At 36.1% G+C, this 143,180-nt stretch overlaps 6 protein-coding genes and 1 long non-coding RNA gene across 14 annotated transcripts; 2 read left to right on the forward strand and 5 right to left on the reverse strand.

The window, feature by feature from the left end:
• Nucleotides 1-6,729: 6,729 nt before the first annotated feature.
• LOC126832586 (inositol-trisphosphate 3-kinase homolog) lies at nucleotides 6,730-28,423 on the forward strand. Of its 2 annotated transcripts, none has more exons than XM_050563434.2 (11): nucleotides 6,730-6,866; nucleotides 12,427-12,605; nucleotides 15,256-15,346; nucleotides 16,429-16,581; nucleotides 17,455-17,527; nucleotides 19,159-19,294; nucleotides 20,262-20,318; nucleotides 20,499-20,552; nucleotides 21,525-21,644; nucleotides 22,674-22,850; nucleotides 23,752-28,423. In XM_050563434.2, the coding sequence occupies exons 2-11, from the start codon at nucleotides 12,540-12,542 to the stop codon at nucleotides 23,791-23,793; spliced, it is 969 nt and encodes a 322-aa protein (XP_050419391.1). In that variant the 5' UTR covers nucleotides 6,730-6,866; nucleotides 12,427-12,539; the 3' UTR covers nucleotides 23,794-28,423. The 2 variants fall into 2 exon arrangements, with proteins under 2 accessions (XP_050419391.1, XP_050419390.1); XM_050563433.2 differs by having other exon boundaries at nucleotides 6,750-6,866; nucleotides 12,496-12,605.
• LOC126832692 (folate receptor gamma-like) lies at nucleotides 27,808-39,788 on the reverse strand. The gene is given in 4 exon segments (XM_050563558.1): nucleotides 27,808-27,818; nucleotides 32,257-32,398; nucleotides 32,724-32,909; nucleotides 39,780-39,788. Coding segments are annotated over 4 exon segments (348 nt in total).
• An 8,459-nt stretch (nucleotides 39,789-48,247) lies between these two features.
• LOC126832588 (ras-related protein Rab-5C) lies at nucleotides 48,248-64,073 on the reverse strand. Of its 2 annotated transcripts, none has more exons than XM_050563436.2 (6): nucleotides 63,657-64,073; nucleotides 52,187-52,341; nucleotides 51,401-51,552; nucleotides 50,982-51,107; nucleotides 49,523-49,616; nucleotides 48,248-49,223 (listed from the first exon to the last, which is right to left on the reverse strand). In XM_050563436.2, exons 2-6 carry the CDS (start codon nucleotides 52,335-52,337, stop codon nucleotides 49,114-49,116), a joined length of 633 nt encoding a protein of 210 aa, XP_050419393.1. In that variant the 5' UTR covers nucleotides 52,338-52,341; nucleotides 63,657-64,073; the 3' UTR covers nucleotides 48,248-49,113. The 2 variants fall into 2 exon arrangements, with proteins under 2 accessions (XP_050419393.1, XP_050419394.1); XM_050563437.2 differs by lacking the exon at nucleotides 63,657-64,073 and adding an exon at nucleotides 52,943-53,091.
• A 1,252-nt stretch (nucleotides 64,074-65,325) lies between these two features.
• LOC126832587 (ras-related protein Rab-5B) lies at nucleotides 65,326-80,351 on the reverse strand. Its single transcript, XM_050563435.2, has 6 exons — nucleotides 80,196-80,351; nucleotides 75,273-75,491; nucleotides 74,411-74,562; nucleotides 72,888-73,010; nucleotides 71,755-71,848; nucleotides 65,326-69,554 (listed from the first exon to the last, which is right to left on the reverse strand). Exons 2-6 carry the CDS (start codon nucleotides 75,436-75,438, stop codon nucleotides 69,439-69,441), a joined length of 651 nt encoding a protein of 216 aa, XP_050419392.1. The 5' UTR covers nucleotides 75,439-75,491; nucleotides 80,196-80,351; the 3' UTR covers nucleotides 65,326-69,438.
• A 2,665-nt stretch (nucleotides 80,352-83,016) lies between these two features.
• On the forward strand, nucleotides 83,017-95,756 carry LOC126832582 (EF-hand domain-containing family member B). The gene is made up of 10 exons (XM_050563419.2): nucleotides 83,017-83,130; nucleotides 85,535-85,700; nucleotides 86,557-86,619; nucleotides 86,958-87,294; nucleotides 88,404-88,722; nucleotides 89,649-89,871; nucleotides 90,914-91,109; nucleotides 91,728-91,883; nucleotides 92,536-92,717; nucleotides 93,422-95,756. The coding sequence occupies exons 2-10, from the start codon at nucleotides 85,614-85,616 to the stop codon at nucleotides 93,599-93,601; spliced, it is 1,743 nt and encodes a 580-aa protein (XP_050419376.1). The 5' UTR covers nucleotides 83,017-83,130; nucleotides 85,535-85,613; the 3' UTR covers nucleotides 93,602-95,756.
• A 3,778-nt stretch (nucleotides 95,757-99,534) lies between these two features.
• On the reverse strand, nucleotides 99,535-116,454 carry LOC126832581 (protein phosphatase 2C-like domain-containing protein 1). 6 transcript variants are annotated; one of them, XM_050563411.2, is made up of 7 exons: nucleotides 115,900-116,454; nucleotides 108,450-108,666; nucleotides 104,159-105,184; nucleotides 103,444-103,545; nucleotides 102,212-102,435; nucleotides 101,426-101,452; nucleotides 99,535-100,089 (listed from the first exon to the last, which is right to left on the reverse strand). In XM_050563411.2, exons 2-7 carry the CDS (start codon nucleotides 108,646-108,648, stop codon nucleotides 99,673-99,675), a joined length of 1,995 nt encoding a protein of 664 aa, XP_050419368.1. In that variant the 5' UTR covers nucleotides 108,649-108,666; nucleotides 115,900-116,454; the 3' UTR covers nucleotides 99,535-99,672. The 6 variants fall into 6 exon arrangements, with proteins under 6 accessions (XP_050419368.1, XP_050419371.1, XP_050419369.1 ...); XM_050563414.1 differs by lacking the exon at nucleotides 115,900-116,454 and adding an exon at nucleotides 109,568-109,626; XM_050563412.2 differs by lacking the exon at nucleotides 115,900-116,454 and adding an exon at nucleotides 109,486-109,613.
• Nucleotides 116,455-130,223: 13,769 nt separating this feature from the next.
• Nucleotides 130,224-134,331, reverse strand: LOC126832590 (uncharacterized). Its single transcript, XR_007684783.2, has 4 exons — nucleotides 134,214-134,331; nucleotides 133,234-133,275; nucleotides 132,335-132,610; nucleotides 130,224-130,426 (listed from the first exon to the last, which is right to left on the reverse strand). It is a non-coding gene; the product is annotated as an uncharacterized LOC126832590 (long non-coding RNA).
• Between the last annotated feature and the right edge of the window lie 8,849 nt (nucleotides 134,332-143,180).

Here is a 143,180-nt window from a genome sequence, read left to right on the forward strand (position 1 = left end):
CAGTAGGACGTTAAACCCCATTTCATTTCATTTCATTTCATTTCTCAAATAGACCTGTCTCTGTGTGCAGAATGTAGTATTCTGTCCATTTAAGATTAAGATCTCTTCTGGTTGACCGTGTGTCAAGGGAACGCGTGTGTACAGAACGTGAAATCTTCTGAAAAACATTACCCCGAAACACTTGTTCGAACGGAAATGGTGTGTTCAGTTAGGGGAATGTATTCCCCGGCGACAGTATATCATTCAGCGACTGTTGTATGGAGATGCAGTTTTCATCCTGTCATTAAAATGCTCTTCTGGTTAAACAACTCTTAAGGGAACAACATTGTGAGCCACGGTGTAGACTTCCCGTACAAGAAATTAACAAGAAAATCGCCGTCTGCTTTCAACAGTCATTCTGTCACATCCATCAACTCCATCCGAGACATGTGTACACATAATTCAACATGGCGTAATTATAGCTTCATATCTCGCGGGAATCGGGTGTATATTTCATGTCGACGGATAACATCGCCATTGCGCGATAAAACCTCTACCCCCTCTTGCATGTGGTTGCTGTTTACAATAGACTTTAAAAGTGAATAAAGCAATCCAAAGGGACTCGTTAATTATCTAAGTGACAGGACTTGAGCTTAATGACGACACTTTCATGTTCCTATGTTCCTGCAATGAATAATTATCACCATTCAATATTCAGTTTTAATTTATCTTCGTTATGTACGAGTCGATTGTTAGATAGTGTCTATGTTGTAATACGTACGTAATAATATATCACTTTATTGTGTGCGCCTTGTGGGCCGCGGTGGCTTAGTGAGTAAGACTTTGGCTAGCTAATCTGGAGGTCAGGTTAGTTCCGTATTCGATCCCTGTGTTGGCCAAGAAAGTTCTTCTTGATTGTCCCGGCGTAGCCCCCCCCCCCCCTTGGCAACGGACAACGTATAGTCGATCGGGTCGGATGGGACGAAAAAGCGCGGTTCCGTGTAGACATTGACGTGTACATAAAAGATCCCTTGGCAGTTGGAATTCGATATAAGAGTAGGTCGTAGCGCCGCTGTCCTGGAAAAATACCCTCAGAGGAAGTTACACCCCAATTAATTTCAATTGCATTTGTGTGCTACGTGGTGGGAAATAAAGTCGTGGTCACACCCTGTGTCACTGTAGTCGTGCGGTTAGACTCGCCAATAGAATGACAATGATGAAGGATTAATGAAGACGGGCATACGCCATGCAGTGTCATAGGAGGACAATTTTGCAACTAAATTCCAGCTGCCAACGTGTACATGGTATCTCGGTTTTTCGTCTCATCCGTCCTGCATCACTGAAAAGGACACCGGAAAATCGCAAATAACTTGATCGAACGCGAACCAAGCTCCACAGTTTCTTCACCGTGATTCAAAGTCTGGTGTTTGACGAGGGAAGTCCAGTTCCCAATAGAAATGGACAATGTGAAGATAAAGTTTGAAAATGAAATGGAATGGTGTTTAACGACTTACATTTCTGCACCGACTTGGGTAATGAAGTCGTTCATGTATGAGGGAAATTTTACCCGGACAAAATTTCGAATTCCAACTATCGATGGTTTTTGGCTTATCGTATCATCCGAATGACTTGTCAGGAAATAGAAATTCAACTTTCAGAATACTGTACTTGGCAATGGACTAAAAATAACTACCAATAAAATGACATCATACATTTTATACGAACGTTGTGGTATTTGATGACAGATTTCGGGCTCTACAGTACAATGAAAATAATAGTAATATCCTCTTTTCTTGTAAGTTACGAACAAATAATTAATTTGTTAAAGAATATTGTCCGAGACTGTACTTATTTACGCATGTTACCGAGTAAATAAATTTACTTGGGGCATTGGGCCTGACGCGCAAGGGCTCAGTCGCGAGAATGAGCTTCGATCAGAATTAGGATGACATACCTTCATTTTCCACGTGTTTGTGTGCAGCTCACAACGTCAGCAGAAATATCCCCCCAGTTAGTATTAGAAATGGTGGAGCCGCAGTGGCTCATCAAGTAACTTTTTTTTTCGGTGCGCTATTCTCGCTCGATGAAACGCTCTTATGGAAACGCGTACATGGAAAGTGGGTCAAAGGCTTTGGCTTGTTAATAAGGAGGTCTAGTGTCAATTCAAATCAACATTGATGTTGTGATCTTACAGGGAAAAGGTGGGCTTCTGATATCCAATATTTAAGACAAAATAAACATTTTACCAATGGTACACGAATCTTGTACCTCGTGTACCATAGTGCGTTTCAGCGTCATTTGTAACAAGTGACCAGGAAGAACGAGGCTAGACATATTCCACAACTCATGTCAAACGGTGACGCCATATCTTATCTGGAGAGCATGCACAATAGACTGGAATACCAGACGCTAAAAATTGCCAGTCGGTTGAGACTCATGCCATATTTCGCTGGACATAACTGATTTGAAATTAAAGTCAAAATGGAAACAATAGAATGTAAATCAGTTTATATTCAATCAGATTACATTGTTACATGCGTTGCGACCCATTTGGGTCAATTTCTAGGTCAGAAATATTAGCGATTTAGCCCCTTTAACTCCCGGCGTGGCTTTTCCTTGTCACTGGTGCAGGACAAGGAACACTGCTAGTCGTTTGAATGGGACGGAAACCCCAGGTCCCGCTGACGTGCACATAAAACAACTACTGACAGTCGGAATTAAGATAAGAGTTTAGGTAACGAAAAGTAAGGCATTAAACCCCATTTCATTTCATTATACGACTAATTTACAGGTGTGCGTGCCTTTAAGTTTACCTGTACACATTCAAAGTTAAATAAGTAGGATGGTATTATATCTTTCACAAAAAATAATAAATCTTTTATTGGCCATTTATAGACGACATTGAATTGTTTTTGAGCACGATATAAGTTAATATCCCCCATTATATCAGATATTACACATAATACAGAAATCCATAAACTCGTGTATAATTGTATATTAGATGCGTGCTATGGAAGATGAGAAAAGTAACGGAAGCCCGACAGGGGTATAATCTGCATCATGTATTAAGTGTCTTTAATAGACGTAATGGGCATTTTACAGAAACTTTTACCATTTACGGCGTCTTATGTTATTAATATGTCACTTTAATAGTTGTTGCTTTTTACATTTAAACAAGGCCTGCCATTTCCTGAAAGTGATTAAATTGCATGGGAGCTCGCCATTTCTCTTGCCACAATCATCGTCATAAAAGAAATCTCGCGTGCTCGCAGTAATAATTACAGTATGAGCATCAAATATTTATCTGAAAAACAGACGGTTCTTAATTTAGGTGTCACGTGATTCTCTCCAACCCCGCATTTCCATTATACCCAGTAATATATTGTTAAAATGCAATATTATATAGTCATAAAATACGACTTTTGCCAAGTGACGTGCAGAGGTTAAGCGATTAGAAAGGAAGACATTGGATGCCCGGGATACTAAATCAGTCGTTTAATCCACGGAGCGCCGGTCGTCGCGGGGTATGGGGAAATCCCCCCCCACTCCCAGGAGAAAATTTTGAAAATTTAACCGCAACAGATAGATGCGCGTTTCTGCTGTTCTAGCCCATGAGTCAAGCAACTTCAAAGTTGTCCAATGGTTTTGCAATCGAAATCCCACTCTATGCCGATCTGAATTCCAATCAGACTGTTGGGACTGCATTCACAAACAATAATCAATGCCTGAAAAATGTTGCACAGTACTAAACTTAGGCTGCCCATCTACATTTAGCTCCGCTTGAGAACAGACACTAAGCTAGTTGTCGGAAATTTTAAGTCCTAATTCGAAGATTTTAGTTGAAAACAATAATATACTTAGAGTATTGGGACCGGGAGACGTGTTCGTCGATGTCAACGTCAACCGACAACACCGCAAGAATTGGCCCTGACACTGCAAGAGGAGTGGGTCAGATTGTCTCAAATCGTAATTGGACGGTTGATTAGGAGCATTCCACGACGAATTGCTGAATGTCTGAGGATAGGCCTACTCAATATTAAGACAAAAATCAAAAACGTCCATTTTCACTTTTGCCAGTGTATCTCTTTGCGAGTGAAATGGGGCCGTCAGATAAGCCGCCCATATGAACTGTTTATGTTCATGTGTAGGCAATTGGTCTGTTATTTACATCCACTGGTTACCTCTAATAAAAACAGCAGTGCATTTCCGCAGTTTGACTCCAGTTTGGATTGTTTCTGAATATCCCCTACTTTTTTTTGAAGAGTATAATATGATGGAAGGGAGATAACTACAATATCTGTTGACGTTTGCTGTTGAAAAGAGCTGCTGTTCGTTCATATACCGTGTATTGGTTTTGTTGCTAACCGTACTTCTGGTGACATTTAAGGATTTTGAGTATATTTATTAAGCGTGTCGGTGGATCGAGATCTATTTGCGATTTATTCGTTTGGACGTTGGTGCTGAAATTTTACGGGAGTGCCTAAACAATTGTCAAGTTTTAATTCGAGTCATAGTTTGAAATTAACTTCACCCAAAACACATGTTAGATACTTCAACTATCTTCTAATAAAGTAAATTTTTCTTTTTCTAGAACATGTTTGTATAAAATACAAAAAACGAAAACAAAAACTGGATCTGTTGACTCAGAATTGGTGAGAATATATAAAGCCACCCTCTTTTGACTCAGTACTCCTTCAAATTTGACTCAGAAGCGACTTATTCTACAGGGCAATGGGCAATATCGGTGAGTCCAAAGACTCATCATTTGGACTCATTAAAAAATTATTAAAACGGACATTACGGCAATGGAGTGACTCGTTTAAGATTTGCATCCACATCTGATACATATTCACTGTCTTTTCCACTGGGTGTATTCAGGAGTTTGAGCAGATCGAGTGCAGTGGCGGCGCCAGGCGCTGGTGGATGGGGGGGGGGGCAAAGCTGAGGCAAAGCCGGAGGGTAGCTGGAAATAAATTGAGTTGACCAGATACCGCCTGAAGCCAAATCACTAGCTTCTCCGACCAGAGGGGAAAGTGTCAAACGAATGGCGTGAGGAATCAAAGTCAATGAGTATTCTCGCTGCGTTGAACCTACACACCAGAACTTTGAGTATGGTATAAAGCACTTCTCAACTCGTTGACGTGTTATTGTTTACAGTAGGGTTACAGCAGGTTGGGTTTGGTAAGAAATCAATCAGACTCTACAACATCCAAGTTTTTGACTAAGTGGTAATGCGGGATTTAACCACCGTAGAAGGTACTGATTGCCGAAACATATCACAAATATTTTATTTTATTTTTTAAAATTATTGGGGGGGGGGGGGGGGCAAACAGATCCCCCCCTTCCCTGCCCCCTCCCCCCATTATTTCTGCTGTTATGCGTTTTTTTCCCTTGTCAGTTGTGCAGGGCGCAGGCCCTAACAAGGACAGTCGTCTAGTCGTTCGGATCACGTAAAAGATCCCTTGGCAGTTGGAATATGATATAAAAGTAGGCCGTAGTGCCACTATGCGGTAAAATTACCTTCATATAGCACACTGTATGGCGTATGTCCGTCTTCATTAGCTCAGTCGGAGCAGAACAGTAGGATTAAACTCCATAGGATAGTATAGGATTAAAGTGGAGTGATGCCAAAACAATGACAATGCTTCGGATGTTTGTTCGATGTTGTTTCTTTGAATGTGGGAGAAAAAATATATATGCTCTGCGCGAACCCCCTTTATAGGCACCCGCGCTAGATACCATTACGACGCTATTAGTTCGTGATGACAAATTGAATTGTTTCCTTGCTAACCTGTCTTCTAGAAAAACTGGCTTTATTATTATTTTAGGCTACACGATTTTGTGTTTGATTATTGACACAAACAACGGCTTGTCGTTTATATATAGATTAACTTTTGTGGTGAATAATAAATAATTGTTATTTTCAGCCTTACCTGACTAACTAATAGATGTGAGTGAAATAATGTATAAGCTTGGTTACACGGAGATTGGCATGAAACATACATGGCGATTAATAAGGGAGACTAAAACAGATTAATCATTAAACACATAAAGACCAGAGAGGAAGAGAGAAATGGTGTTTAATGTCCACTCGACACAAACTAGGCCATTTCGGACTAACACATTGTTCAATTTTATTTCATTCGCTTGCACGTAGGGTCTTTAGAAGTGGGAGGAAACCGGAGAAAACCCACGAGGTTGGACAGGCGACCCTACTCCTTGTCGCGTACAACCGGGGAATCAAAACCACGCCAGTTGACTCAATGACAGATCTCATGATACAGCGCGCACTTGCTAACCATACGGCCATCCAGCCCTAGGCCACCCCATTAAGGACCAGAGACACATTTTGAAAGGCTTTACCCTTTCTTGCTTCGACCTATCGGGGGCCCTGGGTACCACACATGCACCCACGCTTAATTTTAATACAATATTTTTCAAAATTAATTACATTTTTTAATTCTCTTTTCTTTACGGGCTGAACTAGATCTGATTACAGCCCAAAACTCTTGAAATATGGGTTATTATAAGGGTAGATTTGGGTAAACCGTGCTACCGTTATGGAGTTCACAAATCTTTACTGCTGCTGAATCCAGCTTTGATTTATCCCAAAAAATTTTATTCATTGATTTTCTTTTCTTAAAAATCTGTATCACGGCGAATCATCAAAGTAACAAAAAAAAAAAAAAAAAAAAAAAAAATTTGGTCAGGTTAATCGAGTCTCAAATTTACCTGCCTACCACGTTGGACTGGAAACTGGAGGCTAGTTTGTTATCTTTAGAGCACTTCCGGGCTGAAATTCGATGGTTTGCAGACGAAAACATTGAAGTCTTCAATCTTCCATTCGTTGCTGATAAATTGAAAGACACAGAACAGATCGTCAGTGGGTGTGTAAACCAATTTCATAATGATTAATTGAGACCCAACTAACCTATTTATTTTAATTCACCGCTGATACATGAGTCACAGCAGTGAATGGTAGTCTACAGTAACTAAACATGTTGTTGAAATTGAAAAGTTACATTCTATCCTGAGTTTTGTTTTCTTTGGCTTCGCGATCGCCGATTGTGTGAACATTTTGTTTTTCACTAACAAAACTTGCACTTGCAGTATTGTTGATCTCGTCAAAAAAAGAATAAAAGGGGTTATTTTATCTAGACTAACCTCCGTGTTGTTAACACACAATAAATTGTAATTTATGGATATGATCACAGACACCTTTGGCTTTTCCTGAATAGGCTTAAACTTAAAGGAGTGTTCATTTACTTCTTATCATCAATAATTCATTGTAAATTATTGAATAAATCTCCACCTATCTCTCAGGTAAGTATTGAAAAACATACATTCTTGATTTATCAGATATAGTTATAATATCTACACGATTTATGATTTCAAATCTTTTTTATATAATAAAATAGGTTTAAAATATGTTGATAAAGTAGGTGTAGGGCACCTAATATAACTGTCAGCATATATCTTTGTACTGAGTTAAAGATGCATTATGGAAGAGCTAAATAATCGGCCAGTTGCAGGTCTTTATATTGGCTTCAAATGAAATGTTATCAACTATTATTTAGACATTTAGCCTATTCACATGACAAGTCTGTATAAAGTCTGTTATCAACTCTCTAGACTATCGGATGGCAAAGATTGAAACGGATTAAAATATGGTCACCATTTAATGATTCAATTTTAGAATGGCAAATTGAGGCTAAGTCTCGAATAACAAGTACCGTTGTTACCATGATAAACAATCTATGCCACAAATGTCTCAAAACTTCAAACAGTGATAACTTCGCTCAGAATAAAGTAATTTGAATGAAATTTTTAATATATTCATTTTACATTAACTATTTTTGAGCTATTATAGCAAGAACAACCAGCTCTTTATCTAAATCTTACATAAAGCATACTTAAGCTTATAAAATTAAAAGTACCATTTGTCAACGTAAATTACTGTTTTTTGAAGAGGCATATAATTCATAATTCAATTGGATTTACGAAATGGCTATTTCATATTCATGTATCGTTAAAAAATACGGGTAACTTTAGATTTACTGTTGCTATTCATCGCATTGGATACTATTCAAGACTTACATCAACACATGGCTAGTTCAGTATTGATTGGCTACAAGGTACAGATTTTATTCAGTTCGATCCTTGCTTTTGAAATTTAAGCAATTTACTATAGCTAAATAACTTTGATTTAGGTGAAGAATAAAAAAACAGTTTCTTCGAATTTTATGTAAGCTTGTTGATTTGTTTTATGGAGATGACAATCTTCAAATATGTCAAGTTTCAAGAAAAAAATCATCAACATGGATGATTGTGTTTCAATGAAAAAAATATGATATTGATACTGGAAGCTTATGTGTAGGCTCTGTAACTTTTTGTGGGGGGCAGGCAAATAGTCTAACACTTGCACTTTATATCAAAAGGTCTCACTGCATGCAAATTATTGGAATAATATTGTACCACACATATTAGTCCCCAAATCACCCAGTCTGTGTCAAATGGACGTTGACCCCATTTTTATCTCTCTCATCTTTATGTTTGACTTTCGAAACATTGGGCCAAAATTTAAATTAAAATTCGTAAACAAACTAAGCTGACATACATGCTTAATCTGTACATAAACTAATATGTAATCGTACCAAGCTTGCTTCATCACTAATAGAAATAACACATTAGATCAGATCAAACCATTTCATTCAATACCTGTAATTTATATTCACATAAATCAAAGTTATGTGGTTCCTTTGAATTACTTCGGTGTGAAAAGCTTTTAGGGAAATAAGGTAAACATCACTTTGATTGTAATTCTTCTACTAGAAGCAGTCATGAATTATCAAAGAAATAGATATAAAGTGCAGTATAACACCTGGTGTGTCTTCTATCTCATGCAAAGTAATCCCATATTATTAGTTTCTTAATGTAAACAAATGGAAGATTACAAATTTATGTCTTAGCTTCACTCACAGGCTTCTGAATTCTAAATTATCTAGGCTACATGTAAAACAACAAGGAATTAATAATTAAACACCACAGTGCTTTTGTTTTTCTGTTCTATGCCCTCACATTTTATCTGGACATTTCTGTTGTCATTGCTATCAGTTTATACACAAGTTCTTGTGAATATTTAACAAATCTGATTTTTGTCAGATATTTTTGAAATTGGTCATAAGTTACATGTATAAACCTGTCCCAATATTATATGTATGCCAACATGTAGGTACAATGTACATTTATCAGTATCAGTGGTGGGGATTTAGATTATTGTACATGACAAGGAGTAGGGTCGCCAGTCCAACCTCATGGGTTTTGTCTGGGGCCTCCGGTTTCCTTCCACTGCTATAACTGTTGCAAATTATTGAAATTAAATTGAACCGTGTGTTAATCCCGAATTGGCCAGGTTTGTGTTGAGTGGACATTAAATTCTCTCCCTCTCTGTCTCAAAAAATTGAACACTTGTACCATGGTTAGGTTTTTTCAGTCTGTCATTTCCAACATCGATAAACAAGTTATTAAAAGTAAAGTAGTGGAATTGCTTGTCCTGATCTGTAAGGTTCTTCAAACTTTATGTCATCAGATGTTGAAATGAAATGAAATGAAATGGGGTTTAACGTCCTACTGTTCTGCTCCGACCAGGCTAATGAAGACGGGCATACGCCATACAGTGTGCTATGAGGGAAATTTTTCCCGGGCAGCGGGGCTGCAGTGTACTCTTATATCGAATTCCAACTGCCAAGGGATCTTTTATGTGCACGCCAATTTGTACACGGGACCTTGGTTCTTCGTCCCATCCAAACGACTAGACAGCTGCCCTAGTCAGGCCCTCCGTCCTGCATCACTGACAAGGGGAAACCACGCCGGAAAATCAGGATGAACTTTCTCGGCCAATGCAGGGATCGAACACCCGACCTCCAGGCTAGTAAGCCAGCGTCTTACCCACTTAGCCACGTGATCCCCCGTTTGAGTAATGATTCACAGCCTTTAATTTCAAAATGTCCTGACAAAAGAACAAGATTAAAGAACTTAAGAATGATTTATTATATTGTTAACTATCAAGTCTGTCTGAACATAGTCATTATATTTTCCTTAAAACACTCAGTGCTGATGACTTGCTTCCTTTGATGATGGAAGGTCAATAGATATGTAATATACATTGTACTATGACAGGTTTAACTGTGTATACATGTACATGTAGGATCAAATTACACTGCGTTGTTGTTAATTTAAGTGACCTATAGTACCCTGTGTTGACATTATGTATGTAACATATGTAACGTTTACGATAGTTCTTAGCCATACCTACATGTATATGTAGCTTTTGTGATAGATCATATCCAATTTTTAGCTGGGAGAAATATTGTTTATTTTTAATTATTGGTTGGTAGAAATATTGTTTTCTTATTCATTTACATGTAAGTTAATTGTAAATCATCAAAATTAGAATATATCATGATATAAAAACATTAAAAATGTAAATTTTGTGGATCATATAAGGGTATAGGGTCGGTCGCACCCCCACCCACCCCCAGCTGGTATGCCTAGGGTCGGTCCATCGGTCAGAAATATTGTTTTGTGGGTTAAGATTGAATAGAAATAGGTGAAGTAATGAATCAGTTTGTTTATAACCTACATCAGTTTGTTTATAACCTACATCTATGCTTGTTTTCGTCATTATGTAAACTGTTTAATATTTATTCCCTAGTATTTGTAGCTTAACGTGTAAGGACTCTTTCATATGCAGGTCCTTTTTACTTGTTTTGTGTTCAAGATATTTTGTAAGATAAGCTTCATTGAACTGATGGTCTCAATGGATTGCTAGTTCAGTAAGTCATTGCTTATCGTTAGTAATGATTCCTTTCATTCTTGTCATATTACCCTTTTATCTTTATAGAAAGTCAACCAGCCGTATGATTTTATGCTTTTTAAATTCTCGTCAACAACTCAATAATATAATCTTATTGCCTAGATGATGGGAAAATATGGTTTTTCATGGTATTAAGTTTTATGACTAGTCGCGCCCATTTTGATTTTGAAATGTTCAAAATTTCTGCTTTCTAGAAATCTGGAAATACATCAAAAATAATCCCAAAATTGATTTATTGAAATTGATTCATTGAATTGAATGTTAGAGTTATAATTGAAAAATAACTTAAATACATGTAGTAAAAAATATAACAATTGATAAATAACACCAAGCATTTCAGTACCTGTACTTTTGATACTGGATTATACAGGTGTTTTTCTCCACCTTTACTTGAGGGTTGGGTGATAGAATGGTCTGATGTATACGATTTAGATCATAAAGTCTGTCATTGAGTCAAGTATCGTGGTTTTGATACCAACTTGGTATGTAAGGTAGTAATGTTGCCTGCCCAACCTTGTGGGTTTTCTCCGGGTCCTGTGGTTTCCTCCATGTCTCACTGCTAAAGACCCCTACACGCAAGTGAATTATTGAAATAAAATTGTACCATATGTTAGTCATGAAATGACCTATATGTAGTTTATGGCGAGTGGATGTTAAACCCCATTCCTCTCTCTATCCACCTCTACTCTTTGATCTAATTGAAAAAGTAGACACCAAACTTTCAGGTAATTTACGATTATATAAAATCTAACAAATAGTTTCCTTCCAACCCCCATTTGATAAATTGTATTTCACCTAAACCAGTTTATAAAATTTTGAGACAAGTGATCTTTCAAAGCAATTCAATTAGTAGGTTCTTATTGCTGAAATAGTGAGAATAGAAATTAAAATACCGTACCTATTTATGGCAAATATAAACAAGACTTGAGTAAATATTTTTGGAGATGTTTTCAAGCTATAAAGTATACTAATAATCATTTCATTGTATATCAGTTTAGATTAATCATACGTCAAACTATTTGTAGAACATTCTAAATTATAAATAGAAGTACTTGCCTTAAAGCTACACTGAATTACCTGGATAACTCAGTCATCTGTAACTTATAGAAAATTCAATTAAGGTGGTGTTGTACATGTGCCACCTGTAATGGCATTCATGCTGTAGATTGATTGATTTGATTTCCATGTCTGTTTCAAATATTTTCTTGGTGTCATATGATGATTGATGTTTTCAATAAATGTTAACAGTTAGTACAAATGATTATATCTTTTTTGAAATATGTCCCAAAATACACACTGTTTAAACGTCATGCTTTAAAATAGTTTTATAACCGAAATCGAGGACAAACTAATTTATAAATTCAAGTGTGTTGTATTTTTTTTTTTTTTTATATAAGAGATGGTACTGATATAGCTGCTATAGAAATCTCTATGGTTGAGGACCTTTAAAAAAAAGATCAAGTACTTTGGTGTTTTTATTTCAGAGTTTAAAACTTGTAAGAGATGATACTGATACAGCTGCTTTAGTAAGCTAAATAGGTTGAGGACAAAAATTGGTGTTTTTATTTCAGAGTTTAATACTTGTTGTAAGAGAGGATACTGATACAACAACTGTAGTAAGCTTGGTGTTGTTATTTCAGAGTTTAATACTTGTTGTAAGAGATGATATAGAAAGATTATAAAGATGTTGAGAAAAGATGATATACAGATGTCACATCTGTTGTTTCCACCTCAGTATGGGTATTCACAGGTAAGATAAAATGTCTACTTTATTAATAAAAGGAAACAAAATCTCTCATTTTAAATTTAATTTTGGCTGAGAAAGTTCCTCACGATTTTCCTGCATGGTTCTCCCTTGTCAGTGGTGTAGGACGGAAGACTTGGCAAGGACAATGTCTAGTCATTTGGATGGTACGAAAATAAAAGGTCCCATGTATACACATGTTGACAGTTGTAATTCGAAAGAAGAATAGGCCATAGCGCCGCTGTCCATAAAAAATGTTCCTCATAGCACACTGTATGATGTAAGAATGTTTTTATTAGCCCAGTCATTACAGACATGTAGGATGTTAACCCCCATTTCATTTCATTTGCCAGTAGTTAATTTATCGTTGTCTATATAAGACTACTTTCGAAATAGTTTCGATCTAAAAGACAATATAACAACATTTATAATATATCAGTGACAATATATTTTAGTTCCTTACCAATATATATACATGTATCAGTGATCATACATGTCAGTGTATTACAGGGTGGTCAAACTTTTACATTCCATGTGCCAAATAATTTTTTGTACACACTTCTGTTGCGTCATATAACTTGTCGACAGGATAGAAACATTTATATACCTAATTAATTAATGAGACTTTTGATTCTGTTTTGATTTCACCAAGCTGCCAATATTTTAAGTCAAATTAGTTATTTTTTATATTAGATCATTATTATCATGAGGTGCAGTGTTCCACTTGGAATGGTTGAATGTTACATTTAAGAGGGCGGACACAATAGCCGAATCAGTTGCCGCCGAAATTTGCCTAGTGTGTTGGGTATCATTCAGCCAAATTTCTATTTGCTCGAATATAGAATTCATCAGCCAATCACCACTGATTTCGAGAAGTCACATGATTGTTTGAAGACATGGTTGCTGCCATGTTTAATCATGTGACTTGCTTGGAAGGGGATGCAATCGACTGGTGAATCGGGTGGAGAATTTGCTTAGTGTGTCCACTCATTTGTCTGCAATTCGGCGCCAATTGATTCACATAGAGTGTCCACCGCTTTAATCCACTACTCTTAGTTTTTTTTCTGAATATTTCAACAGAATAACAAGATAATTACATTCTTTCAATTACTGGTAACTATATTCTGTGGGAGACATCATCTATCTACCACTACCAGTAATTGTGAATTTAATAAAGGAATTATTTGTCATTCAAAACACTCGACAAACACCAATTGTTTATTTGTCAATGTTTATTTTATACATGCATAAATACTGTAGAGTGATTTATACAAAACAAACATGACAGTCGAAAACAAACAAATATTGAATAGGGGATGTGTGTTTGAATGAACATGTAGATTTGTTAATTGATGCTGGATATTATCAAATATTTAGCACACAGAATAGCCAACAAAAGATATCAGGGACAAAAATCTGCAAGGTTGTATAATTTGCTGTAGACCAATGATTATTCGTTGAGGGGGGGGGGGAACGTCAGTTGCAAACCAACCAATGATTATTCATTGGGAACAATCAGTCAGGTTGTATAATCTGCTATAGACCAATGATTATTCATTTGAGGGTGGGGGGGGGGGAAGTTCCCGACAAAGGGGAAGCAATGACTTCTGTTTAAGATTAGATTGATGAATTGTCCAACAAAGGATTAAGTCAGTCAATCATGGCAGATTAAGTAGTTAATCAAGGTAGGTGTATAGACGGTATAACACGATAAATACGTTGATCTTTTAATTACCTAATCAATTCGGCCTATTATCAACGATAATCGGGTTGAGTGGTAGTTATACACTCAGTACACTATATTAATTTTGGAATTTGGATATTATTCACCATGTCTTGAGATCCGATTGGCAATAGAAAATAGCGTTGGACAAGTCTGGAATATACGGGGGAAATCCCATCCCTGGGTGAACATCTGTCAGTTTGTTACAAACCAATGATTATTCATTGTGAACAATCTGTCAGGCTGTATAATTTTCTGCATACCAACGATTATTCGTGGGGATTGTAAAATTGACAATAAATTATCCTAAGTGTGTTCAGGCCAAAATTGTAGGCCATTGTAGTCTAGTTCCTCAGATAAAAATTATATGTGACCCACTTAATTTGACAGGACTTTTTAAGACTTGCTTTATGATATACTTATTTCTATTTTATGAACTATAGATAATCGTAATAATCTACCCACTTTTTATTGAACAAACTAGCTCGTTATAGCCATGAAATGTTACGTAAACATAAGTTACCTAGAGCCAATAAGTTGAATATCTGATTGAACTGGACCCAGATGAGTTTAAGATGTAATTATATTGGAAAGGTGCCTAATATGTTTTTGGATTAGTTTATATTTGGAAATATAAACTGTGTACAAAAGATGTTTTATCTTGGCAATGTCTAAATCTTAAACAGATATTTAAACTGAACAAGTCTGTGGGCATTTTTTTATGATGGCTGGTGAAGAAAGGTTTTGCTTGTTACAAGTATTTATGTTAAAAGTTTTCCCATTTTGTAAAATTAAAGATCTTAAATGTAATTATTGGAATAAGTTATGATAGTTGTGTTGTATATATGATTATAAAAAATAAAATATAGAATGTTACATGAGGGGACAATGATGTAGAAATGATATCCCATTAATTCCTTTCTCTCATTTCAGACACCATTAGACAAAGGTGTCCCTTCATGTACATCAGAGGCTGTTCTTCAAAACAGGAAAAATGCATGGATACAGCTTGCTGGTCATATGGGTATAAACTATTATTTATTTAAGAACTATCTGCTCTGTGTAAATCCGCTATTTGTACATTAGAGTTTATCTCCATTTTTATAGCATCCATAATACCACCATAATCGTTAATTGTTGATTTCATCAATAAAGACCCCTACACGCAAGCAAATTATTGAAATAAAATGAACCATATGTTAGTCCCAAAATGGCCTGGTTTGTGTCAAGTGGATGTGAAACTCTCTCTCTCTCTCTCTCTCTCTCACTCTCTCTCTCTCACTCTCTGAGTCTCGCTCTTAATATTACACTTCATGTGTCTACACCCTGCAGTGTGCTATATGAAGGAATAGCTGAATGAATTTGTTTGAAGTTAGGTTAGGAATCATTCTTAGATAAAAGTTCTTAAAATGGAAATTGTCAGGGGCTGGCAAATTTAAATATCTTGACATTTGTGGTTATTTAGATACTTACATTTCAGCTTGTAAAATTCACACTTGTGAAAGGTAACATTCAATGCTGGAAATGATGAGCATCTTGTGTTTTTTTTTATATTTTTAAAATAATAGCTTTGTATGGAATTTTTGACAAGTGCTGTACACAAGGCAGGGTATGCTTACTTTACAGGTATCTGGATTGTGAGATATACTTGGATAAAATTTGACATCTATTTAGTATTCTGTGTGTCTTGAGTTTATTTCTGCAGTTTTTTTCTGACTGGGGGGTTGGATGGCCGAATGGTTAGCACGTGCGCCTGTATCATAAAGCCTGTCATTGAGTCAGCTGGTGTGGTTTCGAATCCCCGGTTGTACGTGACAAGAAGTAGGGTCGCCTGTCCAATCTTGTGGGTTTTCTCCGGGTCCTCCAGTTTCCTCCCATTGCTAAAGACCCCTACGCGCAAGTGAATTATTGAAATAAATTAAACCATATATTAGTCCCGAAATGACCTAGTTTGTGTCGAGTGGACGTTAAACCCCATTTCTTTCTCTCTCTCTTTTTCTGAGTACATATTAACGTGGATTAGGGCATGAGAAATTTGATATTTTCCAAAATATGCAAATCATGCATGGTTGCTTTAAATAATAAATAATGTTGTTTTAATTTTAGGATCATTTTCACCAGCTGGTCCACATACCATCTGGAAGAAAAGGATATCGAAAGAGAATTATGAAATGAAAGCCTACCAAGCTTTAATGGAATCTCCTGCTACTAGAGATATTATACCAGAGTTCTTTTGTGAAGTAGAACATAATGGAGAATGTATCCTTACTTTTAACTTAATTATATACTTACTTAAAAGGTTTGATGAGTTCCTAACCAAATTTTTTTTTTTGGGGGGGGGGGGGGTTGAGTGGCCAAATGGTCTGTCATTGAGGTAAGTGGCATGGTTTTGATCCCACCACACTTGAATGTGAAAAGGAGAAGGGTTGCCTCTCCTATGTGCAAGTGAATTATTGAAATAAAATTGAATCGTGTCTTGTTGATGTTAAATGTCATTTTTTCAACTAAATTTTAATTGTTATTATTTATAATACAGGCCCATAGTGTAGTCCCAAAGCATTGTGTGCCCTAAAAATACCAACAAACCCAAGGGAAATAATCAAGAGATGACGAGTGCACAGCTATGTTCTTTAATAATAAATAGATGATAAAATCCTCCTCCACAAAACTAGACAGTCAAATGGTATTGAGGTCAATGTTGTTGTTCATAGGGTTTAACATCCACTTCCATCGTGGGTGATATTGCAGACAAGTTGTCTTTTTTTAGTATGTTCAGTGCATGGCAGGAAACTGGTGTACGCAGAGTTTTAGAATACACCCCCATCACCAAACCACATTTGCTCACATCAGAGATTGAAACACAACCTCAAGCCAGAAATGACCAGCTAGCTAGAGGTCGGAGTGCAATACTCATACCAGTAGGCCATCCCAACCCCCTGTATATTGATTTATATTCCCAGCTTAGAATTCAGGTGTATAGGGCCAACCACCTGTCTTATGCGTTACAGCTGCTACTTCCTTGAAAATTTTAAAGAGATACAGATACCAAAATATTTTGTTTATTTTTTTCAATTTATTTCACATTTTTACAAACTTCTAAAGACCTGTATACTATCTTTAACTGAGGTCCAGATTTTATTGAGATTGAAGATTTACTATATCATTTTAAAGATCCTAATATAATGGATATTAAAATGGGTAAAAGGTAAATAAAATATTTCAATTATCATTGCTACAATTCTTCACAATGTCAAGAATAATGTATATATTATGAAAACTTAAAGGATTGTGCTATAGGAATCCCTTGCAAGTTCAAAATGGTTCAATTCAGTTCAGTATTTACAAAGTCATGATAAATTGAAAGTTCATCGATCTATGCTACTTGGTATGTAACCGAACACAGTCATCTTTTATTGGTAGGGGAGAAACCTGATGGGCCTAGGTTAATTTTGATTGAATCCAAGCCGGGATATTATCTAGTGTTTGTTATTTTGTTTTCTTAATTAAATGTTAAATAATCTGAGTACATGTTTAGTGTGGAATAAGTTGTTATGGTTTGAGCGAAATTACAAATGAGGCATCTAGCCTTTAAGATATATTATCATAATTTAGAGCACAGCAGAAAAAGGCTGGGTCAGTTGGTTTGATGCATTTATAAATTCAATTGCTGAGAATGAGATCCGTGTGATTCAATAACGAGTACTCCTAAATGCTGCTGTTCGGTCAAAACTTCCCTCATGGCATACTGCATGGCTTATGCTTGTCTTCATTGTCCCATTAGCCGGGGTAGAATAGTGGACTGGTCGTTAACACTATTTCATTTTATTAGCCCAGTTGGTGCAGAAAAGTAGGATGTTAAACCACATTTCATTCCTGTTTTTTCAGTAGAGTATTATAATCTGAAATTAAATATTCTTTATGATACTACAATTAAGTTATAACAAAATAAATTTAGTACACACACAGAATGGAATATTTATGTTGTTATGACATCCAGTATTTATAGGTTGGTAACACCTATAAATATGATGGTAGGGCAAAATAAGGAAATAAATAGGGACATGAAAATGATGACGGATTTCACAGAATGCTGTAGTATTCAGAAGGCGGATGTGACCGAGTCCACTGTATGTGAAAGTAAGCCCAACTCTACAAAGATGACATAATGTCAAAGATGCAATAAACAAACTCAACTACGTACATAATAACATAATGTATGCGTTAATCTGTCAGTTACAGTCATTAACTCATGGTTGGATTGTTGTGACTAATTTCTCACTTCCTCAAAAACCAAATTGTTTATAAAAAAAACTTCTAATCTATGTCTTTCTCTTTGTAATTTATTATAAATCAAAATGGACACAAATGAGTCACAATGCATATAACAATGTATTATGAATGTATATAAACTGATTTACATTCAATTGTTTCTGTTTTCACTGTAAATTTTAATCAGTTATGTTCGGCGAAATACGCAAAGAGTTCAAATCAAATGGCAGTCACTGTCGTCTGATTATTCCAGTCTACACCGGTAGTATTCTTATGTGGGGTATGTTTAACCTTGTTTATCGAGTCGCTTCATTACAAAGCATTCTGGCATGCAATTCATATGACAATTTCAAAAATTTATTTTGTCTTAAATATTGGACACAGAAGCCCATCTTTTCATGGTAAGATAACAACATCAATGTTGATATAGATTGACAAATAAGTGGTGTTTGCAATGTTGAAGAATGTGGATGATATTGAGTTAACGACTTGCCTCCTTTAAGTTGTCAGAGGAGATAGGTGTTTCTCTGTAGAATTCTCCTTGTAATGTAATCTTTATTTTAACAGAACATTCCTTGAATCTGAAGTTAGAAATCCAGCTTTACGTAAAGATCTGTATGAGAAAATGGTGAGTGTAGATTGTATGGCACCAACAGATGAAGAAAGAAAACAGAAAGCCATCACTAAATTAAGATACATGCAGGTTTGTTTTTCTACACTTTTATATGTGATGTTCAGGGTCTGTTTCACAAAATATAGAGAATGTTATGTTCATGAAAGTTCTCCTTTGATTGGCATTTAGTAATTGAACATATTAACACAAGGTACAATTTTTATGGATACACAATTACTGAGTTACTTTGGTAAAATGTTTGATAATATTTGATGTTCAGGGGGTGTGTGACACCAAATATAATGTACATGGATGTTGTTTAGTAAAATGTGAATGGTAGGTTTTGTCTGTCCCATTTACTTACTGCCCTGGAAGTTACTGTTAAGTCCTATAGCCTGTCAGTCGATGCACAATTGTCCAAGGAACAAGCATGCCAAGTTTCATGTTGATTCTATGTGAGCCTTAAGCTTTTTTGAACAGCAACAATATGAGTAGTGGTTGGAGACTAGTTACTGGCCAGAAAATCAGAGAACTTGTGACACAGAACTATAAAGATGTCACATTAGAAAGGTTTTAATTAAGTGACATAATATATATCTCTGTTATTTAGAGGTTGAGATATAAAAGATGTGTAAATGGGAAAGCCTACTCTTTCAAATCTTTGCTATTTGATGTTATTTTCAAAAAGGACATTGTAAATGGTACATTATCATTTTAATGTGCATAAAATGTCCTAAACTGTATCATAAAGCCTGTCATTGAGTCAACTGGCGTGGTTTCGAATCCCCGGTTGTACGTGACAAGGAGTACGGTCGCCTGTCCAACCTCGTAGGTTTTCTCCGGGTCCTCCGGTTTCCTCCCACTGCTAAAGACCCCTACGCGCAAGCAAATTATGGAAATAAAATTAAACCATATGTTAGTCCCGAAATGACCTAGTTTGTGTCAAGTGGACGTTAAACCCCATCTCTCTCTCTCTCGCTCTATCAGGCTCCTTAAAACTGATGCCCTGTTATTCCGATTTAACATTTTATTGTATGTAATTTTGTTTATTTTTCAGTTTCGAGAGGAAGAAAGTTCAACATCATCATTAGGGTTTAGAATTGAAGCCATCAGAGTAAGTATATTTATTTTAACAAGATTCAATTCCACCAGAATAAATGAGTAATACAATTGTGCATCTCTGCTCTGCATCTGTCTGAAAATAGCTGAAGTAATATGTTGATGAGATGCAACATCTGATTTCTTTTCCTTTTGCTGTTACGAATAAAAAATGCTAATTTGTAAAATATTTCAGAATTCAGGTGAATCTCCAACAACTAGTCTTAAAAAGGTGAAAACTAGAAATCAGGTAAGCACATGATTACCACTACTTTTTAGCGCCAACAGATAAAGTGAGAAACGGTAAAAACATTGATAGAACTTCTTTGATTGGCATTTAGTAATTGAACATATTAACACAAGGTACAATTTTATGGATACACAATTACTGAGTTTAATACTAAGCGACGTTTCGACGAGGATACTCTCGTCTTTATCAAGCAAATGATATTGCGGAGGACCTTGTTTTTTTCGTACCATTCGAATGAGTAGATGCCCTACTTGCCAAGTCCTCTGTTCTGCACTACTGACAAGGGGAAACCATGGTGGAATATCCCCGGGGACTTTCTCGACCAACACTGGGATTGAACACCAGATCTCCTGATAAATGAGATAGCATTTTACTCACTTAGCCACCGCAGCTACCCAGAATTATGTGGATTTTGTCTATTATTTTGATATGAAAATTGGTTTGTGGCTTTCACGGTTAAATGCTAACACCATATAAACTTGTCCTTGTTTGTCTGTTGTCTCTGGAAATAATCCTTTGTGGATGGCCTGACAAGGGCAGCTGTATAGTCGTTTGGATGGCATGCATGTAAAAGATCCCTTGGCAGTTGGAATTGATATAAGAGTAGGCCATAGCACACTGTATGGCATATGCCTGTTTTCATTAGCCCAGTTGGAACAGAACAATAGGATGTTAAACACCATTTCATTTCATTTATCCTAAGGATGTGAATAGTTACTCACTTTTAGAAATGAAGTAAGGTATCTTCAATCAGGACAGGAATTGTTACATCGGACCTGAAACTGTGAACTACAATACAGCATTGTTCACACTGAACATTTCAACACAAATAAGACTGAACCAATCATACCTTAATCTACATTTCTAAGAATCTACATGTAGATTGTATAATCCCATTGAATATGCTCCTTTATTAATTTGATTAGATTATGTTTGCTGTAAATATTATCATGTAAAGAATTGTATTTTCAGGTTATGAATGTGATATCTAAATTCCTAGAACGACATCCTCAATCTATTCGTCATATTTTACAAAGATTAAAAACAATCCGAGTCAAGTTTGCTGAATCAAACTTCTTTAAAAATCACGAGGTAATAATAATATCCCAGTCATTGTTTTATGTATTAGGCCTGTGAGCTGAAAAGAGCTCTCCTCAACTTGTAGTTAAGTCAATAATCACTCTGCTAAAATAGTTCTCACAGTTTGGACAAGCTGAGGAACTTGATAAACAAGGCTAGTGGTTCCTTTCAGTCCTAAGATTTAGACTTTATTCTAAGTAGCAGAGTTAGTTTAGTTTAAACAATATTTTATTCAATAAACTGAATTGGATTGAACAACAGGCAAAGGCCTATACAGCAGAGTTGAACTGTTACCCACTGACTTTTTTTACCATTTGTTAATGATATAAAATAAAATATGTAAATTATGTACAGGATACAATTCAATTCTATTGAATAGAATTACTATATGCCATTGAAACAATTTATATGAATTATAGGGAGTGTTTTTCGGCTGAAAAAGTGTTTTTCAGTTAAGCTTGAGTGCCTTTAAAAACAATGACTGTGATCTAATTCTTTCATGTGTAGTCATAGACAGAGATTAAATAACATGCAACAAGAGGGAAGTTACCTACTTTTGCATACTATATTGGTATTTTTCAAAATGGCTCTGTTCAAGAAATTCCAGTAAATGGGTAAAAATCTCAAAATAGACCCAAATTATTTTCCAGAATCCATGCACAGACCAACTTAGACTTTGGTCTTTTTTCAAGAATTTATTAAATTCCTTGAAGAAACCATGATGAGCACTTTGCAATAAAGCTAAACAGAGAAAAAAAAAAGATTAGTTCAGACTTTGAAACACGATAACTTGAATTTTAATTTGGTGAGAGTAATGAAAGATGGTGTATAATTTCATTACAACAATACCAAGACTGAAGTACGATAAAGAGTATTTTCTGCTAAGGTTAAGCCGAGAGATGTGCAGTTTGATACAGGGCTGGGGTAATGGTAATGGGTAATGGTAATGGTAATGGAATGTAATCATTACATTTTTTAAGTAATGGCCATGATTGTTCGATACTTTATAAAAAAATAAATTGACTGTATAATTATTTTCAGATTATTGGTAGTTCTCTTCTTATTATGTATGATGAAGTGGGTCATTCCGGTGTATGGATGATAGATTTTGCTAAAACAATACCCGTAGAAAATGGCATGATATTACATCATAATTTACCATGGCAACTCGGTAATAGGGAAGATGGCTTTTTATGTGGTTTAGATAACTTAATAAAAGTAAGTTGAAATGTTATTTCGGAAAATAACACTGACATTTTGATGTAAAAAATCTAAAATCAATCCATGTTTTGTTATTGATCAAAGTCTTATAAAGTGACACAAAGGGGCTGACTCCCATGACATACTTGTCAAGTGGGCCGAGCAGTATATTTTCAGACGTAGGAATTTAATGGGTCCGCACTCGATGATATGTTGTTATGGTACTTGCTGCATGGTGATTACCCTAGCAAAAGCCCTTGTAGTAACAAAAAAACAGCCCTACTGCTGACTTTTGGGGACAGCTCACTTTCCCCACATCTATTGTTTAGAGTCTGGGTCCACCAGGCCATGACTAATTAATCAACAAAGGGGGTTTAAAGTATAGTCTGTAACAAGTTTGTGACACTTCAACATTGTAAATAAATAAATAAATGCATTTTTATAGTATGAATATTTATAAAGAGTTTGATATATAATAAGTACAAATATATAATAAATAATTATATATGCATATATTAACTAAATAATTTGTCCAATCTACTGATAGTGGGAAGTGTTCAGCAGTAACAATAATTAGAGTGAGAAGTTTACACCAGTGATACTAATTAATTAGAACAGACTATAGTTCTACACCCACAGTCTACTAACCTCCTAATCCTTTATCAAAACAATCAAATGTGGGGAAAGTGAGGTTAAACCTGACTTTTATTGCAAGTACACAAGTTAGGGTTTAGAGTTAGAAGTACAGTGGAATTATGAGGTTGAACTTGGCAGAATAATAGTTTGTAATGTTCCAACCCATTTGTATTCTCTAGTGATAAGCAATTAATGATACAAAAGACTTTTGACGATATTCAATGTAGTGATCTTAATTTATTTTCGTTTATTTTAATTTTGGAATCTTTTATCTTTATTTCAGATTTTTTCTGAATTAATCGAAGGACAGAAGACGATATCTTGAAGAAAAAAAGCAAATTGTTCGAAGTTTCTGTTGTATAAGCCAAATATTTTTATAAAACTGTGTTCAATATGTGAATACGATTTATTTTGCCAATTTATATACACCTCAAAAGAGATCAGTGACTTTAATGAAATCAACAAAGTGTGGTATAAGTAGTTGTATACATCAAAAATATTATATGGAGACACAATAAGAACAAAAATATTATATGGAGATACAGAAAGAACAAAAATCATTCTTGATTTTAAACCAAACCAAATTATAAAACCATGGAGGAGAATTTCAGGTGCAATAATAACTTTTGAGAGACAACAATATTGAGTGGACAAAAATATAACTTTCTTATTCTCAAATTTATTTTCAGGAAAGACCCCTCAACAAACAAAACACCTTTATGCTCTGAACAGGATTAGATTATAAGAGCTTTAAATACAGATGTAACGTCATCCTTTGATGTTGGCGTAACATTATTTCAAATAATGTATGGGTAACTTGCCAGTCGTACATTATTTATACTAGGTGATATATTGGACTCGCGTGACATATTTCATTGCACAGCACGTGCGAGTGTCCGTATTTTAAATTGTTTTATGGTCTTGAGTTTAAGACATTGCGTAATATATTGAAACAAGACTTGGGTTAACGCCCTCATGCAGTATCAATATATTACTTATCGTCTTGCTCTTGGCCATTACACCTCATTTAATCTCAGTTATATCTCTGAAGGAGAGGGGAAAATTACAAAAAATGATAGGCCATTAGTTTGAAATATGGCCCTTCTCTGCTAAAAAAAACCCTTCAAATAAAACCCATTAAAATGATACCATATTGATCGGGCATATATTGAATTTATATTGTATTTTATGATTTTCTCTGTTATTTTATTTCATAGCAATATTATTATAATTTATTTATAACCCATACTTCAATATTATAATTTATTTATAACCCATACTTCAATATTATAATTTATTTATAACCAGTACTTCAATATTATAATTTATTTATAACCAGTACTTCAATATTGTATATAATTTAAGTTACTGCTGATTGTCTAGTATTCCTCGAACTTGGATCAGATCTGTGAATAATCTGATTTGTGGGTCACATCTGTAGATGCTGAATAATCTGATTTGTGGATCAGATCTGCAGATGGTCTGATGTTGATCACATCCGTGGATGGTCTGATCTGGTCAGATGACATGAGGTTGATCTGCTGATCTGCCATGGATCAGATCGTCTGAATGATCTGCCATGGATCAGATCGTCTGAATGATCTGCCATGGATCAGATTTTCTGATGAATTGAAATAAATCTTATCTGTTGATCACCTAGTGTGCATTGATGATCATGCATGATCTAGCAAGGATCCAATCTGCTGATGATCTGGTATGGTACCAAGCTGATTATCTTATATGGTACAAATCTACTGATTATCTTGCATGAATAAGAATTTCATGGGTTAGATGAAGTATTAAAGAAAAATAAACTATAACACATACTTATGAAAAAACAGTTACTAATTTATTTTAACTCTCTCAACGTGTTTGAAAACGTTGAGAGAATACTCTTCAGAGCATCTTCAATATAAATCAATAATTGTTCTTCCATGAGTATAGTTTATAGTTTATTGCTCAATCCAGTTACTAAATGCCTCTAAAGTATCATTACTAAAGAAATGGTAGAATCCTGTAGATCTGGGCCCTTACTCACGAAAACTTAAACTAAGTTACAACCGAAATTTTAAGAAATACTGCAACTTCATTGGATATATGCAAATTGATTTTACTGGTCAGCCAATCAAATTGCAGTATTTCTTAAAACTTAGATTGTATCTTAGTTTAAGTTTTCGTGAATAAGGGCCCAGTATAATATATACACATTTCAGGGTAACCAATAATCAATTGTTGATATTTTGTATTAAAGATATTGTTGAGTAGTCTCAGTAAATGTTTACATTTAATAGCTTTCCCATCATAATACTCAATATTAAATTCTATTAATGATGATTTACCTCGGACAATATTAAAATTGTACTTTGATTATGTTAAATAAAACTGAAAGATTGGTTGTATAAATGATTATGCGTGTCCCTTGGAAATCCAATGAAATAGAATGGTAAATATATGTATATGCATTGTTGCATGTAGTTATTGTTTAAAGATACATTATGTACGATTTACATAAAAGAGCTGTCTATTCTTATTATAATAGTTTAAAAATAGATAATGAAAAATGAATATATTGAAAATTTCGGTTGAATTACTTTATCTGAGCAAAGTTTTGAAGTTTTGACAAGAAATAGTCTCAATTGTCCAACATCATTGCCACAATAATAAACAAAGTCTCTGTTTTCTGTCCTTAAATTGACAGTTTCTGGGAGTGATGTCCATATAACTCCAATCAATAATGTTCTATAACCTATGATAAAAGCAAGGAACTATTTATTAGAAGTATGCACGTTTCTGTTTCCTTTGATTAGAGATTTGTTTGTTGAGGTATTTGTTGCTTCGTTTGTTTTAGAAATATGATTTAGTTGAGATATTTTTTGCAATTTTGTTTTAGAAATATGATTTTATTAGAGGTTTGTTTGCAATTTTGTTAAAAATGTGTTCTATTTGGAGACTTGTTAAAGATGTTTTTGATTAGTTAAATATATTTTTTCCAATAAGGGATATATATATTTAGATTAGTGATCTGTATGATAAAAATTATTGTTTAAAGTAACTGTGCATGATTTGCCTTTTTTGAAAAATGTCAAATTTCTGACGGCTTAGTCCTCATTAATATGTACTCAGATTGATTATTTAACATTTAATAAAGAAAACGGAATCAAAATATCAACGCTAGATAATCTGCTGGCTTGGAATCAATTTAATTATAAACACGCCCATCAATTAGATTTTGTGAAACATCAAGATAATGGTGGGCTTATTTACTTAGGTAGAAGTCTAGGTTGATGGAATTTCAGAACAACAAATCTTTGTATATACTGAAAGGAATTGAACCATTTTTAATCTGATATTAGCGATTGATCGTTTACAATTCCTATATCACTCAAATCACGCTCAGAGACTTTAATTGAAGATATATTTGATAAAAGATATTGTTATATTAACGATGTTTTATTAGGAATGTTCACAGTTTTGTCTTGTTGTATGTCATGTTTTTGAAATCCATAGTTTTTAGTTACAGTTTTTTTTTTATGTTGAAATATTTATCGTGTAATTTTATTGTTATTTTGAATATTTGGATGATATAGCATGTAGGAAAACATATGTACATTTTTTAATAAATTCTGGCTAAATGAGACATGCTGCAATATCACTACCATGGAAGCAAACGTTAGACAACAGCACAGAAGAAGGAGACACAATGTAGGCCCCTTATTTTAGATACATGAAACATGTACACAAAATTTTTAAAACCCCAGTTTACAGCTAATATATTTTTAAAAAAATGACTATTTTTGTTTCCCCAATGGTGAAACTTAATCAGAAATGCACAAAATTTGCTGTTTTTGGTTGCTATGGAGTTTTACTATTCTGTTTAGTCATTTTTAATGCAAACAATCACATATGTAAATTTCTAAGAATTTTTTTGATACAAGATAACCGATTATAAATAATGGTTTCCAAATTTTTAAGTGAGGTCCCTGATTGTATAGGGTCTTTAGGAGGCAGTTGATTGAGTCACTCATTTCACTTATGACCACTTATTCCAACTCGAGTGGTCTAATGGGTTCGCCTTAGACCAATAATGTCTGTCATTTGAGTCATGTTTTCAATCCCAAGCTTGTACAGGACAAGGCTCGATTTCCTGCCACTACTAAAGATCCCTACACACATTCATATTATTGAAATAAAATTTACCACATGTTAGTCTACTAATGACCTAGTTATTCGGGTGGGAGTTAGTATGATTGGTTAACTTCAGTAGATTAGAGTACATCTTATTATGAAGGCAGCAGAATATATCTAACCTTTTGTTATTGTATATAATTGAATGATTCCATTAATTGTCAGCTATTTATTATTGAAATTAAAACCATTCTTATATATAATTGCAATACTGGTACCACTTTAAGATTGGGGTAATGTGGTCTTTTTACATCTAAGTGGTTGTACCACTTTAAAATTGGGGTAATGCGATCTTATTACAGCCTGGTAAGTGGGGGTACCACTTCAAAATTGGTGTTATGTGGTCTTATGACAGCTCAGAGTAAGTGGTTGTACCACTTTAAGATAAGATACGGCTGTACTACAAGCCAATTGTGTAATGTGGTCTTAATACTCGATTGTCTTCCATGCTCTAATGTCAATGTAGTTTATTAACAGATGCATTGTGAAATCAATTCTACCATAATTTGTCTCTAATGCAAAAATCGGTGTAACATATGCCATACATGTAAATCGTTGTAACATATGCCTGGGTTTGTCATTGCCCTTTGGCATATATCTATATATTTTCCATCTCCATATTCTGTGTAATACCATATGTAATTTGTTAAGGAAATAATGCTTGATAAAATGTTTTTTTTTTTAAAAAGATAAATAAAATTGTAATTGTTCATTTATTATTTAACTTTATTAAATATTTCAAAATATCTTACACATGCAGATATTTTATAGAACATGTTGATTGTTTCTTGTATTTTCTAGTAAAAGTCAATAACAATGATAGTACTATTTGACTCCCCTCCATGTTTTTTTGGAATGAATTCATGAAATGAAATGGTGTTTATCATACTGCTAATGAAGACTGGCATGCTATGCTATGAGGGGACAGCAATTGAATTCCAACTGTCAAGGACTCTTTTTAGTGCATGCCAACATGTGAGTGTACCCAGACCTTTGTTTTTTTTGTCCCATTTGAGTGACTAGACACTATGCCTTGCCAGGCCTTTTGTCCCGCAAACTGACAAAGGGAAACCACACGTGTGATTGAAGGGAATTTGCTCTGCCCAAACTGGGTTTAAAACGGGACCATACTCACTGATTCACCGTGGCCACCAAAGCCGTTTTGGTGGCTATTTTTATTGTTGACAGATCGCAGTCACAGAGTTAACCACTTGTTTTTTTCTCCTTTTTTTTCCTGGAATCATCAGAATTTTTTCAGAATTTACTCTTGGGACTAGCCTGGGACACTTATTTAACTTTCTAAAGATGCATCTCCGACTTACCAGATAGAAAAGGGAAAGAGCCCGACGTTCCTCACTGTAATATCGGAATACACAGCATTAGTCGCTCCAGTCAAGAAATACTGTCGAGTAATTAATTAACACCGCGGAATAGAGATTATTCGCCGAGTTGCTTGATGGCCATGTATATTCGCTTTAAACTAAGCAATGAAATCAGAGAAGGGCTTCCTACCTACCAACCCATCCCAAATGGATTACTTTGTATTGGCAGAGAATAAAACATAAATATAAAACAATATCCTATTTTCTCTATTTTTAGATTGTAAATTTAATGAAATAAACAATTTTTTGAAATATACGAATTATTGAAAGAAATCCTAATTTATACTGAGCGCCATAGAAAACGCATCACTTTTTTTCCCCAAATATTTTATTACTAGGTGGTTTTGTATGTATAATATTATGCAATACTATGAACTATTGTTTCACACAATGCTCCCAAACGCAAAAAATATCGGCCCGTGTGCACAAAAAAAAAAATTGCACGAGATGCACATGAAAACCCCAATATTCACGTGCAGCATTGTGTGTGAGCCCTTTAAAAGCATGTTTTCAACTTAATGTGCAGTAAATCAACTGTGAAACGTCAATCTGTCGTAATTTGTTGTTGGACGTGTGAAGGAATCGAGCTAGAGATGCCGAGACTTACTGAAAATCAACGGAATGAAGCCATGGGAATGTCCAGGGCTGGCTATTGCCAGACACTTCAATTGTCATCAGTCCACTATTGTAAGGTTGGTGGAACGTGTTCGAGTTACTGGATCAACACGTAACCGTCAACGTCCTGGTCCACAACAAGAACCAGTAAGTGCCAACACCGTAAGACGTCGTCTACGAGAAGTAGGACTCAGTGCACGACGACCTTATGTTGGAGCTATCCTCAGGGATCATCACCGTCAGCGGCGTTTGATATGGGCTCAAGGACACCAGACGCAGAGAAGAGTAGACTGGCAAAGTGTGATCTTCAGTGATGAGAGTCGCTTTCATCTTTATCACGCTGATGGCCGTCAACGTGTGTGGAGACGTCTTGGGGAACGTCTTGCAGACTGCTGCGTCTTCGAAACGGATCGATGGGGTGGGGGAAGTGTAATGGTGTGGGGAGGCTTCACATTTCATCACCGGACCGCCCTACACATTTGCAGTTAATGCTGTAGCCTACCGTGATGATGGCCCGTGGAGGACACACGCGCTACTGACATCTGTGTCGTACTTTTGGTTTTGACCCCTCTGACTTTGTACCCTTGATTACAGATTAAACATCCATAAGTGTACAAATGTGTTGTTATTGATGTGTTCCCATTTGAATATTGTTCACAATAAGAAGCAAAATAAATAAGATATGTTTACAGGATCATTTTGTTATATGAAAAACTAAGTGATGCGTTTTCAATGGCGCTCAGTATATTACAGTAAACAATTTATTGAGCATGTACACTCAAAATTATCTTTGGGCCTTAAATAGATATCCATTATTCCGCAAATCAAATCATATGCAAACAATCCATCATAATTCGATCAACAATTTTATTCTAATGTGATACAATATACATATACGAGAGTCGGCTGAAAAGTTCTAAGCCTATCTGCGAAAGACCTGTACAAGGTCAATGGTTTCCATTTATTTTTCTACATAGTCCCCTTCGAGGTGTACCGATACACACTTTTGCCAACGATGCCAACGATGTTGCAAAGACCTGGATGCCGGTCAGGAAGAAACTTCTCTTCAGCCACCCTAAAAAAGGCCGTTCACAGCTGACATTATGCCATCATTACTAGGAAAATAACCGTTTTTCAATTTTCGGTTACAAATCTGGCCAAAAATTATCAGGATCTGCTTAAAAACGGCGCAGATTGTCACGGGACGTAAGGAATCTGATACGTTTCTGATCCGCAGTCAAGAGTTTTGGCAACCATATTTAAGAAACATTTCTCAATCCTAACTCGTTGGCGATAATGTGCTCAACTCTCTCATAAGAAATGCCCACAACAGTGGCAATTATATGTCAGGTGGCCAATCGTCGATCAGCCATAACCATGTCATGCACCCGGGTAATGTTTTCTTGAATGGTTGCTGTTGATAGCAATGCTCTCTCTGTCACGTTTAAATTCCACACTTCTTTACTGTGGAAAAGGAATCGGCATCATTCCCTAAAGTGAAGACCGTGTCGGCATGTATCTGTGTTGTGGTTAGTACTTTCAGTTGCAGGCACTTGATGAATGTCCTATAGTCAGTTATTTGTCTATTTCTGGTGATTTCAAAGGGTAGGTTCACAAGATGGTCTGATACGAAGACAATACTAACACTACACTTGCAGTTCTCGTGTCTATGATTCATTCAATGATTGTAGGCCTATTAGATCTAGACCTATCCTTTTCACACCTAGAACTTTTCAGCCAGCCCTGGTATTTTGAAAGCGGATTACAATGTGATTTATATAATTTCTCAGAACAAATTTATCCTCTTTATCCAATAAGAGAGTTGACAACTTCTTTTGCCTTTTCTAATGCAATTTTGTCATTTGGGTTACCAGTGCTTCCATCAAACCAAATGTGCATACATGGCTCTGTTTTTGGAACAACTTTCCAGGAATAATTCCAAACAGTTTCGCAGAAGTTTGATGAACTTGTGTAGATTTCCGAAAATGTTTTGCAAGTTCTTCCACTAGGACAGGTATTTTGACCTTGATAAAAGAAAAACCCAAGGAAACGGAAGGTGAAATTCATATTTTAATAGTCATCTATTCGGCTCACTAATTTTACTTTTTTCCTGTATGATACTAGATGTGAACGACCTTGTTGTGGCTTTCCGAGTATGTCTAGCAGTACTTGCTGCAAGATTTTCCGTGTTGATTTTTCATTTTTACATGGGAGCCATGGTGGCTAAGTGGGTAAGACGCTGGCTCACTAGCCTGGAGGTCGCGTGTTCGATCCTTGCATTGGCCGAAAAAGTTCATCGGGATTTTCCGACGTGGGTTCCCCATGTCAGTGGTTCAGGATGGAGGGCCTGACAAGGACAGCTAGCTGTCTAGTCGTTCGGATGGGACGAAATCCAAACTCCCGTGTATACATTGGTGCGCAACGTAAAAGATCCATTGGCAGTTGCAATTCAATATAAGAGTAGGCCATATTGCCGCTGCCCGGGCAAAATGTCCCTCATAGCACACTATATGGCGTATGCCCGTCTTCATTAGCTCAGCATAGGCTTCATTTCATTGCATATTTCTTTTTTACATATACAGTAAATGAAAGGGCTGCAAGTTTACCTGTTGTCCAATTAAATCCTTTACCAGTTCCCCAGTTGGATAAACAGGTAAAATCATATTTACATGCATTCCACCAATTTGTACAGTCTGATTCACACAAGGGTACATGCATGGGTCTTTCATTTCTTATCTTCATGTTAACCTGTTTATTTAGTAAATAATATAAATCTTTGTACCATGATGGTTAAAATATATTTTATTATATATATATATATATAATATATATATATATATATATATATATATATATTAATACAGCACCCCCCCCCCCCCCACACACACACACACACACACCCTCCCCCACCAAAAAAGAGAGTATCACAATAATAAGTCGGGAGTTTGCAATTTTAATATACAGGACGCCGTAGTTGCGTATCGAGTTGAACAGTAGGACGTCGTTAAACCCCATTTATTCATTTTATTTTCTTATTTTCATTTGTTATAAATGATTATTATTTATTTCTTACCGGAATCAGCCATGGTCCGAGATTTGGTGAACATTCATAAAAACATAAATCTTGTATGAAGTGTTTTGAACACTCGGGTGATAGTTGTTGACAGTGGTTTCAATTGAAATTTAGCCAAGCTTCAGATGTGTGAAGACCTACAGATGTTTCCTGGGAACAGCATGATCTGTCCTTCCATGGTTTACACTATAATATAAGAACATTAACATAATTATGAATCATGTGGTGTTTATTCATACCTTCTGTTTCCCTAGTCGTCAAGGAATTTCATGTAATTTTAACTATACTAAGCAGCAAAAGAAACGTCAGGTTGGCATGTTACTCTGAATAGACGCATTGCATAAACCTTGTCAAATGTTTTTATTGTATATTTGGGACCACATCTCCAACTTTACCTGAGCAATAAGGTTTCTTCCCAAACACAGAACTGAACCCAGGAAATGTTCTCAAAAACGCATCTAGACTTCTGAGATGGTAATGTGTTCTCCATGATTTTCATGTAACTCATGCTGCACGCGCTGTTCACCGGGACCAGCCCTATAAAATGCACCCCCATACCTGGTTGAATCATTCACTCAACACCACGGATGATCGCCCCAGAACTAGTAGACCAAGGGTTACCACAATGCGACAAGACCGCCATGTTGTGCGACAGCACGTACAGAATCCCTTCACACGGTCATCTGAGACAGCACGTCAGACAGTGGGAACACACGGAAGACCCATCAGTTTGCCCAACAACACCAGAACTGGCGACACAGGCAATGGAGAACTGTTCTGTTCACAGATGAGAGTCGGTATTGCGTATCAACTGCAGATGACAGGACCAGCATATGGCGTCGACGTGGCCAGCGTTATTCTGTCCAATGTGTCATGGAATGATAGTCATGGGGAGGTTCAAGCATAATGGTTTGGGGGTGGAATCGGCCTGAACCAGAGAGTGGGTCCTGTGGTGTTCCAAAATATAGGTCCAGGGAGAGGAGGCGGCATCATCGCAGTGCGCTACATCGATCAAGCTCTCAGACCCCACGCTATACCACATTTCGCACGTCATCGAAACAACGTTTTCCAGCATGACAACGTCTGTGCCAGAGTTATTCGGGACTTTCTACAGCAGAACGGTGTCAACGTTATGCACTGGCCAGCCCTTAGTCCAGACTTAAACCCGATTGAACATCTTTGGGAGGAAATTCGGAGGAGAATTAATAACGTCGTACCAAGACCAAACACAGCCGATGGATTGCGCCAGGCTTTTCTGAGAGTGTGGTTCCAGGTGCCAATGGCGTTCATCAGTCGTCTGGTTCACTCCATGTACAGACGCTGTGCTTCTGTTATTGGCACTCACGGTGGACACACCAGATACTGGAGTATAGAGTGTGTACAGACTCTAAACCTTCTTGTCAACATACTGTTCACAAAAAATTGCTTTGATCCATTTTAGTAAGTCGTTTTCTAGAATGATTTGATTAAAGTGCCTCTCTGATTTTGAAATCGTACTCACGTTTTTTTTGGTTTTTTTTTTGGTTTTTTTGTTTTTGTTTAGTATATGTAGTGTTGACCGAAAGTTCAGAAACAGCTGCTACAAGATTTTATTACCACCCTTTCCCCTATTCACTTAAATATTAGATATACATTCTGCAAGTGCTAAATCTGCCTATTGCAGGTCTTTCTTTAGGCCTGAAATGTTATCTAAAATATTAATTAGACATTAATAAAGTTATCCAGACCATAATCAGACCTGCGATGTTTATTGGATTATGTTCCGATTTGCTGTTCGACTTCCATTCATGATTTAATCATGAACTGGATAATCGAGACTGTGTTTTTTATCGTACCGACTTAAGTAATGATGATCGAGGCTAGGCCGAAAAATCAATCGCTAAAACCTCGGTTCAGAGTGGATCAATTTGACTGAAGTTTTCAGCAAATTCTCTTTACATTATCTAATTTTTAACTATTATAGTGAGAATTGCCAGCCCTTTATCTAATCTCCCATAATGTATCTTTAATATAATTGATGATAGAAAATATAAACCTGATTAAAGAGAACTGTTTCTGGTCCTGGTTTAATTTTTTGATATCTTCCATCTAAACAGGTACTGACAAAATCAACCAATGTAGTCCTGTTAATACAGGACACTGCTGACACCAAACACAACACTAACAATTGACAAACTTTAAACATCTTCATCTTATATTTACTGGAATACAGATAGATTATTTTCATGTCGTTACAAAATTATTTGCACAGAGACGTAAAACAAGGTACGCTTACCTTGTACGAATTTATTTTATAACAAAAATACTTAAAAGAAATAGTTTTAAAATATATATTGTTTCCTGAAATCTAAGTAACTATAATATAATTGTTAATAACAACATATTTCTAAATGGACATAAAGTTTATGTATCATATTTCTAAATGGACATAAAGTTTATGTATCATATTTCTAAATGGACATAAAGTTTATGTATCATATTTCTAAATGGACATAAAGTTTATGTATCTATTATGCTTTTAAAAATCAACTAGATTAATTCTATATTTATATTTTACAAAAATTTGTATTGGTGATTTGAACTGTATACTTAATTAAAAATACTGAAATACACCCGAAAACAAATGATAACTAAAATAAACGTACCTTCAAATCAGAACTTTTTCTGAAGTTTTGGATTTATCAACGTCTTTGGCTATTTATATAGAACTGTAACGTCTGCTATATCCTAAATCTTATAGACCTTTATCAAATCATAAAGGGGGGAACTCGTAATTTTGAAACTATATATGTAGTTCCTTGAACAGTAATTCACGACAAGTTGTGAATTATACATTCATCTTATTGGCCATCTTCTAATTAACTGTTGGACCTATATGCTGTTGAATGGAATGTTTTAATTTATGTTCGTCAACATAATACTTTCGTTATAATGCGAGAATGAGAATTTTGACAAGACAACCGTGTTCCCTCTACTCTTCTTCAATTTCAAACCATTCGCTTTTTCTTCTTAACTTTCACAGTTTTTTTTCGTTCCATCGGTACGACTAGAAAGCCTTTTCGTGTTTGCCTGGCAGACATCACCTCTACGAAGTGAGAATCAGGCGGGAAAATCTTGAAGATTCTAGTCGGTCAGTATCGGTATACATTCTAGTCAAGATCCCCGATAAAATATTGTTTTAAAATAAAACATTCTTGGGAGTGTGCCTTTAAAATGATAAAATCCTGGTACCGAATATATTTTAACTTTTTAATTTTCATTTTGTTAGAGAAAGAGAGATTTATGTTTCTGTTTACATTGATTGATTAGAGAATAAATATGTTTTGATTAATTAATATGTCAGTTTTATCTATACAAGGAAGCATACTTTGATTTATGACATGAAATAAAATAAAATGAAATGGGATTTAAAGTCCTACTATTCTGCACACAAACTAGGTTATTTTGGGACTATTCACTACGTCAGTGCTTAGATGGAACCTCGGATTTTTTGTCCCATCCGAACGATTTGACGATGTCCCATGCAACTGACAAGGAGAAACCATACCAAAAAATCCGGACGAACTTTCTCGGACAACACTGGTAGCGAACCCGAGACCCCATATGCTTGGCGACCAAACGTCTGACTCATCATCTTCAAGAAGGCTTGAATAGCTCTAACTCCGTGCTGCTGTGCAATGGAAGAGGGCAGTATCTACACTTTTGGCCAAAATACGTTTTTAGTTTTTTTGGTATCTCAATTAGGTACAGAGATATACAGTGTCAATTTTGGCAGTAAATGTAAATTGCCCTGGTATAACTAAAGAGAAAAGCAGTAAGTGTAGACACTGCATGCCGTTTTCCTTAGTACATCTATGACCACCTAGAGCGAGATTTTGGCAATAAATGTAAAAATTGCCTTGGTATAACTAAAGACAAAAGCAGTAAGTGTAGATACTGCCGTTCTCCTTAGTATGACCCTAACCCTAACCCTCGTACTTGTATGACAACCTAAGGCCAGGTGTTGGCAGCAAATGTAAATTACCCTGGTATAACTATGTGCAAAATCTACAAATTTATGTCAAGGGTTTGGACTCGAGAGTGGAAATATCTAGAACAAATGTCTTCCAAATATAAAATACTTTAACTTGTCAAGTTTTTAACCGGGTGTTTGTTTTACAGTTTTTATCTTGTCATAAACCACCATAAATTTTATTGTGAATTTCAAAAGTAATCAAAACAACAACAAGTACATCGGAACTACAGAAACCGTAGTCTCTATCATTGAGACAAATATCCTACGTTAAAGACTAGGAAGTTCCGAGTGTCCGAGACTATAGAAATCTCCGTTTTGTATCCGTGCCATATTGGAATTGTGAAGTCGCATCCAAAATCGACGCGGCATTGTCAAAACAACACGCCTGCCAAATTTCATATCGATCGTACTAGAATTGGCAGAACTTTTGGGTGTTTTTTTTTTAAAGCGCGTGGTCCTTCGAATAACAATATATATATATATATATGGTTTATTGAGTAAGTGTTCCCTGAAGCAATGACCGCGAGTTTTACAACATAAGATGTACGCTGTCCTACGAAAGAGAAAGGCAGTATCTGCAAAATACTGCGAAAATCGACTTTTAAGTTTGGCACTTTCCTGCACTCATAGTTTTCAATAAAATAATGCGATTTTATGAACTTAAGGAAATATATTGCTTCTCTTTCGATATAACGTGTCGATTGTTATGGCAGTTAAAGGACAATATTGGTGTCAGTCATTATCACATATGTGATAGAAATAATTAAACACGTTCCAAATATCGCCCATGTATCTGTTATCACTCGTCACATCAGTCAGTTATATAGAGAGATGACTCGTGTTTTCCTTTGGCGTTCGTCACTTCCGATTCAGGAAACCTGTATTACTCAGCTATCGTAGCAATGATCTCTGTGTTAAAATTATATTTGGAATTTGTTTAACCAGCTCTATCACATATGTGATAATGACTGACACCAATATTGTCCTTTAAACTCTACACAAAGTTTCAGCACTCTCTATTTAAGTTAGTCAAAGTCCCAAAGCGTAGATGCAGGACGGAGGGCCTGACAAGGCCGGCTGTCCAGTCATTCGGATGAGACGAAAAACCGAGGTCCCGTGTACACATTGGCGTGCACGTAAAAGATCCCTTGACAGTTGGAATTCGATATAAGAGTAGGCCGTAGTGCCGCTGTCCGGGCAAAATTACCCTCATAGCACACTGTATGGCGTATGCCCGTCTTCATTAGCCCAGTTCGGAGCAAAACAGTAGGACGTTAAACCCCATTTCATTTCATTTCATTTCCCAAAGCGTAGACGAAAAAAATGTTTTGCCCAGCTAAGACATTCACCTTATGCACATCTACATCAAATTTAAACATTCTACTTCAATTAAGAGCAGAGTTGACGTTTCCAAGCAAATTCATGGGGGAAAAAAATGCATTTGATTTTAGCTTAATACAAATCTAATCAATATTAGCAAATTGTTTCCTTATACACAGTTTGTATATCCCATACACGACAGAGACATACGGTCGTAGGCCAATATCTTCATTGATTTAACGGGATATTATTAGAATCATTCAATTTCATGTTCAGAGAGAGAGAGAGAGAGAGAGAGAGAATTAATTGGGGTCTAACGTCCACTCGACACAAACCAGGTCATTTCGGGACTAACATATGGTTCAATTTTATTTCAATAATCTGCATGCGCATAGGGGTCTTTAGCAGTGAGAGGAAACCGGAGGACCCGGAGAAAAGCAACGCGGTTGGACAGGCTCTTGTCACATACAACCGGGGAATCGAAACCCCGCCAGTTGACTGAATGAAAGACCTTATGATACAACGCGGACGTGCTAACCGTTTGGCCATCCAACCCCGCAAAAATTTCATGTAGAAGAAGGTAAATAGTTTGACTTCAGTTAAATAATGTGTAGTGTTGGTTGATGTTATTTCGCTTGATGATGGGACAAATTAAAAAAAGTCATCTTTTCATTTCGAATAGATTGTGAGGAAGTCCGTCTCTTTTAGAACATATAATCTTTAGCTTAGACTGTAGACCGTTGAACATACGATCGGTTATATATCAACTTTGACTTTATATACGACCCTAAAAATTTGACATCTCACAAAACAAAGCAATAAAATAATAGTAATAATAAAAACTTTATTTAATGAGGCAACTTATTTAGTTTGCAAAAAACTAATCTTCCATAAGTCCCTCCTAAGCCACAAAGACATATATACATGTAATATCTGGATAAATTCAAAATCTTTCGAAATGCAATAGCATTTTAAAGTGAGAAGTTTCTTGCTAGTAAGTCACGCATAAACTACAAAACATATACACGTAAAATATAGGAAGGACACTATAATTACACACAAAATAAGATAGAATGTAGTTGCAAGTTAAATATACACCCAAAATAATAAGTATGTCATCAGTTGAATATTATGGTTTCTTCAGTGCTCAATATAAATGAGTTTTCAGTTTAATCTTAAATTTTTCAACATTTTTACACATCTTTATATCAAAGAGAGAGAGAGAGAGAGAGAAATGGGGTTTAACGTCCACTCGACACAAACTAGGTCATTTCGGGACTAACATATGGTTTAATTTTATTTACATAATTCGCTTGCACGTAGGGGTCTTTAGCAGGGGGAGGAAACCGGAGGACCCGGAGAAAACCCACGAGGTTGGACAGGCGACCCTACTCCTTGTCACGTACAACCGGGGATTCGAAACCACGCCAGTCGACTCAATGACAAACTTTATGATACAGCGCGCGCACGCTAACCATTCAGCCCCCCCCCCCCCGATTATCAAAGGAAGTTTCAGTATCATTAGTAGTACTATTACTTGAAAGAGTTACATTAGTCAAACAGTGGAAGTTATCAATCAATGGTTCAGTAGAATAATCAAAAATATTAGTGGTGTTAGTCATATATTACATACAATTATCATAATCAATTTAATCAGAATCATACGTAGATTTTCCGGTACCATCGATAAGTGTATTTTGACCCGAATCACGGAGGCTTACTGTGGACATCCTCCCGTCACTGGGTACTGTTATTAATATTTCGTTACGCTGCGATATGTCTCGAATTGAAATTCAGATCTGTTTTAGCCACCACGGGAAGATAGGGGTGTGGCTTACCGGAGACGTGGAGTATTTTTGCTAATTGGTTCCAATACAGAAGGTAGACATACACTTACCATTATACATACCAAACGCAATTATAGGACTTCTGATTGTAGTGTTTTGTATTTTTAAGGTAAAATGGTTCTAAATAATCAAGAAGTTTTGTTATTGTTCGTATTTACCGTTTTTGTGATACCATCATTACTAGCAAACATTATAGCGTTATATTGTACTATTACAGATATGCGATACCGATGGACTTTAAGCAAGGAAATGTTATTAGTTCTAACCGTGGTTAATATAAGTTCCTCGTTTGCTGTCGCTATTTACCATTTGTTAATAACCTTTTCATTATATTCGACATTTTGGGTGTGCGCCGTAAGTGGGTTTACGTCATCATTTTTCCCACTTTATTCCGTTGGAATAGGAGTTTTACTGGCCGTGGAATGATATTTGGCATTGAATAAACCATATTGGTATTTTAGTAATGTGTTTAACTATCATCTTCGATTACCCATGGTGTTTATGGCTGTATTGTGTGCTCTGGTTTGTTTAATTGTTTTGGACCTGTTTTCGCAAGTAACCAGAACAATGATACTAATATTAGGATTTGCTTAAGTTTCCTGTCACACCAGGAACAGCGGAAGAGACTGTATTTCCAATCATGTATGCTGTTACTGGAATGGTGTTTATAACCGTATTAATTGTGTGTAATATATTTGTTATAAAAACGTTATTACAAATGCGTCTTTTAATCACAACACCAGCAGTTTAAGAATAAAAAGAGAAATGAATATAAAGAACAATGGCACTCAAACTGAGTTTACTCTAACAAAAGCGATCATTACCTTGTCTGTTGTCTTTGTGGTGTGCCTTCTACCATTAAATGTAAGTATTCTATATTTCATTGGGATCATTAATAAGATATAATAACTCACTCGTACACAAAGTTACTTGCAATGTTTGACATCAGTAATTTAAAGATGCATTATGTAAGATTTAGAAAAACAGAGAGAGAGAGGGAGAAGGGGAGAGAGAGAGAGAGAGAGAGGGGGGGGGTTAACGTCCACTCGACACAAACTAGGTCATTTCGGGACTAACACATGGTTCAATTTTATTTCAATAATTCGCTTGTGCGTATGTGTCTTTAGCAGTGGGAGGGAACCGGAGGACCCGGAGAAATACAAGAGGTTGGACAGGCGACCGTATTCCTTGTCACGTGCAACCGGGGAATCGAAACCACGCCAGTTGATTCAATGACAGACCTTAAGATACAGCGCGCCCGTGCTAACCATTCGGCCAACCAATCCCCTTTGATAACCAGTTGTCAGTTCTTGCTATAATAGTTCATATGTAGATAATGAAAAACGAATATATATTATTAAATATTTCAATCGAATAACTTTATTCTGAGCGAATTTATGACTGAATTTTTGACAAGATAGTCACAATTGTCAAATACCATTGTTACGATAATAAACACAGTCTCGATTATCCATAAATAATTGAATGATGTGGGTGTTCTAACCCATTCAATGGCCTAGACAGTTGATAATGGACTTGCCATGTGAATGAATGTCGAATTAATAATTTACAAAACATGTGAAGCCCCCCCCCCCCAAAAAAAAAAAGAAGAGAAAAAAAGTTTCTGTTGCACGACGACGAATGGATTAAATTTTGACCAAGGGCTGTGTGGTCATGAAAAATAAACTCAAGCTAAGGGTTGTAGCTAATCTACTCCGGTCAGAGTTCTCAGAGTAAGAACAAAAAAGGAAGTCGAAAGTTAAGATTATTTTATAAGTAACAAGTTTAACGACGAAGAGCCATTGAAAGCAATTTATTTGAAGAAAGTAAATGCCCAACTCTGTCTAAATATTTTAATACCCTTATTTAACATTTTTCAGTCACGTGGCTAAGTGGGTAAGACGCTGGCTCGCTAGCCTGGAGGTCGGGTGTTTGATCCCTGCATTGGCCGAGAAAGTTCATCCAGATTTTACGGCGTGGTTTCCCCTTGTCAGTGATGCAGGACGGAGAGCCTGACAAGGACTGCTGTCTAGTCGTTCGAATGGGACGAAAAACCGAGGTCCCGTGTACATATTGGCGTGCACGTAAAAGATCCCTTGGCAGTTGGAATTCGATATAAGAGTAAGCCGTAGCGCCGCTGCCCGGGCAAAATTTCCCTCATAGCACACTGTATGGCGTATGCCCGTCTTCATTAGCCCAGTTTAGGAGCAGAACAGTAGGACGTTAAACCCCATTTCATTTCATTTCTATTGATATCTGTGTACTTACGATTCTTTAGAGGTCTCCTTTGGACAAATGAGTATTATAATTGACGAACTTTCACAGTTTCCTGTTTTATATTCTTGATTATCAAGTAACATTCTCAATGGCTATGGTGCACTCGCTTAGTAGGCCTTTCATTGGAAGACCCCGGTAGTGACGCCAATGACTAACGGTGAACGTTAGCTTGGTCGGCCATTTATTGATTTAATTTTAAATGGACGACTGTTTAAATCCAAGCTGTATCGAAGCCGTCCAAGGGTCTACAGAGTTGATTTTTAGCTTGTCATGTAAATAAAGGTCTAATTAGGTGATGGACATAATTTGATCCTTGGAAGATTAGTAAATTGACATACCGGAATTTTAGGCCCTTATAGATAATCTCAACCTTAGCTTTTCGTCAAAATAAACTAGTCCTATAACTTCAATGATTCGAAAGCAGTCGCCAATAATATTAGACATGCGCACAACCAAGATTGACTGAGAACGACTGTGAGTGCGTTTTCAACTAAAGGCTTTACGATGACGCAAGTACTAATACGTATGTGAATAATGAATAATCATTATTTGACCGTATCAAAAAAGGAACTAACCGGTCCTCATTTTCCTCCTAATGATGACGTCATGTCAGCTGTGAACGACTTTTTTTAGGGTGGCTGAAGAAAATTTCTTCCTGGCCGGCATCCAGGCCTTGCAACATCGTTGACAAAAGTGTGTACACATCGAAGGGGACTATGTAGACAAATAAATGGAAACCATCGACTTTGAACAGGTCTTCTTTAACAGATAGGCTTGAAACTTTTCAGCCAGCCCGCGTATCTACCACAGTTGGAAGGCCTTTGGATTTTTACACTCCGACATTTAATGTGGACGTATAAATTTGTCGCCTACATCAGCCTGCCGTCAGTGGGTCCACCAATATTTCTTATGAACGCCCATCACAACAGAATTTCAAACATTTTCGACCGCGTTTCACAGGCTTTCGATGATATACAGGACTAGGTTATATACGGAATTTGTTTAACCTTCGTGTGATTGTTCATCTGTGTATGTTTATGGATGCATCTGTGCCAAGATATCGAGGGATAAAATTAGTAAACTGATTTCCCTTTCCTTGCCAAGCGTTTACAGATCACCAATTGAAATATCTAAGCTAGTCAAATTAAATCAACATTTTCAGATTATAAGGGTTTTTTTTCTAATAACCCATACAACTTCATACTGTTTCCAATACTAGATCTATGTGTTGGCAATGAAAGGCATCTCAGCAATGGTTTGTACGAAACTTTGGCAAAACATCTTTGGGTTGTTCAAATTGAAAATTGTCTATGGATGCTTTCCATTCCACATGACCGTATATAAAAGAATATCAAATAATAGTTTTAAGATTACACCATTTCACGATTATGTTTCTTTTGTTTCTCTTGTAGATGGTTTTAATAATGGTGCAGCTGAACTTTATACCTTTAAAGCTATTTAACCAGATTTCCAGAGCTCTCAGTGGATTAAACACCGTCATTTATCCCGTTATATATATAGCTATGATACCAAAATACCATCACAAAGTACAGAAGATTATGCCATATATACTATTCAAAAAAAGTAGGGGATATTTGATTTTGGGGGCATAATACTAAAATATGCAAATGACTACGAAAAAAGTCATTATAGAACCTAACAGAAGAAACATTTCCAGTTACATGTGACGCCCAAACGCACCAATAGCTACCGCATGGAATGCAGGTGATGCTTGGGATCATCATGGGGGTCCAACCCAAGATTTGCACGACTCTGACTTTGAATGTTACAGTCATTGTGGCATTGAATGTGGCGCGGACGATGAATGTTTCTCAGTCTGTCATAAGCAGGCTATGGTCCAGATACCGTGATACACAATATGTACAGGACAGACCACGCTCAGGTCGACCAAGGGCGACAACTCAAGCCCAGGATCGATTTATCCGTACCTTGGCCTTGAGAAATCGTGTCATCACAGCAAATCAGATCAGCGCTCGTCTTCAAACAGACACTGGTGTGAGAGTGAGTGGCCAGACGATTCGGAATCGACTGCATAGTGGTCACCTTCGCGCCCGACGTCCTCGCGTGATCCCTTGTTTGAGAGATCATCACATTCAGGCAAGACGTCGTTGGTGTAGGGATCGTCAACACTGGGATAATCGACGCTGGAGCAATGTGATGTTTTCAGATGAGTCAAGGTTCACTGTTGATTTTTTGGACAGACGTAGGAGGGTGTGGCGTCGTCGAAACGAGCGCTTCCAAGACGTTAACGTCATCAGACATGATCGATTTGAGGGTGGTTCTGTTATGGTGTGGGGAGGCATCACTGTTGCTGGAAGAACGGCTTTACATGTTGTTGCAGGGCGTGTTACAGGCCAGTACTACCGGGACAACATCTTGGCAGTCCATGTTGTGCCGTTCGCACGACGTCATGGCCGCCGTTTCATCTTCCAGGATGACAACGCAAGATGTCACAGGGCCAGGATCGTTACAGGTTACCTCCAACAACAGAACATCACCACATTACCTTGGCCAGCACTGAGTCCCGACCTCTCCCCCATCGGGCATGTCTGGGACATGCTTGGACAGAGGTTACGTCAACGTCAACAACGTCCTGCCAATGTCCAAGAACTTGCTGCTGCGTTGCAACAGGAATGGGACAATCTGGACCAAAATGACCTTTGACGTCTCATTAGGAGTATGCCACGTCGGATCAATGCTTGTTTGGCAAACAGAGGAGGATTTACCCGTTACTGACTTGGTTGTGATGCTGTGGTAACTTTGCTGTTTGACCCCGGGTATCATTTTACCCTTATAATGGTCAGTCTGTGCCTTACTTAGTCTAACGATCATTTGGAATAAATCGATGAATGTGAACTTCATTTCATTTTGTCATTTGTTTCTTCGTCAGTTTCATTAGATGACTTTAATAACACTTAAAAATCAAATATCCCCTACTTTTTTTGAATAGTATATAAGCAAGATAAACAAAATTCAACCATCGCCTTCAGGTCAAATTGCTGTACTTCCTGTAGAATGATCTCAGGACAGTTTAAAACTATCAATTCAGCATTAAATGAAACGGTTCAATCTGATTAAAATACAGATCTATATTTCGTTTCGTTTTTTTTTATACTTTCGACGGCCTACACTACATGAAGATCTGACAAGTTGTACTCGAAGGTCGTGTCAGGGGTCGTACGACCGGCTGTTGACCCTATGACGTCAGACATTGATTAATCAATCAGCGTTGGCGTTTCTAGTGGTTTGCCCACAGTTCCGTGCATGGCACGACAAGAAGTCGCCGTAGCAGATTGTTTCATTGGCCTATTCCTCACTTCAGCCAAAACGCCGGTAATATAACAACTCTTCCAGAGTTTTACAAGTCCGACTAATATGATATTAGTCCATTCAATTTATGAAAAAAGGGGGCCAACCCCTCCAAAATTGCAAGAAAGGTTTTTTTTGTGGTTTTAGGTAGCGTTGGGTGAAATGAATGACATCCTAAAACTTTACCAAAATTGGAGTACTGCTGTGCAAAGGAAGAGGGCAGTATCTACAAGAGATATACAGTGTCGGCTTTGGCAGTAAATGTAAATTGCCCTGGTATAACGAAGGAGAAAAGCAGTAAGTGTAGATATTGCATGTCGTTGTTCTTAATATATCTATGACAATCTAAGGCGAGATGTTGGCAGTAAATATAAATTGTCTTGGTATAATTATGTGCAAAATCTACAAAGGGTTTGGACTCGACTGAATATGGAAATGTCTAGAACAATATTTATGCTTAAATATGCAGTTTGTAATCTGTCCATTCATCACAAAAACAATTAGAGAGCATATATATGTAGATATTGCTTTTCACCTTGGTTTTACAATGGGCACCGGAAATAGTCCAGAGACAAAATGGGTCAGATCTATTTACCAGGCCACTTACAGGATTGTGGGTTAGGGTTAGGGTTGGGATTAGCGTTAGCCCTGTTTACATCTCTTGACCTACGAAGAAAAATTTAGCCGACCGTATCATTCATTTATCACTATCCTTTGATCTATATGGCCAAATTCATGGTTGGTCAAAGGTCACGAAATGTAAACAGGGCTAGCGCTACTATAATCCCAACCCTAAACCTAACCCTGGACCTAGCCCTAACGCTTACCCTAACCTACAATCTCGCCAACAATCACGTAACCTAATCTTTTTTACATTTTAGCGACCTTGAGAAAAATTGAGTTGGCCTTAACAAATAGATCTAGCCCTGTAGTACCGATGTACTTGCTGTTGTTTTGATAACTTTTGAATTTCACAATCAAATTTATGGTGGTTTATGATAAGATAAAAACTGTAAAACCAACTTGACAAGTTAAAGCAGTGGTTCTCAACCTTTTTTTGCCAACAGCAAAACATTGTGGCACATCTGGCTAAATATATATGATACATATTTGAATATTACAAAATAAAAACATGGCTAGTCATAGACGGCATACAACCGTAAACACACACTAGTTATAGACACATAGAATGACTCAAACTAAATAAAGAAAACACAGTTATGAACTTGCTTTATTGCAGTGTTTCGAATTTCATCAGTCGAATAGCTGGCTTCTTTAGTGGGAAATATTCTTAGAGTGCCGTTCAAAATTTCGCGGAACACTTAGGAAAATCTTGCGGCACACAGAAGTGCCGTGGCACAGTGTTTGAGAATCACCGAGTTAAAATGTTGGTGTTTCAAAATAAATGTTTTTATAATTAGAAGATCCTAGATTTATAAGAATTTTGCAACCCGGTGATTACACAGAATTTCAATGAGAGAGAGAATTTGACGTCCACTCGACACAAGCTAGGTCATTTCGGGACCATCCTCGATATCCCCAGTGGTCTCATTCCGTTCTACTCCACTAGGGTTTCCACGATTTCAAATTATCTGTCCTGGCCTTGATTGTAGCTAAAGTCTACGAACCAACCAAAAACCGTTTAAAAACCAGTCGTTTTCGCTTTCGATTTTATAAGGAGTAGATAACCATATTCATGTCCATTTACTGAATGATATATGTAAATAATATATTTCTAATTCATTTATATTTAATTGTATTATTAAAATATGTAGTATGTTTCGCTGATTTCAAATCTATATGGTTGATTTTTGTTATTATTATTACACTATTCGTTCTTTGTCTGAAATGTTTCATTCTGTTATGTTTATTATTATTGAACTTATACTTGGCAAGTTGTCTGTGATATCACCTCGGTGGAAGCGGACGTTAAATAAAGCTACACTTTTTCACACACATTCTGAATAACTTGTCTACGATATCACCCTTGGTCGAAGTGGACGTAAAACCTCAGAAACGAACGAACGAACCATTCTGAATAAAACTCTTGAGCCTATATATATTATTATATAAACGTCCGGTCTTCATTAATATAATATTATATAATTAGGGCTACCTTCTGGCTAACTCCTAACCTTGTCTCTTGAAGGAGGGCCTTTGGGTTTTCTTACTTTAACCGATGAAAGTTACTTTCCTTTGCCAACTTCCTTTGCAAGGGCAAATAATTTGAAAACGTGCCCCTACCTCCCTCATAGATTAACCCAGGGGTAGGTCTAGTAGAACGGAATGAGACCACCGAGGATACCGAGGATGTTTCGGAACTAACATTTGGTGCAATTCTATTTCAATCCTTTGCCCTCGCGTAGGTGTCTTTAGCAGTGGAAGCAAGCAGGAGAAACACAACGAGGTTTGGCAGGCAACGCTACTCCTTGTCACGTACAAACGGGGAATCAAAACCACGCCACTTGACTCAATGAAAGACCTCATAATGCAACGCGCACGTGTTAACCATTCGACATGTACCGACTGGGTTAATGAAGACGGGCATACGCCATGCAGTGTGCTATGAGGGAAATTTTGCCCGGACAGCGTATATACATACTATTAGGGCATCACACAAAATTCATATTCGGGATATGGGACCATCCCTCTTAAGACCACACTTATTTTTTCAAGGCCTGTTTATGGGTTTGGTGTTCCAAAATAAAGAGAAAATCAAAATAATACATCCGACACTTTATCTACATTTTAACGTTTTATTTATTTATTTTGATCCATCGGCTTTGATTCACACATAAAACGTCATTAGATCTAGTGTAGATGTCACACAGGACATTGTTAATAAACATCCTTTGCTTCTAGAGTATGTACAAAATATACAAAAGTGCGATTCATTGGATCAAATACATAAATTTAATATTAATACCATAATCGATTTATTATTTCACCTTATAATATGCACTATATAAAAATATAATAACAATAAAAAAAAAATGTTTCATAAAAACATTTTGGGTGATAATCATTATAATACAGTTACAAACCGTTATGTCGATGTTCACGGCTCTGTATTTTTATTCGAGAAAAGCAATGTTCGAGTTAAACATAAATGCCAAAGTTTATACAATCTATGTTTACCCTGTGTAAAGAAATGCAGTTGTTTAAATTTGGTGCACACTATTAGAAATATAACAAATAATGAGTATATAAAATAGACCCGCCCTATCCTCAATAATTATCCTTAATACACTCCCCAACAAATTATATATGATGTGAAGTATTAGATTTTGGATAATATAAACATATTTATTATTAATTGAGTTCATCATAAACAATTATCATTCACCAATTAAAATCGTTCATTAACCGATATAAAAGACATAATGCACACACACTATAAAAGGACAATGTTGTTTTTCAAAAAGGTTTGGTCGAGTCTTTTTCACAAAAAGCCACACTACTTGTTTAGAAAAAGCCACACTGCTGGTTTACAAAAATAGAAACTAACTATATACAAATCAATTACTGTATATACACCATAGAAAAGTGTTCTCTATAAGTTAACAGTCCCCTAAAGCTTTTACACCACACAGAACCCTTTTTAGCAACACTTTTTCTTCTTCGCGTCACTGTTAGTACGACCTTTAAGCTGTATTCCTTTTTTACTGTCGATGTGTCCCCCGTGTTCTAAATTTGTTGTTATTTTAGTGGCTAAAAAAAAGAAAATACAGTAAAAACGAAATGCAATGGGGTTTAACGTCCTACTTTATAATGAAGACGGCATACGTCATACAATACAGTGTGCTGCTGTCGAATTCAAATTGTAAATGATTCCTTTACGTGTACGCCAATATGTACACGGGCACTTGTGTTTTTCTCGTCATATCCGAACCACAAAAAGCTGTTCCCTGCCAGGCGCCCAGTCCTACACCTCTAGCAAGGCGCAACCACGCAAAGAAAGAGCTTTACAGAGGACAAAAGTATAATATGACGTAAACTATTATACATACCAACTGCCATAAAGATCTCGCTAACAGCCATACCAGTTTTAGCAGAAGCTTCTAAAAATTGTAGATCATTATTCTCAGCAAAATGTCGAGCATCCTGAATATAAAATCACAGATTTTAACGTTAAATCATGCTCCAAACCGTTCGTTTCCCTGGTTTATTATCATTCCTTGAAATATTTAGTATCATTATCAGAAACTTATCCTTTACTACAAAAGTTTAGAAAATTTAGAATTATGTTTGGAAACATAATATTGTATATCTCCCTAAAGGTACAATATCATGCTTAGAACACCATCATTATCGGAAACATGTTGCGGACATTATTGGACGTGCACCAATCGGATCTTCCTGGAGGTTTGGTATCACCATCTCTCATTTTATATATCCCTTAAGATCAAGCATCATTATCTAACATTCAATGTATCTCCTAATTAAGCACCAATCTCAGAAATCTTGCAACTCTAGTGGTTTTATATCATTACTAGCGGATAACCCGTTACTGCATGGGTTGAAAGTAGTATAATTCCGAAACCGGCGGCACGCTACCTAGCCTATGTTACTCCCCGGTCCGAGCTGCCCCTATACAAATTTCAGTTTCGGGACAGCCCTAGTGTAGCCGCCAACCCCGAACAGACAGACAAACAAACAAAAGTCACAAATATTAGTATAGATTGGAAAACCTACTGTTCACCCTATAGGTAAGGCATCATTTCTGGAAGCTCATCTTATTCCCGAAAGCTTTAGCAACATTTTTTGAAAAACGCCATAAACTACTTAAGATTTTGCATCATTACTTGATACCCAAGGTATCACTCAAGTTATCAGCATTATTATATCATCTGAACTTTTAGAACCATTCTTGAAAACCATCGTATGTGTCAAAGCATTATAGACTCATAACAGCTTTAGTACCATTAATGGAAAGCCATTAATGTATCTTTCAAAGGTTTAGTTCCATTACAGAAAATCAGTCGTTAGTCTTTCAAGTTTGGTACTATTATTACAGATTAAGACATTAGAGATCTTAAAGATGTGATACTAGTATTTGTGGAAACTCACAAATCTTCTGAATGTTTAGCATTATTATTGAGAATCAAATCTCTTAACGCTGTGGACCTTCCTTGCAAAGTAAATCAATACAATCCCTATTCTCCGACATGTAAACCAGTTCTACCAAAACCATTTTTCTCGTAAAATTTGGAACAATTCTTCCAAAACCATTTTTCTAATACAAATTTAGCAATCAACATTTTATTGGTACACAAATGCTGCGGGGACACAATACGATTTGGATCATTATAAAACTTTTGTTATCTCCCTTGAATCGAGATATTTACGCACACGAAAATTATAGACCAGTTTGATCGGCTTGTTATAAGAAGGAAATTGCATATGCAATACTGTAAATGCAAGAAGAGGAAAGATTTTAAAGTCTAGCACATTTTAACTGACACTTACCTCAGATTGAACAGCTCGCGATTCTGGTGCCATATCGGCTTTATTTCCAGCCAAAACAATTGTAATCTGTGCACTGGCGTGTTGACGTAATTCTTTCACCCACGCTATTGCTCGTTCGTAAGTATTCTGTGGGCGAGGAAAAGAAATAACTATAATTAGGCAAAAGATTGAGCACCTGGTAACAATTTTTGGATGACCGAACAGGAGTTTAATTATCCCCCGTAAAACATCGTGTATGGGGCCAATCAAATATGAGTTTGTCCAAAATCCCAATCTGGAAAAGACTTCTATATTTAAAACAAAATTGGGGGTGGGGGGGGGGGGAATCCGTAAGCCACCCGAAAATGCATCAATTCAATATAGCCTTAGAATAATCTTGGAAAACAAAAGCGTATATCAATTTCACACACAATACTTACAGTATCAGTGACATCATAAACTATAACAGCAGCCTGGGCTCCTCTATAATACATTGGTGCTAGACTGTGATATCTCTCCTGACCAGCAGTGTCCCAGATATCAAATTTCATAGAATGCTCTTTAATATTTACAGTTTGGGTTAAAAATGCCGCTGAAACCAAAACAAGAAGAAGTGCTGAATGTTGATAAAAGACTGGTACAATTTATACAAATCTTAATTTTATTTTATTTAAAATTTGACAGAATCCCAGGAGTCTGGAAGGGTTCAATGAAACTCGACATATAACAAAAATCACAGATGTTTAAAACTAAGAGCTACTTCGGGGAAGTTTCATAAGACAAAAATGACAAGAAACCCCATCTCAATAGGCACAAGTGTGTCTTTTTTCATTGAAATAGGAGCTGTGAATGTCTTTTCCCGTTCTCAATCTACTGTCCTTCCGTCTTTTGAGAGGCAATCAGGCGCATTCTGACAGTCCAAATCAATGTCCCATCTTAAAAACCGCTCGTCTAACACGTAAATTTATAGATTTCGTAACTGTATAGGCTATCAGAAAGGACCCTTCTCTTTGCCCGTATTTACCACTCACTTTCACACTTTCGGTGGTGTTCTCTGGTTTGTTCGGTAGTTAGTGCAGTAGGCTACTGCTTATTGACATACTAACCACCGCTCCTGACGCCCCCCCCCCCATCCCATCCCATCCCATCCCATCCCATCCCATCCCATCCCAACCCGAAACACCCCATCGCCCTACACTCCTTTCAGTCAAAATCAAAAGTCTTACCTCCAACAGTGGCTTCATTATTTTCATTAAACTCTCCACGAACAAATCTAAGGGCTATACTAGACTTTCCCACTCCCTGGTCTCCCAATAAAACCAGTTTTACATGTTGTATTTTACCGCCATTTGGCGTTCCTGACTGTCTGTTGCTCATTACGCTGAAAATAAACAAAAAATAATTGAACAGATACAATCTCGTTGATAGCTTCAGATTATTTTAAGAGTTTTGAATCGAATCCTGTAATACACTTAGGAAACGTTTACGGTATTATAATAGAACCTTGTAGTAACCCGGCCACTGTCGTCTTTGTTACGTAATTTGTTGACGAGAAGCAATATCCTATCTTCAGTCGCACGTCTGTACTATATGTGCACACAGACTCATATTCTGTATATAGTGTTTAAATGAACCCGTCTCCTCCTTTTCTTTCCGCGGTACAATTCAAAAATACACTTAGGAAAAATTGAAGGTTCTATAATAGATCCTTGATGAACACCTCTGTTTACTATGTAATTCGTTGACAAGTAGCCAGATCCTATCCTCAGCACTTATAGTCTTTAATATATTTCCTTACGACCTCACATTTTTTATATAGGCTATAGTTGGATTGAACCGGTTTCCACTTTATTTTACGTAGTAGGCCTACATATTGAATAACACTATTTGGTAAAATTTGGGGTACTATAACAAAACCCTGTGGTACCTCACTGCAATAGTCTATTGTCAGTCTATATTGTTGATCATGAATATATCCATACCTTTGTTATTGACATCAGCATGTAGTAGACTCTAGCATGTATACAGTGATTGATTTGTTTAAAGCATATTAAATTGGTATATACCAAGATATTGATGCAAAGTTTTAAACCATTGATTTCAGTTTAACTGGGATAACTGTGGTAAGTATAATCCGTATGTAAGTCACACTATGAGGTCAACTAATAAATATATATATAGGTCACATTGAATCATCCTTATATTAAACATATGACACGTTAGCACATGCGTGTGAGTGTGCTATGTTGAGAACAAAGGAATCAGTCCAGACAAGAATCCCTAATATGCGTCGTATGTTATCAATTAATAATAGCATAACAGTTTATATTATAAGACTAGAATGTTTGAAATGGATACAACCTTATGTTTATTACAGTAATTCTTTTTCACCTGCACATTGGGTTTTGCTTGAAAACGACTTGTGAAATCTTGTTGATTAACGTTACAGTGTAATTAACATAGTGACTGTATCCATACTAAACATACATTATGCACGAACCAAATCTGTCTATTGCAAGTCTTTATTTATGCCTTAAAGATGGGTTTCCAGAAAAGTATTTATTGGGTGGTTATTTCCAATAAAAATATGGTAATTTTGGTATATATGGAAAGTAGAGATATCCAATCTTACTAGAAAAATACTGGATTCTCCGAAAAACTCTCATGGAGCGTATACAGGACAAAAATGTAAGGGTTCTCCTAATCGACAGCCCGACGATTAGAAATTTCTGAACGCGTGATGTCAAAGGTCACACACGAAAATTGAGCCCTTGATGTACAAGTCGATAAACTTTATGAAGAGTTATACGTACAATACTTTCTGAGACAAAAATGACGGAAAAAGACGCGGGTAGTGGATAATCCGAGAATTTAATTAGGATTCGATATTAAAAATAAATATTAAGCGATTAAAGGCAACATCGTCTTATGTATGCAATGACTCCAAGAGAGGTAAGTCACGTGACGTAAACATGACCTGGTTTGATCGAATTGTTATAGCAGGCCATTCCTTCGCAATTACAATGTTTGAGACAGATTTGAAGCAAAATTATGACAAATTAATTAGTTTGAATATGTTTTTAGTCCATATATACCATTAAATCACCCAGTGTGTACGCGGGAATGTATCTTTAAATGTTATCTAAATAAATAATTAGACATTAATTAACACTACAAGACCATAACCAACTTTCGATGCCATCTGATGGGTTCGATTTTAAACAGATTTTAATTCGATCTGCGGTTCAATGGCACTTGATGATATTAGCCGTAAAAATGGATAATCGAGACTTTGTTTATTATCGTAGCCATGACAATTGAGGCTTCATTGTTATTGAAATGAGTTCTCGGCTCAGAGTGAAGTAATTTGACTGAAATTTTCAACATATTCCATTTACATTATCTATTTTTCAACTAATATAGCGAGAACTGTCGGCTATTTATCTAATCTTCTATAGTAGTCTAGGTTATATTAAGTCAATTGCTAAATGCCTCTTAAGGATTAAATCAAATGTTTTAATTTGACTGTGTGTGCTGGCCATGAAAACATTAGGTCATAGCGTCAAAAACCGCTCGTTTGACCCCTGACGTGAACTCTCATAATAACTTGTCAGATCTGCATGTAGTGTAGGCCATCGAAAGTATAAAAAAACGAATCGAAATATAGATCTGTATTTTAATCCGATTGACAAATATATTTCCGAGAGTGCTAGGGGCTTGACTTTTTACATACATGTGTAATATTCCAAGAGTTGGGCAAGTAAAAGTAGCCCCCAGATTCATTCACTTGATCTGATATGTGCGTTTGTAGTGATTTGTATATTGTGTTCTGTCCGCAGGTTTGTCTTGTGTAATTGTTTACATGTGGTGTGGTTCTCCTGTACTTATTATTACAAATAATTTTCTCTTCAGTTTTCTTTCAATCGATTTCAAAGCGATTGTGACTAATTGTATTATTTATAGCGGAAGTCTTACTTTAAGTAATAAATCGATTTTATTTTATTCATTATCATATCAAGTAGATGTAATACATATCATTAATCATACATTAAAGTAGAAACTGATGATATCATTTCTTTGATATATAATTATATCTACAGTAGAGATGTCTCTTAGCTCAGGAGATATAGTTGGAACTCATGTACCAATAAGAATAGTAGGCCATTGGCTTAAGGTCAATGGGTATCTGTGGGCCCACTGAAAGTGGGAGAGAGAGAGAGAGAGGGGGGGGTGTAACGTCCACTTGACACAAACTAGGTCATTTCGGGACTAATTTTATTTCTATTTCAATAATTCGCTTGCGCGTAGGGGTCTTTAGCAGTGGGAGGAAACCGGAGGATCGATCCACAGTGGATAATGAAACGTCAATATATCCATAAATTTGGGGGCCCCATCTGGCATGTCCTCGCTAAGAAACTGTTAAATTAAGAGTAAAATTGTACTGTCAGATTTGTTTCAAAACTGACACACTATTTAAGTCTGACCGACCAAACTGTAAGCGAATCACGCAGATCAATAATTGTTATTTTACCAAACGGGAAATGCCCCCAGCCCCACCCCCAACTGATGCCCCAGTTCAAAACCTGTCCTTAATTAAATAATGTTCTACTGACATAATCCATGATCTTTAAAGTGGCGACGCATTTTAACGATATAGGTCAAACTTGTTTATTGTGTCTTTCCATTTTAACTGCTAGTGTCTAACCTTTTCAATTGACAATTTCTTGTTCTGGTTCCACCAGTATCACGAGCGCGATTTTGTACGCAGGTAGCTGTCATCATTATCATCGTTATCTATGTGGGAGCTACAATGGGTAAGGCGCTGGCTCGTTAACCAGGATGTCTCGGGTTCGCTTCTGGTGTTGGCCGAAAGATTTCCTCTGGATTTTCTGATGTGATGGTCGGAGGGCTTGGCAAGGACAGTGTCTAGTAATTGTGATGGAACGAATAACTGAGGTCAATTTGTACATAATTGCGTACACTGAAAAGAACCCTTGCCACAAGAGTATACGTCGACATAAGACAAGGTCGTGGTGTCGTTGTCCAGGCAAAATGGCGTATGCCCGTCTTTATTAGCCCAGTATATGTAGAAAAGTAGAACGTTAAATCTCATTTCATTTCAGTTCATAGAAATATCTTTGCATAGATATGTCATCTAATTTCTTAAATATGCATTATGCAAGAGCTAAATCTGCCTATTGCAGGTCTTTCTGTAGCAGTGGCGGCGCCAGGGGGGGGGGGGCAAGGGGGGCATTTGCCCCCCATTAATCTGGTCTGCCCTCTGTTTGCACCCCCCCCCCCAATAATTTTAGAAAATAAAAAAAAAGTATTTGTGAAACGTTTCGGTAATCAATACCTTTTACGGTGAATAAATCCCACATCCCCACTCAGTCATAAACTTGTATTTTGTAGAGCATTTCCGACAGTCTATTTTTCAAAATTCTCTTGGCGAGGTCCCCAATGGACTCGCTACTTTGACGCTCACAAGGGGAATTCGTTGAGGTTCGCAAGTCCGTTCGTTTGACATTTTGTTCTCTAGTCGGATAAACTAGTGATCACGCGACGAACGGTATCTGCGCAGATCTATTTATCTCGACGATCGGTGCCTGACAGAATACTGTAAGACAGCATTTCCGGCAGTCTATTTTTCAAAATTTTCTGGGGGAGGACTCCCTACTTTGACGCTCGTGAGTGGGCTTCGTCGTGATTCGCAAGTCCGTTCGTTTGACACTTTACCTCATCGATCAGTGTCTGAAATACTGCCAGGCTGAATTTCCGGCAATCTGTTTTTCTAATTGTTTGGGGGGAGGCCCCCTACCCCTAGTTGAAGCTCTTGCCTTTGCCCCCTTAACCTTGGACTTTGCCCCAGCTTTGCCCCTCCAATCATCGACGGCTGGCGCCGCCACTGTTCTTTAGGCCTAAAATGTTATCTAAATTATTAATTAGACATTAATTAACCTATCCAGACCATAATCAACTCTAGATGGCATCGCTAGCCTGTGATCTTTAGTGGATTATGAGCCGATTTACTGCATAACTTTCCTTCGGGATATAACGATTAAATGGATAATCGAGACTATGGTGTTTATCGTATTGACTTTAGTAATGATGATCAAGGCTAGCCGGAAATTTCAATCGCTTAGTTCTCGGTTCATAGTGGATCAATTTGAATGAAATTTTCAGCAAATTGCCTTTACATTATCTAGTTTTTAACTATTATAGTGAGAACTGCCAACTCGTTATCGAATCTCCCATAATGTGTCTTTAAGTTGCCGACAGTTTTATTTGAACAGCCACGTCATTCGTAAACATAATGACGAATTGTTATAAATACAATAAATGACGATAATGAAACACATTGTGTAGATATTGAAACGTGGAGAATGATTTCAGGGCAAATCTTCTTATCAATAAATACCGATTGTTAGGAAGACATATACAATTTGCGGCTGAGTTATTAATGATACTTTAAATATATCACCGTATTTATTATAAAATCTTAGATAATGAAACACGGCACATTTCAACAGTGATCACGTGATATTAAAGTGACAGTCTTACTAAATCTAGTGAATTTTATTTATTTACAAAGAGATTAAAGGAGATTTGTGATAACATTTTATTTGTTATGTGTCAAAATGGTCGCATATTACAGTTGATGCAATCTAATTAAAATACTACGTTTCGTTTCGTTTTTTTTTATACTTTCGATGGCCTCTATTATATGAAAATTTGACCAATTATCAATTGATACCGATTGTTAAGACGACATATACAATTTGCGGCTAGGTTATTAATGATACTTTAAATATATCAACGTATTTATTATAAAATATTAGATAATGAAACACGGCACACTTCAACAGTGATCACCTGATATTAAAGTGACAGTCTTACTAAATCTAGTGCATTATATTTATTTGCAATGCCATTAAAGGAGATTTTTTGATAGCATGTTATTTGTTACATGCCAAAATAGTTGCCTCCTCGGCCATTTTACAAATTTCCGAGGACCTTGCCTTTTAAAAAATGAACATATTCAGTGTCTGTCACTCTTCTTGAATCGCCCCCCCCCCATCACCCCCACCGGTCTGTGCCTAGATGTTTTTTTTTTGAATAGAATTAATGTTTTGAACAGTCACCAGTTGTGTCCTTTAAAAATAAATATCGATTCAATGGACATATTTTAACAAAACATGTTGTAAAACTATTGATGACAAAAAGAAACAAAATACACGCTGACCTATGAATCATTGAATGAGACACCAGAAAGGAAATATATTTAACACGCGTATTCATTTTCTTTCCTGTGACAGATCCTGATTCAAAGCATATCACCAACAATTTAGTTTTTAAGAGACATTACTACTTTCGGCAAGAAAATTAATGTGCTTAGTTTTAATATACTATTCAAAAAAAGTAGGGGATATTTGATTTTTAAGTGTTATTAAAGTCACCTAATGAAACTGACGAAGAAACAAATGACAAAATGAAATGAAGTTCACATTCATCGATTTATTCCAAATGATCGTTAGACTAAGTAAGGCACAGACTGACCATTATAAGGGTAAAATGATACCCGGGGTCAAACAGCAAAGTTACCACAGCATCACAACCAAGTCAGTAACGGGTAAATCCTCCTCTGTTTGCCAAACAAGCATTGATCCGACGTGGCATACTCCTAATGAGACGTCTAAGGTCATTTTGGTCCAGATTGTCCCATTCCTGTTGCAACGCAGCAGCAAGTTCTTGGACATTGGCAGGACGTTGTTGACGTTGACGTAACCTCTGTCCAAGCATGTCCCAGACATGCTCGATGGGGGAGAGGTCGGGACTCAGTGCTGGTCAAGGTAATGTGGTGATGTTCTGTTGTTGGAGGTAACCTGTAACGATCCTGGCCCTGTGACATCTTGCGTTGTCATCCTGGAAGATGAAACGGCGGCCATGACGTCGTGCGAACGGCACAACATGGACTGCCAAGATGTTGTCCCGGTAGTACTGGCCTGTAACACGCCCTGCAACAACATGTAAAGCCGTTCTTCCAGCAACAGTGATGCCTCCCCACACCATAACAGAACCACCCCCAAATCGATCATGTCTGATGACGTTAACGTCTTGGAAGCGCTCGTTTCGACGACGCCACACCCACCTACGTCTGTCCAAAAAATCAACAGTGAACCTTGACTCATCTGAAAACATCACATTGCTCCAGCGTCGATTATCCCAGTGTTGACGATCCCTACACCAACGACGTCTTGCCTGAATGTGATGATCTCTCAAACAAGGGATCACGCGAGGACGTCGGGCGCGAAGGTGACCCCTATGCAGTCGATTCCGAATCGTCTGGCCACTCACTCTCACACCAGTGTCTGTTTGAAGACGAGCGCTGATCTGATTTGCTGTGATGACACGATTTCTCAAGGCCAAGGTACGGATAAATCGATCCTGGGCTTGAGTTGTCGCCCTTGGTCGACCTGAGCGTGGTCTGTCTTGTACAAATTGTGTATCACGGTATCTGGACCATAGCCTGCTTATGACAGACTGAGAAACATTCATCGTCCGCGCCACAACCGCCTGTGTTGTGCCGATCTGTAGCATGCCAAGGGCACGTAACCTTTCATTTTGGGTAAGCCGACGCATATCAAAATTTGTTTTCTGGTCACTAAAACAATTAAACTGATGTTTCCACCCTGGAATTCAATGCCACAATGACTGTAACATTCAAAGTCAGAGTCGTGCAAATCTTGGGTTGGACCCCCATGATGATCCCAAGCATCACCTGCATTCCATACGGTAGCTATTGGTGCGTTTGGGCGTCACATGTAACTGGAAATGTTTCTTCTGTTAGGTTCTATAGTGACTTTTTTCGTAGTCATTTGCATATTTTAGTATTATGCCCCGAAAATCAAATATCCCCTACTTTTTTTGAATAGTATATCAAAATAATCAAAATTCCCCGTGATGCTAGCTCACCAATCTGATTAACACACAGATCTATATTTCGTTTCTTTTTCTTATACTTTCGATGGCCTCTACTACATGAAGATCGGACCAGTTGTAGTGGGAGGTCGTGGTCGTGTCAGGGGCCAGACGAGCGGCGTTTGACCCTATGACGTCAGACATTTGGTTAACCAATCAACGTTGAAGTTTCTATTGGCATACCAACAGTTCGGTGCATCGCATGCTCAGAACTCGCTGCAACTGTCTCATTGGCTAATGCCTCACATCAACCAGAACGGGGATTATATAACAACTCTTGCAGATCCTAGTGTAGTAAAGATAAGTAAAACGAAATTTTGAACTATCAAAAACGAAACGAAGTAGGATCTGTGTTTTCATCAGATTGCTACCTCACTAAACAGAAGTTCCCCGGGATTTTCCAGCGTGGTTTCTTGTCAGTTGTGTAGTGAGGAGGGTCTGGCAAGGAACAGTGTCTGGTCGTTTAGATAGGACGAACAACCTCGACAGTTGCAATTCTGTGTAAACTAGTCCGTGGCACCGCTGAAAGGGCAAACTTTCCCTCATAACTGTATGGCGTATTGTATGACCGTTTTCATTAATCAAGTTGGTGCAAATATTCCGTAAACAAACCTCCTCTTTAATATTTTAATGTAGAAGAGATATGGGCATATATTTAGCAATCAGTTATCTTTTGTAATCATGGTCTACTGTCACTGTTCTTACCAGATTAATTACCAGTGATAAACTACAAACTGTAATATTTAACTTCCTGCATGAAATTATATATATATATATCTACTGATTCAATTCAACATAATATCAATGGATAAAAAATGTTGGATTTGTACTGAATACACAATCTGTTTCATAGCGGAAAATATTGGATTTGTACTGAGCTCAATCTATTTCATAGCGGAAACTATTGGATTTGTATTGAATGCTCAATCGGTTTCATAGGGGTAATGCGAAAGCCTTCTTTTAACTCTGTACGGAATGTCACGCTCATTATAGTTCTACGTGTGACGTCACATCATGCGAGATCGATAACACGTGCGTTGTTTACATCGGACGTATTAGTACAAACTGGTCCGGGCGGAATTTGCGGCTGTGACTCAGTTTACGCATCCGCGTACTATTTTATGTACCCATGCAATCTAACAAGGAAATATTTTGTATCCATATATTCGTCAAACACCTTTATTTATTTATTTTTCTAATAATTTAAATAATTGGTTTGGGGTTTAAATTTGCACAAGAAATAAGAGATACTATTGAAAGCTAATTAAGCAAATATTTACTGCGGATCAGTTTGCTGAATGCCTTCCATAAAAGCTTAGAGGGGCGGGGCGGGTGTAAGAGGCCCCTAAGCCTGGACCTTGAACAACTGTAAATAATGCTTTCTAGGGTATATCCTGGTATACTCTAAAGGGCCCCCGAAGTTAAAAAAAAGGTCCTACCAATTACGTAAGAAAATTATCTTCTATAGGGGAACACGAGCCTACCATACTCTCAGACTCCTTCTCAGCCCCATCCTAGGTATCCAAAGTGGTCTTATTCTGGAATGGGACCACTAGGGATACCGTGGATGTCCCAGTCCATCCCTGATAACAATCTCCGAGTCACTTATATTTTTAATAATAGTGGGTTTTTTTTTGTAAGATTTAAAAAGGATGTCATAATGTAATGTCTTATATTTGTATTTGTTTGTTCTGTTATAACTCCCATACTTCTACTGGAACAGGTAGTTCTGAATAAACTATTATATACTGAACGGTGTACAGGTCATACGTATATTAATACTTCGTCTCGTTTTAAATTCTCGCTTGTTTCAAATTTATATTTTATTGTGAGATACTGATGACGGGTTTTGCCCTGTTTGTTTCATTTCGTGGAAATATATTCTGAGAACTGAAACTAAGAGAGTCTAGTCTAGTACTTAGTATTTAACATTTCCTGTAAAATCCGAATAAATTTCCATCCCATATTTACCAGTTAGTTTTAAAGATGTATTTATAACGAAATGAAACGAAATAGTATTCAACGTCCTCGACTTGGGTAATAAAGACGGACGTATAACGTAAGATTCAAATTAAGTGCAGGCCTTTCTGGCTATAATAGTTCAAAAATAGATAATGAAAAAAGAATACATTGACAAGATAGTCTCGATTGTCAAATATCATTACTACGATAATAAACAAAATGTGGAGTATCGATTTGAACGTTCAATTATTAAATAGCGCGAGTGTTCTAGTCCCTTCAATATCTAAGCCAACCGATGGCCGATATAGAGAGTTTATTATGGCTTATCATGTGGATACATGTCTATATAATAATTTATATAAGATTTGAAGCAAGTAAAAAAGACCTGCAATAGGCAGATTTAGCTATTACATAATATATAATCTGATATATTTTACTGGTTGATTGTATGTGAAAGCTTACAGAGGCCATGTATATTATCCAATTCTTTTTGAAGCCCTGTGACACTTTTCGAAGTAATCAAAGTTTCGGTTTCGTGTCTGGTTAGGAATTTGATTTAAACTTTCTCAGATTCGAAGACATATAAATATCTGGATAACCTCGGCTATACAGTTGCCGTAATTAAAGTGGTGAATTCTGTGACGGTCGCCTTTATCACGTCAGTCATCAACACTGAAATTCATTAACTGAATTACGTAATCCCGTTAAGCATAAATACCCAACTTTGGCGACCGCTCAATATTTTTAGCTGTAACTTTCGGGGTAATTGGGTCATTTCTTCTAATTTTGGCCTTTGATTTGCTTACTTAAACCCATTTTTATCAACGGATATCCTGTGAAATGAAGGACTCCTTCTTTAAACTATAGAATTTCATATATCTATCTGTCCTATGGCACCACCGCTGCACTAAAGCTCTTTGCGTAGAATAGTGGGGGGTAGGGGTTTGTTACGTAAAAGAATTATATCTGAAATGAAATGATCAGGTTTAACATCCTATTTTTATGCACCAACGGAAATAATAAAGTTGGGCGAATGCCATATTAAGTGTGCTATGAGGGAAATGTTATTGGGACAGTGACATGTCATCCTACTCTTATACGTGCACGCCAACGTGTCTGCGATATCACCTCGGTGGAAGCGGACGTAAAATACAACTAACTCAACAAACGTGTAAAAGGGGTGTCGATTTTTCATCCCATCCAAATGATCACTGGACGCTTTTAAGATTATATTTACTAAAATAAAAATCCTTTACATCAGTCACTCAGAAATTCGAGGGTTCGGAGATGATTTTAAAATTGGGTATTGTCAATTTGAAAGGATTTTATGTTAATTCACAAAACTTGGAAATGTGTTGCTAACATCAACCAATAACGGACCCAAGTAGAACTAGCTGACTGGGTGTTAAAACCGGCCAGGACATCTTTCACCTAATTGATCGGTCCATGTTGTCGGTAGTATTTGTATCCACCCAGCATCTCAGTTTTACCTGGCGTTTCCAGCATACTCTAGGCATTGCTTGAATGCCCGTGCCCCGTATGACCACCCCCCTCACAACCATCCCCCAGGTTCCAATAAAAGAGTCTATTATCATCCATCAAAACCTATATAATCACGACGTTTTATATTCCTAAAGCCATTATTAATCGTGTCAGCAATTAGCTCCATTTCGAATTAAGTCGCAGTTAAATTCGCAATTTAGACATTATTATGCAGAACTGCAAAATAATAAAATATAATTAGCTCAAACTCACCTTTGGTTTTAAATATTTAATAGTTCCATTTTAAACATCAAAGTTAACATTTTAAAATAACAATTAAACAGCTAAATTCTCTTAACACGCACTGAACATATGAACAATTACACCACTGCCTTACTTATCTTTAGACTATGTGTAGCTTAGTGTATACTTTGAAGCCGGACACAGTAAATTACGTATACAGGATACGCCCCCTTGATGTAGTCTTTAAATAAATGTCTTAAACGAAACTTTCAATCCACACAAATAACAGACAGCCGTATAATATATCTGTTCATTTTAAGCATCCATTACTCACGATGGAGTTCAGATAAATTTTTCAGAGTCTTTTGACAAAGATACTAAATAGCATGAGTCAAGTTTAATCGACGAGCAAATAGTCACGAACAACGCGCCATCTACTGACGTAGTCTTTTGTCGTCTGCTTTATCGACCAATTGCATAATGACCGATAAAAAATCGAATACACGCCTGGTAATAATTTTAGTCCCCTCTTGTAAAGAGAGATTAGATGGAGAGAAATGGGGTTTAAGGTCCACTCGGAATAAACTGGGTCATTTCGGGACTAACAAATGGTTCAATTTTAATTCAATAATTCACTTGCACATAGGTGTCTTAAAACTTGACGGGAACCGAACTAAAACCAACGAGATTGGACAGGCGATCCTATTTTTTGTAACAAACTTGTGACTAAAAAACATCGCACTGCTTAACTCAAAATAGACCTATTGACCTAAAGCTCACGCTTAGACGACTCAACCACCGAATCCCACTGGCTTTTGTAAACTAACTGATAGAACTTTTACACATTTCGTGCTAAATTTGGGTTCAGAATAAAGCAACATCGTAAACTGTTATCCTGCCAATGTAACAGTCAATTAAAGAACCCGTTTTTCTTTTAACACAGTACCGTAAGTCAGTTTATGGGGGGCTGCCATGGTTTGATTTCTATTGGACTCTTGACAGCACACAATTTCCAATTAGTTTGGCAAACACAAGCCGAATTAGTTCCATCCACCACCATATATCCAATATAACCGACACCAATTTGGAGCAAAATTATATTGGGGACATTTTTCTGACCATGGCAAAATTGTACTAGTTATTGTTCAGAGAACTAGCCTACTACCATCTGGACTTGGCCAAGGATTCACATATCACCGATTCTCAGGACCATAAACAAAAGCATAACATCCACTTGCCTCAATCTGGGTCATTTCGAGACTAACATCTGGTACAATTTCATTTCAAGGATTGGCTTGGAGAGAGAGAAATGGGGTTTAACATCCATTCCACACAAACTAGGTCATCTTAGGACTAACATGGTTCAACTTTATTTCAATAATTCGTTTGCGCGTAGGGGTCTTTAGCAGTGGAAGGAAACCGGAGGACACGGAGAAAACCCACAAGGTTGGTCAGGTGACCCTACTCCTCGTCACGTACAGCTGGGGAATCAAACCCACGCCAGTTGACTCAATGACAGACCTTAGGATACAACACACAAGCGCAAACCATTCGACTATCTAGCCCTCCTAATTGGCTTGGGCATAGGGGTCTTTAGCAGTGGGATGGCAATGTAGGAAACAGAAAAATCCCATGAGGTTAGAAGGCACGAGGTTGATTTTCAAGACTGTAAAGAAAACTTTTGTAATTCAACAATACCATGTTTTTAATATATTCTTTATTTTCCTAAAATCTGGATAATATCTGGTGATATCAAATAATTACTGATGTCTTCCATGGCAGAAACAATACATGTATTATATATTAATATATTATATACATCATAAATATAAACATAAAAAGATTTCCTATACTCCCTTAAATCATGAACCGCATCAATAACGTTCAGAGGTCCATGGTTTCATCAAGTGTCTGAGCTTATTACCGTAACAATCAAAGGTATTAATTATTTATGTGGGAGGTTTAAAACGGTTATCATGATATTAATTTAATTAAATGATTTAAAATCAACTAAGCTAAGGTATATATGTATAAATATAGAGATTAGTACTACGTTGGGAAAATATGGGATACTGGTTATTACGACGCAAACTGGGGTACTGTATTACAAAAGATATGGCTACCTTACAGCCAAACTCCCATATTTCTTTAAAAGTGGAATTTGTTTAAATATCGTTTCTGCCTGACCTCCTGAATTCAAAGATAGTTTTTTTTCTCAATTCATCTTCACAATTTCGAAATTACGAATACTACACCATGAGTGCCAATACAGCTACACATATTTTTATATATATAATTATATACAAAATTTCGAAATTACAACTGTTAGGAAATTTACATATTAATAAGTTATCTGCCCATAATGAGTCACAATGACCGCCAGGGGGCAGCACAATGAAATGTGTTACTTACATCAACATAACAATAAAAAACCAACAAAAAAAGCTCCTAAAAATGAAGTTTACAAGGAGAAAAAACAACTGTCATCACATAAAAGTTCATTTTTCACAAAGATGTGCCTTGTCTACATGTTTGTAACAATTAAAAACTTCTACTGCAGATCATACTCTAAACATAGCATTATAGTCAGGTAGAATTATTACAGTTAAATCATCCTAGCTTTTTTCTATAACTGTTTTGTTCTAGACATTAGATGTACATGTTCAACTTTAATAAAAAGCTTATCTTTTTAAAAAAAAAAAAACAACACAAGATAATCAAGTCAAAGTGGCTATAATTCAAAGCTGATGAAAAATATGGTGAAATATGTCACACTCTTTCTAACAGAACTGTACAATCAGTTAACGGTTTTTTTCAACAAAAAATCATGTTCTATCCCCAGATCAAGCTTTAATTTCTAACAAGCAATCACACCAAGTTCTAGCATTGTTTACAAAGACAACATACGGACAAAATCTCTTCAGCAATTCTGTTAGAAAAAAATGTTTTAAAAAAATAAATCTCAATTAAAAAAGTTGGGATATTATTGAAAGCAGTAAAGCGATTTCTGATGTAATTACATAATATATATATATTGTTAAATTCGATATAAGCAAGGTGAGGAGAAGGAATCTTAAATTGTGAGCACTCAAAGACGAAATAGTTGAAATCAATAACAAAAATCACCAAATGAACAGATACAGATACTTTCACTAGAAAAATTCATCATACTAAGTCATCATGCACACAGACACACAATTGTCTTCATACCAGTTAAGAGCTTAAGTTAGGGTATTTACAAATCATGAAATGGCAAAGTAATAGTCTTAACATCCAAAAACTCAATGAATAATGCAAGTAATTAATACAGTATCAAACATTGCTTATGAACGATAACAAAGCAAGCGTTCTATATTTAATTTGAGATATTTCAAACATTTTGCATCATAAGGGGTATAATATATTATATGCTTCCTAATACAGATTTTTAGAGATTATTTTTTTGATGAAATATTATATTCAAAATCTATTTTGGATATCAATCTTTTTTTTTTTAATTCTTCAAGCCATATTCTGAAGAAATTCTGATTTGGAATGACAATTTGAAACTAGGACAAAAAGAATCGTAGTATTTTGTGAAATTGCAGGAGTCGGTTCTACGTACATTTTAAACTCTCGACCTCAAATACAACACTTAATTGATAATATGGACAAAAAGATTTTCATTTCATTTCTAAGTTAAAGTATTTTCTTATTTGCCATAACAACTATTCACAAAATTTATTACATCTATGTACAATCAACAGTGCTCATGGAACAAATTCCTATCAAGTTTCAATTTTATTTCCATGAAATCTGATTACTAATCACAAACATTATTATCAACAAGAAAACAATGAACCACAAGCAGCATCTCAGCAAAAGCAAATATCCAATGCATCTGACATCCGATATGAACATCATAGCCTTAACCAGGACTCTGTTTAGGTTTCATCATTCAGACAATATCACCCAAGATTCGTTTAACAAAGATGTACCAACTGACGAGAAATGTTAAATCCTACTAAATTGTGAGCGTTTGATCACAAGGTCTGTTATTTAGTCAAGTGCCGAGGGTTTTGAATCCCTGCTTATACGCCACGAGGAGTAGGGTAGACTGTCCAACCTTGTGGGTTTTCTTCGGGTCTTCTGGTTTCCTTTCATTGCTAAAGACCCCTATGCGCTAGCAAATTATTGAAAAAAAATTGAACCATGTTAGTCCCAAAATGACCTAGTTTGTTTCAAGTGGACGTTAAACCCTATTTTTCTCTCTCTCTTTATCGTTTGTGGGTCTGGATTTAATGGTACAACACAAGTGATTGAAAATCAAAGCCCTAGTTCCTACAATAGCCTTTAACTGGGTTCAGCTAAACAACTTACAACACGATTCCTAACAATTCAATTTATCATTTTCATATTTTTTTTTTGACCGGTCTTCGATAGCCGAGGCACAGCCGAAATGTAGGACCTTAAACCCCATTTCTTTTCATTTCATTTATTTTTCGAAAAGTTATAAAAGTATTGGATGTCTGCTTTTTGAAATTGTGAAAAATCTGAATAATGTGAAGAAGCTAGGTAGTTATAGAGCCTATAATATAAATAAAACATATCTAGATATACATCTAGATAAACCACATACAGAAACAAACATTGATAATACACATACTAGATTTGCATACCTCTTAACATCATTTACATAACAAGCATCAGATAAACAAAAAATATAAATTCCCCGCCCCATGGCCATAAAAAATGGTATTAAAGAACATCTTGGTTATTTATTTTGCTAATCATATAGGTAGGACCATGAAAAAATACTCTTAAAATTTATCATGTTGCAAATTCTAGCCAAAGTCTGCCCTCTTATATTGTGTATTGACTGGTGTAATGTACGAGGCAGGATCAACCAAATTTTAGAAGACCACAGTCAATTGCATGCATTTAGCATAGCATTTCACTACCAAGAGAAAGAAATCTGCACTTATCAGATAATAAATCTAGTTATTCTAAAATGGATTTAATTGGAAGCAGGAGTGGTATGGTGTATGAGGAAGGGTGTGCTTTTAATATTTTTGACTGTCTACCACTGCTGAATTTTGTCCACAACTAGGTTCTGTTAGGAGTGGGCGATAATGAAAAAATTATCGTGATAATAATTTCCCAAATAACATGATAAATGATCTACAAGGCAGTGACAGTTGCGACTGGATTAAATACTGTCCAACCATGACCTTGCCAAACAAGTGTTCCTCGATTACGAGTTCTTGTATAAATCGTGACCTCAGCATTGCCATTTAGACTTCGTACTGTGCACTACAGCTGCACCTGTCTTGAAACACGATAATTATCATATCGCAATAATTTTGGTTACCGGTATCACGATATACTGGATTCTCGATATTTTTAAATAAGTCCGATATGATAAAATCGTCAATGATTTTATCACGATATACCGAAAAAAACCGGTATAATGCCCAACCCTAGGTTTTGTCCGACTGTGTTTGTCTTAAGAGTATTTTTTCAAAGTGTACAGGGCTAGTGTTTCGGATACATTGTAATAACAACTAAGAACAAAAGTATTGTCCACCAAAATATAACTAGAATATAGTTTTTTTTAATATAGATCTGTGAATATATCTATTCTCTCAAGTCTTTCCAACTTCAATGTCGAGTTTCATTATCTTCTGTTATTGAAATATATGCTGTGATTAATTAAACTCCCAAGAACAGTAGTAGTAGTAGTTCATCACAATAGATTTTTTTTTGTGAAAAGGTCTCTGATTGGACTAATGTCTGTTCACATGACAAAATGAGCCACTTAAAACAGGCCTTGTTACTTGCTACAACAGCTTCCTCCTTCAGATTGTTGATTTTGTTCACTGTTCAATCGTACACCCGCTTGTCTTTGTTGGGCTGCTCCCCCACTTTCATTTTTAGGTAATTTCTTGGCTGAAGGAGAAGAGAGAATCATAAAATAAGACATCAACATAAATTGCCCCATCTTTCTTTTCATGTGTATATTAAGAAAGGCATACCTCTCTACGGGAGTCATTATTTTATAGAGGTTCAATCAAAAAGGAGGTGAAATATTAAAGATACATTAGGCAACACAAATAAAATAAGTTGTTTCTCGGGCACCGCCCGCACGTAAAATTGGTTGCGCGTGCGGCCTATTTATTAGTCTTGATGAAAAATAAAAAATATGTAACGCCCGCCCGAACATCGTTAAGCAAGTCATAAAAAGAATATGCCGCATGTATCTACATGCCCCATACGTGAATATCCATTCAAATGTATTAAACTGATTTAGATGTAAACGCTCATTTACGGGTCTTTTTTTATTGATATCGAAAGAACCTCCATTTTTGTATCACATGATTTTAATTACCTCCCCTTGTGAACTAGAATTTGATTTGTGTTAAACACCGAAAGTCATTGACAACAATGCATTGTATTTCAATCATTCGATCTTAATCGGCTCATTATTGCCGGCTTCAGTCGGTCCTTGTTTGAAAAAATCCTACTTATAAAACAATGAATCGTAGAACAGGTTAATTATTATAACTTGTGGCTACGAATACGATACGATGATAGTCACCATACCTTAGTCAGAATCTGGGTCATTAGCACATTTAACGGTAGTTTTGATAATCCGGAAAATAATAATTGGATTACACATTTGATGGTTTTACTGACCAGTTGTTAGTTAAATTTAAATAGTCATTCGATATAAACCCCAGATAGAACACCGAATATCCTGAGAAACACACCGAATATCCTGAGAAACAGTCATTTCCCGAATCCCGATGACACGTGACATGCATTGGTTGGAATTAGGTCAATCATTATAAACCAGCGATACTAGATTTAGATCTAAGTGTCGTTTACCGTGATGATTATTTTTGATACACATGCTGACAGTGGCTTACTCTTTAAAATATTGTCGTTATTATGGACGGCTATTAATAGTCGTATGGAATTTTATTTTAAACCAATTTCAATTATAGTTGTCACCATTACCATTAGTAAGCTACATTACGTGAATTAAATATGGAAAATTATTTTCATTACAGTCAGTGTTCAGTGTTTGAGTAGACTTGATTTTTGGGTTTATGTTCTAAGTATGTATAATATATAACTGAAAGCAAAACTGTAGACAAGTAATGACTTTCTCATTAAAAAAAAAAAAAATACAAGGCCGCCCTCCCGCCCCAACAATTTTCAACAATAGCCAAATTTTATTTTGCACCATCCTCTAGCCAGAAATGAGGTAAAAAAAAAAAATAAACTGCCGTCCCCCCCTACAGTTTCAGCTGTCAGTTGCCCGAGAAACAAGACATTTATTTTGTGTAGCCTTATGGGAGATAAGATAAAGAGATGGCAGTTCTCGCTATAATAGTTAAAAACTAGATTGTGTAAAGGTAATTTGCTGAAAATTTCAGTCAAATTGATCCACTATGAGCCGAGAAAGAAGTTGGTGAAATTTTTGCATAGTCTCGGTCATCATTACTAAAATCATTTTATAAACAGCATAGTCTCGATTATCCACTTTTTCTGATTTAATTATCAACGGCCATTAGCGGCATATAGGAATCTAATCCAGCCAACATCGAAGGCTGGCCTTGACATCGAGAGTTTATTATGGTCTGAATAAGTTAATTAATGCCTAATTGATAATTTAGATAACATTTCAGGCCTAAAGAAAGACTTGTAATAAGCAGATTTTGCTCTTGCATAATGCATGTTTAAGTGACTAAGCATTATCTCCCTTTAATAATATGACTCAACTTTTAATTTCCATCAAAACCATAACCATGCTTTTTGAAAAGAGATTGCAATATATACATTCATTTGACAAGTCAACCCACTCAATACAATGCCAAAAAGATTTTTCCGAAAGCAACAAATGAGAGAGAGAGAGAGAGAGAAAGAGAGAAAGAGAGAGAGAGAAAAGGGATTTAAGGCCCATTCAACATAAACTAGGTAATTTCGGAACTAACATGGACCAATTTTATTTGAATAATTCAATTGCGCGAAAACACATAAGGTTTGACAGGCATCCCTACTCCTCGTCACTTTCAAGTTATGAACATTCCAGCATTCTAACCACACTGATATACCGAAATAAACAATATTAAGAATAACATACCTATAGCCAAAAATATATCATTGACATTCATCGCTGTTTTCGCTGACGTTTCCATAAAAAGCAAACTATTTTCTTCTGCATATGCTTGAGCTTCCTGTAAAAATAATATATTGTTGAATTTACTTAATACACCAAAGAAATGGGGCTTAACATCCTACACCAACAGAGCTTAATGACAAGGGTCATATGCCATGCAGTGAGCTATGAGGAAAATTTTGCCCCAACAGCGACACTACATGTATCGCTTCTTTGATGCGATGGTCCATGTGTACATGGCACCTCTGTTTTTCGTCCCATCCAAACAATTAGACACTGTTCCTTGCCCTCCATCCAGCATCCAAGGGATAACCACACAGTTAAATGCCAGGTTACTTTTCTCAGCTAACACTGGGATCAAACCCAAGATTTCCTGGTTATGAAGCCATCACCTTAGCAACTGACCCACCGCAGCTCCATCCTTTAATCTCTCTGTTATGCCGATATATGTATTTAAGGTGTTTCAATTATGATTAAAATAGGATATGTTGCAGATATATCTATCAACCAGTTATTTAGCTTATTTATGTAGATTCAGTTCCCGGTGACCGACCTAAAGAACATACCGGACATAGTTTCCAAATGTGGAAATATATATTGATTATATATCTTTTCCATTGGACAACTCTTTGCATTTAACCAATCAAATAATTAATAAATTGCTATCTCTGGGTTATCAGTAGTAAAACACAACAAGCGAAATATTGGGCAAACTCATTATCATTTCTAGAGAGGCAGGTTGTAGAATGTAGCATTTTTAAGATTTAGTTGCTCTTGTAAGGGTGAGCTGAAAGGGTTGAAAGATACAATGTACCAATATATATATATATTTCTTATTTTATTAGACTTGTGCTTATGTATCTGTGTTAGATATAAAATGTATTTTAGAAGAAAAGTGTATTATATTGAAGTCACATCGAGTTCCTGGAGAAGTCTATTTTTCAGTCCATTTCGAAACACAACCTGAAGCAAAGAATCTGTGGACATCATGAAGGTCATTGCAAGTAATTCTCTTTGGTACTATTTAGCAGACAGTGTAACACATGGCTGTGTGATTTAAGTTTTGTATTGAAAACACCATTAGTTTTAGTACTTACTTCATATTCTACCATTCGTTTATTAGCCAGATCAGCTTTATTCCCAGCTAGTGCTATAACTATATTGGGACTAGCTTGTCGCTGTAATTCTTTTACCCAGGTTTTGGCACGACCAAATGTGTCCTGAAAGATGAAAACAAGTCAAGAAGATCATGAGAATTACAACCATGGATGGAGGATTATCAGACTCCTTTAAAAAACCTTCCATAATCAATAGTCTCAGGAGAATGAGGGGTGATGACAATACAAGTTTATAACCATATTTCCATGTAGATGTATTAAAACAGAAAATAGGTAAATGGAAAGATAATTTCTGCAAAACGCAGAAATAAAACATACTAATGTTACAGTCTATACATGTAAATTAATCTAGAGAAAGAAAGAGAGAGAGAGAGAGAGAGAAATGAGGTTTAACGTCCACTCGACACAAACTAGGTCATTTCGGGACAAACATATGGTTTGTGCGTAGGGGTCTTTAGCAGTGGGGGGAAACCGGAGGACTGGAAGAAAACCCACAAGGATGGACAAGCGACCCTACTCCTTGTCACATACAACCTGGGAATCGAAACAACTGTAAATAAATCTGAGCAAATTTAGTCAAATATTTTAGACAAACAAACTTAACCGGAATATATGACCCGAGTTGGAAACCATGGTTGTGTCCTTTGTTGAGCAGGATGTTATTTGGCATTACAAATCTAAGCTTGACACAAAATTAACAAACAGGTCCTAAACAATGTTTTCTGTATGATTCAATGAACAATATTATAAGTGGGCATATAACATCCATTCCACATGAACTAACATATGGTAGAGTTTCTTTTCTTACTTCGCTTGCTTGTAAACCCACATGGTTGTGCAAACTTGGGATAGAAATCACCCATCCAGCACAATGACAGACCTTATCATGTCAGACCACACAACTACCCAACCCTGGTGGGCACATCAATATACATACTCCTCGCAGTGTTTCGTTTGATTAGAGCTAATAACACTTAACACTGCTGTAATGGAAGCAAATTTTTGTTCCAAATTATACCTGGTCAATAGTACGATTAACAACCAATAGCTAACTGCACAACAATATCATTATGCTTTAAAAATAGCTCCAAATTGGACCAAATATGTTTACATAACATTACGTCATGACTCACGATTTTATTATGCCCAATTAACCAATGCATAGCAGAATATTGCAGAAAAAATAATTGTGTGACAAACGAGGCTACCAACACAGATACAATGTAAACAATACTCCTTGAAGATGAACAATACTTTCATCATTTTTAATACCTTAAATCACTGTCAAAGTTCTAGGGAAGACCCCAGATTAAACGAAGGGCTGTCATGTTGCTGTACTTGGGATAGATTTGATTTTTCAACAGGAAGAATAGACACACTCCCTCAAAAGCTTAAGTATCAGAAGCCAATCCAGCAATGGCCAGAGAGGGATTTCTCGGGCCATTGCTTCGGGAATATGATCAGTATATGAATATGAGCTTTCAGTTAATAAGTATTATTACCTGATTAGTAATATCGTATACAACTATAGCAGCCTGGGCTCCTCTATAATACATAGGTGCTAGACTGTGATATCTCTCCTGACCAGCAGTGTCCCAGATTTCAAATTTCACTGTTGTGTCATCAAGACAAACTGTCTGTGTCAAAAATGCAGCTGGAATAAAATTAAATATCCATGAATATTCAAAATGCATAAATCAAAATCATCATTCAATAAGGGAAAAAAAAGAGAATGTTTTGTCGATTAAAACTCAACAGTGTTTAAAGTATCATTTATCTGGATGTAGGTACGGTACATGTAATACAAGATGTCATCCACACAGTATGTAATACAAGATGTCATCCACACAGTATGTAATACAAGATGTCATACATATGGTTGATTATTTGTCATTCTAAAACTATTGACATTATATTCTATTTCAGACAAGTTCACCTAGCTTGCCAAGTATTACAAAAAGATGCTTTGAACACACTTGGAGTGAAAGGTCAAAAGAGTGTCAACAACATTTACAAATGTCAATTTCAAGCCTCAACAATATTGTGTGCTGTTCTCCTGCATTAAGTGAGGGAGAAATAGGGTTTACCCATCACTCAACACAAATTAGGTCATTTCGGGACTAACCTATGGTACAGTCATATTTCATAAATTTTGTTCATAGGGGTCTTTAGCAGTTAGGGGAACCCTGAGAAAACCCACTCCTTGTCAAGTGCAAGTGTAGGATTGAAAATACACCACTTGATTCAGTAAGACCTTATGATCTAAAGCACACACAAAAAGACTATCCAACCCTTTTCTGTGATCCCTATAACAGTGCATATTATTATTAAACCCAAATCTGAACAGTTATCAAATGTGCTTACCTCCTATAGTAGATTCTTGATATTCATGAAATTGCCCTTTTACAAATCGTAAAACCAAACTTGACTTTCCTACAGCTGATTCACCCAATAAAACTAATTTGAACTGGCATATTTTTCCTTGTGTTGCCCCATTTGGTCGTTGAGCTCCGGCCCCTCTGTTAGCCATGGCTGGTATGGCTTTTGTGTGTTATGAAATGTCAATTAGACCACAATCAATACCTGAAAAAAAAAAGAAAACCTGTCAGAATCATTTCATCCCCAATTTCATTTTTGATTACTAAAATATAGAAATGGTAGTCTGCAGCAAATTTAAGTTATTTCCTTTTGTTTCAAGATATGTGTAAAAGTTCAAGATATAATCTGATATACATTTAAGGGACAAAAAACAGAGATTTTTTTTTTTCTTAACAAAATGAAATGATACTGCCTTGGGCTTAGAAGTAAAGAGTTCACACAAACAAATCAGATTACAGCTTGTTTACATTCGCAACCACAACACAAAGGGCAAATATTTTACACCCTGAAGGTCCCATCCAACTAGACAATATTAGGGCTGGTAGAAAATAGTGATATTTCAGATAATCGTTGGTAAAGAGTTTTGAAAATTGATACAGATTTAAAATATCGATAATCGCACAATTATAGGCAGTCACTTGTGAAAAGAAATCCATAAAAGATATCTTTATAACAGTATTCTTTGCCATGCACGATTGGGGCTAGCTCGGTAACTGTAATTATACAAGTTTAGTTTTTCACATGAGATGCCAGTGTCACAGAGCAAAAGTACCAGCACTAATAACTGTCGGCTGCTTATGATGAGATCAAAAAAATAATCAATACATAATGTATAGTGGAATATTAAAATTATATAGATCTCATAGTGACCATGAATTAAGCCACTATGTAACATTTTGTGTGCATCAGAAATCACTGAGAGAAATAAATTGTTGATGTGATCCAGATTCTATGCGCATCATAAATTACTGCAGAAAAAAATTGTTGCTGTGAAACTGATTTTGTGCGCATCAGAAATGACTACAAGAAATAAATTGTTGCTGTGAACCGGATGTGGAATCTGTTTCAAATTGAAATAACTACATTTTAGTCATATATCATTGTTCTGGTCATACCGGTAAGCAGTAAAGATATGTTAAGAGGAGACCGTTCTGTCTTCCAAATGAAGTCGATTGAGTTTTGACATCTTGGTTTTGGTATGGAATACTATTATTTTATTGTCAATCAATGAAATAAATTCTACATGTATACATAATATTACACCATAAACTCACATATAATATTTTATTCATATACAAATTACAAATGTATCAATGTTTTCAAAACAAATTGTAAGTAAAAATAATTACACATGTATCAATGTTTTTAAAACAAATTTTAAGTAAAAATAATTTGCCAATATTATAGATTCGCAGAATGTCGGCGATTATCGATACTTGAAAGCAATATCGACTGCCATCCCTATACAAAATAATTGAACCTATAGTCCCCAGTAACAATAGATGAATTGTATTTTAAATCTAATATATAATAATGTACAGCAGTCCCTTAATGGACCTGAAATGTTCCCCATGTGATACTCATCTGGTTGTTCTTGAGGGGCAATGCTCTTCGAAAAACCAAAAGTCTCTGCTGATTAAATAACGATGGACACGAAACTTGGCATGCTTACTTGCATTACAGAAGTGCAAACCCTGGTTTATAGTACTGGTAAATTAAAAAGTAAATTGTGACACTATTATTATTATCACTAAGTCTGAACACACATGATGCAAGGCAACTGTCACAGACTTTGTCAAGTATTTTCAAGTCAGAAAATCATGGCAATGTCGCCTTAAATTTAACAGTTGCTGACTGCAAATCTACATGTAGGTGAAAATAATACCCTGCAGTTGGTGTTTTTGGTTCAATGCATTTGTTCTGTACATGTACTGTAGATACAGAAGCCTAGGATAAAGGTTTTAAATTTTACAAAGACTAAAATTATAATCAGTAACATAAACTTGCATCTCAGATGACTCCTTTACATATACAAGTCTTTGTATAAAAGAATCATGGTTATTTCTAAATGTCTGTTGCACTGTCGGCATCTACGGGTGTACACCATTCACAATACATGCACAATGTATGTAAAACAAATAAAAAAAAAAAAGAGATACGGTGTCTGTTGACGAAATCATAAATTTTATGAACAAATTCTAAGTTCAAGATACTTTCCCACAAAAGTATTTATCGGGTGGTTAACACTGGTTATTTCCCAAAGAAAAGTATGGAAAGTTGAAACACCAGATCTTACTAGGTAAAAACTGAATTCCTAAAAATACACCCATCGAGCGCGCACAGGACAAAAATGAGAGGGTGTCACTAATTGGCAGCCTGACGATTCAGGACTAACTGTCTGCTCGAGTGACGTCAAAGGTTGCATGCGAAGATTGTCTGATCACTCAGCGTTAGGGAGCGTTTGATATGTTGGATAAACTTGATGGTGAGCAGACTAGGAAAAAAAGAAAGAGACTTAAAGATACATTATGGGAGATAAGATAAAGAGCTGGCACTTCTCACTATAATAGTTGAACTCTAGTTATTGTAAAGGGAATTTGCTGAAATTGATCCACTCTGAATCCAGATTTCAGCGATTGAATTTTCGGCCTAGCCTCGATCATCATTACTAAAGTTGGTAAGATAAAAATCATAATCTCGATTATCCATTTCATGATTAAATCATGAATGAAAGTTGAGCAGCAAAAGGGATCCTAATCCAGTAAATAACGCAAACTACTGTAGCCTTGACATTGGTCTGGATAAGTTAATTAATGTCTAATTAATAATTTAGATAACATTTCAGGCCTAAAGAAAATCCTGCAATAGGCAGATTTAGCTCTTGCATAATGCATGTTTAATCGTCTTTTATATGCCATGAATTCTCCTCTGGTTTCGCACCTGTTGCTAGGTACCGTGACAGCCAAGTCGTGTGACACAAACAAGACTACTTTTAATAAATTGGTATAGCTTGGGGTATTTCCTCGCAAATACATTTTGAGAAGCATTTGAACTGAAGCAAAATTTTGATAGATTAACTAGTTTGAATATGTTTTTAGTCCAAATATATCATCAAATCACCCAGTTTGTATGTGGGAAGGTATCTCTAATCTGAAAATTTCAAGATCACTGAACTTAGTTACATGTACCCCAGGGTGCCTAGAGGTTTCATTAACACGTAATCTGTAGGGTCTTCACACAGTTTTAGTTGTATGCAAGCTCCTACTGTATTTTTGGCACATCAAATACTCACAAGCTGAAAGGCTTCAGTCAGTTAATTTTAAGTGCATGCTGTCAAAGCATATTCCATGCGCCATCATTGAACAACAATACATGAAACATGCAACGGCTGTCCAGTAAAAACATGTTTATCCACAGTCACATTTACCAAGACCTGCTAGATCAAAACTTGACACCCATGTTGGGGTATGTTGACCTAGATATGTATATATTTGACCATCTATTCTCAGAAACTAGATGGAGCCATGGTAGCTAAGTGGTTATGACGCTGGCTCACTGGCTTGGAGGTCACATGTTCGATCCCTGCATTGGCCAAGAAAATTAAGCCGGATGTGATGAAAATCCAAGGTGTGCAAGTAAAAGATCCCTAGGCAGTTGGAATTCGATATATTTTTGTATGAGTAGACCATAGTGCTGTTGCCCACACAAAATTTCATTTCAGAAACAAGATCAAGATTTAAGTATGGCACAGACCTTCATTTAATAACACCAGCATTTTGATATTACATGTAACACCTTCCCGACCACCATCATAGAGATGACAGTGCCCCCCCCCCCCCCCCCAAATCCCCTTTATGTACCAGAATTTTATTATATAAACATAATAAAACAAGATCAACACAGCATTATTTAAGTATGGTACGAAACTTCATTCGATAACAACCAGGATTTTGATATTACACATAATATGTAATCTCTTCCCTACCACAATCATAGAGAGGCAATGCCAAACCTCCCCCACCCCCCTTAATGTAGGCCTATCTGGATTTTATTATTTAAACATAAAAAAACTGGATTATGTTTTATATCTGTGAAAAAAAAAGCACCGTTCATTCGATGGTAAAATATTCAAAAATCTGTACAGGCTTTCTATTGTCTGACAAGACTCCACTGGTGTCAGTGCTCAATATGTAAGCTTACACTTCTTTCACAAGTTCCAAGCAGGCTTTTAGTACACATGTAATTACACTAGCTGCCTACATGTATGTCAGCTTTTTTTACAATTATGCATTTCTTAAGAAAATAAAAAAGTAATAACTGTAACACAAATCTCAACCCACAGAAATCTTATAAATCTTTTCTCCTACTGGGGTCTGATCAAATCTACATATCGTACTACAAATAAAGATCAATAAATCATCCTGGTTAAAAAAAAAAAAATAAATAACATGCCAGACCTACCATAAATTACAATTTAAGACTTCTGAAAAGAGGTGATCTTGATAAAAAATTCTCAGAATATGACCTCTGTCTCTATCACAATATAACCGATTCACCAACTAATACAATGTACTAAAAATGGAAGTGTCATCCTGACTGTCAAATTTCACTACGTCTCTCTAGTCAGTCAAGTATGTCGCTTCAAAAAAATGCGCCCTGAGCCCGTTACCAATTCCCAGCGACTGCCAACGAAGATATGTAATACCAATTAACGAAAAGATGAGATTATACTACTTCTTAAAGCAAATCACAAGATCAAAAGGGTGTTATTTTGGATTTTTTTACGATGTAAACAAGGAAAGGTGACAAAACCGTCAGCCATTTTGTCCATCAATTCCGCAAGAAAAATCATAAAATTGATTCTAATTTGGGCAAAATATCTACAAAACCCACATTATTTTTACTTACCAACGAAAGAATAGACCCTAAGCGTTGGATTAACCACGATATCAAAAGAGAAAACAATATTGTTATCAGTAAAACAACAGAAAAATTCGCAGAACCACCCTCTTTCTTCTGGTAGCTAATTTATGCACTAAGAGGATGTAGTTACTCGTCAAAAATAGTTCCTTATTTCTGTAAATATTGTCGAAGAATCATGCACTACACTAGTTGCAACTTTTGTCTGTACATATAACCACTATGTTTAACATGTGCATAAATCATGGATTTGTCTTAGGATTTATTATTTGTGTATGCGTATGGATACCAAATCGTCCGACAGTTATGATAGTGCGTGCGCTCAAGGTGACGTCATCGTAGATTTATTAATACATGCAGTAGTAAGTCTACATAGACTACTGGGTCATGGGCCAGACACATAATGATGAATTACTTTGATAAGTCATAATTACAAATAAAAATCCTTTTTTAAAAAGCTTGTATACTCTAATACTCAGACCTGCTGGGTAAATAAATTTATTTATTTATTTATATATTTACAGAAATTAAAACTGTTAATTACCGGTGATCCACTCATTGCGAGTTCAGTTAATAGGACAATCCAGTATATATATAATTATATAATAAATAATTTCAACAAATTTATTCAGATTTTCTTGTGTTCACCCCCTTTAGGTGCAGATCTGTTACAGAATTTTGTGGGGAAATGAATGAAAAAAAAAAGAAGTGTAATCTAATTATAAAACAGAAGGAATGAAAACACATTTTATATAATTTTTAAATGAAAATTGAAATGTCCGTTCCCCATATTTACTGTTGTATGACTAGATTTCTATGACATATCGGAAGTGATAAATCAATATTTAAAACAATTACCATTAGAAACATTGTCATCTTCCAAGCGGTTGGAATTTCTCCTTGTCGATCACTTCGCCAAACATCAAAATGGCCAATTCAGACATGTCGATCGGATTAAAGAATGAAAATGCCTACCTTTGGTTGAGATGTGTGTTCTACATTTTCTTGTTACGATATGCAGAAGACGTTTTTTTTTCTCATTCGACGGTCGTGCCGTCATTAGCCCGGGTGGAGTAGAATTATAGTAGGGCGTTAAACCCCATTTCATTCCATTTTTCATTCGATGGAATTCTATTTTTATTATGATTCAAAGCAGGATTAATAATGCATCATGTCAGCGAGTTGAGTAAGTACACTATCTCAAGTAATGTATCCGTAATGATATGAAATAAGGTTTAATATGTCCCACTTTTCTGCAGCAACTGAGCTATCAAGACGGGCGCATGTATTGTGCTTTTAGGGATATTTTGACCGGAAAGCGGCGCTATCGCCCACTGTTATCACGAATTCCAACATCGTCTAGTCGTTTGGATGGGACGGACAAAAATCTATGTACATGTACAACAGAACGCTATACTAGCGTATGTCCGTCTTCATTGACCTGTAGGGGGTTGGATGGCTGAATGGTTAGCGTGCGCGCGCTGTATCAGAAAGTCTGTCAGAGTCGACTGGCGTGGTTTCGAATCCCCGGTTGTACGTGACAAGGAGTAGGGTTGCCTGGCCAACCTCGTGGGTTTTCTCCGGGTCCTCCGGTTTCCTCCCACTGCTAAAGACCCCTATGCCCAAGCGAATTATTGAAATAAAATTAAACCATGTTTATAGTCCCGAAATGACCTAGTTGTGTCGCGTGGACGTTAAACCCCATTTCTCTCTCTCTCTCTCTCTCTCTCATTGACCTGTTTCATGCAGAGCAGTGGACTAGACCTTAAACCATATTTAATTTCATTTCCTTTTAACTAAAATAAAAGCCAGACTATCTTTATAAAAATTATCCACCAAAGGCGATCTCCTATTGTCTCGTACATACGGCGTCATACGATTATTAATTTTACCAAAAAGACGTACAATGTCACTGCTCGTATGCCTATTTTTCACGTGAACAGTCCTTCTTCCTTGTCTAACCTGTGAATCATAGTCCAAGCGCTAATTATGAACTGAAATTCAGAAACAAATTAAAAAAATATGAAGTCGAAAGCATATATAATCCGCAGTAATTATTTTCAATAGCAGTTAACAAGTCTAATCTCCAATTATTAGAACTAAAACCATTTCAGCTGCTAAAAACTTTTAATAGCAATTATGTTTCATTATATACCTGCTATGTGCTTGTCTTGTTTTTTTGTTTTTTTGGGTTTTGTTTTCTTTAGTTTTTCTTTTAAAGGGATATCAAATTTTAACTAAGATAAAATCCAAATTTTAGTAATTTGATTGGATAATATTAGATTGATTATAGTGCTTAGCCAATCTAAATTGAAGTATCTACTAAAATTGGATTTTATGTTTGGTTAAGATTTCGAGAAACAGGGCCCTGGTTTTAATAGTCAATATTTTTTGATTAGTGCTAATATTAAATGATAAGGCCAGCTCAATTTTTCGTCATTACTCACGAGATGTAAAGGGCTAGCCCTAATCCCTCTACCTAACCCTGGACTTAGCCCCAATGCTTTCCCTAGCCCTAGCCTACAGTCTCGCCAACAATCGCGTGCTCTAACCCTATTTACATCTCAGCGACCTTGACAAAAATTGAGCTGGCCTTAACAAATATATTTAGCCGTATTTTTTGTCTTGTTGTGGCAAATGCGCATAGGCTTAATCTCGATCTATTAGTAATCTATAAGCTCTATTAATGGGCATGCGTAAAAGAAGGCGTCATTTTGGCGAAGATGCAAGTTGGGAACGTAAAACCGGAAATGAACAACGACCTTCACCCTTATGTGTTGCTAACCTAAACAATAGAACCAGCATCAAACCATAATTTGCAAGGTAGCCTAAGTCGAAATGCCAGAGGCAGGCAGAATATTCAGCACTCTATGTTAATTATTTCGATGTGGAGTGCTTTCAAGGACTAAATTTGTGTATAGAGGTGTGTTTTTTTTTCTTACAGATCCTCTTCTGAGCGCTCATTGCATTGGCTACATTACTACAAAACTCAGATCCATGACCATATCATCGGTTTCGCTTGTTTTATTTAGGCTGATCCAGATCAGGTTGGATTTGAAGTCATAGAGAAGTTCTTGGTTTTTCAAATATTTTCAAATGTTTTAGATTTTTTTGCCATTATTACACTTTCAGGTAAATGTTCCATAGTTTTGTTACTCTTACTCTGTTTGTGAAAAGTTTTTCCAGGTGATATTTGTTACCGTAATTGTCATTTGATTTCTTAATAGAGTTTTTTGCTATGTTCTCTTGTTTTAGTCGTATTTGTATCTAGGTGTTGTTGACATAAATGTGGCAGACTATTATCATAGATTCCTGATGTTTTTTTATAGGTCTTGATCATGTCACCCGACTTCGTCTACATGTTGATCTACATACCGTTTTCTTCTCCCCTATTCCATTTCAATTTGAATTTTTTATTGTTTCTCGGGAAAGTTAGAATTTTATAATACTTTAACTTGATAATAATAAATCTAATTTCTAAATCAAATACTCAATTATTAATAGATGTAACTTTTAAGTCACAAGTGGCTAAACATATCTGCAAGTGCAAACTCCTAATAAAACTAAAAGTTAAAAGCAAGTATTAAGTAAGTAAATGAAAATCTGTTGAATCTTACAGATTTAATGTACAATATTGTTACCTCTTTGATACAAGTTTAATATAAATTGTTGATTTAAATTTAACTTCCCGCATACAAACTGAATGATTTGATGATAATTTGGACTAAAAACATATTTAATTAAACTAATTAATCTATCAAAATTTTGCTTCAAAACCTTCAAAATCATTGTTTTCGCGAGGGAATACCCCTGCTACAAAAAATCTCTTAAAAGAAGTCATTTTGTCACATGATTTGGCTGACATGCTGCCTAGCAACGGGTGCGAAGCCAGAGGAGAATTCATTGCATATACAAGATGTTGTTGTCTTTAATTGCTGTCCATTTATCATAAATATCAAAGCCTAATTAAATTCTCGAACCATCCACTGCCCATGTCTTTTTTCTGTGGTTTTTATCTCAGAAACTGTCATACGTTTAAGCTCACCATCAAGTTTATCAATATTATACATCAAGTGTTCACTTTCGCTGAAAGATCAGACGGTTTTCGTGTGCGTCCTTTGAATCACGCGAATAGGCATCAATAATCATTGGGTTGCCGGTTAGGGGAACCCTTACATTTTTGTCCTGTATGCACTCCATAGGTGTTTTTCAGGGAATCCAGTATTTTTCTAGTAAGATTGGAAAGTATCTTTAACTGGATTCTGTTATTTCCATTTGTTTAATTTATTTTCTTAAAAGTACAAGAAAGTGTTGTTATGTGTATATGATCATGACCATCTTCAGTTTCACTGTCAACACTTTTACTAGCCAAATTTGAAATTCAATTTGTAAACAATCCGTCTTCAGCTTAATCTTTTCAAAATAAAAATTTAATCGCATAGAGCTTGCTCCATCACTAATCAAAATAATGCATAGTTTGGCTTCTTTAAAGAAGTATTAGCCTACTTAAGAGATAAATCTTCTTATTGGAGTTCTTTTTTCTGGCTTCAGATATAAATTGACCGAGAACATTTAGTTTTAGACTACCTGTTTTGTTTTTATGCATTTCACTGATGTGGTTACTTGTATAGTTAATTTTTACTTCAATATGCTTACATTCATATTTCTTGTAACATAGCAGATCATGACTCATGCTGGCATTACACAATGGTTTCTCTGGGTTATAATTATATTCCTGATTGTTTTCAAATTTGAGTGAAGTCTGTATCACTACAGACATGGGACTGTACAGCACAGTGGACGGTTATGGCCAGCCCCCGGATCCATTCACTTAATTTGAATTGCTCGTTTGTTTGTGATTTCTGCGTATTGTGTCTTGTCCGTATATTTATTTTTTTTGTGTATATTATGTGTGGTGCAGTCCAGCTGCACTTGTTATTAATATTAGACAGTTATTTATTCACATGGCAAGTTCATAATCAACACACAAGACCATTGGATGACTAGGAATTGAACGGATTAGAGCACCCACACCATTTAATAATATAATGTTAAATTGGATAATCAGGACTTTGTTTATTTTATATTGGAGCAATGATACTTGACAATTGAGGCTATCTTGTTATAACTTCAAATGCTCATAACTTTGATCAGAATGAAGTAATTTGAATGAAATTTTCAATGATGATATTCATTTTTTATTTCCTGTATCTGTTTTTAAACTATTATAGCAAGAATGGGCAGCTATTTGTCTAAATCTTACATAATGCATCTTTAATTAAGCAAAGTATACTTTTCTTACAACATAATTTTGTTTATTGTTCCAGCAAGAATCTTTCGTAAACCAAGTGTTACACTATATACAAAAGTGTGGTAATTAAGGTGAAATACATTTTGATCTGAAAGATGACATCTTTAGTTCGTTTTCCTCAGATCAACACACAAAGTGTCTATTCTAGTAAAATCAAAGACTGGACTCCACAACTTAGAGCTGTAAGTTTAAATTCATATTTATCTCCCTTTATCTCACTATTTCAGAGATAATATTATATATCAATGATGATGTCCTGAACGAAGAATCCATGTGACCATATAACAATTTACCCCCATTTAAAAATACCCAAAATGAATTTCAAATGTTATAGTTCAACATTGGATTTGTTAAAATAAAAGCATCACCTGTAGATTACCGGTATGTTGATTGAATAAATATGGAGTTTATCAAAATGGATATAAAATTTATTTTATATTTTCTGCTCCCCAAATAATTCAACCATTGAGCCATGACAATTTTGATCAAGAAAATGTCTGATATTATGAGAGACCAGATTGGAAACTGAAAATAATCACTTTTAATATTTATACTGTAATGTTGAAAATGAATCCGTAGAGTGTGGTTATTGATTAATCTACAGTTTATTGATAATAATACGTCTAATTTGTTAATTAGTTAATAATTGAAAGTCAATACATATTATTCGTTGTTTATTTATAAACAATACCGGTAATTAATAATTGATACTTAGTACATATGATCAGTTAATTAGTTGTATACATGTAATTAGTTATTGATTAATCTACAGCTTATTGATTTAATGAATAATATATATCTAATTTGTTAATTAGTTAATAAGTAATAACAAAAAGTCAATACATGCTATTCGTTGTTTATTTATAAACAATTATTAATAATTGAAACCTCGTACATATTAGTTAATTGGTTGTATATTTATAATTGAAAGTCAATACATGTAATTAGTTATTGATGATTATTGATTGATAATCATATTTCTTTAACAACTAGAATCTATCAATAAATATCATCAATTGTTTTTTTATTTTTGTCAAGGCCGGTAAATTAACTGCCACTGGTGACACAACTGAATTATGTATGAAACCAACCAATAAAAGGGTGAGGATATATTTATTTTTTTACCTAATTACTTAAACTATGAAATGAAATGGGGTATAATGTCCTACTTTTCTGCACCAATTGGGCTTATGAAGATGGGAATATGCCATGAAGTGTACTTTTAGGGAAATTGGCCTGGACAGCAGCACTTTATGTCTTCGTTAGCCTATGTTGAACCCCATTTCATTTCATTTTCTCTTTCATGAAAAGATTTTGTTTTGAACATATTGCTAGCCAAATCAAGACTACATACTTGGTGTGAATTTTGTTTAAATATTGGATTTAGATTGCTTAGTTTTTAATTGTTTAAGAAATTGAACTTTTATATTATTTTACAGCCTGAGAGTCCTGATGTTGTTCGTCGATTTAGAGCATCTCTTCAACCTGAAGCTGGACGCAAAAGAATATTTTATGGAAAGGCTGGTGACCCCCACTTACAATGGGCAGCCAACATGGCTCATGGGGTCAGCACTCAATCTTCCGAGACCTCTGCAATTTTAGTAAATCCGAAACCTAAAACACTCTATAGACAAAGGCTGGAAGATCGGAAAGAGAATCTATATGCCAGTCATATCTGTGCTCCATTAGGAAAGTCACATGATCAGTCGCCAGGGTTACCAGTACCACACACCCTTTATCCCGATTATTTCACTTTTGGAATTGCAAATGAAATAGGTATAGTATGTATTCTATCAAATTCTGTGGTCTAGCCCAAATTCGTGGATTTTCACTGCTGGCCACTGGAGGTTTTCTTATAAAGAGTAGGGTCGCTTGCCTAACCTCATGGGTTTTCTCTGGGTCCTTCGGTTTCGTTCCACTGCTTAGGACCCATTGTAAATAAGCAGCGCTGATGTTATATACGTCCGGCTTTATGGACTATACTAAGTAAAGACCTCTTCATGACACCATACCTATCATACAATGCAGCAACTAGTTCTTATTCATATACAGGGGTGTTGGATGGCCGAATGGTTAGCATGTGGGCGCTGTATCATAAGGACTGTCATTGAGTCAACTGGCAGGGTTTTGATTCCCCGGTTGTATGTGACAAGGAGTAGGGTCACCTGTTCAACCTCATGTGTTTTCTCCGGGTCCTCCGGTTTCCTTCAACTACTACAGACCCCTACTCGCAAGTGAATTATTGAAATAAAATTGAACCATGTGTTTGTCCCAAAATGACCTAGTTTGTGTCGAGTGGACGTTAAACCACATTTCTCACTCTCTTATTTCATATACATATCTATATTTATTTTTATGTTGTAACCTTTACTTACAGAATAAGTAAATAAATAGAATACGCACGAGCAAATTATTGAAATAAATTAGAATCATATGTTTGTCCCAAAATAACCTAGTGTGTGTCAATTGGACACTGAACCCTATCTCTCTCACTCTGTCAATGATCAGACCACTGGTTATACTGCATGTACCATGTTCTTTTTATTTTGGGGGGTTGGGTGGCTGAATGGTTAGCACGTGCACATTGTATCATAAGTTTTGTAATTGAGTTAAGTGGCGTGACAAGGAGTAGGGTCGCATGCCCAACCTCGTTATTTTCTCTGGGTCCTCCGGTTTCCTCCTAGTCCTACTGCTAAAAACCCATACTTGCAACGATTTATTGAAATAAAATTGAACCATGTTAGTCCCGAAATAACCTGGTTTATGTAGAGTAGACACTGAACCCTCTCTCTCTCTCTCTCTCTCTCTCTCTCTCTTTCTCTCTCTGTCAATGATCAGACCATTTGTTATACAGCATGTTAAAATTCTTGTTCTCTTTATTTTAGATATCGGTGCTGGTGGTCTCATTAATCCTGATAAAAATTATCAACAAGTAGAAGATGAATCGGCCATTGGTCATAAACTTTACGTCAAGACACACATGGATTACGATGTTGGGGAGCGCATCAATAGAAGCTATACATGTCCAAATTTTAACGCCAATAAAATATACGGTATCCCTACGCCTCATTGTGATAATGGAAGAGAAGTTCGGCAAACATTAAAATGGCTGCAACAAGATGATAAAATGTCTAAGATCGTTTCGGAAAGAGTTGACAATTTTCGCGAGAGGACTCAACCACAGCTTGGAAAGGTTCATGATCCGTAAGTGATATTAAACCTTTTAAACTCTAAACCTGATGTCGAAATACCATAGTTAGTATTGAAAACTACGTTCTTTAACGGAATCCAACATCGATAACTTGAATATAGAGCTCTAAACACCACAAACAAACTTGTTAATATTGACGTCTCACTCTTTAATTTAGCAATGGAATTAGAGAAAGAAAAGGATTATCTTCATCAGACAAAATGAATTGTGGATGTCGAAGCCTATTTCTATACCTCTCTTTTTCATGTTATCAAGACTGTGGTCTTGAAATTCAAATACACCTTAATAGGAACCCAGGTGTGAAATTAAGCCTAAAAACAACAGAACCCCAATCCCACCTCTAGCCCCTTTCTAGATATCACATAGACACACAAAGTATTAGTCAATTTTTGCATTTTGTAATTTTTCTAACATTTGTCTATTTAAATTGAAATCCAGTATTGCATGTTATCATAGTCTAAATCAGCGTTTCACATTAACATTTTCCCAATCACAATTTTTAGCATTATCTTAATTTTTATAATTATCCCAATTTTTAGCATTATCTTAATTTTTTAGCATTATCTTAATTTTTTAGCATTATTCCAGTTTTAACATTATCTTAATTTTTTAGCATTATCCCAGTTTTTAACACCTTATTTTTTTTTAGTTTTATCCCAATTTTTAACATCTTAATTTTTAATGTCATCTCAATTTTTAACATTATGTCAGTTATTATAATATGCATGTTTTTATTTATTTATTAATTTACGGTTTAAGTCATTGAAATTTTATTCTTGTGGCGTGTAAATTAACTGACAGGAATATCTCTTCTCATTGCCAGTCAGTTAAAATTGGCAAATATAACTGAAATAAGAACCCTGCCCTGTATGACTATAAAGTAATATTGTTTCAATCCAAACATATGTTTACATTTCAGAATAAAAGATACATTAAAGGTACCAAGTGATCATACATTTGGTGTTTTATTGAAGGCAGATGAATACGGAGCTGGTGATTTATTACATGATCGTTTACCAGGATCGTATTTACGTGGGAAAGATCAGCAGAGAGGTATATTAGCTGCTGCTCGTCAACATTTAAAGAAAGCTAATTATCATCATTTCCCCGATTTACTGGCTGCTTTTAGATTTTATGATAAGGTGAATATGTATTTTATGATACAGTAATTTTGTATTTTGTTACAAGAATGGTGGGGGGGGGGGCACCTGTGAGGCACAGAAAGTGTGTCTAGTCATTTGGGTGAGATGCAAAAACCAGTCGGACGTACATCATGCAAAAGTGCCCCTTGAGGAATTTGATGAATAATAAGTGCAAATGTAGTGGTCCAGGCAAAGTTAACCTACACATTGTACACGTAACCATAGTAACGGACCATAATTTTTATGATGACAAGACATTAAACCTTATTCTATTCCAAGATATCTAGCTTTGTTTTATCATATATTGTATAATTAAATATCCATTAGTTTAAAACAGTTGTTCTTTTTAAAATTACATTACCTTCACATCTCGGGTGAAAAGTTTCAACAGTCTTTTACTTTGATTTAATCTGTTTTATTTACTAAAATATATATGAAGCTACTCCTTTAAAACTTGATATCTATATATGACATTTAATATGTGACAAAAATCAGATATATATATTCTTAACTTATTTGGTAAAATTTGGATTTGGTACAAAGTTATGATTTTGCTTAATATTGTTATTTGGTACAATATTGTTATTTGGTACAATATTGTTATTTGGTACAATATTGTTATTTGGTACAATATTGTTAGTTGATACAAAATTGTTAGTTGATACAAAATTGTTATTTGATACAAAATTGTTATTTGGTACAAAATTGATATTTGGTACAAAATTGTTATTTGGTACAATATTGTTATTTGATATAGTATAATTATTAGTTGGTACAATATGTGTTATTTGGTACAAAGTTATGATTTTGCTTAATATTGTTATTTGATACAATATTATTTGATACAATATTGTTATTTGATACAATATTGTTACTTCATACCATATTGGTATTTGATATTTTGATACAATATTGTTATTTGCTATAGTGTTAGTTGGTACAATACATGTTATTTAGTACAAAAGTGTTATTTAGTACAAAAGTATTATTTTGTACTACATTGTTACTTTTGTACTACATTGTTATTTTATTTCTTTTGTAGGATAACTGTGGAAAAATAAGTATATCTGGATTAAGAGACGTTTGTGTTGAATTTAATCTGCCACTTGCACCTGAAATATTAGAACAAGTTTTTGATTATTGTGATGTGAACAGGGATGGCCTTATTGACTACATAGAATTTGCTAATTTCTTAAATTGGAAAGACAAAATGGATCTTGGTATTCCATATAGTGAAGGTAATTATACCCCCACATTTACAATGTAGTGTAAAATCAGAACAAGTTTGTCTCCTTCAGGAACAGCCTTGTTGTTTCTAGGCAGTTTTATCAAGTTGGGATCATGAACAACTGATTCCAGAGATAAACGAACTGTGCCCAAGAAGAGAAGAAAGGAGAAACCAACGCAAACATCAATTAAGACCCTGTATGCATCCTCGGTATCCACTCGGCTAACCCTTTGGTTTATGCATGGGGAAGACACACATTCAAATTATCTGGCCTTGATGACTGCTATTTTTATCGACCAATCAAAATTATTGTTAAATTCAAAAGAAATAATGTGAAGGGAAGTAACTCTCATCATGTTGCAACAAACACACGGCCATATTGTTGTGAACGTAAGCAGGCTAAGATTCGTTTGTAAACTGTTTTTTGATTGCTTCGTAGAATCAAGCTACGATCAAGGGCAGATAGTTTGGATACATGAATACCCCATGGATGAACCCAGGGTATAGTGCACTAGAACGGAATGAGACCACTGCGGATACTGAGGATGACCCACAGGGTAAAATATATACAAATTAAAATTGTAGTCTAATTTGAATTACTAATACTCCAAATGCTTTTATATTACAGATTTACCCTCACAAAGTAGTGATTTTGTCCAGAAGTCACCTCAAAGTTCTGATAGTACAGCCAGACGGTTAAAGAAACAAATAGATACAGCTGTTGGCAACCATAAAACCAGTGCTGGCATGATCAATGCTGTAGTAGGTGGAGTATCTTCAAGAGGTGAGACCAAAAACAATTTATAAAAGGGCATATAACTCTATACTTTTAAACTTTAATATAGACTAATATGTACAACATTCTTATGCTTACCCAGTAGCTTTTGAGAAGGCAATGGACATTATTTAAATGCTCTATGCTGTACTCACAGGAGTAGAGCCAGGATGTTCGTAGATGGATATAGGCTGATATGTGACATTAAGGGATAATCGGTGATAATGGCTCATTTGCTCATCTTAATTTTAAGTAGTATTTCCTTTTATTCGTTGGGAATAATCATTGTTGCGTTAGAGCCACAGTGACTCATTGAGTAAGGCACTGGTTCACTAACCTTAACCTTGAGGTCTCAGATTTGATCCTGGTGTCGGCTGAGAAAATTCCTGATGGGATTTTCCAGCATGGTTTCCTCTTGTCAGTGGTGCAGGACAGATAGCCTGGCAAGGGACAGCCACAGTGTTAAGTCGTTCAGATGGGACAAAAAACTGAGGTCCTGTGTCGATATTGGGCTGCACGTAAAAATAACCCTTGACAGAATTTTCCTTGTAGAACACACTGCTTGGTGTCTGTTTTCATTAGCCCAGACAGGGCAGAAAAGTAGGACATCAAACCCTATTTTATTTCTTTTGTGCCTTATTAAATTGGAAGCTGTTTTTAGATTTCAGGACTTATGGTGTACCCACCATCCGAATTGATTTAGCAGCACCCAGAATCAAACGCATTGATGATCGCAAAAATTATGGTGATGAATCCGACTCCTACGGTCTGCTGAATCCTTCAATATACAGTCAAAAAGGTGTTTACGAAAAAGATTTTCTGATACCCAGATCCTTTGAAGAGGTAAGCAAAAAATATATATAAAATGATTTTAATGATAGAATTAAGATAAATTAATGACTTTTTGTTTGTTTTTTGCTCCAACTGGGCTAAAGAAGACGGACATGCAGTGTGCTATGAGGGAAGTTTTGCCCAACAGTGGTGATACGGCCTACTCTTATATGGAATTCCAACTGCCAAGGTTCTTTGTATGTGCACACCAATGTGAACACAGAACCGCATTTTTTCGTCCCATCTGAATGACTGCATTTACCCCCCCCCCTTATTTTTATTAACAATATTTTATTCTCAGAATTGAGGAACAGACTAGGCCTATATTACCTTTCAATGTCACTTACAAGGCCTTCCATCCTACATCAATGAAAAGGGGGAATCACGCCTGATAATCCAGATGCATGTTCTTGGCCAATACCAGGATCGAACATGGGACCTCCAGGTTAGCAAGCCAGTGTCTTAATCACTGAGCCACTATGGCCCCCACAGATTGTAATATACATGTATATAGTCCTCACCTGTGTCCATTGATCCATCTGATCACATTAGTCCGGGTGGTGAAGAAAAGAAAACATCTCATTTCTTTGAAAGAATATTACAGAGAGTGGAACAGGACTTGGATAAAGATTTCAAAATAAGAGTCTTTCATTCAGAAATATTTATTTATTCACTAAAATATATCTAGAACCTTATTCATTATTCTATTATTTCAGATTAAGTCAATTTATGAGAATATTGGAGTCAGAATGACAGGTCAAACTTATGAAGATGTTTATAATATGGCAGCAAGTCGTCATCCAAAAGGTCATGTCAGTGTGGAATCCTTCAGGAATATCTTGGATGAATTACAAGAAAGCCAACTTCAAAGTGGAAATCATCCGCTGGCTGTTTAAGAAATGTTTCTTGAACAAAATCATTACATCATTGCAGAAAGCTTACATAACAATATTTATCTTTGTTCAATATAATCAAAGACTTTATTCATAAAAATCCAAATATTTTCAAATTGAGAATTAGAAATCAGACCCAGGTACAACAAAAAACCATTTTTCTTGGTTTTCAGTTTTGGTTAAAGTATGATGGCACGATGTTCTAAAGCCTGCACTTTAGATAATAAGTTCTGGCAGTGAGACAAGTGGCATGGTTTCGATCCCACATATGTGACAAGGAGTATAGGGTCGTCTGCCTCCCATGGTGGGTTTTCTCCATGCCTGAAATTGTTTGTCCTGAAATAACCAGGTTTGTGTTGAGTGGGTGTTAGACATTATTCTCTTTGGTAAAATTATTCAAATTTGAGTACAATACCCAATAGTGGCTTATTGGGCTGTAACTAATATGAAAAAATCAGGTGATATATATATTTTTATCATAAATATAATATTTATTATGGGTGAAATGTCTCAAAGATATAATTTCGATTTGCCTTAAACTGTCTCAGTATTACAATCAAAATATTGCTCATTAAATATTTTTTACAGGTGAAATGTCTCAAAAGATATAATTTCAATTTGCCTTAAACTGTTTCAGCATTATAATCAAAATGATGCTCATTAAATATTTATTAAAGGTGAAATGTCTAAAATTTATAATTGCAATTTGCCTTTAACTGTCTCAGCATTATAATCAAAATTTTACAATATAATCTTCCTAGTCAAAAGTTATTTCAAATATAATTAAGGTCATACAAAACAAAATGTTCAGGTTCTCAGACAATACTTCCCAAAAATCTGATGAGGGTAGGCAATCTTTCAAAGGATCATGTGACTGATCACAAACATCATGTTTCAAGGCACTACATTTATTTCATCATGTTGTTTATAGTAATGTATGATTATCCAGTATCATGACTGTCAATAACAGGGTTGCATACTTGATAACGTAGCATATGGTACACTTTCGGTTTCATTTGATTTTTTTTTATAGAGTTAGTTCCTGTAAAGAGGGGAAAGATGAATGTGCAGCAGTTAATGAGACTGTTGTTTTTATTTTTTAATTTCTTCAGATAAAAATGGGTTATGCGCCCCTTTTTATATGATGCTGGAGTATCTGAGAACCAGATTATTTTTCTTTTTATGGCCTAAGATATAAAATGTTTAGGAAATTAGTTTTTAAAGTCCTTATGAAAAGGTAAAATTACTGCACTATAGTCTAGTCATCTAGTGATGATCAGTTGGTTTTAAAATTAATCATACAAATAATTATTCAATGAAATTAATTCATAATGAAAAATTTACAATATAAAGCGATTAATAAGGGATGGTAATCAATTCTGACCCCGAGTTCAAAAAGCATTCCTAGACTTATGTTAAGAAATTATTCCACTATTAATCATACAGGTCACAATTCTAAGGAATCAAAGAAATATCTTTGATATTCAGAAACACAGAAACTTTGCACATATAGTTTCTTATTGATGTATTTGGTATATTAAAACAACAAGAGCCTTATACGGAGCTATAGTTTAGTTAAATTAAGGGGAATAATTTTGAGTAAATTCTTAACGTAAGCCTGAGAATGTTTTGTGAACTTGGGGCCTGGTCTAAAGATAGTATTTCATGTTTTATATAGAGGATTTCTCGTAGATTACATTTACTGGTAGTCAGCTGGTTTTGATTTATCAAAATATAGAGGTCAAATTTTTCTCAAGTGTCCAATTTGGCTTGATTCCTTGCACATGGGACTTCAGTGAAACCTCATTGGTTGCCATGTTTCCTGTTTTGTTTTTTTTATAAACAATATTTATTCAGAAACTGAGGGAATTTTCCTGTTTCCATAATACATGTTGGCTTCTGCTTTTTAAAAATAAGATTTTGAGTGAATAAAGTAAAAAGAGGGGGTAGCGAAGAACATTTCCAATAAAGTACAATTTAATCCGAAAGTGCTTCCTGAAAATAAACTTTATAGGCCTATCAACAGTATTAAATTTTAATGAAATTTATTTATTCATGCATTATTTACATATTTTTAAGTCACATTGTCAGTATTAAAAGGATAAATTACAGCGCATCTATGAATGAACTATATACATCAACAGTATTAGATTTTCATGAATTATATATTTATTCTTGCATTTTTTACATATTTTTAAGTCACATTGTTAGTATTTTTAAAGTAAAAGGATAAATTACAGCGCATTTATGAATAAACTATATACATCAACAGTATTAGATTTTAATGAATTATATATTTATTCATGCATTATTTACATATTTTTATGTCACAGTGTCAGTATTAATTTTTAAATTAAAATGATAAATAAAAGCACATATATGAATGAACTATATACATCAACAGTATTAGATTTTAATGAATTATATATTTATTCATGAATTATTTACATATTTTTAAGTAAGTATTTATTTAAGATTATTGAAAGGATAAAATACAGGGTATGTATTGTTGAAAGAATAAAACAGTGTATTTATTCAGTATTTATGCACTTATTACAGTGGTCACTATATCAGTATTTATGCAAATGTTAAGGTAGTCACTTAATCAGTATAAGTCAAATTATCACTATTATCAGTATTTATTTGAATTTTATGTGTAGGAACACGTTTAGCAGCTTAGTAACAGTATTAATTATTTAATAAAAGGGTATTTGAAATATTATTATGCTTTTAATTTTTTAAATATTAAGTCCAATTTCAGTCAATATATTTAATTAATAATAAAAGCATATGATCGAAAAATTTTTCTTATGAATATTATAGTCATATTATCAGTATTAATTTATAATCAAAAGGGCACTTAAAAGTATTATATAAATTTTTTTGAATATTATAGTCAACCGATTAAGTATTAATTAACTAAAAGGGTATTGAGAATATTTATTATATATCTATTATACATATATTATATATATTATATCACATTTACTTAATACATGTATTAGTAAAGATTTAATATGTCATTATTTTTATTAAATATTTATTTACCTGTCTGAGAAATATGAAACCAAGACATGTACAACGAAACTATTAATTCTTTTGAAGTAATTTATATATTGTGTATACTGTTTATATGGTACAGTACATTCCAGTTACTTAATACATGTATTAGTAAAAGTTTACTATGTCATTATTTTTATTAAATATTTATTGACCTGTCTGAGAAATATGAAACCAATACAACGAAACTATTGATTCGTTTGAAGTAATATATATGTATATTGTATATATAGTACAGTATATCCCACATGCTTAATACATGTATTAGTCAAAATTATACAAATATTGTCATTATTTTTATTATATGTATTTACCTGTCTCAGAACTATGCATTTGAATGTAATAGAATATTTAATATATATTATGTTATATGGCTTGCATTAATCAAAATTTTGTGATAATTTATAATTATTTAATCAATATTATTTGACTGTGATTTACATCCGGTTCATCTGCTGTGAAATAAAATATACTCTCCAAATAAAGATCGTTTTAATATAAAGGGTAACCCCCCCTTTTATAAATGATACAATGAAATAAAATGCAATGGGTTTTAACATCATGCTTTTCTCTAACCTAACTGGGCTAATGAAGGCGGGCATACTCCATGCAGTGTGCTATGAGGATACTTTGTACAAGTCAAAGAGTACATAGTATCCTGGCTTTACATCCCATCTGAAGGACTAGATGCTGTTCCTTCCCCCTGTCCTGTATCAGACAAGAAGAAACCATGTGGGAAAATCCTGGGGAACTTTATGTGTAGAACTAATTTACTACCCCATAATCCCAGGGGGACTTTGTATGTAGAATTAATTTATACAGATGATAAAAAAAAAATCTATATTCTAACTATCTAAGCTAAGGGTTCCCTCAACCTTAATCCTGTTTAAGGGTGGATTTATCTACCTATGATGTTTAAAAGTTTGATATGTTATCTATCGTAATAGTAGTAGAAGGTCAGTGTCAGATCACAGCAATGTGGAATGAGACGATTGGGTTTCTCCCAAATATGATCTTAATAGATATGTTGATTGTTGTATCAGTGTAATACCTGAAGTTTGACAGGAGAAATATGAGATATAGGGTCTACCTAATGTCAGATATTCACCATTTCAGGTAGCAGAGATAGGTAAAAATTTGTTAAATAATCAACTTGGTAAAATTGTAACTTTTCATCAGAACATGAGTAATGTTTGAAAATATTTTTTTTACTGTGAATACTGTTTGATAAAGATACTTTTACTGTGAACTGTTTGATGAAGACACTTTTACTGTGAATGTTTGATAAAAATACTTTTACTGTGAATACTGTTTGATAAAGATACTTTTACTGTGAATAATGTTTGATGAAGATACTTTTTCTGTGAATAATATGCCAGTAGCAAGTCGTGAGTTTGAAGGTAAAAAAAATGTAGTTTCAGGTTTTACATGGAGTGTTAGAGTATGGAGAGGATTATCAAATTTAAATATTCTATTAAAACTGAATGATGTAGAAGATAAAAGTATTACATCATGTAAAGTTGACATCACATATAAACTTTTCAATAAAAGAGATGATAGACAATATGTGGAAATACAGCAAGATGGGATTGTTGTTGCTGGTCGTTCACTAGCCTGGAATACACTAATTAACTGGGGGGAACTCATTAATCCTGTGACCAGTGAATTTATTGATGGTGATGGAAACTTTACAATTCAAGCAACAATTAATAAAATAACTGACATTGAAAGAAGTAATCCATCAGCCAAGTAATTATCATGTATTAGGTTGTGGTCAACACCATTAATTAAACTTATATGGCTGAATTATTTTTAAATATTTTGTTTATTATGATGCAAGGGAAATAACTTCATAGCACTGTCCATTGATTTTACCCAGGGTTTAGCTAGTTGGATCGGATGTGGGTCTCTCCCTCAGGGGTGAAAAAAGTTTGGAAAAAAACCCCTGACTGTAAATACCGGTAATGCTTTCTAGAGTACATCCTGAATGCAAAACCTGTAGAGACTTCAAACCATCAAGTAGATAATATATCAAGAAATAATTCTGATAAGGTATCAAATTTTCTCCTTTGTTATACTTATGAGTAAAGGTCCCCTAAACTATGTGAGCCCATTAATTAACTTCTTTGGTGAATACTAATTGTACGCCGGCTAGGGAATTTCCGGAGTCCACAATGACCACTTTATTTATAAGCATAAATGAGTATTTTGGGGAATACTAACCCTATCCCTAACCCTTTTAAGAGGGTAAAAGGTAAATTGGTTGGGGAGGTTCAGGAATTTCCAGAGTCCACAAGGGCCGCTTTATATAAATGAGTATTTTAGGGAATACTAACCTTAACCCCTTTTAAGAGGGATAAAAGATAAATTGGATCCAATATCAGTCTTCCCAAAAAGGTTAGGGTTAGTATTCCCCAAAATACTCATTTCATACGTGAAATGAAAATGAAATGAAATGGGGTTTAACGTCCTACTGTTCTGCTCCTATACTGGGCTAATGAAGAGGGGCATACGCCATACAGTGTGCTATGAGGGACATTTTGCCCGGGCAGCTGCACTATCGCCTACTCTTATATCAAATTCCAACTGCCAAGGGATCGTTTACGTGCATTCCAATGTATACACGGACCTCGGTTTTTTCGTATCATCAGGACTAGACAGCTGTCCTTGTCAGGCCCTCCGTTCTGCACCACTGACAAGGGGAAACCACGTCGGAAAATCCAGATGAACTTTCTCGGCCAATGCAGGGATCGAACACCCGACCTCCAGGCTAGCGAGCCAACGTCTTAACCACCTAGCCACCGTGGTACACAAACTTTATTTCTGAGACTCTGTTAAATTTGGGATGGTCCCTTTAATAAAAACCAACACTCACAGATGTTTATGATAATGACTTTTTTTATCAATAAATAGACATACTGAGTTTTATTATCTTTTAATTGTGACTAAAATTGTCAATTTAAATTCAATAATATCACAGATTGTATGGTTTATAAAATTTGTCCTATCACACCTCAAATACCACATCCAGGTAATAAAGTTATCATAACTGTAATGTTATCTCTTGATCCAGCTAATAGAGCTGCCTGGACTAAATGCTCTGCCATTGATTTAGCTAATTCTCTTCTGAAATCTGATTGGGTCTCTGGTTTGTGATCAGGTATATGACAGTTAACTGGCATGGAGATCATTTCGTTGTCATGGAGACTGGTATCTAAGTCTTCCCCATAATGGCTGCCGACTTCTGTTTTTAAATCGGCATAAATTGTCACACCATCCACACGTTTTTCTTTTCTTTCTGTACTGGTGTTCTCCTCTGCTATTCCTTTCTCTAAGATAATGTCTAGATTATCAGAACTCTCTTTAGATATCAGGAGTTCTACTGATTCCGACATTCGGCTTGGAGGTGGAACTTGGTTACATGGCAAGAGCTAAAAATAGACATAATAAAGATCGAATAAGTAGATGACTACATTTACGATTATTCTATTGGTTTTCTGAAATCAACAAACATTTGTTATTTTAACAATTTTTACTGATTAACTATGCCGGTAATGATTTTAATTCCTGGTGTTTAAAAGTCAATAGTATCATGTTTATTTGAAAGCCAATAAAAATCTATTTGTGCTGTTTGTGTCAAAATAGATTATTTGAAATGGTGTCTAGAAATGTGCTTTTCTAGTTTAATGGTTACTCCAGGGCTGTTTATAAATATTGACCGAACACCACAGCTTTAATAAGTTAAAGGGAGATAATTACAATTAGAACGTAAAAATAAGCTTTATAGTTAGAATTGAAATGCAATGGGGTTTAACACATCCTACTCTTATATTGAGTTCTGACTGTCAATTTGTACATGACACCCCCCCCCCCCCCTCCCCTCTTACCCCCCCTCCCTTAACTCACCCACCACCCGCCCGCTCCGTTTTTTTTTTTATAAACAATATTTTACTCTCCGAAAACTACCAATGGTTCTTTGTCGTGCACACCAATGTGTACACAGACCTCTTTTTTTTCCCCATCTGAATGACTATATGTTATCCTCTGTCCTGCACCCCAAACAAGGGGGAAGCACGCCTGAAAATCCAGATGTACTTTCTTGGCCAACTACAGGATCGCACATGGAACATCAGGTAAGCAAGCCAAGGTCTAAATCACTGGGCCACTGCGGCTCTCTTTATAGTTAGAAAATCGGGTTTAACATCCTACTTTTCTGCAACAACTGGGCTATGGATCAGTCATGTCTTGCAGTGTACTATAGCTATGAGGAGAATTTTGCCTGGAGAGCAGCATTTCTGCCTACTCTTCAGCGAAATGCAACTACCAAGGGTTCTTTTACGTGCACACCAATGTGTACGCAGGACTCCATCACATCTGAACGACTAGACATTATTCCTTGCCGGAACCTCCGTCCTACACCACTGACACAGAAAAACCATGCTAAAGAATCCCAAGGATTGAACCACGGACACCCTGATTAGTGAGCCAGCTCCTTACTCACTGAGCCACTGTGGATACCATTATACTTAGAACATGAGAATGCTAGCATTTCATTTATATTGAAAACAAAACTTTTATGTGTTTCTAATATTTTTCTGAATCTTGTTAAATAAAACTATAACCAAAATCTATAAAAATAAGAAACAGGGTGGTTAAAATTTCTGTAAATTTCTATTAAAAAATATTTTGGTAAAAAACTAATCTAATAATTCATTAATCATAAACTATCTACATTAAAATTCAACCTAAAACTATATTCGTAAATACCTTATTCTTTATAGTTTTTCTGATATGCTTAAAAAACAGAATTGTAGATTTTGATGAAATGTTTTAATATATACAAAACAGTTATTTAAACTACATATAATAGAGCCAATGGCAGATTTTAATTCTAGACATCGTAAGACGCCAGCTACCCCACCTCCACCCTTTCTCGACAACACAAAGGTAAGTCATTTTTTTTAAAATGAGAAGGAAAAAATAATAATGTGTGATTCCAGATTTTAGAAAATATATTTTTAGGAAGGTGTAGAATGAACTCCAGAATATGCCCCATTTCATATGACTAGATATTTCGTACATATTAACAGTTTACAAATCTCCTTTTTCCTTATGGAGTGCTTCCTCCATCCACTACGTCCCCTATCTGAAATAAGCACACAAAGAAGTGGACTACAACAAGGCGAGGCTCTCGTTTGGTCTTCTGCTCTACCCACCTTTTCAATGTTCCAATATCTACATTTGTGGGTGACGAAACCGCACTAAACAAAGGTCCATGACAGTCAAATTATATCTTGATAAATAACAAATTGGAATAAAGCTTAACGTCTTATCAAGACTTTATGTAGGTCATTTTGAGACTAACATGCAGTTGTTTCTAATTGTGGTTAAATGTGCAATGGCGCACTTTCCCTGTCATCAACTGCAGTCAATGCCCCTAGCAAGTGGTAAAAGGTTTTGAAGACCCAACCTGCTTGGATTTCCACTGCACAAATCCTTTGAGTTCAGTGTCCTTCAGATTTTACATATTATTACATATCAGTACACACATACCTTTAATAGGAGTGATGCCACTTCTAGGTCAGAAAATACCTCCCATACACCATTTGATGCCATAACAAGGAACTGGGCATACTGATCAATGGCAACACATGTTGTATAAGGTTCTACCAAAACACTTTTCTTTAACTTTAAATCACCATGGTTACCAAGACCTCTGGTTGTTGACAATATTCCATTAACCCTGCAATCCTTGGAACCAACATTTACTGAACAACCTAAAACATAGAAACAAGTATAGGTTCTATTAAAATCAACAGAAGCATTACTTGTTGCCAACACTCTGGTGCAGAAAAGTAGGACATTAAACCTTTCTTTTCATTTGCATTTTTCAGAAAAGATCACATGTTTAAAAAAAGATCACATTTTTCAGAAGAGATCACATCACATTTTTCAGAAGAGATCACAGAGATCACATTTTTCAGAAGAGATCACATTTTCAGAAAAGATCACATTTTCCAGGAAAAAGATCACATTTTTTCAGAAAAGATCACATTTTTTCAGAACAGATCACATTTTTTCAGAAAAGATCACATTTTTTCAGAAGAGATCACATTTTCCAGAAAAGATCACATTTTTCAGAAAAGATCACATTTTTCAGAAAAGATCACATTTTTCAGAAGAGATCACATTTTTCAGAAAAGATTTTATTCTTTAGCTAAATCCAAGCTAAAGGGTACTCATGTTGACAGATTTTCAATTGATCCTATCTTTGTACATATTTTCCATGGCTTAATCAACGCTATGTCAAAAATCAAAATACCAACGCTAGATAATATTCCGTCTTTTATTCATTCAGATGTACAACAGACCTGCCAATTTGGTTCACGGCAAACACAGAGCAACATCTTGTTAAATAAGGAACAGCATAGATTGATGGAATACAGAACGCAATTGGACCATTTTTGGACTGATATCCCTTTCAACTTTCACTATATTGTAGTTTGCAAGAGATTCAATAAACGTTTTGCTGGTGTGGTTTCCCCTTGTCAGTGGTGCAGGATGGTGGGCCTGACAAGTACAGCTGTCTAGTCATTCGGATGTTATGCAAAACCGAGGTCCTGTTTACACATTGGCATGCACGTAAAAGATCCCTTGGCATTTGGAATTCGATATAGAAGTAGGCTGTATTGCCGCTGCCCGGGCAAAATTTCCCTCATAGCACACTGAGCAGAACAGTAAGATGTTAAACCCCATTTCATTTTATTTCATTTCAATAAACTTACCTGCTTTAATAACTCGTTCTCTCTCTTTCCTATTTTTAGGTGTATGATCTTTAGTCAGTTGATATGATCTGTTACCTCGTACTAATACCCCACGAACATTTCCTTTAATAGACAAGACAGAATCAACTTAAATATATGTGGATATTAAAGGTGTATCCTTCAGTATCTAGTCTGAAATGGTTTACACAATCATCAACCAGAATTATGATTCGTTCGGGTTTAAGTAATAAATTATCGTGTTCCAATGTATCGGCAACTCAAATTGCTTATCTCTACTTAACCTCAGCAGAAAATGTTCATCATTAATTAAACTCAGTTAAAACATTTGCTTAATCAACATTTTCGACGGTGGGGGGTGTGGATGGCCAAATGGTTAGCGTGTGCGCATTGTATCATAAGGTCTGTCGACTGGCATGATTTCATCCAGGTGTAGGGTCACCTGTCCAATCTTGTGGGTTTTCTCAGGGCCCTCCAGTTTCCTCCCACTGCGCACAAACGAATTACTGACATAAAATTGCACCATATGTTAGTCCAGAAATGACCTAGTTTGTGTCGAGTGGACGTTAAAACCCATTTCTCTCTCTCTAATGAACATTTTCAGGAAGTCTGAAGCAGAATTTTTGTGTTCTGAAATTGACAGACAGAAAGGCAAACCCATTTTAATATTTCCTAGCTTTCTCTGAAAGGCAGTAGATAAAAACTACCATAAAATTACCTGCATTAGCTAAATGTAGGAGGCCCAGTTCCTTAGGAGTTTCAGGAGACACACCATCTTCACTGTCACAAACGGTGTCTGCTTTGGCCGTATCTTGTATAATGACATTTAAAGATGAACAACCACTCCACCGAACTTTCGAATGTTCATCTTTTCCATACGATAAGAATATGTCAAATAATTGATATGCTTTTTTAAATGCTTCAGATATTTTTTCTGAAAAAGGATTTTTGAATTTAGATTTAGCTTTTTGTGAATTTTCTACATTGTCTCCCATTAATTGTGCATATTTTTCTTCGCACATGGCAATTATTTGTTGCACTAGTTTCACACTGTCTTCATGTAAATTGGCACGCTCACTCTCTTGTGTCATAGGGCGATGTGTTGCTATGGTGTTTTCGTCCACCACATTTAGCGCTACTGTAGATTTTGTTTTTGGATCAAACTTCTGCATCTCATTTAATAAAATTCCATGAAGTTCCATAGCAGCTGCTTCAGCGGCAAAGTGTCCGTTATGACCATCAAAAATCCCCAGATAGCATTTGTTTGGATCTTCACCAAAATAATCTTGGTACACTCGTGTATCCTCCATATTCTTTTTCCAGCGCTGATTGCTACTGGAAGCAATACCCACGGCATACGCACAAGATGGACTACAATTCAAAGCTACTCCATTTACTTGCGTATCAACATCACTTTGTATTTGACGGAATTCTTCATAAGTGTCCTCCAAATTGGCTTTCAGGTATTCATACGCCTCATTGATCTGTTGTATATGATGAGGGTCTGGAGGTGATTTGCCCACGGCCATTTGTTTAAGTTTTTTAATCAGCTGACCTCTTCTTTTAAACAGTTCATCTACATTCTGTGGTAGTGAATCTCCCTTATATTTCATGAGTAATAAACAGCCGTGATATTTCCGATGTTCTTTCAGATCAACAATGTTAACAAAATATCCACATTTTTCACATTTGAGGGTAATATCTGGTTTGTTGGGAAAATCTGCCAGTAATGTGTTAGGTGTATCTGAAAAAAAAAAATACCCAACATATATCAAATAGCGTATAGCTCTTTGGAACCTTAAAATAGACGAAAATGTGTTGAAAAATGAAATGAAATGGGGTCAACGTTCTACTGTTCTGCTCCTAAACTGGCTAATGAAGACGGGCATACGCCATACAGTGTGCTATGAGGGAAGTTTTGACCCGGGCAGCAGTGCTACGGCCTACTCTTATATCAAATTCCAACTGCCAAGGGATCTTTTACGTGCACACAATGTACACGGGACCTCGGTTTTTCATACCATCCGAACGACTAGACAGCTGTCTTTGTCAGTCCCTCCGTCCTGCATCACTGACAAGGGAAAACCAATGTGCTGAAAAGCACCCATTAATATACTATTCAAAAAAAGTAGGGGATATTTGATTTTTAAGTGTTATTAAAGTCACCTAATGAAACTGACGAAGAAACAAATGACAAAATGAAATGAAGTTCACATTCATCGATTTATTCCAAATGATCGTTAGACTAAGTAAGGCACAGACTGACCATTATAAGGGTAAAATGATACCCGGGGTCAAACAGCAAAGTTACCACAGCATCACAACCAAGTCAGTAACGGGTAAATCCTCCTCTGTTTGCCAAACAAGCATTGATCCGACGTGGCATACTCCTAATGAGACGTCTAAGGTCATTTTGGTCCAGATTGTCCCATTCCTGTTGCAACGCAGCAGCAAGTTCTTGGACATTGGCAGGACGTTGTTGACGTTGACGTAACCTCTGTCCAAGCATGTCCCAGACATGCTCGATGGGGGAGAGGTCGGGACTCAGTGCTGGCCAAGGTAATGTGGTGATGTTCTGTTGTTGGAGGTAACCTGTAACGATCCTGGCCCTGTGACATCTTGCGTTGTCATCCTGGAAGATGAAACGGCGGCCATGACGTCGTGCGAACGGCACAACATGGACTGCCAAGATGTTGTCCCGGTAGTACTGGCCTGTAACACGCCCTGCAACAACATGTAAAGCCGTTCTTCCAGCAACAGTGATGCCTCCCCACACCATAACAGAACCACCCCCAAATCGATCATGTCTGATGACGTTAACGTCTTGGAAGCGCTCGTTTCGACGACGCCACACCCTCCTACGTCTGTCCAAAAAATCAACAGTGAACCTTGACTCATCTGAAAACATCACATTGCTCAAGCGTCGATTATCCCAGTGTTGACGATCCCTACACCAATGACGTCTTGCCTGAATGTGATGATCTCTCAAACAAGGGATCACGCGAGGACGTCGGGCGCGAAGGTGACCCCTATGCAGTCGACTCCGAATCGTCTGGCCACTCACTCTCACACCAGTGTCTGTTTGAAGACGAGCGCTGATCTGATTTGCTGTGATGACCTGATTTCTCAAGGCCAAGGTACGGATAAATCGATCCTGGGCTTGAGTTGTCGCCCTTGGTCGACCTGAGCGTGGTCTGTCCTGTACAGATTGTGTATCACGGTATCTGGACCATAGCCTGCTTATGACAGACTGAGAAACATTCATCATCCGCGCCACAACCGCCTGTGTTGTGCCGATCTGTAGCATGCCAAGGGCACGTAACCTTTCATTTTGGGTAAGCCGACGCATATCAAAATTTGTTTTCTGGTCACTAAAACAATTAAACTGGTGTTTCCACCCTGGAATTCAATGCCACAATGACTGTAACATTCAAAGTCAGAGTCGTGCAAATCTTGGGTTGGACCCCCATGATGATCCCAAGCATCACCTGCATTCCATGCGGTAGCTATTGGTGCGTTTGGGCGTCACATGTAACTGGGAATGTTTCTTCTGTTAGGTTCTATAGTGACTTTTTTCGTAGTCATTTGCATATTTTAGTATTATGCCCCCAAAATCAAATATCCCCTACTTTTTTTGAATAGTATATAATATGAATGTAAATAAACTGATTTACATTCAATTTTTAAAATATTTTATTGTCATTTCTAAATCAGTTATGTTTGTTGAAATACATGAGAAGTCTAAATTGAGGCACAGTTTTGTCGTACAGTCTACACATTTATCTCTTTTCCTTTTTGTCACAAGTGGATCCGCCATTTTAAATTACATTGACTTGTGGGATTTGTTTTGATTTGTTCAACAAGTCTTTTTATTACAAAAGGCGCTGGACACTATCTTTAAAATTAGTAAAGATATTTCATTGTTATGAGAGAGCTAGGAGAGCAGAGTATAGTCCTTCGAATGGATCTATAATGTATTTCCATCTATAAGATTCACTGTACATTTTATATTTTTCTTACTTACTTTCTGTCATTGCAAAAATCCCAAAATTCAAAATTTCTGTTAAAATCACAATTTACTGTTATAATAATTCTATCTTAAAATCAACATCATATATTTACACGAGTTGAAAACTGTGCAATATCAGAAGGTCGTGTTATACTGACTATATAGATATACAATATGCTATTGTGTAGCCTACTTAAGTACAACATATATGGTTGCCTAGTCTACAGCATGGATTTATAAGCCTAGTCAATTCAAATTGAAATACATAAGTCTAGGCCAAGCCATATTAGAGATTCTAATATTTGATTTTCTAAAAGATTTACAGCATTGGTGGTCTAAAGTGTATGCTTTGGATCATAAGGTCTGTCACTGAATCAAATGGTGTGTTGTTGACCCAATGCTTGTACATGACTAGTAGGGTTGCCTGTCCAACCTTGTAGGTTTCCTCCCACTGCTAATGACCCCTACACGCAAGCAATTTAGTGAAATAAAATCAACCCATGTTGTAAGACCTGAAATTACCTAGTTTGTGTCGAGTGAACGCTAAACCCCATTTCACTTTCTCTCTTATTAATGTGAAGCCCTACATGTATTCATAAACGACGTACATGGTCCTTGCATAAACAGAAGAGGTTGTTTGAGAAATATTCGCTAAATCTCCGCTCATTGAAAATGGCAGTAGGCATATTTCTAACATAAGTATTCATTAAAATTTTATCTATATTCAAACAACTAGGAAACATTTAAGCCAGATTTGTAACCTACACCATGTATGCATACAGGGATATTAAAAAAAAGATCTATTGAGAACTCTGACCAATATCAAGGGGAGAGGGTTGATTCTGCATACAATTCTGAATTGCGACAGAGCTTTTCATTATGCTCCAAAGGACAATCCCTGTGATAAAGATGTAGATTGGTCACAAGGAATTATGGTTGATGAAGGTGAACGACAAACTAAGGCACATTAAACGTGGGTATATAAAAAAGCACTGATTACCTGTGCGAAACATATCTATTCCTTTAAAAACCTCTGTTCCGTATTGTATATCATAACCTGATGCACTGTCTGGTGTTGTACCCGTGACATTTTGTTCATGTTGACCGTTGGGTTTAGTGTTCGGAATATTTGGTGAGCTCTGTCTCAGGGAAGCCAGATCAAGCGCTGGAACTTGAAAGGAATTCCTGGATTCCATCATTCTAAAGCTATGTGACGGCTAAAAAATAGACAAAAATTAATAATTATATTTCTCTTGTTTGAGTATCCCAATTTGATCCAGGAGTATATATTCTACCTCCCTGGTTTTAAAATTCCATCCTCAGGCACATGTCCGGGGGAGGAGGTGTCCAGGGAGTCAGCACCCCCCTGCTCATGTGGAGCCTATACAAGAGAGACCCTGGAGAGTGCCTATACATTTATAAAGAGTAAATTTCCATCAGAAATGTCCTCAGATGCAAGGAAATCGACTTCAAATTTTCTGGGAGGGGGAAACCCCCATACCCCCTCAAGATTCTGCAGTCAGTCACGCCAGAACAGGGCCACCCAACACCCCTCCCCACTCATTTTTCTACACACTCCCCTGACCCTATCTTGCTCCATCACACTTTGTAGTACAATTTAATTCTGTGAGTCTAATTTAATTCTTCTTCAAAACCCATAGACACTCTAAATATTTTTTTTTATATAACAAGGGTAGGATGTCTGATGTTATTTTTCAGTTAAAAATTATAATATTTTAAAGTGTCTTCATAACAGAAATATAAAATATTTTTATAAAACTATATAAAAATGTCTAAATTGGATTATCTTTATTAATAATTTATCAGGCTCTAAAATAGGCTGCCGAAAGAATAGAATATCCAATTCATGCATAAAATATTATGTTTACAATTTTCATAATTAATATTTTTTTTGATAAATCGCCACTTTAATCAAACTTTCGGTTGGTGACCAGGGGTAGAACTACGTCCAAAACAATAATTTTTACACTTTGCCTCACAATAGTCATACGGTATAAAGTAATAATGATACCTACAGATTATTCACCGTGAATAACATTCAATTCATCGATAACTTAAAAACTTGTTTTTCTAACAAGTATCGTGTTATAAACATACCTAATACACACTTTACTGTTACTTAGCAATTGTAAACAATATTAGCTGTCAGTTCCACCTGTCAACCTCCCTCGATTAGCCGAGACAATTGAGTTATATTCTAACGAGGGCGTAGAAACAAACAGCTAACGGATTTTGTGGAGTTATTCCCCTTCAATGGAATTGGCAAGTAATTTATTTTAAAGCGTAATTTGATAAAAAAAAAATTAAATTCGTCAATTTGTTTTGTACGTAAAAAAAATGAAAAAAACCCCCCGAAAAAACCATGAGATTCCAGCCGGAATAGTGGTTAGGTTTATTATGGCTGCAAAGAAACCATTATTTTTCGTCCTTCTCCGTTCGGCAACAAGTGTTGTCTTCCTTCGTACAACCTTGCTGCAAATTTAGGGTTCTTTGATATCTCCAACATTCAATTTTGCCAGTGGTCAGATGGGGTATGAAAGGGGCCAGAGAGATAGAATGGGAAAGCAGCGCTATGACAGGTACTCGAATTCCAACTGCCAAGGGATCTTTTACAGACATGCCAATTGTACGCCAAGATGTTTCGTCCCATCTGAACGACAATGCGTTGTTCATTGCCTCTCTAAAAAAAATAAATTCTGATGTCATCGGTATTGATTTGTGTGACCGACCTACAGACCCTTCTAATTGAAACAAAGATATTTTTAAGGTCAGCCTGTTGCTAAGGTAGCGATCGCTTTGATGAACATGTGGTCATCAAGGAGTAGTAATAATAGTATTGTCTTTTACCAGGCAAGGCATTAACTATTTCCTACCGTGGAGCCTAATAGCTGAACCTTCCTCTTCTTATGTCATGCAATTTGATAATGATAACCTGTTTTCTCATGCAAGTATCATCATTTATTTACAGGGGCAACTGTGGACGCATTCACGGACAGTGAAGATACCATTCAAGCTATTTCATTCCAGACGGAAGAAATGGGAAATACATTGACGCCACTTACAAGCTTAACGACTTACGTATGCCACTGTATGTACTTATGAATGTGGATGGGAATGGAGAATCAGAGGTTATTGCTCTTTGGCTTGTAGCGACTGAGGATAGAATGACAATATCGTTGTTAATTGATAAGTTCAAGAAAAGAAATCCAGATTGGAAGGACATTACAGTCATTATGGCTGACAAAGAGATGGTGAAACAAGATGTGCTCACAGAGACAATGCCTGGGGCGGATATCCTAATATGTCTTTTCCATGTAATGAGGAGCTTTCGGAGAGAGGTTACAACAGACAAACTTGGTATCTCCGAAGGGGAAAGAGATATGTCTTTGGAGTTTTTATCTAAAATATCACATGCATGTAGCGAGGAAGAATACCAGGCATTCTATGACGAGTTCACTCATTCAGTTCCTAGAACTGTGGTGGAATACTTAAAAACAAATTGCCACGATATTTGAAAACAATGGGTCGAGGGACTAAACAATGCAAAGGCGAATTTCTTGAATAATACAATCCCTTGGATTCAACAATCAAAAAATCAAACAGGTGGTCACAAGGTATTCAGGAGTTATTGTGTTCTTTCAGGACTTGATGCTCTGTATCCATAGTCTCAAAAATGAAAGAGACCATCGCGAATCATATGTTACAACTAAAGAGACAATTGATCGGCATCCTAGATAAAATGCAGAGATGGGATACAAGGGACTGCATTCAAGCTTGTATAGAAGCAACTGGATTATTCTGGCGCAACAACAGTTTTGGATGACAGGTCTGCAATAATTAAAACCAAGTCGCTGGGTGATATTGTGGTGTCCATCGACTTTTCTCAATGCAGCTTCTTTACTTCTATGCTACTTCCTTGCAGGCATGTGTTTGCAGTCAGGCACCACTTCAACAACATAGGATATGACGAAGCAATGTATGCAAAGAGGTGGAGTGTTGCATATTTTATGACTAGGCAACGTGTCTACTTTGACTATAGTCCAGAGGCAGCAGCACCTGACATTGCGGTTTTCTGGCCAAGCATGACGTGTTAGGAATTCCGATCTGAATACATACTGAATATCCCCTTTGTTGGCACTATTTTTGTGATGAGCAATTTTGTATTTTGTCCTTGAAATTGCAAAATTTGTGGCCTGCATAAACTGATGGGATGCTCTCTTCAAGGTTTTCCAGTCCTTAGCATGATAATAATTCCACGCAAACAAGGGAAACGTGGTAAGCCAAAAGAGGCAGGTGCCACAACAGCCATTGGATTGCCAGAGAAAAAGCAAAAATGTAACGCATCAAAAGGGGGTTGCTTTCAGACAGAAGTCCCTGGCAGAAAAAAAAGTAGAAGTGTGTTATAGAAAATCCTGGCCAACTTGCTTTGATCACTGATAATATTTCATATCATTGATGGCCTTTGTCTAGATCATCCAGTCTTGTTCATGTGTGAACGATTTTTCTGTATTAAGAGTTCCAGTTGCCGATTATACGTCACAGGGGCGTGCTGGCCCCGAAGGGGCTCGGGGGCCTGTCGGTCGCCGAAGGCGCGCCGCTGGTAGGGGGGTCTAGGGGGGGGGGGGGTTCTCCCCCCAGAAAATTTTTGAAATTTGACAACGGGAAACGCGTTTTGCAAGCACTTCTGGGAGAAATCTAGGTATCATATTTTCCAAATTTATGCTGCTATTTTGACTATAAGACATACTGTACTTTCTCTGACTCCACTTTATGATTTTGCTGTAGTCGGCAAAATTTTTAATCAAAGACCATTTCACCTTAAGGTGACAGACATTTGCACGTCAGCATAATATATTTTACTAATCGTTGTGTATGTATGATTTTTCGCGTGCGCACTCTCAGTCTTTTGAGGGGATTCCGCGTGAAAATTAGAGCTCTCAGGGGGGCCCGCTTATACGGGTGGACTTATTGTTTAATGGGGGCCTGGGAGGACACCGTCCTCCTAAACTCCCTGCCAGCACGCCCCTGATGTGTCATTTTGTCATGTAACGACTTGGTGGTTATTAGACCTGTTAGAGACAGGATAGCCCCCTTTAACATTTAAAAATCAGATAGTTGCAAACTTCTTTCACCCCAACCCCACGTGTCTTTATTCTTTTATCTTTCAGTCATGTTGCTTTGCTTTGTTGATGAGGAGATCAGTCATGCCTTCGCACAGATATCTTGATCCAAGTCATTCAAGTCAAAGTCCCAGAAAGAATTTCACTGAAATGCCTTGATGAAAATGTAGCAATCATCATGATACGGAAGCATTTCTCATTTGATGCTTGTAACGTTGTAGAGGAGGCTGTGGAGAGATTGCATGTGAAGGGTACCTATCATTGCGAACGTTGCTGTGTCGATCATGATAAGTTTGATAGTATTGCATGTGATACATGTCCAAACTGGTTCCATCTGAAATGCGTTGGTCTCAAATCTAAACCCACGAAGAATGTTTGGTTCTGTAGGAAGTGCTAATTAAGTACAGAGTCTACCATTAGGTCTGCTGCTGAGCTATTGTACCCAGACTGGTGGTCATTTTTTCGTGCTCAGTCAGAGCAGAACAGTGGGAAGTAAACCACCATTTCATTTCATTTCATTTTGTTGTTAGCAGTTGCTCCTGATCAGCCACCCAGGTTTGACAGAGGCATTGTCTAGTGTGAATTAGTGTGAATGTGGCCCGTTAGCAACAAACAAGATGGCCACAGATATGGGAATCATGTAAACTTCATTCCTAGTCTTTCTCACTTCCTAATATATTGAAAATTGCATTCAAATTACTCTATTCTGAGCGAAGATATTAGCCTTTGACAGAATGTGTGCATTGATTGTACTGGTTGTTTGAAACTTAGGCTCGCTTTTCCATTTTTAAATTAAAAAATAAATGACCGAACTGTTCTTTTCTACTTATCCGATATCCGATAGCATTGCGAGTTGATAATGGTGTTGTCAAGTTAATTAATGTCTAATTAATAGTTTATGAAACATTTAAGGTCTAAAGAAAGACCGGCAGTTGGCATATTTAGTTCTTACTTAATGCCTGTTATACTATTTATTCCTAGCCTTTCTCACCCCCTAGTCTAAATGCTATGTCTGACTGGCTGGGGTGTTGGGTCACTGTATGACTTGAAAAATGAATTGAAAGTATTGCTATTAAACGGTATTTATTTTAAAGTAATTTTATAAAATTTATTAATCAATCCAAATATGTCTATAATAATTGTATTACTGATGAATTATTCAGAATGATTGTAAAACAAAATATAATATATTTGTTTTATATTAAGTAACCAGAAGATAATGAGATACTTGAAGGTCATTGCTTGGTTTGTCACTTGTTACCGTGAGATTAAGATTAAAGTGTAGTAAGACTATTATACCAGTCCAAACTTACGTCATTTTAATTCACATATATTCCTATTAAAATTCTCTTTTAACAGGGTTAGAGATTAAGAATATTATGAGCTTTTCTCGTAATTATCTACACGCTTTATATTGTTGAATATATCTCTATTAATGTTATTAAGGGACGGTAAATCATCAGTGTTAATGTCTTCCGCCTGTATTTGTGTCGCCATAGCTATTATCCTATTCTTAGGTATATATATTGGTGAATCAGTGGGATTTAGAATTAAATATATACATTTTCCCGTATTCACTTTAACTACACATTTGCTACCAGCGATTTTACAATTTATCAGTTTTGAATTTGGTTCTAACAAAGCCAAATTATCGTGGGGGATTTTAGATATCTTAGCATATATTTGTGTTTCACCATGCGGTTCTAACGTAATAGCATTAGCCGTCCTAACAAGACCTATACAAATTTTAGATACTTTAGTTTCATCTGTGACTTCCATCTTTACCGATAATTGTCCCCCGCCTTTCGAAGAAAGCAGGGGACTATTAAAATGGGTTCGTCCGTCTGTCTGTCCGTCTGTCCGTCCGTCTGTCTGTCCGTCACACTTTTTGGGACACAATAACTCTCTTCCTAATTGAGCTAGAATGTTCAAACTTGGTGTATGTGTTTATTAGGTCAATGCCTTGATGGAGTTCGAAGATGAGCATTTTCCGCTTAGGGTAAGCAGAGATAAGCAATTTGATTGGTTGATGCTTTGGGACACGATAACTCTCTTCCTAATTGGGCTAGAATGTTCAAACTTGGAGTATGTGTTGATTAGGACAATGCCTTGATGGAGTTCGAAGATGAGCATTTTCCGCTTAGGGTAAGCAGAGATAAGCAATTTGATTGGTTGATGCTTTGGGACACGATAACTTTTAATTGAGCTAGAATGTTCAAACTTGGTGTATGTGTTTATTAGGTCAATGCCTTGATGGAGTTCGAAGATGAGCATTTTCCGCTTAGGCTAAGCAGAGATAAGCAATTTGATTGGTTGATACTTTGGGGCACGATAACTCTCTTCCTAATTGAGCTAGAATGTTCAAACTTGGTGTATGTGTTGATTAGGTCAATGCCTTGATGGAGTTCGAAGATGAGCATTTTCCGCTTAGGGTAAGCAGAGATAAGCAATTTGATTGGTTGATGCTTTGGGACACGATAACTTTAGTTCTAATTAAGTGAGATTGATGAAACTTGGTGTATAGTTTCATTACAGTAATACCTTGACTAAGTTTGATAATGAGCATTTTCTGCTCAGGGTAAGCAGAGCGATACGCAATTTGATTGGTCGAGACTTTGGAAAACAATAACTCTCCTACTTTGATTGTTAGACTATAAGTAAAGATATACTGTTTGATTGTTCAATACTTTGTAAAAGATAATTTGTGATAAATTTATATGTGTCCTCTAATTATTTTCCTATTTCGGCGGGGGACATCAGCCTCACTGTTGGCTTGTTTATCTTCAATTGTGACCGTTTCGTTTGCGAAATTCAAAGCTAGCTTGTACTCTTTAATAAAATCAATACCTAAGATTAGAGGATGGTGTAAGTGAGGGATAACATAAAATTTGTGCTTATATGTACTATCTTTAATGCGTAATGTCAAATTTATAGTTCCAATTATTCCATGAGCTTCACCGCCAACTCCTACGATTTCAGGTATATCCGAAGAATTCAATTTTGCTTTAGATAAGCCTAAGTTTTCTAACAAACTTTTAGCCACACATGTAATTTGGGCACCAGTATCTAATAGCGAATGTATACTGTGGTTATTAATTTCTACTTTAATAAGGTTATCTTGAATAGGGGCTATGAGATATATTAATTTGTTAGTATGCCTGTCCAAAGGAGTCTTTGTAACAGGCGCCGTATCCTATTGTGATTGTTTTGGTGCATATCTTCTATCATTGCACCATTTCGCTACATGATCATTTGCACCACAATTAGTACAATGTTTGCGACCTTCATTATAAGAATTATAGTACTCACCCTGTCTTTGAAAGTTGTTATTGGCTCTATATTTCTGATGTGGCGGGCCTCGCTGGGACCTTGGTTGTTGGTTATAGTTGTTGTTATGAGGTCTGTTCTGGTAGTGATACTGCCGACTATTCTGTTGCTGGTGCCAATGGTGTTGTTGACTTGCTGCCACAGTTTCCTGCATCTGCTGCATTAATGCCACCTGCTGCTCACACATTTTGCCAAATACTTGACATAACTGATCTAAAGGTCCCGTTTGTATTTCTTGCTGCACTGGTTTATATGTTGCAGAAATGTTAGGTATCTCAATGTGTTTTTCCACTAAAAAACACACTTTCCGCAGTTCTGCCCAAGTAGTTGGACTCTTTAAGCCTACATCCTTGTGGTATGCCTTATGGAGTCCATTAAGAGTGGCCTTCATTGACACATCTTTAGAAACTTTTCTTTGGTGATGGAAAAGTTTCTATCATTTTGGCATTCTCACTATTCTTATATGTATTATGGTTATAGCTATTGTCGTGTATTTGATTTTAAAACGTCGTAGAAGTAATACACTTTTAATGCTTGAGCTGACTACAGGTTCTATATGCATTGCTCTTCCTATAATTAACCTTCCACTATGTCCCGCTCACTATGATATTATTCACCCTTCTACTCTCGATAAACTTTCTGTCACTTATAACCCTCTACCTTATCTTAATATTAACTGGCCAAACTTTCAGGCCATTAACAAACTAACGGCTAACTCGCATCCTATACCAAATAGCTTCCGCATTTCCTTCTATCACGCCTTTAAATTGCGATCATTTTTGAAAAAACGATATACAGCGTATTTGTTTATCGCCCACCACGGCTATTTACTTCCCATTGTAAATAATCCCTCGTATAAAAACATTTAAGCGACCTTCATGTGTGAGAATTATAGTACTTTACCCACTATTTTGCATGTATTGTATATAAATGTATTTCTTCTTTTATTCTTATCGTGTATATATGTATGTATGTTTAATATTTAACTTTTGAGGACAAAAGCAAAAACGACATGGAGGAATATTATACCAGTCCAAACTTACGTCATTTTAATTCACATATATTCCTATTAAAATTCCCTTTTAACAGGGTTAGAGATTAAGAATATTATGAGCTTTTTTCGTAATTAAACCCATTGTTAAACCTTAATTTTATAACTTTACAGAGTTACCTTAAGTGATTAAGACAGACAGTTAATCGGCAGGGTAATTGAGTGAAGTCTCTGAGGCAGAACTATTGCTAGATTAAAACAATAGGCTGGCTAATCCAATTAAGGCTGGCAGGTTAATTGGGATTGAGCAGTGACACTTAAATTAATCTGTATGCTGACCAATCGTAGGCCCATATACATTCCATGTCATGGAAACCTCAACTGTATTCTGGGACATACGAATTAGGTATATAAGTTCATGTTGCCTCTGAGGTTCTCATAATATACTTTACCAACGATTAAAACAACTGTCTTCTTGTCATTTAAGGTAAGCCAAAGTTAATGTAATATTTCTACTTGTCCTCTATTTTGAAAATTGAACTTGTTCGTTTATATAATTATTCGCCTTTAGTTATCAAGTTTTATATATTAATTGTTACGTTTTCGTTCAAATGTTGCGATAAGTATGCACGTTTTTATTTATTCTACAAAAGCAATTAAATTGATATCATCGATGCCGTAGAGTAATCCATAAACGCCTTTGCTTATAAGCTTGTGTTGCAAGTAATAGTCAATTACGGTATAGTAATAATTAATAGTGTCGATATTCCATTTTATTATTATCGACTCAAACATATATGACGTAATATATGAAGACATTTAAATCGTGCACATGTAAATAGTGCCTCTTCGCATGCCGTAGACTGGAATAGCAAGTCTGCTTCTACAGCGCTTGATATCCGTGTCTACGTATAAGCGAGTATCCCAAATATTTGTTTAAACCCCCCAATTTATAATTACTTCTTGTTTATCTAGTTTATATATTTGTTCTATTGCTCTTTTGTTACTTGTACTTATAATTACGTTATATATAATATACTTTACCAACGATTAAAACAACTGTCTTCTTGTCATTTAAGTTAATTAAGAAACCCCAGGAAACCCCCAAAATCAGACTTGCACACTACTATATTTTAATCTAACTGATTTATTGATTGGCTGAGTGATTGCCTGCAACTCAGTACTAACCTTTGATCACAATATGCATCTTTTCAAAAATCCACTTTTTAGGTTACATGTTGTCTGTCTTTCCGTCATATTTTTTTGTGACACAATAACTCTCCTTCTAATTGAGCTAGAATATTCATACTTGGTGTAGGTGTTTATTAGGTCAATGCCTTGATGGAGTTCGTAGATGCGCATTTTCTGCTTAGGGTAAGCAGAGATAAGCAATTTGGTTGGTTGATGCTTGGGACACAATAACTTTAGTTCTAATTAAGTAAGAGTGATGAAACTTGGTGTGTAGTTTCATTACATCAATACCTTGGCTAAGTTCGATAACGAGCACTTTCTGCTCAGGGTAATCCGAGCGATAAGCAATTTGATTGGCCGAGACTTTGGGACACAGTAACTCTCCTTTTTATTGAGGTAGAATGTTCATTAGGTGAATGCCTTGATCTAGTTCGATGATAAACAATGTCTGCTTAAGCAGAGATAAGCAATCTGATTGGTTGATGCTTTGGGGAACGATAACTTTGGTTATAATTAAGTGAGAGTGATGTATAGATTCATTATATCATTACCTTGACTAAGTTCGATAATGATAATTTTCTGCTTCGACTAAGGAGAGATAAGCAATTTGATTGGTCAAAACTTTGGAACATAACAACTCTGCTTTTAATCGAGGTAGAATGGTTAAACTTGATGTAGATGTTCATTAGGTGAATGTCTTGTCTGAGTTCAATGATAAACATTTCGAGCTAAAGCTAAGCAGAGCTAAGTAATTTCATTGGTCAATGCTTTAGGACAAGATAACTTTGATTCTATCTGATATAGAGTGATGAAACGTAGTGTATAGTTGATAATCAGATTGATTGCTTGTTACTTAAAAAAAAAAAAAAAATTGTGCGATACATTAGAATGTGTCATTTGTTTATTTTGGGATTTCGGCGGGGGACATCAGCCTCACTGTTGGCTTGTTTTAATTGCAATGAATTGGATTTGTGCCAGATAGATTTAATTTACTTCTTTGGTGCTATAAAATTTGAAGATAGTTAATTTGGAAATATTTATATGTGCCATAAAATGTAATTGAAATGTAATTGACCATTACTCATTAGGCTACTTTTTTATGGGGCGCCGTTTGTAAAATAATTATTTAATTATTTTTATAGCAAAAAACATTAGATTTAACTCCGAATATATATATTTAGATAAATATTAGAACAAAAATGGCATATATACTATTCAAAAAAAGTAGGGGATATTTGATTTTGGGGGCATAATACTAAAATATGCAAATGACTACGAAAAAAGTCACTATAGAACCTAACAGAAGAAACATTTCCAGTTACATGTGACGCCCAAACGCACCAATAGCTACCGCATGGAATGCAGGTGATGCTTGGGATCATCATGGGGGTCCAACCCAAGATTTGCACAACTCTGACTTTGAATGTTACAGTCATTGTGGCATTGAATTCTAGGGTGGAAACATCAGTTTAATTGTTTTAGTGACCAGAAAACAAATTTTGATATGCGTCGGCTTACTCAAAATGAAAGGTTACGTGCCCTTGGCATGCTACAGATCGGCACAACACAGGCGGTTGTGGCGCGGACGATGAATGTTTCTCAGTCTGTCATAAGCAGGCTATGGTCCAGATACCGTGATACACAATCTGTACAGGACAGACCACGCTCAGGTCGACCAAGGGCGACAACTCAAGCCCAGGATCGATTTATCCGTACCTTGGCCTTGAGAAATCGTGTCATCACAGCAAATCAGATCAGCGCTCGTCTTCAAACAGACACTGGTGTGAGAGTGAGTGGCCAGACGATTCGGAATCGACTGCATAGGGGTCACCTTCGCGCCCGACGTCCTCGCGTGATCCCTTGTTTGAGAGATCATCACATTCAGGCAAGACGTCGTTGGTGTAGGGATCGTCAGGATAATCGACGCTGGAGCAATGTGATGTTTTCAGATGAGTCAAGGTTCACTATTGATTTTTTGGACAGACGTAGGAGGGTGTGGCGTCGTCGAAACGAGCGCTTCCAAGACGTTAACGTCATCAGACATGATCGATTTGGGGGTGGTTCTGTTATGGTGTGGGGAGGCATCACTGTTGCTGGAAGAACGGCTTTACATGTTGTTGCAGGGCGTGTTACAGGCCAGTACTACCGGGACAACATCTTGGCAGTCCATGTTGTGCCGTTCGCACGACGTCATGGCCGCCGTTTCATCTTCCAGGATGACAACGCAAGATGTCACAGGGCCAGGATCGTTACAGGTTACCTCCAACAACAGAACATCACCACATTACCTTGGCCAGCACTGAGTCCCGACCTCTCCCCCATCGAGCATGTCTGGGACATGCTTGGACAGAGGTTACGTCAACGTCAACAACGTCCTGCCAATGTCCAAGAACTTGCTGCTGCGTTGCAACAGGGATGGGACAATCTGGACCAAAATGACCTTAGACGTCTCATTAGGAGTATGCCACGTCGGATCAATGCTTGTTTGGCAAACAGAGGAGGATTTACCCGTTACTGACTTGGTTGTGATGCTGTGGTAACTTTGCTGTTTGACCCCGGGTATCATTTTACCCTTATAATGGTCAGTCTGTGCCTTACTTAGTCTAACGATCATTTGGAATAAATCGATGAATGTGAACTTCATTTCATTTTGTCATTTGTTTCTTCGCCAGTTTCATTAGGGGACTTTAATAACACTTAAAAATCAAATATCCCCTACTTTTTTTGAATAGTATATGTAAGTATAAAAAAATATTGTAGCTAAAAGTCGAGTTTAGTTAAATATATAAACATTTGACTAAATATATAAACATTTGACTAAATATATAAATATTTAGTTAAATATATATATTTAGTTAAATATATATATTTAGTTAAATATATATATTTAGTTAACTAATTATATAAATATCATGCTAAATATATGTGTTTAGCTAAATGTATAAATATTTAACTAAATATATATTTGTGGTCCCGCCAATATTTCTATTATCGTAAGCGACACAAAAAACTGCGCATAAAATGATGACGTGTACCCGACACGTGAGCCTTGGCACAATAGGCCTACTAGCAATTAGAAATGGAAGCTGACCACGAACTTGTAACCCGAATTACGACCGCGGTACTCCGTGCCGTTCGCACAGATCAAGGCAAGGTGCAGTCAATGGAAAGTTGTACACTACGTCATCGTTTAGTGTGAAGTCGCTTACAACAATAATTATTTTACAAACGGCGTGGTACGGTTGCGCTTTGTAAATTTAACTATATGTTTAGCTAAATATATAATTATTTAGCTAAATATATAATTATTTAGCTAAATATATAATTATTTAGCTAAATATATAGCTAAATATATATTATTTAGCTAAATATATATTATTTAGCTAAATATATATTATTTAGCTAAATATATAAATGTTTAACTAAATATAAATGTTTAACTAAATATTTTAACATTTAACTAAATATTTTAACATTAAACTAAATATATATTTAGCTAAATGTTTAAACATTTAACTAAATATTTATATATCATCAAATCTCTTGTTTTGGTCTTAATATTCAATGCTTAATGTTAAATATGAAAATAGAGACAAATCAAGAAATATTTATATATATTATGTTAAATATTGAGTTTTTATTCTATTTTTAGTTTAAATATTAATAGTGAAAAATTTGCACAAAAGTCGAGATTTAACTATATATATATAAATTTAAATTAAATCTAGTGTTTTTTGCTATATAAAAAGCTAAATAATTAATTTACAAACGGCGCCCCATACTTTTTAAGTCTTCCATTACTCATTACATGGCCATTACATAAAAAATGTAATGATTACATTCCATTACCAGTGTATGGTCTAGTGGTTCAACGTGCCCGTGAAATCTGTTTGTTTTATATCGGTTTATTTTTACGGAGGTGTAGACCAACATTTTCCTGATGCGCATGCGCGACGGGAAGTGCCGTTAAAATAGCCTACTAATATTGGAATACGGGTCTGTAAAAATAGTCCCTTTGAATTTCGATTGGGTTCTCACCCTGCTTGGGAGCCTATCAGTTTTCCTCGATCATCGCGAATACCAAGTCTCCCGCTTTCCAGCTAAAACGTCTACCTGCGATAATCAAGTTCAAGGTTCGTTATAGTACCGTTCTATGGTTCAATGTCAAGGTTTTCGTGGAGGTCGCTACGTCACAACCCCTGATTGGACGCTACTGATCACGTGTTTGCAGATAACGTCGTCCTTGATAAGTTCTGGAATTGACAAAGTTATCTAGCTACGTCCAGATGTAGTAAAAGTCGCAGTCGTTGCTTCAGGAACATGAGTCTTTAGGACATAATGGTAAAATAGTTTGTTTATCATTTATAGAATTGTTTTAACATGTAATTTGTATGTTATATGGTTATCATTTCTAGAAATGTTTTAACATGTAAGTTGTATGTTAGGATTATGATTTGAAAGTCTTCGCCAAATCTCTAAGCGAATTACTGGGGACCTGCACGAGCTGAGTTATGATCGATGCAATCATAATTATTATCTAATCACTAATTTAGAGTATTTAGAAAAAGTATTGTCTAGTATAGTAGGTATGAGCTTATGCATAAGAAATTCGATTCGTATACCAATTGTAAAATGTTTATTTTGTCTTAAATATTGGATACCAGAAGGCCATCTTTTCCCGGTAAGATCACAACATCAATTAATGTTGATTTAAAGCGACAAATAAATCGTGTTTTCAATGTCGAAGATTTTGGATGATTTTAGAGACTTAACTACATTAAACTAAGACTTTATAAAACCTAGTTAATACCCATAGACTGTCACTTTACATGTAGCATATATATCAGATATACCACGAGAATTTTGTTGATATAAGACACGTGACGAGGTGTTTGGATACAATACTTCTTATCTATTTTATATTTGATAATTTCCCTGGTCATATCATTTAGTCTTAAACCCAACTTATCATTTAACTGACTGAATATGGGCGTATATTAATTGATCTGTGATGAATTGTTGCGATTATAAAATAGGGGTTGCGTTATACACGTAAGTGGATATTATGTGCAATCTGTATGAAATATTTCAGAGATGTCTTCGTAGTGAGCTTCAATCTGTTTAGATAATTTCTGTGGTTTCCCCCTTGTCAGTGATGCAGGACTGAGGGCCTGACAAGGACAGCTGTCTAGTCGTTCGGACGGGACGAAAAACCGAGGTCCCGTGTACACATTGGCATGCACGTAAAAGATCCCTTGAAAGTTGGAATTCGATATAAGAGTAGGCCGTAGTGCCGCTGTCCGGGCAAAATTTCCTTCATAGTACACTGTATGGCGTATGCCCGTCTTCATTAGCCCAGTTCGGAGCAGAACAGTAGGACGTTAAACCCCATTTCATTTAATTTCATTTCAGACAATTTCTGAAACGAAGATCAGTACAACACATGATCTGTAACTTAACACATAATTGTAAAAAGGAACGGAGTATGATTTGTTCAACACTTCTAAGCAGAGCTGATCTTTTCCCACCACGAATAATCTATCAAGTGATTTCATTTTAATTGTGATTTACAAGGGGGATACAAACTAACTTGAGATGGCATCCAAATACACGTGCTCCATTTGTTTAAATAACTTTACTAAACCTAAATTACTGCCATGTCATCACACATTCTGTCAACTTTGCATAGGTGACTACATCAAAACCCAGGCTCGTTTCAACAAGTTCAACTGTCCAATTTGTCGGCAAGAAGTCAAAGTACCAAAAGGTGGTGCCAGAAAGTTTGTTACCAACTTTTATCTAGAAGACGACGATGATGACAATGGGGATAAACAGTGTTGTACAAAACACAAAAAGAAAGAAATAGAAGTCTATTGTCGAGATTGTTCTAAACCATGTTGTTCTATTTGCGTTATGGTGGATCATAAAGACCACACATTGGCAGATTTAGATGATGTTGATATGGAAATGCGACCAATTTTCATGAACTTGAAAACCGAATCAGAAAAGAAGATACAACAGTTACAAGAACATTCTATTTTTCTAAAGACCAAACTATCTGATATGAACAATTCGTGTAAGGCAGCTTGTAATAGAGTTGATAAACAAATAGACAATATTTGTAAAAAAGCCAGGAAGATTGGAGGAACAATTAAACGTGACATCAATAAAATCGGTGCAGATGAAAATAGCAAATTCATTAAAGTACTAGAAGATGTTGACAAGATGACATCTAAAATGAAAGAATCCTGTGAATATGCTGATCGTATATTACAACACAGGTGTATAATTACAGCTATGGATACACCTGAATTAGCAGACGCCCAAGCAAAAACTGATTACAACATATCACCAAATTTGCATAAACCTGTAGTCAGGCATCCCTATTATTCTATGGGGAAAGTTGATGTAGACTGTTTAAAACAACTACTAGGTGAAGTACAAATTATGGATGGTTCAACATTTACTAGTAGTTTTAGTTTGAAACAGTTGAAACCAGGTGAGATGCAAGATGGTGATTACGTAATAATCGATGGGTTACCATGGTGTATACGGGTTAAAGTTGACCCATTTGCATTATTAATATTCCTGGGATTGAAGGAAGTAGAAGATAGAATTCCTAAAATTTTTACATCTAGTTCTACAGTAAAACTAATAAATATCAATGATGAGAGTAAATCAGTTGTTAAACATGGTACATATTCATGTCCATATGGTTTTGATATATATTGTATACGAATAAGCTTGAATGAACTACGGGACGGATTTATGGACAACAACAAGACATTTACCGTACAGACTGCTGTAAATATATACAACATACAACGATTGTTTTAGATTTTTGACAGATAATATAGCACGATATTGTGTTGTGTTCAGACTTAATTAATTGACAACAGGACTGTATAAAACTATTATTGGCGCAACTATTAGTAGATTCAGGGCCCGGTTCCTAGAAAATTCTTAAAGTAAGCACAAAGTCGTGCTTAACTTTTTCTTACGTAAGAAACTTGTAAAAATACCGTCCCTAGAATATTCTCAAGACCATTCTTACGTAAGCACAAGTCAAGTATAAGTCTAAGCACATTGTGACTGGTAAAGTTTACCATAAACTGAGACTACGATGCTCTTTAACGTCACAAAAACAACTTTGGTATGCGAATTACGTCATAAATTTGTCGTCTGCTTCATTGACGTCATAATATATATTCCTAGGTTGATTTAGATGCATTTGACATGTCCCCTATACACATATAAAATGTGCCACAAGATAAAAAAAACCGCAGACACATACAAACTAACTGAAAAATTGTGTAAGCGCCTGATCTTAAGTAGCCCGTGTGTTTGTAGCCTATTGTTTACTAATTGGCAAATAAATAAAACGGTTTCAGGGTAGGCCTAGAAGCGAAATTTTCTATAGTATTCATAATTTCTTCTGGAGAAGGATTATCTCTGTCTTGTAATTGTCTCTTTGGTATAAAAGGTGTCGGAAATGCCGTCGAATAACTCTACGATCAGTCATCTTTTTGAAGTGGAAACAGACTTAAGGTTGGTAAGCAAGCCGTATACCTTGCTTGGGACTTGTGCTTAGATTGACCATGTTTAAGAACGAAGTTGTGCTTAAGTTTTTTCTTGGAACGCATAATAACGTTCTTGTGCTTACAATGAAGTCTACTTAAAATCTAAGCACAAGAACGTTCTTAAGAATTTTCTGAGAACACAAAATAAGGTAAGTTTACTTAAATGCAAGTAAATCTAAGCACAAGAACGTGCTTAAGAATTTTCTAGAAATCGGGCCCATGTGCAAGTGTGTTCAGATTTCAATCACTGGCAGAGCAGAACTTTATTTAAAATTCCGATCATATCTTAGCTAAATCGCTATTCTTTGGTACCTAGAAATGGACACCAGTGGGTTGCAATGAATATAATAATGTATTATAAATGTATATAAACTGATTTACATTCAATCGTTCCAGTTTTACTGTAATTTCTAATCAGTTACATTCGACAAAATACGCGATGAATTCAAATTTAATAGCAGTTTTTGGCGCCTACACCGGTGGTATTCTCCTGTGTAGTAAATTAGCCTCGTTCATCGATTCGTTTCATTACAAATGTCATTCGAAAGCATTATGATTCGCGTTTCGTGTGCCAATTTTAGAGTTTTCATTTTGTCTTGGATATCAGAAGTCCATCTTTTCATAGTAAGATAACAACATCAATGTTGATTTTAGTTAACCAATAAGTCGTGTTTGCAATGTCGAAGAATGTGAATGATATTGAGTTAGGGGATATTGTGACGAATAAAGGTCACTTCAACCCAAGGCGGGACAAGGACGTGACTCTGGATAATTTTATTGATAACTTAACCAAGTTACCACTCCGTACGTTATTACTGTCACACTATCTTAGAGATAACAGAGTTGAAAAGCCAATATCATATATTATCAAAAACTAGCTGAGGTCAGAAAGTTCTAGAGTACTTGTCACATTTCCTGTTCGACTTAAAGTTTGGATTACCGTTTGTTACTTTAATCAAAATATGCCTCATTACGTATTTTGTTTTGTTATTTTAATCATAATATGCCTCAGTACGTATTTTGACTTTTCCTATTTTAATCATTATATTGCGGCATTAATGCTTCATTGCATATTTATATGCCATTACATTTTTTTTATATACAAAGTCTGTATATGTATTTTATTTATTATGTGTTGATATTTAGTGTACATGTAATTTCTCGAAAATATGAACGCTATATTATTATTAGTAGTCTTGCCATCAGTATTCTTCACTGAACAGGAGAAAATAAAATATGTTTTATATTCACGGTGTTCTTTTGATGAAGACAGTCGCGGTTGCTTAGCGAGCAAGGCGCTGACTCGCTAATATAACCAAGGTGCGCAGTCATTAAGGTTCGGTTCCGGTACAATGAATGTGTATCTTCCTTCTCTTCTTTGGTGTGTGTGTGTGTGGGGGGGGGGATCTTATTGGTTTGGCGTGGTCACCTGTACTCACTAGTTAGGGGCAACACTAGATTTTTAAATGGATACAGACCTCTCCATCACTGATATCCAATCAAGAAGTTGCATTAGATTTAAATTTTTTGATACTTTATATTGTTGAAGTTAACTTTGCGGTACAATTTCAAGCTGTCAAACTTAATTTGATTTAAAATTTATATTTTTTTTTGGGGGGGGGGGGTTGTTTTTTTCAAAATATTTAAAATGTATTCCTTTCTCTCACTAACCAGTTAAGGTATTAATATGCGACCAGAAACAATACTAGACGATCAACGGCTGTTCAAAAGTATGTAGTAAGAAACAATGCATGGGTTATACGCCGGATGTGACGACCGGTTTTAATGGCTGTCCGCTCTCCACGGCTGACAGACGTCCTGTGGTGCTACATGGGAGATTAGATGAAGAGTTGACAGTGCTCGCGGTAATAGTTAAAAAATAGAATATGCTGAAAACGTCAGTCAAATTGCTCCACTCTGGACCGAGATATTAGCTTTTGAATTTTAGACTAGACTAGTCTCGATCATCATTACTAAAGTAGGTACAATAAGTCTAGATTTACTTTTAATCATCCTTCACAAAATGTATTCCAATCCGCTAAATAGCACAGGCCAGCGATAGTCTGAATAAGTTAATTAATGTCTAATTAATGATTTAGAAAACATTTCAGGCCTAAAGAAAGACCTGGGCCCTGTTTCACGAAATTTTAACTTAAGATAAAATCCAAATTTTTGTAGATACTTCAATTTTGAATGGCTAAGCACTAAAATCAATCTAATATTATCCAATCAAATTACTAAAATTTGGATTTTATCTTAGTTAAAATTTTGTGAAACAGGCCCCTGCAATAGGCAGATTTAGCTCTTGCATAATGTATGTTTAATTGTCGTCGATATCATTATAAAATACCGCATTACTTACTAAACAAAATGAAATGCAATGGTGTTTAACGTCCTACAGAATTTTTGTTGGGTGGCAAAGAAATTAAATTAGGTTTAAGTGGACTATCCCTTATTTGAACAGTCTCAAAAATAAAAGTATGATAATGTATGAAATTTAAGTGCCAAACTATACAGAATGGTGTATTGACCTTATCTCAAAATTTCAGCTCAAAATTTTGAGTCGTTTAGACGTGACCGTCAAAACTGCTTATCCGGACACGTAACCCTTTTAAGATTTCGGGTCAATTTTTTCGTTTGGAGACCTGATAATCGATTCCCGTTCATTGAGAGGTCTATATAGTGAATGACCCAAATGCTGTACTTGATAAAGAAAGGCAAATTTCACCTACACATTATTTTTATACAAAAAATGTCTGGTTTTATCTAGACACCGCATAATACGGCTTTGGACATTGGTCTCCATTACCAGATGAAGACTAACGGGTTTCAGTTATTTGAAAACTTATCACAAATATCGAGTTAGTTGCTCGGCCCTCAGGTAGAGGATTTTAAGTGATTTTAAAACAAAATTAAACAGTTTTATTCTCCAAAAAATTATCGGGATTAGCCCTTTAACTTACTACATTAGTCGATGATGTGCTATTAGGGATATGTTGCTCGAACAACGACCTTGGCTTTGCGTCCTATTCGAACAACTAGACACGTTGGTTCCTTGTCAGGCCCTCGGACTAAAAATATCTGGAAACTTTTCGGCGTCGAAACCGCGTCCTCCTGTGATCTCGGCCACAGTGTCGATATTCACGTCGACAACACGAAACGTTTTTATATTTATTCTTTCTAAAGCGCCCATTAGATCTTTACTTTTGTGTATTGATTTGATAAATTTCCATTTAGGAAGCCCGGTATTGACCCGTTTTTGCCTTTAATATTTATTTAAGGTAGAATTCTAAAAAGGTGACGAAAAAAACTTTTCACTGCAAGTGATTAAAAGAGTAGAAGAGTAAAAAGAAATGGGGTTTAACGTCTTATCATTCTGCTCCGACTGGGCTAATGAAGACGGGCATACGCCATACAGCGGCACTACGGTCTACACCTATATCGAATTCCAACAGCTGAAGGATCTTTTACGTGCACGCCAATGTGTACATGGGACATCGGTTTTCCGTCACGTCCGAACGACTACCCTCCAGGCCAGAAAATCCCGATGAACTTTCTCAGCCAATGCAGGGATCGAACACGGGTCTTACTCACTGAGCCACTGTGGCTCCCCTAAGTAGAAAGAGCAATTCCTTTCAAATTACAAGCAATACACTGGAAATAAAATTGTAAATGGTGTGTAAAGTTATGGTGGTACGTACCTAGCTTATAATTGAGCATCTCCTAAAATATCATAAAATGGGGGAGGGTGGAGCTGCAATCTATCTAGAACGCAGATGCAATAACATTAAATTTGGTATGGCAATGTACACTAAGGAGTCATCCTACGCATTAAGATGGAAAAGTTTATCAAATGTTCTTTAGTAACGCAAATCCGAACTCCGGTACAAGTCTGGTTATCCAGCATTCGACTCGTGCATATTACCTGCCTTGACCCGAAGATCATCATAGATTTCGACAATTTCAAATGCACACTTGGAAACAAAATCTTGGGTTAATTTGTTTATCAGCACTACTACAGTCTAGGATAGACGAATGTATTGTTTCGCCCGATCGCGCCGATTTTTAAAATCGGTCGAAAAAATCGCCTGTGTGCCTGTTCAAGGCTACGACAATTCTGCTCGGCGAACCATTCGCCTGTAACTAGCATGTTAGATATTTTTGGTCGAATGTTTTACGCTGGCGATCAATTCGCCGGCAAACCCACTCGCCTGTCCGTGTCCAGCGTATATTGTTGAGCGAACGAACTAATCTTGTAAGTCAATCGGAGACATCATATGATCCAAAATGGCTGCCCCCACTGCCGATTTGCCATTTCGTACAAGTCAAATGATCGACGTAATTAATTTACGCACAGACTGAGATTCTCATCTCTTCAGTCAATCACTACGTGTGCCTGGTCGTGTTCGGCCGTAAAAAATCGCTGGCGAATTTCAATCGCCACGATCAGGCAAAATTATACGCTCGTCTGTCCATAGTATACGACCCTGGCCACACCAATCTTCTTAAGGAGGGAATTTGCTGAATAAGAAATAAAGTCTTGGTATCTCTAAAGTGCTTTATTGTAATTTTGTTTTCAGGTTTAACTCGTCCCTATGAGCTCTTAGTCCCTTTAAGTGTGTTTATGTCTATGGTTTTCTCGTATACAGAAATGTTCTAAATTGGAATTGCGGGACTGAGCAAAATCAAAATAGTTGTCTTAAAGTTAGTGGTTAGTTATTTTATTTCTGGTCTCCATTTTTGCATTCTGTAAAAAGAAAAAATAAAGTTGTGGCTTGACGAACGTAAAATCAGACGATTGCTACCGTTTGCCTTATGGGTTCCAAATCGGGCGTTGTCTTAAGTAAAGCCTAGCCGACATCGTCACTCGCAACTGGGGACAACTGTGCGCGTGAACTTGGATCGACATGCCGCAACTGTGGACAACTGTGAGCCTGAACTTGGATCGACATGCCGCAACTGAGGGGATACGAGGTTTATCATCCCATTTTTCTGCACCAACTTAGATGGCGAAAACAGGCATGCGTCTACTATTCATCAAATTCCGGCTGACAATGCGCGTTAACATGCAAGCCAAGGTGACCTCGGTTTTTTGTTCCATCCGCACGACTAGACGTTGTTCTCTGGTCAAACTCTCATCTTGCATCACTTGTGAAATCACGCTGAAAATCTCACAGACACCGTTGTTTCTATCAACCTTAGCGCGTGTGCGTTGTATCATAAGGTCTGGTTTCGATTCCCGGGTTGTACGTGACAAGGCGTAGGGTCGCCTATCCAACCTCGTGGGTTTTCTTCTGGTCCCTCCCATGTTTATCAATAGTGGAATTAAATGCCTGCCAGAGGCCTGTTTCACGAAATTTTAACTAAGATAAAATCCAAATTTTAGTAATTTGATTGGATAATATTAGATTGATTTTAGCGCTTAGCCAATCAAAATTGAAGTATCTACTAGAATTTGAATCTTATCTTTATTTAAGTCTTCGAGAAACAGGACCCTGGGGCCTGTTCCACGAAATTGTAACTAAGATCAAATCCAAATTTTAGTAATTTGATTGGATAATATTAGACTGGTTTTAGTGCTTAGCCAATCAAAATCGAAGTATCTACTAAAATTTGGATTTTAACTTTAGTTAAGATTTCGAGAAACAGGGCCCTGGTCATTAATATATATAAATATATATATGTGTGTGTGCCTTATGATCAAGGGAGAATAATTTTGCCTGATTAGTTTTATAGTACTAGCGACATTGTGATTGTAACACAAGCTGTCTAGTACGTAGGCTGGCCTTACATGCAGATCTGTGAATTGGGTTGCCCAATGAGACTGCTATCAATGTAAGGCATGAGTTCGATACCGTGTGTGTTTGTTACATGGAGAAGCCCCCCCCCCTCCGCTAACCTCACGGGTTCCTTCCAGATATTCTGAAACCCCAAACGTATATGAGCACAAGCTTCTATACAAGTTGTAAGTTCAATATCATGCGTGTTTGTTACATGAAGTAGTATCACCTCCCCGACCTCACGGGTTTCTTCCAGATATTCTGGTTCCCCCTCCCCCACTTATATGATCATTGGAAGCGAGCAAGTTATTGAATTAAATATATGCCATGTTCGTCTCAAAATGACCCCCTTATTTGCCTTAAACCCCCTCCACTCTCTCATGACTATAAGATTATGGAAGACCAAACCAGGGACGTAGTGACCCATGATTTTGCATGAGGAACAAGATCCGGCCCCCACTCTCACTTAGCCCCTGGACCAAACAGCTCTTTATTCCGTGTTTTTATCTTAATTATAAGATCTTAATTCATCGTTCTTAATTCTTATTTCCTCATGTCGTATTTCGACATTTGCATTTTAAAATAATATAAATTAGACATTTGTCATATAAGATTTGTAAATTGTATTTTTGCTTAATTTAATTGTATTTTTATCTAATTTAATTGTATTTTTATCTAATTTAATTGTATTTTAATATAAAGATTAATAGCGACATATTTAAAAAAAAACGATAAAAAAATGAAGAAATAAGAATAACGGACTATGATTTAGGAATTAAGAAAACTGAACAAAGAGCTGTCTGATTTTCCATCTAAGATAAATGCCGTGTCAGTACACGTGTTACGAACATTCGTAGAACAATATAAATATTTACCTGTGTTCAAAGGAGTCCTTTTGGTAGTTGAAGTCGTGAAAGTGGTGGTAGTGGCCTCGGCAGTAGTCGTGGGTGTAGTGGTAGTGGCCTCGGCAGTAGTTTCAGTTGTAGGTATGGTGATCGGCGTACAGTTGGCCATTTCAGGCGTAATACAACGTTTCCGCAAGACACTGAATTGGAGTCCACTTCGACAAGTTATCAAGCGCAAAACACCACCGGAACATCGTAGATATTTTGTGCAATCAGCGTGACGACGGATTTCGCCTGGTGTACATTCTTTTAAATAGAAAATAATTTCATTTTAATTACCTTATTTAGCGCACACAACTACGGCAACTGAAATTTGTATACAATGGATGGATGTTATTATGGCTAAATGGGACTATGTTCAAGATCAAACTAATTTTTATACGTATTGCTGTAATAAACATATTTTTTGTACAAACGTACCCGGTCATGTAGAAATTGTGTGTAATCAGAGTGTCAGCGGTATTGTGTGATGTTAGTGCCTTCGTCTGTGGAAGGAGAAAACAGCGTACAATAGCTTGCAGTTTATTCTGCTAAAATCGGATTCTATTCAGTTTCCGTATGAGGAAAATTTTGCATGGACAGTGGCACTGCGTCCTACTCTTATTTCGAATCCCAATCCCAATGTGTACACGGGACCTTGTTTTTTGTCCCATCCGAACGACTGGGCATTATCCTTGCCAGGCCTACCGTCCCGCACCACTGATGAGGAGAAACCGCACCGAAGAAACAAACCAGGCGGACTTTGTCGGCTAACATCGTGCACCAGTTAAGACTCCAGATCAGTGTAGACCTATGTTGTGGGATGTTTATAACGAAAATATGACAAAACAATAAACCAAGAGCTTTTAGCCTGTAGAAAGCAGATTTACCTGGGACAGATTCGGTAGTTGATTGGGTTGTACCATTCGTAACTATAAAAGAAACATACATATTTTTTTTTTACATACATGCATTATGGACTACAGTTTTAAATATCAGCATGACTACCATCTCAGCATGACTACCACCTCAGCATGACTGACCTCGTGGTCAGCCAACCACGGCAACTCCTCGAAATTGGAAAGGTAACCAGTTAAGACTGGTGATCAGTGTAGACCTATGCAATGGAATGCTTCATAACGAAAATATGACAAAACAATAAACCTGGAGCCTTTAGCCTCTAGAAAGCAAATTTACCTGGAACAGAATCGGTAGTTGATCTGACTACCATCTTAGCATGACTGACATCGTGGTCAGCGAGCCACGGCGACTCCCCGGAACTGGAAAGGTAATCATTTAAGACTCCGATCAATGTAGACCTATACAATGGAGTGCTAAATAACGAAAACATGACAAAACAAAATACCAGGAGTTTTTAACTCCTAGAAATGAAATTTAACTGGGATAGAATCGGGAACTGACCGGATGGTAACCCACGTAACTATAAAACAAACAATAGTTCAATTTTATTTAAGCGTATTTTCTACATACATCCACTATGGACTACAGCTTTAAATCTCAACATGACCACCATATTGTCATCCATACGAGTAGTGTTAAATAATATAACACTAATGTCTTCATTATAACAGACTAAAAACGTTTAAATTTAGTAAAATTATCACTATATATTGAATAATTATGAACTATGGCGTTTCCGTTTATACTTCGTCGAATCTCACCTGCCAATCGTCCTTTTAATGGCACACCAACCCTGTAAAGACTAGCGCCCCATCCTACACCACTTACAAGGAGAAAAGGAAAATCCAGAGGAATTGTAACACCGAGATTGCACCTTGGACCGCAGACACATGGTACCGAGACAGTATGTCTCACAGCTGTTTAATGATACAAATATCGCTATAATTACCTGCAAGAACCAAAACGGTGACCATCAAAGCCTTCATGATTGATAAAGACATCTGTAAACGATATGCAGAACACCAACGGATGATATACAACATAAATACCAAACACAGTATGTAAGACCCGCCCTTTTATTGAACAATTTCTCATTCGTCCTATAAAATCCTGTCAGCTACACAACAGTTACAATATATATATATAAAGTATGTCGATGCCCATCAAAGATGGTTTCCGCCTACTTTTGAGCATGGGTTAGACCCGCCTCACCTTTTCAAACAGTTAACTTTCGTCCAATAGAAACCTACCATACCCAGACAGACTACCATGTTCACCACAGTTACAGATCATATTGTTTTCTTTCAACGATGGTTTCCTCGTACTTTTGAACACGTGACATTAAAACCCTGTAATGCCCACGCCATGAACCGAGCTTTGGAAAATTATGATAGTTTGGGTTGTTGGAGGTTTGCATGCAATAAAATTTTTTAGGGTCGGACGATCTTGACCTTGATTTTCAATGTGTATTATATATGATACAGTGGGCTAATCACAAGAAAAAAAATAATAATAATTCTAAACCATTATACGAAATCGTATTGAAACAATATTTATTTGAATTAACTGTGAATTTATCAAATATTATTTTATTTCATTTCAATATTTGATCATATTTATTTGAATTAACTGTGAATTTATCAAATATTATTTTATTTCATTTCAATATTTGATCATTTTAAAACAAATGCATAACATAAAGAAACATCACAATAACATAAAAACACCCCACAAAGTCAAATTTTGACAAAAAATCCATTTTATTGTTTGTGGTCTGAAGTAGGTTTAACAATGAAACTGTCTGAAACAGTTTCGGTCTTTGTTTAGACAAAGGGTAACTTTACATTTAAAACATCTTATACAGGAGAACATGGCCGAACCCTTGCATAAAACACATCTGAGACGTGATGACTCCCATACTGGACAGTGTCTAAACCATTTCTTCCAGTGCTGTTGCAAGGAAGTGGATTGGGTTGTCTACGACGTTATAATTCTGGTAGCGGGGCAACTGATGGGCGATCATGAGTTCGCTTTCTTGCAGACATCAGTGACATTATCAGTGACATTATCATTGTCTACAAAATGTAAATTTGTCATGAGGGTTTGAAATCGAGAACGGGACATAACATCTGAAATAGGAACATGGCGAAATTTTTGTTGCCAATAGCAACAGATGTTGCACATCTGAACTAAGCCCATGTATAGGTAAACCCCGAGAAATTGCGCTCTTTTTCTCATTTAGAAAGATTTTCATGAACAATTAAATGCAGACAACAGTGATGTTAGTGACCAGTCGGATGAATCCGAAGATGAAGAATTCCAAATACATGACTGCCAAGCTTATTGTTTGTATGTTACGACAAATCGAGGTCGGCGTGGCTCGTTTGTTCTGTTTTTCAACAATCTGGATTATTTACCGTTGGATTTATCGCGTATTGTTTGTAGATATATTTCACAAAATGTACATAACAATATACGGGGGGAATGTTATTATCGAAATTGTAAGGGAGTCGAAAGACGACAGGGCGTGTGTCTCGTTGCCTTACAGCCCATCTTTCATGTTTTGTTTTTGCCTGTAGTATGAGGGCGAAGCACTCATGATTACCGCCCCTTGTATCTCTGGGAATTTCAGTGCTTTTGTGTAATTGTGTTTAATCTTTGGATTTTATGATTAATTGGGCTATGTCTCTAACTCCATAATATTCGAAATTAAAAACACGAATTAGAATTCAATATTGATCAATTTCAATCCATATTGATCTTGTTATCTTGCCGTCATATTATAGAGTCCTAATATCCAATATTTAAGACACATTTTATAATCAGTACACGAGTTGTGTACCATATGGTTTCGGGTACCATTTTAGAATGAACCAATAAAAACATATCCTACAACACAACGTGGAAGTGATTAGTAAAGACTGATGCACAAATGACAAAATAATAATTTTAAAAACGTGTAGAATGCACTAAGCTAGCGTAAACGACTGTCGTTCAGTTTGAACTGTTCACGTATTTCAACAAACATAATTCATTAGAAATTACAGTATTTTTTCAAAAATCGAATAATAATCACTTTATATATTCACATTACATTAATATGTGCTTTTAGAACCATTTTTGTCTATTTCAAGGTTCTAAGAAATAGAGCCATATGCCCTCTAATGTATTCCTGTACAACCAAATATCTCATAGGAATGGTTGATTTTGATATTCTATGTATTATTGAGCGATCAATGGAGCATAACATCATCAAACCTGACTTGGTTATGTGAAAAAGCACTTTCTACTACTAGCAGGCTAATAATAGGCGGATGGGTGGAAATAGTGCCATAAAACAAGCCATTTTGGGCTTTTTTCGCGCTAAAATAACGAATAACTTTACAGGACGTGTTTCGTTAAATTTAAATTTAAATTAATTTAATTTAAATGAAAAACACAGTTTACTTGACAAATGTGCAACGATGATGTGAAATTTCTAAGAAAATATATATATATATATATCTTTAAATCCCGAATAACGAAACACGATTTAACGTCACACTGCGGGCCTCCAACCGGAAATGAAAATACTTCCTTATTGTGTTTACTTCTAATGGCGCAAATAAAAGGAATTTATGAAAGGAATAGATATTTATTTATGTGATTTATTTGCATGACTACCATGTTTTATAGGTAATCAAATGTTATAAATATGGTGGATTGGCTTACCAGGAAACAGAATGGAAAAATAGAAGTTATTTAAGTCATGGATATGTTTAATTCATTGCTTTATTCGCATGACTACCATGTTGCATATTATAATCAAATTTTATAAATACGGTGGATTAAGTTACCAGGAAACAGAATAGAACAATAAAGCTTAACGGCAAAAAGGTATATAGAGTTAGTCCAGCTCTTATATTGCCTTCCCAATTCCCAATTATCAGATGAACTCGACAATTGCACATCGATGGACCGACTCCGAATTTGTACGTGACGTCACAATTTATGGTCGGTTCCTGGCACATATAGTAACCTCGTCCTTCGGTAAGCCATCTTCTAAAATCAGCAGCTCTCGTTCTTTTATTTAAGCAATTAGTACTATCTTGAAGTACCATTCACAGGGGCGCAGATCGACCAAAATAAGTGGTGGGGACAGTCTTTGCGCGGGCGACTATTGGTAAAGAGGGGGGGGGTCCTCCCCCGAAATTTTTTGAAAACTAGACGCTCTAAAACGCACTCTGCGGGTATTTTCAGCATCATTTTCTGGCAAACAATTCTAATCCCTGAGGCAACAAATGATACGAAATCTAATCTAAAGAAAAATCTTCAAGCCACCGTTCACGATTTATTCTCTCATGTACACTACAAGAACTAGAAATGTTTACACTGCTGAGATTCCAGCTCCGCCTCCATTCCCAGTAGTGTTCGAAGACTACGTAAAGTCTTTGAGCAAAATGTGTATTCCATTGGATACACAAATGTACAGGCCTACAAATCTTTTAATTTATATAAATTAAAACAAGCCACACACACAGCTAAACATATCAATATTCAATCTCATTTGAAATAAATGTAACATTTTACTGTATTATTCATTGGTGATTAAAAATCCGATGGCAAAGGCGAATTTTCCCACGTTAAAATTCAAAAATGTTGACCACATTGAAATAATAACTTTTTGCTGTTTATATTGTTCCCATAGCTATTTTAATGATTCACATAGTACCAGTTGTATTATATTATCTATTTTGAATGTGACAGTGGTGATGTTATGTTAGAAATTGCGTGTTTGGAATTTTATAATTTGCGTGATTTATCATCCAGTATACCAGATGAAAAACAAAATCTCAGTTATTCCTTAACCCTTTAATACCCAGCGTATCTATGGTGGCTGATTAGTATCATGTCGTGATGTCGTGATGTCGCCCTTTATAAGGCGACAACCCGACATCACGACATTTTAACCCGACACCACGACAACCCGACATCACGACATTTGTAACCCGACACTACGACATTTTTACCCGACACCACGACATTGAAAATGTCGTATTGTCGCGTAAAAATGTCGTATTGTCGAGTTAAAATGTCGGGTTGTCGTGGTGTCGGGATGTCGGGTTGTCGTGGTGTCGGGTTATCGGCCATAGTATGATTATAAACTGATCCTGGTGTTGGTCAAGAAAGTTCCCCGGGATTTTGCAGCGTGATTTCCCCCTATCTGTAGTGCAGGACAAAGGGTCTAGCAAAGTACAGTGTCTAGTTGTGTAGATGGGACAAAAAACACGCTCCTGTGTACTTATTGGCGTGCACATAAAAGAATCCTTCACAGTTGAATTTCGATGAAGAAATGCCACAGTCCATTGAATATATCCGCCATAGCACTCCGCGTAGCGTATGCCTATCTTCAATAGCCCGATTGGTGCAGAAAAGTAGGAAAATTGAATGAAATGAAATTGTGTTTAACGTCTTACTGTTCTGCTCTGACTAGGCTAATGAAGACGGACATACGCTATACAGTGTACTGTACGACTTATATTGAATTCCAACTGTCAGGGGCGTCTTTTACGTGCTCGCTTATATGTACACGGAACCTCGATTTTTCGTCCCGTCTAAAAGACTATACGTTATCCCCTGACAAGGGGAAACCACGCCGGCTAGCGAACCGGTGTCTTACTCACTTAGCCACTGTGGCTCCCGGAGCAGAACAGTTGGACGTTAAACCCCATTTTATTTTATTTCATTTTCCCACTTTTCCGAACCAATCAGACTATTGAAGATATGCATAAGCTATGCTGAGTAATATGACGGCTAGCGAGCCAACGTCTTACTCACTTAGCCACTGTGGCTCCCAGAGCAGAACAGTTGGACGTTAAACCCCTTTTCATTTCATTTTCCTACTTTTCCGAACCAATCGGGCTATTGAAGATAGGTATACGGTATGCAGAGTGATATGACAGAAATTTTCAATGGACCGTGGCATTTCTACATCGAATTTCAACTGTGAAGGATTCTTTTTTATGTGCACGCCAATGTGTACACAGGAGCGTGTTTATTTTGCCCCATCTACAATACTAGACACTATTCTTTGCCAGGCCATTTGTCCTGCAATACCGACATGGAGAAGCCACGCTGCAAAATCCCGGGGAATCTTCAGTTTACATAATCATAGAATTGAGAGGAATATGGCCGATAACCTGACACCACGACAACCCGACATCACGAGACCACGACAATACGACATTTTAACCCGACAAGACGACATTTTTACGCGGCATTACGACATTTTTAATGTCGTGGTGTCGGTTGAAAATATCGTTGTGTCGGGTTAAAAATGTCGTGATGTCGGGTTGTCATGGTGTTGGGTAAAAATGTCGTGATGTCGGGTTGTCGCCTTGCGAAAGGCGACACGACGACATCACGACATGATACCAATCAGCCACCCTACGTATCAGATATGCACACCTACATGATATACATATTATTATAATCCCTTGTGGAATATTTTAATTATTTACTGTTATAATATGAATTTTCACTTATTCCCTGTTAAATAAAAATCGAATACCGGGTGCAGCTGTACAACTTCAAGGACTCTGGCCTCAAGTGCCTGGGACCAACTCTACACTTTCTGAACTGTCAATAAAAGCTCTGGAATGCTTTCAGTTTCAAAAAAATAAACAGTAAGCAAAACATCGGAAATAAGTGGTGGGGACACTGTATATCATGTCCCCACCACTAAAAATATTGGTGGGGACGCGTCCCGGTGTCCTCACCGGGATCTGCGCCCATGACCATTCATTAATTCCTAGCTTTTTATCCGGTGTTGCCCGGATGGGCTCAGTGAAGGTTCCTTACAGTTTTGTGAAACTGGAAGTCGTAGGTATGTCACTACCCTTCTTGAGCCAATAATGGATACGCCTGGATGATCTAGGATGATCAAAGCATTCACACCGTATTTCCACTCGATGCTAGACAGCAGTAGCTCGATTGGGGGAGGGGCACTTTTAAAGGGACAGCTCCTTTTAATGGATTGTTTTTTCCTTCTTATGAATCAATTAAATAAAAGAAAAGTAGTTTATTTGACATATCAGGTGGGCAAGAGCACATACATTACAAAACGACTTTCCAGTGTTGGGTTGTGTTTTTGTTAAAATAGTTAACCGTGCTTCTAGATGTCATTCAAAGCATTCAGTTGTTGAACTTGCGGCCCAGAATAGCAGACAAAACGCATATGTGTCCGTCTAATTTTCAAACTTTCAAACATTTCGAACAGGATCTTACCGGGAAAAGGTGGGCTTCTGATATCCAATATTTAAGACAAAATAAACATTTTACCATTGGTACACAAATCGTGTACCATAATGCGTTTCAGCGCCATTTGTAACAAGGGACTCGAAGAAGGAGGCTAGACATATTCCACGAGTCATGTCGAACAGTGACTTCACAGATTGGAATAACCAGACACTACTAGAGATTGCCATTTGACTTCTGACGTATTTCGCCGAACATAACTGATTTGAAATTAGAGTAAAAACGGAAACGCTTGAATGTAAATCAGTTTATATACATTCATATTACATATTTATATGCATTGCGACCCATTTGTGTTAATTTCTAGGACCGAAATATTAGTGATATAGCCCCTTTAAGACATTGCGTCATATATTGAAATACGTATCGATATTGTATCGATATATTACTTTATTTTTTTCAAAAACAATATTGAAGGGGATTGAGGAACAGGCATAGCCTATATGACCTTTCTCCTAAATACAAGAATAAATATGGATATGTAAAAGAAATAAAAGGGGAAAACAACAAAATAATAAACTGAATACTTAATCAACAACATTTTATCCATACATATTTACACATTGGCTACGCATTTGTTCGTGTTCGCATTTTGATCGATATAGATGTTACACTGATCTTACACTGATCTTAAATAATCTTAAAACCTTCTGCTTTATGACTCCCGCTCGACCATTAAACCACACAGAATAGACAGCTGGTATATATTATAATAAAACAGGGATGAAACATGTACAAGATTTTTGTATGTAAGGTACACAGATTGTTCATATTAAAATACTTGCAAATAATGTTTTGGTACAAACACTTCCTGGTAGTTAAAGTAGTTAAGTCTCTAACTCAATACCATCCAAAACTTTCGACAATGAAAACACGAATAATTTGTCAATTTTAATCAACATTGATGTTGTGATCTTACCGGTAAAAGCTGGGCTTCTGATATCCAATATTTAAAACAAAGTAAACATTTTACGATTGGTACACGAATCGTGTACCATAATGCGTTTCAGCGCAATTTGATACAAGCGATTCGGAAGAACGAGATTACACATATTCCACAAGTCATGTCAAACGGTGACCTCATGTTCTTATCTGGAGAGCATGCGCAATAAATACTATCGGTGTAGACTGGAATAACCAGACGCTAGAGATTGCCATTCGATTGAGACTTCTGGCGTATTTCGCCGAACATAACTGCTTTGAAATTAGTGTAAAAACGGAAACGATTGAATGTAAATCAGTTTATTTACATTCGTATTACATTATTATATACGTTGCGACCCATTTGTGTCAAATATTAGCGATTTAGCTCCTTTAAAGGGACAATAACACTCTTGCTGGCTTGAAAGCTCCAGAAAATAAATAATATCTCTATCTAAGTACTAGATGTTTAAGTGTCCTACCTGTTGTGTACATTATCCATTACATCCTATTTTACTTGTCCAGAGGGTTCGAAAATATTTTTAAATCGAAGTTTCATTTGAAAAGGTTTACGTTAGACGTTTCAAACCATTATGTTGAATTTTTCAAAATTTTTAAATAAGGTGTGTTAAGATGAAATTTGTATCATCAATTAATTGAAATATTCTAAAATAGTACAATTTATTGACCAGAATAAAGATTGGGACATATTATTCAGTTACAACAAGAGTGGTATTGAGCCTTTAAAAATGAGTGATGCGAGTCCATTAAGAGCAAAGTAAAGTGACACCATTTTGTCCCAACACCTGAAATGGGAGGAGGAGGGTTCAAAAAGGCATTTACACTAGCTTTAATGCCAATATGTTTGTATCTACATGTGCCTGAGATGACACAGAACAATAAAAAATGGATGGAAATCCAAAATAATGACATTGAAAAAAAATATTTACCAAATAATGAAGCATATTGCTAATTCAGGACAGGACTGCACAGCTACAAGCTTTGTAAATAAAAACACAGGAAAATTAAACAGGCTAAAAGTTGTTCAGATAATCAAACTCCAACCATCAAGACTTGAAATCCTAAAACTTTGTTATAGGTCCTCAAAGTTTTCAAATATTTTGCAAACAAAAGGCCATTTTGTTCCATGGACTAATTTCACTGCAGATGTATGGTGTACCACTAGTGACACAGTGAACAGCAATATTATCGCTATGATATGAGGTACACAAAGCTATGAATGTGACTGCATAGAGAGATGAGCTTGGTGTCCCCTGATACAAACTAGGTCATTTCGAGACTTACACATGGTTCAACTTTATTTCAACAATTTTCTAGCGCGCAGGGGTCTTTAACAGTAGGAGGACACAGCAGGACTTGGAGAAAACACACGAGGTTGGACAGGCGATCCTACTCCCTGTCACGTACAGCCGGGGAACCGAAACAACGCCACTTGACTCAGTGATAGGGCTGGGTATCGATAGTGATTTTTACTATCGATAATCGGCAATGAAATGTCGGTCGATAATCGATAGTATCGAAAACAAACTTATTTTCACGGTCGTCATCAAGACTGGATACAGTGTAAGTTCAAAGTTCAAAACCATACGAAGTTGCGAAAGATCGTTTATTTGCTCCTGTCTAAGGAGATTTATTTGGAAAACATTAATAAAACTTGTTATATCACGTATATATACGT

Source organism: Patella vulgata, chromosome 9, assembly GCF_932274485.2.
Source record: "Patella vulgata chromosome 9, xgPatVulg1.2, whole genome shotgun sequence".
In the NCBI taxonomy this organism is placed as follows: domain Eukaryota; kingdom Metazoa; phylum Mollusca; class Gastropoda; family Patellidae; genus Patella; species Patella vulgata.

Bases quoted from the DNA above. Each gene is read 5' to 3' on its own strand.
- LOC126832586 (XM_050563434.2), top strand. From the start codon at position 12,540: ATGTTGAGAAAAGATGATATACAGATGTCACATCTGTTGTTTCCACCT. The intron at 21,645-22,673 runs GTAATAATAATA...AATTATTTTCAG, and splicing joins ACTTCTTTAAAAATCACGAG to ATTATTGGTAGTTCTCTTCT. The intron at 22,851-23,751 runs GTAAGTTGAAAT...TCTTTATTTCAG, and splicing joins GTTTAGATAACTTAATAAAA to ATTTTTTCTGAATTAATCGA.
- LOC126832588 (XM_050563436.2), bottom strand. From the start codon at position 52,337: ATGAGCAACAGACAGTCAGGAACGCCAAATGGCGGTAAAATACAACAT. The intron at 51,553-52,186 runs GTAAGACTTTTG...TTTTGGTTTCAG, and splicing joins TAATGAAGCCACTGTTGGAG to CGGCATTTTTAACCCAAACT. The intron at 49,224-49,522 runs GTATGTATAATA...TCTTTTTTTTAG, and splicing joins CGAGATCTTTATGGCAGTTG to CCACTAAAATAACAACAAAT.
- LOC126832587 (XM_050563435.2), bottom strand. From the start codon at position 75,438: ATGGCTAACAGAGGGGCCGGAGCTCAACGACCAAATGGGGCAACACAA. The intron at 74,563-75,272 runs GTAAGCACATTT...ATTTTATTCCAG, and splicing joins TCAAGAATCTACTATAGGAG to CTGCATTTTTGACACAGACA. The intron at 69,555-71,754 runs GTATGTTATTCT...CTTCTCCTTCAG, and splicing joins TGATATATTTTTGGCTATAG to CCAAGAAATTACCTAAAAAT.
- LOC126832582 (XM_050563419.2), top strand. From the start codon at position 85,614: ATGACATCTTTAGTTCGTTTTCCTCAGATCAACACACAAAGTGTCTAT. The intron at 85,701-86,556 runs GTAAGTTTAAAT...ATTTTTGTCAAG, and splicing joins GGACTCCACAACTTAGAGCT to GCCGGTAAATTAACTGCCAC. The intron at 91,110-91,727 runs GTAATTATACCC...TTTATATTACAG, and splicing joins TGGTATTCCATATAGTGAAG to ATTTACCCTCACAAAGTAGT.
- LOC126832581 (XM_050563411.2), bottom strand. From the start codon at position 108,648: ATGATGGAATCCAGGAATTCCTTTCAAGTTCCAGCGCTTGATCTGGCT. The intron at 102,436-103,443 runs GTAAGTTTATTG...TCTATGTTTTAG, and splicing joins AGAACGAGTTATTAAAGCAG to GTTGTTCAGTAAATGTTGGT. The intron at 100,090-101,425 runs GTATTTACGAAT...GTCTATTTTTAG, and splicing joins GAAAAACTATAAAGAATAAG to CTCTTGCCATGTAACCAAGT.